The sequence below is a fragment of the Passer montanus genome, unplaced genomic scaffold, assembly GCF_014805655.1.
Source record: "Passer montanus isolate IOZ18808 unplaced genomic scaffold, ASM1480565v1 scaffold24, whole genome shotgun sequence".
In the NCBI taxonomy this organism is placed as follows: domain Eukaryota; kingdom Metazoa; phylum Chordata; class Aves; order Passeriformes; family Passeridae; genus Passer; species Passer montanus.
Genome location: NW_024367037.1, coordinates 8,473,345 through 8,617,523, shown reverse-complemented (window position 1 = coordinate 8,617,523; position 144,179 = coordinate 8,473,345). Strand labels below are relative to the sequence as shown.

At 35.8% G+C, this 144,179-nt stretch overlaps 1 protein-coding gene across 6 annotated transcripts; it reads right to left on the bottom strand.

Annotated features, from left to right (window-relative positions):
- Positions 1–29,092: 29,092 nt before the first annotated feature.
- NETO1 (neuropilin and tolloid like 1) lies at positions 29,093–108,505 on the bottom strand. 6 transcript variants are annotated; one of them, XR_005627637.1, is made up of 13 exons: positions 107,431–108,504; positions 103,712–103,765; positions 102,018–102,155; positions 93,474–93,722; positions 73,464–73,505; positions 73,223–73,350; positions 61,307–61,535; positions 50,431–50,544; positions 47,606–48,164; positions 46,413–46,487; positions 44,918–45,183; positions 40,482–40,752; positions 29,093–30,224 (listed from the first exon to the last, which is right to left on the bottom strand). XR_005627637.1 is itself a non-coding variant. In XM_039711121.1 (11 exons), exons 1-10 carry the CDS (start codon positions 107,456–107,458, stop codon positions 46,427–46,429), a joined length of 1,578 nt encoding a protein of 525 aa, XP_039567055.1. In that variant the 5' UTR covers positions 107,459–108,505; the 3' UTR covers positions 41,570–45,183; positions 46,413–46,426. The 6 variants fall into 6 exon arrangements, 3 of the variants coding, with proteins under 3 accessions (XP_039567055.1, XP_039567054.1, XP_039567056.1); XR_005627638.1 differs by having other exon boundaries at positions 29,093–40,752; positions 44,918–44,955; positions 107,431–108,505; XR_005627636.1 differs by having other exon boundaries at positions 29,093–40,752.
- Between the last annotated feature and the right edge of the window lie 35,674 nt (positions 108,506–144,179).

The window sequence follows — 144,179 nt, the reverse complement described above, 5'->3', positions numbered from 1 at the left end:
TTAAAATGAATAAATCAATATAAATGGAATTAAAGAAACTACATTTTGCACATTAAAAAAAAAAGTAAGTGAAAACATAAGTGCTTTTGAAAAGATAAGAAAGTTTTCTGTAAACAGCCACAGCTGACCCTATACTTTTTAGAAATATTAGAGAACCACTTCTGAGGCATGAGACAGCTTTACAGTGAAAAGGAAGGCAGGAATGTTATTCTACAGTGCAATAACATATTTTCTTACAAAGTCCAGAATGATCTCCTTTCATTGAGGGAAAAAAGTCGTATTCAAAAATGTAGAAAATATGGGCTCTTTGGACGCAGAAACTAGAAATTAGCAGGATTATGGGAACAGGCATTTCTTTATGTTGAAGAAAACAGCAACAAGAATATCCAATGGGTCACCAAACACTGAATATTTTTTTTTATGTAACACATAATGCCATATATTTTTGAAGAGAATTATAGGAATTAATTTGAAAAAAGTTTTAATTAGCTAATAAAACTGAAAATGGTCAAGATATTTCAACAGAAGCAATCTGCCAAGGACTCAATCAAATAGAAAACCAATTGAATAGACAAAATATAAATAAATCAAGTTTCAACATGTAAGACTAAGGGACACTTCAGGTGTTTTCTATTAATAACAAGGAGCTAATGGCACTGTTGTTTTACTTTTAAAAATGTATCCTCTTTTATCTAAAATTTAGTTAGAATTCACTATATTTTGCAGAACTTTTACTGGGGGTTACAACCTCAATACTCCAGTGGTTCCTGAGGTCTATTACACCCATTTGCTCTCATTCCAGCAGTATTCCTTTGCACAAAACAAGACTCTCAAACATGTTCCTTCCCAATCCACCATTCTTTTTTTTTTTTTTCTAGAACATGTATATCCTCTCCAGATATTTATGTTGGTACATTCTTTAAGGCATGAAAGTAATTATGGCTGACCTCTATTAGATTCAATTATTAGCTGCAAAATCATGCACAAAATTAGTTATGATCCAGTAAAGAAATATATCTGTATCTCTTTGTTTGGTTGCTCACAAATTATTCAGTTCTTCCTTCCCAATGACAAGTATGGTCAATCAGACAGGATTTGTGAAAAGAGATAAAGGGAATATGACCACATCAAGCAGAAAAACTCAAATATCATTAGCTAATAGAATCATCCCCCAACAACGCTGACCTTCACTCTCCTGCTGTGCATGACTGGAGAAGCACACACACAGGGCCCCATCTCGCTACCAAGTTCTTACCCACTTCAAAATTTATTGCCCATATTCTGACAGCCCAGCTGCAGAGAACCTTCTATAATTGGCCAAGTTCTTACCCACTTCAAAATTTATTGCCCATATTCTGACAGAGAACCTTCTATAATTGCCTCTTCCTTGAAGGTTGCATAATTTTGGGAATTTTGCTACCATGCTGAAAGTCAAAAAAAACCTCTGTACGAGAACTTTTAACCCAGATGGCCATTAAGGATGGCTCATATATAGAGATGATTGTGTCATCCACAATCAGCCATTTATGATCTACCATGTGTTATGATCTTTCTGTTGGCTACTCCTCTGGCTGTTTGTACTGTCTCAAACATTATATCAGATTTTTTTCTTGTTGTTTCTTTTCCCCCTTCTAAGCATAAAAAAAGTCAGTAGCATCTAGTAAATTATGCTGCATCTCACTGGGATTTTTCTTTTGATTGTACATTGTTCACTTAATTTTACTCACATCTTAATCCATTGTAAGAATCTAGAAGATTTTATTTTATGGCAAGAACAGACCCCAAACTCAACATCAGACCCCGAAATCCACCCCTGTAACACAAACTGAACAAAAACCAACACCTATTTTAGAAATGGTTGAGGGTTTTGTACTGAGTTTCTTTCTTGTTCACTTGAGAGTTGAGTTCCTGGAAGTTGTTTCTTTTTATTGAGGTCCATTTTTTTCTAGGGATGGGAAACCTTTCATTATCTTTTCATTGAAACCTATTTTTTCTATTCAAAATATGAGGAAACATCTGTTTCCAAAAGTGGAAGTTTTCTATTACGCAAGGAAAGACATGGATCCATGCATTTAGCTTCCTCTGTATAGAGGAGATTTGCAAAATGTGTCCCTCCAAAATCTTGGGCAGCCCTGAGACTGGTATACAGGCAAACAGTGGCAGATCATACTTACCTACAGAGAACCACTGCATCAATAGGACTAACTGTCCTGCTAATGGGCTATTCAATTACTCACTGTGGCTGGTAAGATTAGTTACATCATCCCATTGGGAGATGCTCCACCCAGAGGGAGGAGCCAAGCATCCCTGCTACCATAAAACAAGCATTTCTGAGACCACAGACAGCCTTCTTCGCTGGATTTCCGAGAGGAATCAGAACCAAGACCCAGCTGCTCCTTCGCCGCATTTTCGGAAGGGATCTACACCCTTCTGCAGATCGCCGCTCCAGGAGGAGCAGCCACCATCTGGCTGGAGTACTATCAACACGCTGACTTCTCAGGGTGTCAGGTTTTTCTCACTCTGCCAGTGGTTCTTTCACTTGTGCTAAATTACATTGTTATTTCATTTTTTTCTTCCTAGTAAAGAACTGTTATTCCCGTTCCCATATCTTTGCCTGAGAGCCCTTTTTAATTCTGAAGTTGTGATAATTCGGAGGGAGGGGGTTTACCTTCTCCATTTCACAGGAGGCTTTTGCCTTCCTTCACAGGCTCCTGTCTTTTCAAACCAAGACACTAACACATTCATTATTTATTTTCATTACTATCACATCTATTTGGATAGTGCTTTGAGAAGTTTCGTTTCTCAGACTCGCAGCTCCCCCAGCGGCTCCTAATTCATGCTTTCTAGATCCTTCACCACCTTTGTTGCCCTTCTCTGTACTCATTCCAACACCTCAATGTTCTTTTTGAAGTGAGGGGTCCTGAATTTATCACAGTACTTGAGGTGTGACATCACTGGTGCAGAGTACTGAGGCACCATCACTGCCCTGCTCCTACTGGCCACACTATTCCAGACACAGGCCATGATGCCTTTGGCCTTGCTGGCCAGCTGGGCACACTGCTGGATCATGTTTAGTAGGCTGTCAACCAACACCTTCAGGTCCCTTTTCACTGAGCAGTTTTCCAGTAATTCCTGTCCCAGCCTGTAGTGCTGCAGAGGGTGGTTGTGACCCAAGTGCAGGATAGAAACCTTCACCTTATTGAACCTCATGTGGTTGTCCTCAGCCCATCCATCCAGTCTGTCAAGATCTCAAGTATAACTTGCTAAAGGCTAATATTCCCTGCCTCCAAAAAGTGCTAAGTATATGAAAAAGACCAAAGAGATATGCTACAACATCTGCTTTAAGTGGGGAATTATCATCATGATTATAGATTGTCATATAGAGAGAAATTCAGGAACAGAGATTTATTCAGGAAGATCTTTCTCTCTTCCTTTTTATTCTTTCCTCCCCCAGAAATTAAGCTTTTCCCCACAATGAAAAATAACAGAGACGAAAACTAAGAAAACAGAACTCACCCAGAAACTATATCTATATTGCCCATTAATTTAATTCAAACTTCAAAATTTTGTAGCCTACAATAAAGTGGTACAGTTTAAACAAAATTAGACTGGTGTCTAAACACTGAATCATTTATGAGCACATTACATAAATATATTTACATTTTGTGCTACATTTTTTGCATTTGGCCTAAAATGCATCTCTGGAGTTTGAAACTTTATTATCTTTTTGGAAATCAAGGCCTTTGGATAATTACAGTTACTTTTATATAAAACAAAAAAAACTCTGCAATCTTTCTAACCTATATCTAGATGTAATTGCAATTTTTGCACTTGTATTTTATTGCTTTGCTTTGAAATAAATAGTAAAAAAAAAAGGCAAAAAATAACATTTAACATTTAATCCTTATGCCTATTTTTTCTTCATGCAAACTTTTGATTAAGTACCTTCAGATAGATTTAGTTCTGTAAATTAAAATAAATATTTTTTGTTTCAGAATTATCTAAATACATGGAGAGGAATAATAATGAAATATTATGTTCTCTATCCACTTGTCACTTGTGGCTGAGCTCACATAGATTCAGGTTTTTGGAAAATTGTGCCTGGTTTGCCCAATACTGCAGATCTTCAAAGTTTACTTTATTTATTTATTTATTTATTTATTCATAAAGGAACATCTTAATCACAAGGAAGTAAATGTAGTTGTATGCAGAGCACTGTCTTCTTGAGTTTTCAGACCAGCCAGCAAACACACAAATACTGGTGCACTAGGATTTTTTTTTTTGCAACTTGTCATAAATATCAGTTATTAAGTTTCAAATGCTACATTAGAAAAAAAGTAGATGAAAACATCTCATTGTAGTTCATGATATCAACTGGTTGTATGCTGACAAAGAAACTGACAGTTGATATGTAACATCATCGGGGACAATTTCACGGCCATTTTAATGAAAATAAGGAAGTGGATATGAAAGCTACATAGACAAAACACAGTCAAAGTTCAGATACACAGAGGGAAAGATCATAAACAATAATTGTCCTAAGAGCCTGTAGTGGACCTCTGAGCTGGTGAGACCTCTCAGAAATTCTTGTGTCCAGATCATCTTATATAGAGCATTCCCTATAAGGAACAAGTTTTGAAAACACAGATTTATTAGACTATAAATCAAGATAGCAAATTTTAACAGAAAAAAAAAAAAGTGACTTGGGCAATCACAATGTGGATAAAAGGGTTTATACCCAACTCACCCATTGCCTCATATGTCTTTGCAAGAGTATCTTGCTTCCAGGCTTGGTTTGAGTCACTCAGTAACCTTCTGTGCTGCTGCAAACTCTGCACAGCTTAGAAAGTGGGTTTTTAGAAGCCCTTCCTTCTTCATCAAAATTGACATCTCCCTTCTCCTCTCAGCAGTCTAGCAATCACGCTGTTCAAACTGCCTTTCCTCTAGCTCTTCCCAGCATTCCTTGCAGTTTGTTTTCTCTTCTGTATTTGACCAGGATCAGTAGTCACAGATGGCAAGGATCAATCTTACTTTCAAGTGGCTCTGCCTGACACAGTATTTAAGGAATGAACATAATCTAAATATGTATAAGGAGGAAAAAGACACATAATACCTCTCCTGATGGCCTACTAAGTTGTACTATTTATATTAAAATGACATCAGAAATAGAAAACAAGATAACAAATAATGATCAGATTCTTCCATTCACCAATATCCATATTTTCCACAAACACCAGAGGAATTTCATTAACACTGGAGGATGGCATGCTTTTTCATGTGTACTTCCACCCACTACTGATCTGACAATCTCTTGAAATCAGTCTGAACTCCTCCATACAACATTTCAAAGAGTCTTGTCAGGTCAGAAGTCATGGGTGATACACTTAAAATCACTTTCCATCCCCCAAAAGATCTTTATGAACCCTTACATACCCCACTGACATCAAAGATAATTTTGGAATTTCCCTCAGGTGTCTCATGTGGCTTCCTTGCCTCAAAGGCAAGGCTTTGTGTGATGCGAATGAACCCACACTCAGTGCCTTGGGAGTGCCATGCAAAGCCAGATGGGCAATTTTCTTCCAAAATCTGTCTGATTCATTCTGTCACATTCCTAGTAGCCTAAACAAATTTACATCCTATCAAAGACCATAAAGAACAGCTGAAAATTAATATTTTAATGTATAATAGAATGAAACTCCTATAAAAACAGTCACCATTACAATTGTAAAATGTGCAGATTCTGAAATCCTGTATCTAGAGAATATGAAGACTCAGGACAGCCAAATGAGTCACTGTTTTTGCAGATGTTGTCTCCTATATCTTTTCCTGATAACATTCCCAAGCACATGAACTTCAGATCTGATAGGGACTTAGGAGGAAATGAGGGGTGGGTCACATTACAAAGTCTGCTACACAACAACTGCAGTGAAAAACTGACTCCTTGACTTCCTCACTAATGGGCACTTACAACACTTTGGAAAGACATAAGAGTTAACATTTCCCCACATACAGACAATTGTTTTCTAATGTATTTCCTCTGTCTGCTTGATCAGCTCTGAGCAGAGGCAGCTGCACGGGGACACCCGACACCTTTTGCAGAGCTGGAGGCAGAGAGGAACATGGCACAAACACATTTGCTATGGCAAGTGCCTTCCAATCCTCATTTTGACCTAGATTTAGCAGAGTACTGTGCCTTAACTTGGATCCAGTAAGATGTCCTATCACATTTAAAACAGGGCAAATTTCATAGCTAAAATAATGATATCTTAGATGGTTCACTGTAGTGGGCACCAGTGAACATCATTCCTTGCTGTATTTTGGTTACTGTCAAAGCTACTCACTAACAATCCCAGTAGACTTTTCATCCCAAGAATGACTTTTCCTACTTATCACAGGCACATTTGGCTTCCTGCAGCTCTTAACCTTTCTAAAACTAAATCACTAGACAATTAATTGATTTATCATTGTTGTCTAGGAAGAAACTAAATTGCTGGAAAGTGAAGATGTCAATAACATTATCTTGGGTCAGACAGTGGCTTGGCATGGGATGCAAGTGGGCACATAAATTAATTTATGTGTTTTCAGGTAAAACGCTAAAGTATCTCATGGTGAAACTATAAAATTAACTAGTAAATTTCTGCAAGGATAGGATGCCACTGGAAATTGTGAAGTTTTGATTTAAATTAATTTATACTTGCTCTTACTTTATCTTCCTCCTAAGCTGGTTCTGATATTTCTTTTGGGAGAAAAATGCCTCAGAGAAAATTAGATAATAAGTTTGTTTTTCATTATTCTGCCTAAAAAATGTTTTCATTTGTTGGCCACTCCTTTCTCCTTTAGCAAACTCTATCAGAGGTCTGGCTACAGCACAACCTGTCTGGTGCCCTGCTGGACACAAATGCGCTGCCGTATTGCCTGCTGCTCCCCCTTTCAGCCATGAAACCTCAAACTCTTGGTTAACTCCATAGATGCCCCCTCCTCCTTGAGTCTTTTCTCCATTTCTTCCTTCATCTTAAATGCTGTAGTTTATCCCTAAGCCTTTGTACTGGGTACAGGTGCCCAAGCACTGGCTTGGCTGGGGAGGGCTGCCAAGGGTGGCCTCCCACAAGGAACACAATCTGTTCCAATCCACCCACGTCCAGGACACAGCTGAACACCTCAGCCATAGGTGTGGTGCCTCTGAGAATATGTGTTTAAGAAAGAGTAAATAATGCTGCAAGCAGTTAAGAGACAGAAGTGAGAAAAATGTGTGAGAAACAGTCCTGCAAATACCAAGGTGAGAGAAGAGGGAGGGAGGGAGAGAGATGCTCCAGGCACAGAGATTTCTCTGCAACCCCCAGAGAGGACCATGATGAAGCAGATATTCTCACTGGGGAGGGTACCACACTGGAGCGGAGGTACATGCCCTGAAGGAAAATGCAGCCAGTGGAAAGACCCCTGTTGAAGCAGGGGAACAGCATGAGGAGGAAGGAGCAGAAGAGACGAGCTGCTATGGATTAACTATAAACCCCATTTCCTATCACCCTGCACTACTGTGGGGGAGGCAGTTTGGAGTAAGGAGTGAAGGAGTGAAGTTGATGCTGACAGGGAGGAGGGATGAAAGGAAGGTGTTTTTGTTTTTGTCTTCATTTCTCATTATCCTATTCTATTCTTAATTGGAAATAAATTAATCTTTCCCAAGTAACATTAATCAACAAGCACTTTTCCTGTTATTTATGTCACTCCTTGAGCTTTTCCACCCCATTTTCTACTTGTTGAGTAGGTAGAGAGGAAGAGAGAAGCTAGGTGGGCATCTGGCAGCCAGCCATGGTCAACCCACCCCATCCTGCCCCCTCCCCCACCCGAAAAAAAAGGAAAAAGAAACAAAATAGGACCACCACCCTGTTTTTCACTCTGCTCAAGTACTGCATATTCATTCAGCCCAGAGTACATCTTGTGTACAAGCAAAGATCCAAATTGCTGGAACACAGGCTCGTTTAATATTGTAGAACTCTGATTGTTAGCATGTTAAAATGCTCATAATTCATACTTGTTCCTTCAATGTGATATACCCACAATCCTCTCTGACTTTATCTTCATTTCTTACTAGTGGATTTCTTGGGGACTTAGACAAGCACTAAAGCTGTTTATAATGGGAGCATTTGCAGGAGGGATAAAAAAGTAAAGGTGGCAGAGAGGAAAGAGCTAGGGAAGATCCTTATCAAGTTCACTGCTCTTTAACACAGAGACCTCCTGTGCCACTACACTCTTGAATTTCATCCATGCAGAGATCAGTGCAAAGATGAAAAAATTTTCTGCATATCACAGTTAAAATTGTACCGTGTGGTTTGCTGCCTGCTCTGCAAGTAAACCACTCCTAACACATCCTTAAGCCTTCACACCTTGTTACTCACCTGTTTGCCTGCAGACTTCCTGGCTGTAGAGCAACATATGTCTTAAAATAGCTCTGGTAGGCAGTCATTCAACTCATGCACCTCATCTTGTCTCTGTAATTGCACCCAGAGGCATTTGCCACACTGCCCCTGATCCCAGCGCTGTGTGCTGCATTCTTTGTTTCACATGTCTTAATGCTAATGACAGGGATCACATGGAAGTTTTTGACGGTCAGTATAATGCCCAACACAACCTTCTGAACACATCCACTCGGTAAATAATGTAGCATCTACCTGACATTTATTCCAGGGATTACCTGACAAGTTTATTTCCTCCTTATGGAAGTAATTGGCACCCTCTGGTGGTGTGTGGCTCCTACTGCTTGACAGCTCTCCTCAGATGCCATAAGCAGCACCAGAAGTGTGGTACCAATTTCTGCAGTGATGACAAAGTCACCTACAAGCCCTGGGAAAAAACACTGCTCAGTTCTGAAAGCAGACTCAACTACATTCATTCACCTGCTCAGATTTCAACCCACCGTGCTGCACAAAGTGAAAAACAATTACTAAGACAACTTTCCTTTTTTCAGTCCCTACACATTTGAAAAACCAGACAACCCCAAACTAGCCTACACTTTTATATTTTCTTTGGTTTAATATGCTGAAAGTTTACAAAAACACCATAGACAATTAAAATGGAGTCAAGCAGGAAGATACCAGGACTATAAAACTTGCAGTTACTTTCCTAAGTGTGAATGTCACTTCCTACAGGAAATGTTATACTAGAATTAAATTCAACTTGTTGTTTGGTTGTGTTTGTTGTTTTTTGGTTTGGATTTTTTTTTGTTTGTTTGTTTTGTTTTGGTTGTTGTTGGGTGGGTTTTTTTCACGTTTTACAACAGCAAAGTATAATTTCACTGACAGAGCTAATCTAAATCAAATTTCATATTGGTTTGACTGACAGATAGGAACAAGGATGCTGTTTTACTGGTGCAAACCCAGTCATGCAGAAGATTATGTAAGCTCGTCAAAACACTTGTTCATAGAAAGGGCAACACACAGAACTGCACGCATCACATGTCATGTTATGAAGGGCAATAAGGCAAATATTATCCGACCTGGGGCTGTGTGTGCCCCGATTCTTTGTTCTTTTTGTCAATGGAGCGTTACTGCTGACAATATTGAGAATGTCATGGCCATTCATCTGACAGCACATGAACCAGTATGGAAGAGATGACCAATTTTTCGAAATCGTATCTTTTGCAGACACATGTTCACATTTGTAAAGCACAGGTGGGAGCTGCAGTTTATTCAAAGCTGCCCCAACAACCATTTTGGCTACCAACTAATAATTGAAGATGTTCAATGGAAAGACTAACTTTAATGATCTTTTCCTAATGAAAGAAACACAAGTATTTTCCATAATGTCAACAGTCGTATAGCTGTTTTCATGGAAATTCACATCACTCCTTTTCTCTTAAGAAAGGGAGCATTGAAGAGATCCAGTGGCAGGGGAATCCACCATGTTTTGGACACAGTTTGCTTATTTCAGAAGTAGGCTGGTAGAGAGGGGCAATACTCTTGAGTTTTTCTATCATCGTCCTTGATGATAATCACTATGAAGAGGAGATTATTGCCTCTCTCTACTTCATATATAATGAAACTGAAATTAGGAGCTGCAAGGTGTTTTATTGGGTTTGCATGGCCAAGCTTTGGAAGTGGCAGGGTTACAGGGGTGACTTCTGTGAGGAGCTGCTAGAAGCTTTCTTCAAGTCCAGCAGAGACAATCCCTGGCTGCTCCAAAGGTGGACCTGCTGCTGGTCAAGGCTGGGCCAATTAGAAATTTTGTTCACGTCTCTGTTGATAACGTATTTAGAAAACAAAACAAAGTTATTGCACAGTTGTAATTAGAGCCAGAGAAGAGCAGGGTGAGAACATGTGAGAGATACAACTCTGCAGACACCAAGGTCAGTGGAAAAGGAGGGGGAGGAGGAACTCCTGGCACTGGAATTAGAATTCCTCTGCAGCCTGTGGTAAAGGCCATGTTGAAGTAGCTGTGTCCCTGCAGGCCATGGAAGTCCATGGGGAAGCAGAGATCCACCTGTCACCAAGGAGAAGTCCCACACCAGAGTAGGTGGATGCCTGAGAGGAGCCTGTGAACCCATGGGAGCTCCATGGAGAAAGGACCTACCACTGGAGCAGCTAGTCTTGAAGGACTGCATCCCATGGAAGAGTGACCCATGATGCAGCAGTTTGAGGGAAAGATTTAAGATTGTGTGGATGGACTCACTTTGCAGCAGTTTGTGTTGATCTGTTGCTCATGAGATGGACTTACACTGGGAAAGTCCACAGGCAATTGTCCCTCATGGGAGGAACCTCCTGTTGAAGGAGGGGAATGACCCCTTTCCTTGAGCAGCAGGAGAAAAAACATGTGATCACTTACCATAACCCCCATTCTCATCTCTCTGCAGCACTGGGAGAGGAGATAGAGTTTGGGAAGGAAGGAGCGATGGAGGAAAGGTGTTTTTAAAGTTGTATTTTACATTTCAGTATCCTGTTCTGGTTTTATTAGCAATAAATTCAGTCAATATCCCTAACTTGAGTCTGTTTTGCCCATGACGGTATTTGATGAGTACTCTCTCTCATGGTTCTTATCTCAGCTCATGAACCCTTCATTATGTGTTCTCTCTCCTGTCCAGTTACAGAGGGGAGTAAGAGAGTGGCTTTGGTGGGTGACTGGCATACAGCCAGGATTAACCCACTACACTTGTGCAAGGTCATATAGGCTGTCTACATCAAGCTTCTACTGCCAACTTATTGTCCTACTAACACAACCATCTTCCACTAAACTCCAGAATCTATTTTGATAATTAATATTTTCAAATTAATTTTAATAATTTTCATATTACATGAAAAAATTGTAGGTTAGAAAGTGTCTTTGGAAGTCACAAGGAAAAAATTCTTATTTCAAGAAAACCTAAGTTCAAAGGTTTTTTAGGCCTCATCTTGATCAAGATTCTTCCTATTCAGCAATATATTACAACACATCTGTTAAAGAAATGTAAGAATTCATAGAAAAAATCTTTTCCTTCCTCATCATTAAAATTTTTCCGGTAATATATTATAACACATCTGTTAAAGAAATGTAAAAATTCATAGAGAAAATCTTTTACTTCCTCATCATTAAAACTTTTCCTGTTGGAGAGAATTCTGTGAGACTTATGATAGAAAATAAGCTATTATTATAGAATTAATCAGAATGGATTTGGTTAGAAAGGACCTTAAAGGCATCTAGTTCCAGACACCCTGCTGTGGGCAGGGATGTCATTCACTACATCTGTCTGAACCTTTATAACTTTAGGGGGAAACAGAACAAACCAAATGAACCATGCACCACAACACTGTTGGAGAGAATTTTGTGAGACTTATGATAGAAAATAAGCTATAATTATAGAATTAATCAGAATGGATTTGGTTAGAAAGGACCTTAAAGGGCATCTAGTTCCAGTCACCCTGCTGTGGGCAGGAATGCCATTCACTGCGTCTGTTCTTCCAACCTGGCCCTGAACACTTCCAGGGATATGACATCCACAACTTCTCTGGGCAAATTGTTCTAGTGTTTCACCACCCTCTGATTAAAGAATTTATTCCTAATATCTAATGTAAATCTACACTTTGTTTGATATCATTACCCCTTTGTTACACCTCAATCTCTTAAATCCAGGGCTAAACCTGGGCAGACGCAAAGGAGGAATACTGACCAGATATCCTCAAAAGGTAAAAATCAGACAAAATTTTATTGCCAAATTATGGAAAATCAAAGAACTTTGGCAAATTATTTAGTACAACACGGCACAGACTTAGCAGATTGAACAAAGAAACCTTTAACCCATTCGATGTTATGATGTTACATACAAAGAGAGTTAGAAGGAGAGAAAAACAGACAAGAAGATAAAAAAAAAAAGACGGCACAGACTTAGCAGATTGAACAAAGAAACCTTTAACCCATTCAATGTCATGATGTTATATACAAAGAGCGTTAGAAGGAGAGAAAAACAGACAGGAAAATGTAGAAAAACAGTCATAGCTACCAACTCCTGGGTTCCAGCAATATAACAGGTGGAAAACTCTGAGATGAAGGCAGGGTGAAAGAACAACATGCTTGCCTCATGGTCAGCCTTCTTGAAATCTTGACCCATCCTGGGCCTTCCATCCACTCAGCCACTTAGGGGCTGGCTCAGACAACACTGTGGGTCTGCCTCCACTGTGCTGTGATTGACAAACATGGAGGGGCTGAGGGATACAGGGGGCAGGGCACCACCTCACCAGAGCAAGGCCTGACCCATGCCCAACCATACTTTCCAAGATGTCTCTAAACAGATCCCCTTTTCCTTTCTCTGACACAAGTCTCTCTCCTTCCTTTGTGTCAACTGTCTTAAGGTATTGGAAGGCAGCAATGTGGTCTCCTAAAGCCTTCTCTTCTGCAGGTTTAACCACCCTTGCTGTCTCAGCTTGTCTTCACAGCAGGGGTGCCCCATACTCTGATCTTTTTCATGGCCTTCTCTGGACCCTCTCTAATAGGTCCATCTTTCATGTCTTGGGGATCCCAGAGATGGACAGAGTGCTCCAGGTAGGGTCTCACAGCAGCTAAAAGAGGGGCAGAATCATCTTTCCTGACCTGCTGGCCACATCTTGTCTTATGCAACCTCAGATGTACTTTGCCTGCTGGACTGTGGGTAAACAGTTGCCTCATATCCACTTGTTTATCTGCAAGAACCTCCAAATCCCTCTCTGCAGTAATTCTTTCAATAAAACTTCCATGACACAAGCACAGCACCTTGAACTTGTTGAATTTCATGAAAGCCTCATGGGCCCACTTCAGCTTGTCTAGGTGCCCAGATGGAATCCCATCCTTCTGTTGTGTCAAATGTTGTTGCCTGCACTGTTCACTCAGCTTCATGTTATTTGCAAACTTTCTGGGTGGGCACTTGTTTCCACTGTCAATGTCATCAGATCCCATAGCTTGTGGCTGTTTAACACCATCAAGAGATCCTGAACCTGCTACTTGCTATTAGTGGTAGGGACTTCACTCCCCACACACCCATGCAGAGGATGAGAGACTTGAGAGAAGTAGGAAGCCTGACACCAAAGACTGGGGAAAAACTCCTTGAGTGCTTCAGTGTTCCTATTAGTTGCCACCAGTTTATCCTTCTTGTTTCTCAGGGAGGTACATTGTCCTTGGCCTTCCTTTTGTGATCTGTGTACTTTTAGAATACCTTTTTTTAATTCTTCATGTCACTTGTCCAGTCCTGCTCTAGCTTTGCCTTGGCTTTCCTAGCTGCATCCCTACATAGTCAAAACATATCCCTGTGCTCTATCCAGGTCACTTCTTTCTGCTTCCACTGTCTGCGTTTTTCTTACTGCTCAGTTTGAGTAGCAGATCCTTGCCCAGCCATGACAGTTTCAGGCCTGCCTTGTTTCCATTTCCTACACATTAGGACACAGAGCTCTTGTGCTCTAAGAAAAGTGGCCTTAAAGAGCGGCCAGCCTTTTGTCCCTAAGGACACTTTCACAGCGGATCTCATTCACCAACTCCTTAAACAGCTGGAAGATTGGTCTTGCAAAGTTGAGAGTGTTGACTTCACTCATTATTTATCACTTTTGAGGGATGGGGTTTTTCCTCAGTTTTGTCTTCATTCTCTCTTCCAGCAGTGACACCCAATACGGGAACACCAACAAGGTTGCTCAGAGCATGTCCTGGAAAAGCCAGCACTGCTGGATCTATATAGCCAGCACTACTATATGGATCAGGTATATCTGAAAAAAGCTTTATTTCTAATGGTGGAAAAAAAACAACAGCCTCTTCTTTGCTTGATGACAGAGTGTCCTCATTTACCTTAAGCCCTCTCTAACACCATAAGCTCTCCAAATTTTATTTACAAAAATTATGTTAGCCTTCATGGTGGTTAAAAGTACAGAATTTAATGTCAAGATTTTAATTTTGTTGCCATCCTCCTGAGTACAAAGGGGAACTGGAAAACAGCCTATTTATTTCGCAAAGTAATAATTCAGCTACTGATTGATCAGTTTAAGGATGATCATATTTCTAAAAATACCCCAATTCCAATTAAAACTAAATCTAAAAAATTAATTGCTCTTCATTTAAATATTTATAATAGAATTTAATCTTTGGCAGCATTAAATATTATGCATAATTTATTTTGTATTTACATCAATATATATTATTCTGGGAAATTTTCACGTGTTCTGCACTGCAACTTACCACAGCAGTGGTTTGAAATTGCCTCAGAACATGAATTTTAAAGTCTCTTCATACAGTATGTGGTCTTTAGAGTCAATTAAGTTGAGAGGGAGAATTCTGGAACTGCCAGCTAAGACTTTTCAAGCTTGGTAATATTCTTGACTAATGTCTGTTAGTTGTCCTTAGGCCTTTCCTCTCTCATTCGCTCCCATGAATATTCATGTCTATTTTGCTTCATCAGGTAAGGGAAATTTAATGTGCTGTTTGTAAGTTTTGGTTTTACTTTCTATTTTGCATTTTCTTTAGTGATGTGCATACTATTTATACTGAACACAGATCTCAGCTGCAGTTACAACGGTCACTTAGAAATTATTCTTTTTCCATCATGTCAGCGATTATCTACTGAATTTAATTTTGAGTATAGAGAAGACAAAGATCAAAAGTAAAACAATTCACACATACAAAAGAAAACATGAAATCTTTCTTAGATGAAACCTGTAATTCTTTTTTTGCGCACCTGTGAATAAAGCAAATTTTAATCCAGCTGACAGATCTAGAATAAAATAGAGGTAATGTAAATATTTGAACATAAGGCATTGTATGCTGTGCATGACTTTCTCAGTCTCTCTCCCCTGTGCATCTTTGGACATGGGAATCCTTTGTTGTGTTTATGTTTATGTAGAATGTTCTTCTAAAGAACAGAGATGTAAAAGTCATTTTCTGGAAGATCCACCAGGTCAATCCAACTATTTTACCTCAAAACCTATCAAACTTCTTGTTCTTGATATGTTTCATGGCAAGATACAGTGAGCCCAGCCGAATTCAATTCTTTCCACCATATGTTATATATGAGAAGGTGGTTTTGATTTTTGATCTCTTTGTTCCAGACATCTAATAGCTATAGCATTTTTTTAGGATGGACACTAGAATGAATTTAAGGCAAGAATCTGCAGAGGCAGCCAGCTTTTTTTTGGTCTAGCAGGGGTTGCATGGCTGTGATTAAAGTTAGGGATGAGTTTAGGATTGAGTCAATCGACACCTCTGGGTTTAAGTGTTTTTACTTCATACAGGTTACTGTACCTGAAACCAAACTAGCTTTAGGATCTGTCCATGCAAGATTTCCTGTTCAAGTTTTTATTTGAAGCACTCAGCGTCTCTTGACTCAAGTGTTTCCATGTAATTAACACCATAGGATTTGATGCCATTTTATAAATTGGAGAGAAGATTTATCTTGGTAAGCTGAAAACTTGAAGTTGATTGCAAGGAGGAGGCATTGCAAGGCTGCTGAGGAAGCAGCAGCAAGTAACCATGTGTTTTTCTCGTCTTGTGCAATCCAATAACTTAAACATATTGGAGACTGTCTGTGCACTCCTTTCTTTTATAACACAAAAGTCCAGCATGTTTTATGCAAGTCTATAACTCCATGGGATTTTTATAAAGATTGTAGACTGTTAGTTCTTTCCTATTTCCATTCTCTTTTCTGTACCCAAAAATCACGTAATTTCAACATTTCACCTCAACTGCATCACTATGATTTTGGTGTGCTTGATGCCAGCCAAGTAGCAATTCCTTAGCAAGACAGGCATTCCAACTGTGTCAAGTTTCAGGTACTGTCTGTATCTGCCTTATGTGTGAACCTGATGTGCTTGTTTGAATTTGATCTTTGTCTCCTAACGGACATGAGAAACCTGATTTTCAGTTGTCAATTGATTTACATGTGCATGACAGTTTTACAAAGGACACAGAGGAAAAGGATGGTTCCTTTTAAACATTTTCTTTTTAAGGAAACTGTCGCAGCATGTTCTTCCACATCTTTTGTCTGTCTTGGCTTGTGTCAATCCTATTCAATGAAGCTGAAGTTCTGGTAAAGCCCTATATTTTGCTTGTGTTGTCTTTTTAAACAAATCAAGAACATATTTTCCTCACCACTAACCAATCATTATTGCAGTGATATTTGAACAGAAGACAAGAAAATAATTTTAAAATTTGAATTTATTGCTTGAAGGTGAGAACTTTGAATTAAATAAACAATTAAGGAACAGTTATTGCCCGATATTTTCCAATGCATAAATTCCCGTCCCTTCTGCATCCATTTATATTACATCCAGACCAAAATATCAAAAGGAAAATTTGGTGTGGCACATCTCTCACATTACCCTGAATTTCTCAGAAAGGAGTGTTTTGTCCATGACTGTGTTTAAACAAGTTCCTTTTCTTTGCCATTAGGTGTCTCTGTAATCCTTTGTAAAACACCAAAAACCGAAGGACTTTTTCAATGTTTTCTGTCTTGAAGTACAAGCAGAGGAGTTAAGAAAACAGAAAGAGCTGAAAGAGAGCATCTCACAGCAACTCCTATTACTTTGCCATAAGAGATTAATCACAGCTGCCCAATCAAAACAGAAGCCGTGGAAAATAATCCTGACATAGGTAGCAATGAGAAACAAGAGTTTTTTCATAATAATCTGTATTATCTTGGTACAAGGACACCACATCTGACAGATTAGTCAAAGACACATGATCTGCGTAAGTATTAGATACCTCTGAAGTAAAGGCCAGCAGCCCACGGGGCTTTCTGAGGAGTGACAGACAGTGTGACAGCAATTCCAGCTGTGGGCTGGTGTAGACATGATTAAGCTGTCAAAAATACTTCTAGAGTTCAGGTGGCTGGTCTAAGAGGAAATCTAGTCATATTCTGGTTTGCATATTTTTATTTTGGTGTACCTTCTTTTGGTAAAGCTAATATAGGTCTGGGGACTGGGTTAGAATCTGTGCCTGACTGTATAATATGAACAGAATTGGTACATACATCCTCATTGCAAATCCTTTTTTCTTGAAGGATTTTGGCACCATTAAAAACAGGTTTATTCTTACAAACCACCCAAACTTGCAAGCAGTTGCAAAATCCAATGTATAAGATATTAAAAAAACCTTATTTCATCCAAGACTCATCAAGAAGTGAAAAAAGTGAATTCCAAAAAGTGAATTTTATGAAAACCCCTTTTCAGAGCAAAAACACATTTCAGTGTCAACTGAGTAGATGCCTTTATATTGTGGAAAAAACAGTTTAGTGTACCATCTGTTGCTTTTAATATCAAATGAACAACATGAATTGTAGTTAATACTGTTGATGTAAAATATAAGAGCAATGTTATCAAAACCGCTCACTGAAAGATATAAACATGTTTTGAAATATGAATGAGCTCAATAAATTCAATATGCAACTTTTACAAGCCAGCTGTTCTCAAAAGATAAGACAGTAAAAGATTTTTAATGAACCCCATGTCAAGCAAATGCAAGCTCATTTCTCTGGCCCACATGATTGTGGGAGATGCATTTCCAATCTAAAGCACACATAGAGTGACAGTTTCACTTAACCTCTTCCATCTTGGGAGAACTAATTATATCTTGTATAGAGCAACAAGAGAAGTGGTATGAAAATATCATCATTCATATGTGTATTTGTCTCTCTGTCTATCTATCTATCTATCTATCTATCATCTATCTATCTATCTATCTCTATCTACCTATCTCTGTGTCTGTATCTATCTCCTTAGAAGAGGTCCCGTGACAAAGATTTTTTACAAAGGTGTCTAGAAAAATCCAAATAGCACTTCTCATTTTTTGCTCTCCATATGATGATACAATGAGGTGAGTTTATAGCACAGGTCTTGGCTCCGTGAATGCTTCTGTACTGGGACATGGCACATGAATAACAGCCCAGCCAATGAACATAACAGCTGCCTTTGAGAAGTTCAATATTGAATCACAAAGAAGTGAATCCTTATAACAGCTTCCCCATTTTAACACTGAACATTATACACACTCTATATATTATGCATTTTCAACTCTTTGGATAATCAAGATTATTATTTAGGAATTTTATTTATACTATTGTAATTAAGAGTAGCCATGTTTTGTTCCCCTTCTACTGATAGATGGTATCTCATTGCTTTTAGTATCTGCAAAATGTTCTTTCTCATTCTGAATGGTTCAAGAAAACAGACAAAACTATTTCTTGACAGAGAACAAGTCTCTGAAATCCTTTAAATATTATCTATTAGTATTTGGTCTTTTGGTCTTTTGGTGTGGAACTTTTTGCTAGTTTTGTTAATTATCTAGAACACCAAATAGATTCTTTTTATCTTCACTAATCTGAAATAATAGAACATTTAAAAAAGCACTTAATTAATGCCATTTATTTTTTAAAGAGTTTTCAGATCTCATTGAAAACATATAATTTATAATTCATCACAGGTTTTAATTCAGTGTCCCTGTGTATTATTCACCCATGATGAATTATATTCTACTTACATAGAGCTATACTAACTTCTGGCCCAATTACTTTTCTGTAATTGGTAAATTTATGCTATTTCTGCTAAACATTGGTCAATAATAGGTGTAAGCCATCTAGTCCAGATTAATTTAGCAGAAAATTACTATCAAAATTATCAGAAACAAGTGACAAGATAATTTCATAGAATCCAGAATCTGGGCAGTCTGATCTGGCTTCTTTGATTCCCTTTATAATATTTGCTTTTTTTGTTTATTTAAACTTGTTTGAAAGTATGTGTGTAAACTGATAAATTAGGACAATGGTGGTACTGGTAGATTGACATGTGGCACGTGAATTTACTCCTCTGGGAGGAGGGTGTTAGGAAGTTTGTGAAAGTCTAGTGCATACAAATTTATCTAATTTCATCTAAAATGAAATTGTAGATTTTCACTGCTGAATCTATACTGTACACTTGCACATTTGAAGACGTTTTTCTCAGAACAACTGTTCTTGAAACTTCAGGTTTATTTTTTTTTTCTCCACATGGCAAATATGTTTTGTCCTGCTTTGCCTTACTTTCATAGAGCCTTCAACTTCCAGAGCATTGATCAAATTGACATTTTTTTGACAGAATTCCAGGAGCCCTGTAATGTTCTTGGCAGTTACACCACTAATAAAATTGTTTCTTTACAGATGGCGAGGACTAACTTTATATCCTCAGTAGGAGGCATAAAGAGACAAGTAATATAATGGTTTTCAATAAGGTAGTTCAGTATTGCATGTTATAGCTTCTCATCCATAGACAGGCCATCATAGAGACAATAGCTTTAAATAATTAACAACAGGGAGCATCATATTGATGTTTAAATGTCCCATCTTATCATTTTATCAGTAATGACAGTGACCATACACTGTTAGCTCTTTTCAGGATGTTATTACTAGAGATCATCACACTGCATCAAAAGGAAAATTAATAACTAAAGGAAACGAGTCTGCTCAGAATTCTATTAACATTACTCTGATTCCATGTTTAAATTCAGGCATATAGATTCCTTCCAGGGGGTGTTGCTTTATATGATAAAACTTTTGCTCATAGTTTTTCAGATCCAAACCTATTTCTTTACCTCATAACTGGGGAAAATTTTAAATTTCACTATTACACAGATACAATTTACTGAGTGCAGGGGAGAGTTCATTTGTTCAAAAAGCTTTTAAAAATCATACTGAGAGAGCTTTCCATAAATTCACAGTTACCAGATATGCACAAGTTTTTCTTTTATTCTCTCTTGGCCACAGTGCTGTGCCCAAACATGTATCTCACTAAAGCAGTAGTTATGGCCAAGGCAACAGAGAAATTCTGTAACAAACTAGCTTAAATACGTATACACACATATGCATATTAAATTCTGCTGGGAAGAGATTCTTTACAGCAAATGAAATCATCCTTCAGATTTGAAAGAGGCTTTGGATTTATTGAACAATGTTATAAAGCAAAAAGATTTAGTATTTTGATTATGTAAGACAGTAGCAATTGTTTCTGATGCAAAACAAGTCCAGAAGTCAATGGTATTTGAATGAATAAATGGGTTGGACTGTGGTCTGCTGGTTGGTTAATTTACACACCAGTCATATCCTTTTCCATTTTGTATAGAGACAGTTCTCTCTTCATTAAAGAAAGAATGTGATATTGCTCCACTGGTTAACAGAAATTCCCAAAATTTAGAAAGAATTGACCTATAAGTTAATTAAAGGAAAAAAAAAACAAAAAACAAAAACATAACGACAAAAGCAAGTTCAGGTAGGATGACATAACAAAATTGAAATTAATAGATTCCACTGATAATGTTGCTTAGTTTGTTGTAAAATAACAAAATACTTCTTGTAGTTATTTTGTACATAGTTATTTTGATACTGCTCTCATATTCAGGAGTACTGAGCAGCTTCAAGTCAAACAGCTCTCTACCCAGTTAGTTTCCCAGAATTTGCAGATTGTTTTATATTCTGATGTGGCTCATTGGCAAAAAATTACCACAAACTACATTGGAGTTCTATCAATCTGTGCAGCCAGAGCCATGTTATTTCAGAAATATATGATACCTCAAAAATATTTGACACATATTGGTCCATTTCATAAAAATCTAGAAATATATTCTGTATATTTCTGTAATATTTTTCTGTATGAGAAAAAAATATATATAAAGGTATCAAAAGCAGATGTTTGTAGACTTTTGCAGTGAGGAAAACATAAAACTTAGCCCTCATTTTGTCTGTTATTAATAAAAGTTGTTCTTAAAGCTGAGATAAAAACCATTCTTTTCCATAATTTTTTATTTCTTTTAAGTTGTAAATACAAATGACTTTTTTATTTCCAGGCTTAAGATAATTATTATAAAGCTAAATATTCTCTGAAGGTTCTGTTAGCATTCAGTGTGTTGCTGTTCTTGACAGGCTAAATGTCAAAACTGTAAAAATGTATAAAGTAATGGCTCAGAGACTGTGGAATTGACCAGCCAGCTGGGAAAGTAGACAAATCAAATAAGCAGGAAATAAGAAAAACACAGCAAAGAAATCAAACTCCTACAAAATGGTAAATTTCTGTTCTTGTCCATTCAACTCAGATTAAGAAATTCAGGACTTAGTTTTGGTAAAGACTTTTCAGGACTTTGGGGTTTTTTCCCCAGATATGCCTTACAGTTCTCAAAATCTGAAACATTCATGCCTAATTGGCATGTAGTCTTATGTCTGATGAATTCATGTACCTTCTAATTGAATTGGTCTGATGTGACCAGTAGTAATAGTCTAGAGGGTACTGATTTTATATGGTCAAAAAGTATAGAGGCAGATATCCCTTTAAAAATTTATAGAACATACCATTTAGAAGATTTATTAGAGATCTAATTGTTTGACTTGTCTATATTAGTCATGCTTTTCATTCCCCTCCATGTGGATGGAAGGAAAGAGTTTAGATGCATCACCTTCCACACACTTCTTCACACTTGACCTTGGACAGAATGCAAAGGAAATTACCCCCCAGCAGAACACAAGCTTAATGCACGGAAGTGATTTTTTAATTTTGGTTATTTTTCAGCAGAACAGCCCCAGTGAATACTCTTCTGTGCTGTGAGTTTCTAAGTGAAGAGCTGTTCCACTCCTATGAGTGCTTTGGAGCCCTGCACCAAGCCCTGCCAAGGCTGCCTGCAGTTGAAAGGTGTATGTTGAATTTATGTTGCTGGACAGAGATATTCTCCTCATGCAGCACCTGGATCTGGTGTCTACAGTAGCTTTTCTTTTCTCTATTTAGTCATCATTACATATTTGCTTACAAGAAAGTCCTCTCTGTTCCTGGGGCAGGGTCTTTGCAGCAGCACAGGAAACTAGGTGCAGCCTTTAGTCAGGATCAATTACAAACATTTTCTACTACAGCACTGCTATAAAATTGTATGACCCTAAAGGCAACCATCACAGTAATGACAAGAAAATTACTTTTTATTGGAACCAGACAAGTCACACCGACATGTTAAGTAAACCATGATTTTATGTATATTCTGAGGCCTGTTGGCTTCACAGACAGCAGGAGGGATAATGCTTGCATTTATAGCCCCCCAGCATTAAAGAGCATATGCTTGCCCAGCTTGTCTGGTAGACACCAGTGGAGTTTTGCCCTTGACAGCTCCTGTTTATACAGATGGTTTTAAAAATGTTACTGGAAGAGAAAACAGCCTGCACTGTAGGAAGCACCTTACATAGGAGCCAAGACTTAACAAGGAAAACTATTTTCATCATTCTCTCCTGTTCATCTAGAAAATTTGAGGAGAATTTGAAGGTTGGCTATAAAACTAAATTTAGACTTATTTTTGTCTCTTATATTTAGACATGTCAAGATTTTTTTAGCATGATATTTTGAAGATCCTGTTTAAGCTATTTATTAGAGATCTGATTATTTGACTTGTCTATATTAGTCAGGTTTTGCATTCTTCTCCATGTGGATAGAAGGAAATAGTTAGGTGAATCACCTTCCACATCTCTACCCTTGCCTTTGGATGGAGTGAATCACTTTCTAGAGAAGCCTATACCTTCCTGAAGGCTGCAAGGGGAACCGAGCAAAACCAGAAATAGATAACTTGTATGTAGGACCAGTATTTCATTCCAGAATCACATCAAAGTTAGAGAAAAGATTCCCATCACTGTCAGCTGCTATAGGGCCTCCATCCTTTGTCATGTGAACTGACAGCTGTAGGACTACTGCCACCAGTCCTACAACAATAATGTGCCTCTGCAAAGTATGCATTTCTTATAAAGGTGCGGATGGTGGAAGTTCTGGTAGCTGGTTTTCCTGATCCAGAATATGATTCATTCTCATACACTCATAAAAACAGTCCTATCCCAGCTGTCTGCATTCATACTTGGTTAATTTCAAACCCCTACCCTCAAAACAAGCAGAGCAATACAGAAGACCTGTCACTAACTTTTACCTTTCCACCTGCAGTGAATGAAGGTACCTGGGATGAAATCTGAGCTTTGTGAGACTTTTAACATTGACTTCAGCAAGACTGAGAGTGTGTCCCAGAAAAGCTCCCCATTCTGTGGGCTAAAAGCCAAAACTAAAAAAAAGTATATAGTATAACAATAAAATATATGCAAATAATGAATTACCTATCTTACAATTCCTTTAACATTAGAACATGCTCACCTCCTCTGCAGGTTCATTCTATGTCTTGTCATTGCATTTGAGGTGGTGATAATACAACGCTGCTGTTTGCTGACAGTTGTTATTCAACAGCAACAATATGTAAGCCAACTTTAACAAGATGGAGAGATACAGGAACAGTGACTGATACAGAAATGGAAAGAGTTTTCAGAAACTGATAGGACATGCCATTATCTGGGATAATGTAACTTAAAAAACTTAATATTTTTCTCATCTTTATGAATTCTAATGACAAAATTAAATGTTTTTAAAACACTTACAGTAAATTTGTAAACAAATGAAACTGCTATATTTGGAAAATTTTTAAGGATGTTTTATGTATGAATAACATAGAGATAAAGCTATGTACACACACCATCACATTCATTAAATCATAGAAATCAAAAGAAAAAAAAGTCTAACCTTAGAATAGTCAAAATCATACCATAAAACTTGAAACAATATTCAAAGAAAGTTTTCCATATGTCAGTAATCAGCAGTGTTGAGGAGAACACAGTTATCTCATGTTTAATATATTTTTTTCTTCTACATTACACATATCCTTCCAACAAATTTTTGCCTGTACAGGTTTTACAGCAACACACCTTTAAAATGCAATTTTGTACAATCTATTCTATGAAGTCAATCTGCACTGATTAGAATTTTTTGAACCATAGTTGAACTTTAGATGAAATGCAATAATGACTGTGCTTTTGCAGTACTCTGATGAAAGCTTTACTGAAACAAATGGACTTCTTTTCTTTGTTTTAAATAGATTTTTAGGCTTGGAAGTAATTTACTTCATTAGGGAAGGCTGCCTTAGCCTAGGGAAAATTATAATGAAAGAGATGTAAGAAGTTGTCATGTTAAAGTTGCATGTTTGTTTATTGGGGGAGGGGCCCAAGCCCTGTTCTGAAGAAAGAAGTAAAAAGTAACCAGACATCACTAAAGCCACAGTGAGTTCAATTTATGCACAGACATCTGGCCAGTAGCTGCTTTGGTGAAGGTGCTGTATAGGATTGGAGTTGTGTCCCTACTGACAGTATGTATTGAGGAGCTATTGGGTACAACTGAGAGCCATTTAAATGCAAATTTACTGTGAGTTTGTCATTGACTAAAAACAATCTTCCAGGCAATGGCATTAATAATTAGAAACCATCTGGTACTATGAAAGCTTACGATACTTTCAGTATTTCCACAGGCCAAAAGGATGTAATTTATCTCCTACTAAAATAGAAACACCTATGCTATATGTTAGTGCTCTGACAATTAACATGCAAAATCAGATCCACCTTGATGTTTTTCCTCTGGGCCAGTCCTGGAAAATAAATAAATAGAAGTCTGGAAAAGAGAGTGCCATAGACTTCACAAAGGAAATTTAAGGAGAACGCACAGACAGAGATGAATACCTGAAAAGATGAAAGGAGGTGTGTTGAAAATGTTGCCTCCTTTTTACCTGATAAAGTTATGAGTGACATAAAGTGAGTTGATAACTGCTGTCAGATCGCCTTAAAAAATTATGATCTGAATTTTCAATGTTTGGTATGTAGAATTGGATTAAAAATAAATTAATGAATGTAAACAGTTTCTCTTTTCTGGCCCTTAGAAGTTTGGGGCTTGGAATTTTCACGCTGTAGAGACCAAAATAAAAATGTTCTAGTCTGTCCCTCAAAACTTAAAGTGCCCTTCATCATCTTTTTTTTCAAGCTAATATTCCCTAAAGAATGTATGGGCAGGTTATTCTCCATTAAAAATAATTCATAATATCACACTTTCAGTCTTCATTTGAGAGATCAAGTGAATACTGAAAAAAGATAATTTTAAATTTAAATTGGTAATTACAGTAATTGTCTTCTTCAACACCATGTTCACATGGCATTTACAATTGTCAACTTCACTTGGTAGCTTGCATGAGTTGAAAACTATACAAAATTCAGCTTCAAAGTTTATTAGGGATAACCAGTTATTAAGGATATGGAAGACAGCAAAAATTAAGATATTTCATTTTGAGAATAGCAAGAGAAATAGCTATTTCAATAGCTAGAGAAATAACAGGAGACACCCACTGTAAGAACAAAAAATTGCAGTTTTTATAAACAATGAAACTGTTGAAACATCCCAGTGTGCGGCTATCAAAGAAAAGAGGTGGTGGTTTATCCTCTGTACTTCTGATCTGAATAATGCCAGTTTCCAGGCTGAACAGTCGACATCTGCAGACCACCTTAGAGCCTGTGTTTCTTAGACTAGAGTTCTTAGTTTGTTCCTAAACCTTATTCTTACATGCACCAATGTCATATCTGTATTTCCTGTTCTTATAATTAATGGAATATTTTCTTTCAAAAACTTCTCTCAGAAATAAGATATGCCAGAAATAATGAAACTGAATGACCAAAAGAGTGAGTAGCAAATGTATTGAATGTGTGTGAAGAGAGTTTAGGTGTCTGTATGTTTGTGTCTGTGTGTAGCAGATTTCCACATCTCAGTTCAGGAGCAGTATTTTTCTTTTGTGTAGGTGAGTATGGCAATTGAGACTTTCTTTCAAGTTCCCAAGACACAGGGCTTCCTGTGTGCTATTGTACTTTGAAATATATAAGCTCTGAGCAATGAAACTGATTTCCTAGGACAAATCAATTTGAGACTCTCAGCTGTGAATCAAAATATTTTTTCTGTTTCTGGGTATAAATTGTTAGATTAAGAGGTCTTGATATTCTTTTTCTTCTAACATGCACTGCCCCTATACAAAATCAAAATTTTCTCTCCCTGGTATTTATAAAAAATGTCGCTAGACATTAATGGGTTGTTTTATACCCTTACTTCAACCATTACACGACGTATAAAAAAATCAAAACCATTTGCCAACAACAATGCTTCATTCAATATCCCTTTATATAATAGCTGCCTAAGTATCTAATTTTCATATGAGAATCCATTTGTTGTCTTTTTTGTGCATGAAAGGAAATATTTTCCTGTGTGCTTGTGACTTTCAGTAACAAATAAACTTTAACCAATGAGACAAACCTACATAAATATTCACTTCACTATAATTTTCAGTTCATTTTCTGTTCCACCTTCTCCATCAGTATGGTTTTTTAATGTTTAACCATTTCACCTCTCTTCTCAGCTAATGCATACACGTTACTTTGAAAAGAGAAACTAGCAATAAGGTATTCCAGATATGTTTGAAACAGTGATAATTTCATAGATAACTACAGAGCTAACATCACTTCAAAGATTCTTAGATTCTTAAGAGTGCAAGTCTTAGGTGGTCTGTAGATAATACAAATTTCCAGAGATAAAACATAATTTTCTACAGAACACTGTCTGAACCAGGATAATATGCAATTTGCCACACCACAGCGACATACTTGAATGGATTTTTGCATTTCATGTTTCTGTATTCTTTAAAAAAACTCAAAACCAAACCAGAAGTAAAGGAAAAAAGGGGATTTGTCTTCAGTAGACAACTGAAAAGGAAGTTTAGTGACAGCCCTGCAATTTGGTCACTTTGAATTTATGCTCTGTAAAGCACACATAGATTCTTTTTCGAGCTGTAGATACAACTCATCATCCATAAAGTCCTTATTTTACAACATCACTCACTCACAGAACGGAACCTCCAATTCCCCGTTCATATTTTTCTCATTACTTTTCTTCCTTGCCAAAGCTGTTGAGAGGTTTATAGTGTGTAACTATAAACTGGTTTTTAGTTTATTTTACTGAATTAAAATATATTAACAGAAATGACAGAAATAATTTACAGAGCTTAAAGGAAAACAATTCCAAAATATTTTGGCAGTATCATAGAATTTTTTCAAGAATATAAAGATGCATATTGTAAGCATTCTTGTGCAAGTTAGGAAAACAGATTAATTACAGAGAGAAATCTATAAATGGTTTTAATCAGTGTTATTGCTGAAGTCTAAGAACTAGCAATAAGAAAATAATACAATTAAGTGATTATATAAAAGAACAAGCTTAACATTTATTTAAAAAATTATCCAATATAAAAGCAAATTTCAAAAACCAGTGGCCCAAAGTCAACTTCAAAACTGTATCTATAATTTACATATAGAGATTTACAGTTTAACTGCATTATAATCTACAGTCATATCAATTGGATTCATAACTTTGGAAAATGTGATGGTGAACCTTTCCAGCGTTCAAATAGAATTTTTGACCTATACAGCATTTTAAATGGCAAAAAAGGGTCAAATAAGATCACATCAATCAAGGGAGATACAAACCATGACAAGAATCACCTGGCAAAGCATTGAACTTATTACAAGAAAACAAATTATATGTTGAAATAATGATCCCAATTATAATACATGCTTTCATCATAATGTTTCCCCAAAATTTGTGTAAGCCAACAAGATTAATGCATTTAATTTCTAATGGGAAAAGAAATTTGGATTAAATATATAAGCAAGAATTCTTGAGGAGTTTCACTGTACTATTATATCTGCCAAACAGATTTTTCAAGCAGGTCCATTTCCACTTAAGTTCTCTTTCAGTCAACCAAGAAACTCTACTCTTATGGAATTACTGTAAAAGATATAATTATCTCAGAAGCACCAACAGTCTGCCCCATATTATTTATTTATTAGTTTTGACAAAGGAAGAAAAAAAAAAGAAAAAAGCTAACAAAACATTACAAATAACTCTTTCAAAGGTGCCACAAAAAACAAAAATGTTCTTTCTCTCTATGCATGTCATTATACCATGGAAATGAGGAGCAAAATGGTCTGTTAAAAAATGTCAGTTTCTGTCAGAACTTTCTACAAGTACAAGGCAGCAATCACTTCAGAGTGTTGGCAAGAAAAGGAAAATATGAGCACCTTCACATAGGAGGAAAAGGAGAAGAATGTATCTAGGGTGTCTGAATTTAAGATGTCCTTGAACATCTGGCAAAAATCTTTCAAGCTCTTTCTTCTTCCCTTTGCAAATCACTTGCTTCAAAGTTGTGAAAATTACAATTGGCAGTGTCTAAGTCCTCTCTACTCTACAGGAAGGATTTCTTGAAGTCCAAAGGCTGTATCAACCACTTCACTGTTGAACCTCTAGATTTTGGTTGGTCCTGATCACAATGTTTTAACGTTCTCAGTTTGTGTCATGAGGATGGAGGAGAAAGCAAATTATGTGCTCAAAAATATACATGTATTTTTTTAGTTGTCATATTTGTTTCTTTCATAAAGATTATTGAGATAGAGGTAATTTTGGGACATAATTAATCAGATCAATATTGAGAAACTACAAGAGCATGACAAGATTTCTGCTACAAAAGTGTTATCTTTAGAGGAAATTTTGAGCATCTCAGACACAGAGACAGTCCTGAAGATGCCCAAGTCAGATATTATGTAAATAATCAAGACTATAAAGCCAAAACCCCTGAAGCCATTGCTTGCCTGTATGATCAGGAATTCATGATTCAGACACTTACATGACTTAATTAACTTTATTTGGAAAGTAACAATTTATTTTATGAACACAGGAATTCATGATTCAGACATTTACATGACTTAATTAACTTTATTTGGAAAGTACACAGGTTCAAGAGTTAGAGATTTAATTTTTTTTTCTAAAAAACCCACAACAACCATTACTAAACAAGAACTTTGCAAATTCCTTCTATTTGTTATTTTTAAATGAATCCTTTATTTGCCTTAAATTTTGTACCATATTGACATTCTTTATAGAAACTTGAAAATCATCATTTTCATAGACAAATTGATGATTTTGTGTTAGCATTATCATTACAGATTTTTTGACAGAAAGTAATGTCTCTATTGACATTTTTGTTTTTACTTTTGAACATCAGGAATTCACATACTAGAACTCTGAGAGTTTTAAACTTAAATAATCCCCTTTCCCTTGGAAACTAAGAAACATTCAGAAATGTACCAGCTTTGTTTCTCGTAATTTAACAATTTATTTTATGAACATAAATCCCTACTTCCTGGATGAAAAATTCTGAATGTGACCAGCAACGCTTAGAATTTGAAGGGTTTTCTTTGCTTTTAAGATACACTGGGAGCTCCCCATGAGCAGTGAGCCACACACACAGCCATAGTCACGGGTGAAAAATGAGTATTATTGTCTTCAGTATCTTCTAAGATCTCAGGAAAGGATGCCACTTGCTTACAGCAGATTTTGCTGAGTTTATTCATTTTAGGTAGTAAAGGCCTGATCCAAACCCCGATGAAGTCAATGGAAAAAGTCTCCCATTGACTACAATGGGCTCTGGATCATGCCCTAAGTCCATTCTCTTCATTAATCCAGGATTAATAATAGGATGTCTTTCCAGTAGCCTGGAGTACCTAAGATCCCAGGAATTTCAGCTGAACAAGTCCACTTTAGATTGTCATTCCATTTGGAATTTGAAATATGAAGTCACGATCTTTTTCAGTGAGAAGAATACTTTAAATGGAGGCATTTTCAGCTCCTGGTTATAGTCAATCCCACCAGTTCAGTGAAAATCCTTGGGCATCCTAATGAGAAAACAGCAAGAGCAAATGCAGCCATAGAAATTTATCTTGTTCGGGGCACACTTCAGAAATACACTGTAGACTTTGGTTTGACCAATGAATAGATGCATGTGAATGTTTTTGGAGAGATCAGTGTGGAGCCTGACTACAAAGAACAAATTAAAAGTTATAGCACACTTAAATATATCAAGTTTTTGCTGTACTTTTTAAAATTAACAGATAAAGAGAGACACAAAATTTTTCAAAGTGTTTTCTCAGTTTGAAGAACAAAACAGCATCAGTTTGTAAACAACAAAGTGACAGAAAGATACTACAAATAGCAATAATACCACTAAGTTTTCTGAACTTGCAGATGTGAACTGTGAATGTTATATTAGCACAAACTTTGACAGACAGTAAGTAGATGGAATAATCATAGTGTTATTAAATCAGAAATAAAATATATCTGTATTAGGATCCATTTTATATAAAAATAAAAATCTGAAACAAACACAGTTTGTTATATTACTGTTTAAAAATTGCATTTCTGATAAAGTAATGGATAGCTCAGCCATTCCAAAAGATCTCTAGTGCTATTCACTAGTCACATTTCATTAAACTGCCATTAGCATGATTTATTACTTTACCTTGATTATTCATACTGAGAAGAATGGCTCAAAAATTGAAGCATGTTTTTTAACCCAATTACTAATTGTTCTACTAAACAATACTATCCAAGTTGCCATGTACCTTATGATAAGGATATTTCTAAAGTTATATTTTAGGACTTAAAAAAATGAAAATTTGCCATAATTTCAATAGTATTTGCCATTAAAATATCAGCACATTCATTGATCTATAAATTCTTGCAAACATGCCACCATCCTCCCACTAAGCCAGTGAAATATTAAAGTTTTGTGTTTTCAGTTTTCCTTCTTATTTTGAGACATTTTTGCAATTTTGTTTCAGCACTCACATTTAGTTTTAAGTAATTTAAAAGCCTGCTAACAACACTTATACTCATTAATTTTAGAGATAAAAGAAGGAGATCTTAAATCTTCATATAAATACATCAGTTTTCCAGAGGAATAGGTTTATTTTGCATATTCATAAATAAAAGCGTGCTCAGCCAAGGAATCTTCCAAAATACAGAAAAACCTCATGTTTAGATCCATGACATGGATCATCATGGACTCATATATTTCTCTCCAAAATATCTGAGTAATATAATAAAATTATGCCATTTTTATCTATTTCTTTGCCTTGATGAATTGAAAATAAATATAACATTATATTATTCTAATAATAAATATAAACCCATGTTTATTATTACTATTATTATCATTAATAATAATAGTAATAATAGTAATAATAATATATTACTTTGCTGTAAAATAAACATGTAGTTTTTCAAATCTTGCCAGTTTCTGCCAAAGGAAAATTTTCTTGTAAAACAAGGTATCTTTAATGGCATCTGAAGCTCACATAGTCATGACCAATATCAAGGAACACTTGAGTTGAGTCTAAACATGTCCTCCTAACAAGTCCTTTTTCTCCTTCATCTAAAAATTCTGGCCAGATACACTACTTTAGCTTAGAATATAGTATTTAGTAGCACAGAAACTACCCCAATTTCAACTTTTTTGAGCAAATCCAAGGACTGTTTTCTCTTTAACTCAGTGTCTTTTTCCAATCACTTCATTCTTGTTGAAATTAATTTTATTCAAGATTGCTTCATCCAAGTCATAGTCTAAAAGAGAAAATGAAAGGATCCCCCCACCTGTATCAGGTGAAAAAGGAGAAAATTAGGGCAGTTTAAACGCTGTTGTCTGGAGCTAATATAGACAAAATAGTTTCCCATTTATTTGTTTAAATAAAAGGCATTTAATTTGCTTTCATGTGGATTTCAATTTATATATTTATCACTTTCAGATGAATGGTATGGCTACAATCAGCAAGATCACTAGACATCAAAGCTCTTTAAGCAAGGTTTAGCAACTGCTTCCTTGACACATATATATCTCAGCTACTAAAATTAGCCTGTGCCATTGGATTATAAATAATATCTTGATCTGTGGTTCCCATTTGATTTAACTAAACAAATATTACATTCCTGTCTTACAGTGACATTGGCAAGATTTCAAGCCCTGGAAGCTGTTCAGGATGTACAGTGCATAGAAAAGACTGTACATTGATTTTCAGACAAAAGAAAAAATATCAATCAAGATGAAATGCAGTACTGGATAGGTTTTTTCAGCAAAAGGCTGAATTGAGAAAAATTTCTTCTTGCCCTTACTACATTTAGAACAAGGAACTTAAAGTGTTCAGGAAGACACTCAGGAACCCTCATCAGAGGGAAAAGTTAATGACATGATAGCATCCAATATGTTCTTTGAGTTAGTGTTAAAGTCAACAATTAGACAAAGTTATTCAGACATCAAATAGGCTGTTTTCAGGAGTTTTAAGTCATTTCAATATACATGAGACAGGCATTTCAGATCAGTCTGTAATATTCCTTAGAGACCAAGAAATCAATAAACAAGTCAATAATGAATTTGTAAGACAGTTTTATCATTAGAAAACCTTCTAAATAGCCAATAGTTTAATTCTTACAAGGAGTGGGAATTACCCTCATACATCCAGCACCTTACACTCTGTAATTTAGGTTTTAAAATAAAAAAGTAGACCTAATTACACAATTAGAAATAATGTTTTACCAACTTTGCACATAAATAGTTTGGGTGGGATTTTGCTTTCTTCCCTTCTATCCCCCTGCTGTTATTAAACCCAAGTAAAAATTTAAATTTTCCGTAATTTCAGATGCTCTAGAAAGGTCTTCAGTTACCATCTCGCATATACCAATATGCTGTGTGAATGCGCACAGAAAAGTGATAACTAGCATATTTTTGGCCTTGCACATAAGGCCCAAATCAATAACTGCAGTGCAAAACCTTTACTTAGAGCAAAGTTAGGATTTTCAAATATTTGCCTGAACAGAGGGAGATATAAGTTTGTTCTAATATTAACCAGGCAGTGCTACTGGTACATTCTCTGCCACACAACAAGTACATGGTCACCAGAACAAATCTGAAGAAAAATCAAACCAGAGTCACACAGAATCATAAATATTGTGAGAGTCTTTCAAGATCTAGTGCAGTCATCAGCCTTGCACCACCATAATCACCTCTACACTATATCCCTGAGTGAGAAACCTGGACTCTTCTTGAACACCTCCAGAGAAGGTGACTCCTCAACCTCCCTGGGCAACTTATTTCAATGATTAATCATCATTCTCAGTGATAAACATTTTTCTAATGTCTAATTTGAACATTCCCTGGTACAACTTAAGGCAGTTTCTCCACATTCCTTTGAATAAAAAATTACAGAAGTGACTGACTCCCACCTCACCACAACCTCATTTCAGGTAGTTTTAGAGAGCAATGGGGTCCCCCTTCAGCTTCCTCATTCCCTTTCTCTTTCCTTTCTTCTCTTGACCACTGAAATAGCTTCTATCTTTGTATAAGAATAGACCAACATTCAAGAATCTTTTAGAGGTGTTGCTTTGCCCACATCTCCTGCTTCAAGCTCTTATCTGAATCTTCAGTCCCTGATATCACATTCCTTTTAGCTGTATTGTCAGGGATAGCAACCAATGACAAAAATTGGATCAAAAGGCCTTATTTTCAGTTGTCCCTGATGTAAGCACTGATCTGATAGATTTAAAAAGAATGAATGGATAAAGGTAATAAAGCTTCAGAAATTAATCCAACTATCAGTAATAATAATCTAGTTTTCACAATGGACATTTTGTCAAATATAAAGGAGGTTTATTTTTTTCTGGAGAGTCTGATGAACATGGATTCTTAATAATCAAATACATTTTTTCCCCTTTTTTTCTTTTTTAAATTAAAAGAGGGAAGAGAGAAAGTGTATGTTTGCTCTCATACCCCTTATTCATCATCTCATTTCCCAATTCATCCTCAAGCAAGCACATTTGGTAGATTAAACTTCCACTAGAAAAAAAAAAAATTCCTCCTGCTTTTTTCTCTCTTCAGAAACCATCAAAACTAAAGCATATCCTGAAAAGTTTTAAAATAAAGCGGCTTCCCTTTACCTGCTCACAAAGGAACTCTTAATTAAAAGTTACAGAAGGACAGACTAAAAAGCAGTAACACAATATCAAAGAACGTGTGGACGAGAAGGCAACATTCACCCAGAGATGTTTAATATTTTAATTGGTTATCTGGAAGAAATAAGAAACTGCATGTTATGAGTCTGATTCTAACCTTATTAAATTCAGTGGCAAAAAGCCCAGTGAGTTCAGTGGGGCCAAGATGAAGCTCTAATTGAATTAGAAACTGACTTCAGATAAAATATGTTACCTTCTTCCCCTCATCTTCTCATTTTAGCAAAAAGAAATAAGAAAGGTTTATTGAAATTCGTCACAGAGGCAGTCAATTTAGTTTGTTTTGACCTGGATCAAAAGAAATAAGTATTCATGAGAAGAGTAGTTTTGACTATAAATTCATTTAAATAACAATACTGGACACTGAGCTTTCCAGTAGAATCTGACTGCTCTACTGAAGTGTTTAAAGCCTGTCCTGCACTAAAACCTCAGTTGTCAAAAACCTTGGAGACAGGGTAGGTATATTTAAACACAAAAAATATGGAGCTGTCCTCCAAAATATAAATGAAAATGCAAGATTAGTTAATAAGAAAAGACCACTACTGTGTTTATAATCCCCTCTGCCAGTCAGCATTTGCTGTTAGCTCAGATAAGGTGTAAGTACGCATAAGGAGGGGCTGACAAATGAAAGCTTCCCTTCCTTTTGCTGTTTGTAAGATGACTTATCAATTGTTACTAATAAAGCAGCAGCAATAATATACTAGGAAAATACCTGTTTCCCTTTTCCAACAGGAAAAGACCTGTTTCCCTTTTCCAACACCCCCTCAGGGTCTTTTTCATCCAACTGCTGCTGACTACTACCACCCCTCTGACCTTGGTCATCTGTGAGAGCGACTGCACTGGGAGGAGGGGTGGCTGCTGTGTAAGGCATATGTTGTAAAGCATCTCTTCTTCTGTAGGGATTTTCTTCTAGCCCTCAGAAGTTCCCAAATTCTACTGGAATAAGAGAACTGAAACAGGGAATGACAGACGCAACATCAGAGTCTGCCCTCAACTGGAAGGTTTCAGATATGGTTACGCGAAGCTATGAATTTAGCTCAATAAAACTAATTGCCTGCAAGCATAACACTGTAGTTGTTCGTGCATAGTTCTCTGTTAAATAACTCATGCAAGAATTATTCCTTTTCTTTTTGAAGACAAACATTCATTATGTTAATAAGGAAAGTGAAAGGAGTAAAGAGGAGTTCCCTTCCTTGGCCCCCTGGTTAGAGGCCATTTTCTTTCATGTGGCAGGCCAAGCTTGAAACGTCCCTGATCAGTTTCAGAGTTTCATGAAAATGAATGCAGATGAGCAATCACCTACTAATAAATTAGAAGAATGACAGACAGCCTTAACCTGCCTCTCATAGTTTTTTTGGTTAGTTTTTTTGTTTTGATGACAGTAAAATAAGCACTTTTACAGAAGCAGGACTTTATTTACAGTACTTTGGTTTCTGATAGGCTGCAGAGTCTAAGAAAACTTTTGAAGTTGTTCAGATGAGATTGTTTCCTTCCTGACTCTCCCTGTAGTGGCATAGACTTGAGGAAATGACAAGTACCCATTTTTCCTTTGGCTTCTGTTGTGCTTAAGACAGAAAAGGTTCAACCCTCCAAGATTTTAACCAAGATTCAGCTTTGAGACATTAAATGCATTTGACTAACATTCATGAAGGGGGACTTAAAGACAGAGAAACTAATAACAAAATACAAATAAAGTTAGAGTGGGGTTTCCCTAGCCATGAGCTGGTTGAACAGCTATTTCCTATGCATCGTGGCATTTTAGCTGCATCTTTTTTTCCCCCAGAATAAAGGACTACCAGCATTTTCAGAAAGTGAACTGATAAGTCTTTTTAATGTATGTTCATCATCATATAAATTGAAATAGGTTTTGTAATGCCAAGCATAAAATATTCTGGAAACAGATGAAAAGCTTCCTTCATATTTCTCTGTCCAACTTTGTGTAATATCAGTCCAAATACTTGCAGCATTAGCTTGGGCACATTTGCAGCTTTCAGCAAGCTGATGACTGCTTATTGCTGTCTGGGGACATACAAACTCCTGTGTTCGTAATAGAATGCCCATGTACCTGAGAGATATGCATACTAAGTGATGGAAAGCATGCCACATTAGAAAATTGATTGCATATGTCAGCATAAGCACCACCATTTTAACAAATTAGTCTGTATTAAACTCCACGATATGCATGGTTTGGAGCAGGGAGAGATCCATGACTTTTGTTCAAACTTGAGCTTACTGCAGATTTTTTAATCTAGAATGAATTTCCTGCTGAAACCAACAAAGTCAAAATGCTGTAATAGTCTCATTTCATGTTTATTGGATTTATGAATTTTATGAAACATCAATAATGATCTTGGGGAAGGCTTGCATAAGCATCATCCTTTCATGTTATGATTGAAAGCCTACATCAGCACAGAATTCTCCCCAAACAATACATTACCCAAGCAGTAGATGTAGAGATAAGCATAGCCATTATCCTAAAAGAAAAAAAATCTCATTTATGCATTTGTTCTCCCTTTCTCCTTCACAATGTTTCCTATTATTGTAGAAATCAGCATATGAAAAAGGACAAAAGAAAGCTCCTTAGAGGTGACTCTGTACTGCCTTTTCTCTAAAAGGTCCTTTTCTGGGGTTTTGTGGAAGGCATCCTTGAATGTGACATTATAAAACTTCATTGTGTTTTGCCCCATTTTTCAAACAATGCTCTATGATTGCAATATTGACTAGATGCCATAGGTATGCAATGTTTTTCTAGGCTCAACAGGCATTCCATATTTCAGTCCCTGTGATCTATATATGATCTACATAAGATTTATAAAATAAGTGAAGTATGTGAAATTGTTGAAACTGTCTTTCTAACACCTTTAAACTACTTTTATGGATGTAGAGAGTCCATAAATCTTAGAAGTAGATGAAGACAACTTAACTAAAGTGTTAACAGACAATCTCCATAAACTCATTAGAGGATTATAAAAAAATTATCCATGAAAATTATCCAAAAGGAAAAGAAATGGCTCCACCCCAGATTATGTTGTATATTAATTGTAGGCACAAGTATACAATTATTTATTTACTTACCACTGCTAGGGTTTTGCTTTTTTTTTTTCTCCTTTTAATCCTCCTTTGATTTTCACCTTCTCCTCAATAAGCTTTGAAATTGAACACAAGGACTGTTTTCACATAACCAAAATACAACCTGGTGAATTGAAATGTTAGGAGTTTTTTCCACCTAGCAGTAGAAGGCACCACATGGCTCTAGTACTGAGATGGTTCTTCTCATTGAGAAAATGGATTGATAATATTCTGATGAAATTTTTTTCTCCTTTCTTCTGACACAGCTGGTATTGAGCCCTGACAAAAGTCAGCTTCAAACTGGATAGCAGATCCTGAGAGGCTGGAGAGCTTTGAAATGTTAATAAATGTTAAGGGGTGAGGTAAGATATCAAAATTTAAATCTTCAGGACTTCATTCTCAAGTTAAATGTTATTTGAGCCATGGCATAAAATAAGAAACTTTTGATAGGTGTTTATCAGTGAACAGGTTTCAAGAATGCTAAATAAAATCCAGAGTGATAGAACATATTTTAAATTAAATAATTTAATGCTTAAAAATTAAAATATGCTCTAATTTCTAGTTTAATTTGATAAAATGTAAAGACAAAATGCAATACATCTATATAGTTAAATGGTAACTGAATCAAATTTTTCATCATCCACTAACTTCTGTTATTAGTATCATAGCTGGAGGTGGGTTTTGTAGTCCTAATAAAACTGCAAGTCTGTTACAAAGATCCTTCTGAACTATCAGCTCATTTACTGCCACCAGCAGCAGAGGCTTCTGATCCTCAGAGTCTGAATAACAAGATTTTGATTCAGGAACACTAAGTGAGAAGCTTCCTATTTACGTAATTGGCTATTATGCTCTTGGTATGTCACAGCTTTAAATTGAATACCTTAGAGTAAGGAAACCAAAGGGACTAAAATTTTGCAGTATATCAGGGTGTATTTACTAGGTTCAGAATCACACACCATACTTCTAAACACTTTCACTACCATGATCTACCACTGTTCCTTCTTAAATATTGCATTTTATACCTCCCATTTAAATGGATTGTTCATCACTATGCACGGATTGTATAGAAAGGAGCTTGTGGAAAATCTGTTTGATTAATTCTGAGACAGAAGAAGCACTCATTTTCTCAAAGCATTTAAAAAGTTTCTAAATGTTCCCTTACTTTTTACTCTATATACTCCAAACAGATGTGTGTTTAAAACTTAATGCTATATAAAGTTTATGTCCCTGTTGAGATTTCCATAAAAGTTTATGCCTGTTGAGATTTCTCTTTTGATCAAATCCAGTAGAATAATAAAATCGTATAAAACTAAAATTGTGCAGAACTGCTAGAGTGATTTTCAATTTTTATTTTTATGCATCTCCAATCTAATAATTTTCTCGCAGCACATTGTGATTCAGATAAACTCTAATGACGTTTGGTAGACCTTTTTATAAATCTGTATACTATATGCCAGCACAGGAATTTTTTTTTCTTTTTGAATCCCTGTAAGCTACTGAATTGCAAAAATGATACTAATCTGATAGACACATAAAGACTACAAAGCTTGCATCCCAAAAGGGAGGACTAAAACTAAAAATCCTAACTGAATCAAAGGGAAAAAAAATCACAGATCTGAAAATTGTAGCATATTTAATAAAAATCCTTTCTACCTTCTGCTAGGAGCTCTAAGTTTTCCATGTTAACATCACTCTCTTTTTCAATCATCAAAGAGATGGTGATGTTAACAAATGGAGATATCATGTTGACATTTAAAATATATAAGATTTAAATTCTTTCTAGTGAAATAATATTTGCTTAGGTTAGTGTAGTAGACTTTTTACCAAGATACTAAAAGCTAACAAGATACTTTATGCCACTAGAGTTATTCTCAAATGACAGCACAAGTCTCTGGGCCTGGATCTTGGCCATGAAACTTAGATAAGAGTTGAAGAAATTCTTCCTGCAGGCAGAGCTGTAATGTACTGTTTCATTACTAAAGTGGTGCCAGATATGCTCAGAATATCAAACAAAATCACCCCATGGGTGTTTTCTGCACCAAAACTAGTCAGTAGAATGTGGGAGTGAAAATGTTGGAAAGAAATTAAAAATGTCTTCCATTTGGCAAGGAAAACTCAAAATGCAGAGACTTGTCTCTGAAAAAAAGAAAGACAGTAAGTTTTTCTGACCAGCAAAATCAGTCGTGCTTAAAATAAAGGATATCAGCACCTTACAGATATTTAAATATAAAATTTGTAATTTTAAATTGGTATACAAGTATAAAATCACTCATATTGCTGAGCTGAATTTTATCTTATGATAATATGAAATTTATTTTTAAAAATGAAGGCTAGGACTTGGCTTGTATGGTACCCAAGGGTTCAACTGTAACTTTTGAAAATATTATTGTTGCTTTTATCATTGGGAAAATATGATCACTTTAGATTTCTAGTGTTCTTTTTCATTGTTTTACTTCTCTTTTCAAACTTACATGGATCACCTAAGTATAGAGCACTAGCTTTCCTTTAAATCACTGATATTTAAAATGAAGGGAAAGAGTAATGACTTCTGTTGAAAACTCCTCTAGCTCTAAGAAATGAGAATGAAGTTCTCCTTCCCCAGTATAAATCAAATTTTTGGCTTCACTAGAGATGGTGGAAGTCATTCACTTTCAACAAACTGATTTTTCCTAACTAAAACTTTCACTGAACTCAGAAAAAAAAAGCAGGATCTAAAAGGAGGATGTGACTAAAGCATGAATCAGGCACTGCAGTTTTACAAGTAAAATCTCAGAGGAAAGGTGTTTTCATTTAGTGATGCAATTGATCCAACTGAATGGTTCATTTAACCAGATACATTAATCCAGCATCTGTGCAAAAGGAAACACCTTTTTTTTTTCACAATAGCTGCAGCAGATACCACAGGTATTTTCACATCCAACTAAACTTGATATCAAGTAATTGCTTTCCTGTAAAGCCACCATTTTTTTAAGTAGCTAAGTCTGTTTATTATGTACCTTTCTGGAGGACTGACTAAAGAATTGAAAACTTATAAGACCTAAATAACTAGATATTGCTGCATGTAGCAGCACAAGACCACCCTCACAGGCCCAGGAAATCCTTGTCTGCCTACATTTATGCAAGAAGCTTTTAAGTCCTGCCAGAGGCCAGAATAGAATTGGTACTCACAGTTGTAGCATCCTTCTCCTTGGGATAGAGAAGGTTTGAACCACAGTTTTCCTTTATCTGAGAATGTAGAGATGAAATGATGCTGCACAGAGTTGGTCAGGCCCGATACTTTGGCAAAATCTAAGCCCTCTTGTTCTTTCCATTTTTCATCATGGGCTTCTTAATTTGTCTCTCTTCTCCCAGCAAGGACTCATTGCTTGAAGGGAACAGCAACTTCCCTTTTTCCCCACAGTGACCTTGTTTGGAGACTGGATCAGCACAATTCCTTTTCCTGGGAAAGAAAATGAATGGAAGCAGCAACTCCTGCTTCTTCTGGCAGCTGGTGTTCTTACCTTGCTGTTCTTACCTTATCTCTGCCACACCTTTGGCAGGTGTTTGCCAGGCTGTGCACTGTTTTAACAGGTGTGTGAAGGAGGCAGGGACATGAATTTATGTTGTGTGGAGATACATGCTAATATAAATACAACACAGAAGAAAACTTAAAAATTCTGGACATGGTTAGACAGTGGTGTTAACTGGAAGAAGAAAAATGGTGGATGGCTATCACAGGAGAGGCCATGCCAACACACGGGGATAGACAGCCCAGACAACACTGATGCACAGTCATTAAAATGCAGAGCCAGTATACCCTAATTAGCCCATTCTCCTGTCCATTCCAGTGCCCTTCATAGCTTTTCTTGTTTTGCATAAATTGAGGGTGATTAGGATATGCTGAGATCTCATGTTTTCGTTTTGCTGTTTATAGGCAAGGTATGAATAAGATGGCTCTAAAGAGACAGATGGGAAAAGAGGAGGTGGATTCAAGGGTAACACAAAGGCAGGGAGCTGGTAGAACTTCAGCATTTTCAGTGACTTTTGAGGTGACAGGAACAGAACTAAACTCAAACTAAACTCACTGTGGACAGAAATGAAAGGCAGCAAGTGACGGAGATGTAAAGTGATCATAAAAGAATCAAGAGAGATGATCCTAAGGTAATGATGAAGAGCAGTGGAGTTGTGAATGTAAGACTTCACATCAAGTGCTGAGCCACAAATGAGGAGATATTTTCAGATCAGATATAGATTTCTATGTTCAAAAGAGTTTTGAATGGTGCAGCTTTTTGTCCTTTATATAGGCCTGTATACTTCAGCTGTGCTCTCTCAGCTGAAATATCTTTGTGGCATCAGGGAGATTCACACATAAAGTAGAAGACACACTAAAACCCCAAATTTTGTTTGTAGGACAGTGTTCTGTGAAGTATTAATTCTGTCTTTCAGAGCTGAACATGAACAGAATGCTTTTATTTGGTGGTTAAAAGATTTATCTGTCCTAAAAATGTTTGCAAATTTGGGAATAGGTATGAGCAAAAGTCCTTTATATTCCTCTTCTAATTATACTACCTTTCTGTGTTTCTTTTCTTTGTCTGATTTTTTGAGGGGTGTGGGAGGGTGTGGGGGCTAACAATTTCTCTTTATTGAGAAACCTTCCCACTTTATCTTATTCCCTCTCACTGGCTACATTGTTGATAGGTTCAAGAGAGTATCTCCAGCTTAAAAATTGAGAAAAATTGAAGGATAAGGTGCTAACATTTATCAGGGTCTTTTTTTTTTTTTCCTAAGCTGTTTTTAGAATTGTGAAGATAGAAAAAGTTTAAATGAGGATGATTTACAATATGAACTTCCTGAGTTTTTTAAATGAGGCTGCAGAGTCCTTGACAACTTGCCAAGGCCATATTTCCTGGAGCAGATAAAAAAGGTTGGGTGCCTGTTCAACTATCATGCAAAAAGAAAAGTATACTCATAACACTACATCCATGGAGGGAAAAAAAAAACAGACCACAAAACTATAAACAATATTTCAATGCATTATGATAAAAAAACTTCATTTTTAAAAAGTATGTAAAAAGTAATTATACTGTCAACATAGCTGTAGCTGACACTCATTGCCCCAAAAACCAAAATCATCTAGTAAAAATAATCCTTAGTTTTAGTTTAAGGCAAATGTGGGGTAAAATACATGAAACGAGAACTAGCAGCTCAGCTTATCCACAGTAATTTACTGTGTTGTACAATATTAATACATACAGCTGAACTAAGTTAACCCAAACTTGCTCTCCATAAAATTTAAAACTTTTTTAAACTTCCTTCTAGTTTTAAACAAGTGGATTCATAAAAATAAAATATATGTATAGGAAAGGAAAACTTTACTTTCAGCAACAACCCCTTTTATTTTAGTATTTTTAGTTTCATAGATCACATTAAGATATCCTACTATTTTGTGATAAAAACCAAATATTATCTTTACTGTTTGCAGTATAGTGGACTAGGCTATTATTCACACTGACTATAAAAATAATCAAATTATTGGAAATTAAATATTTTAATTATAGTATTTTATCTGTGTTTGATTTCACTTTTGTTTATATTTTTCATAGATATAATTTTACCCCAATATACAATGAATTTTTTACTTGTAATGTTTTTTGTTTTAGGGTATACCTAGCTATTAGGCAGTATGTTTCTAAAGGAGTTTCCATGATCAAGCATTAACGTTCTCACTTTGCTTGACTTGTTCCATTTACACAGCATTTTATGTCTCTCCCTCCTTCTTCTGTGGCACAATTATATATTTTTAAAAGAAAGCAAGAATGCACATGAAATAAAATTATTAATATCCATGCCTTCTCCAGTTCATTTCTTTCAGTTAACACTTCACTGGAAAAATCTTAAAATTAATTTTATTATGTACTTGTCTAGGAGGGACTAGACAAACTGTGTTACAGTGGGATTTAGGCACTTAGATATAATTATACAGCAATTTTAAAAAACAAGTTCAGCATTTTTCTGTGTGAACAACATAATTCATTCAAAGCTAAATTAATATTTAGATTTTTCCTTATTTTTTACACTATGTCCAATACTAAATATCTGTAAATATTCATAAAAGTGTCTGCATGTATATGCATTTATTTTAGCAAACATTTAATTCTTCCTTTATTTTATAAGGGGTGCATGGGTGCATCCATTTTAAGTATGGATGTGGCAAATATCTTAACATATACTTTAAAAAAGGGATGATGAGCTAGAACTTGGAAAGGTTAAGGAAAAAAACAGTGATAAATTGCATGAACTGGTGAAGAGATACTGATCTGAAAATGAACTATTAGTGCATACTGCAAACCCATGTAACTGAGGGATGACTTAATGATTCTCAATGACTGCAGAAGAAAGAGGACTGTTTTCAGCTAATATGTGAAAACAAATTATTCAAGGTAAAAAAATAGATGTAAAATACATTGTAGATATAAAAGTAGTCAAATACCTGAAACCCTTCTCATGTCACTGTTGTTATATCACAGTTGTAGAAATCAGATTTTCTGTACTTTTAATTTTACAAATTATGTATTATATATTTAAATACCTCATATAGATCACCTTATTTTTTATGTCAGTCTTTTAGGTTTTCTTTTTTCCCACATACTTATAGTTTAGGAACATAGATGGAATTGCTTACACTTTTTCTAATAAATCTAGCAACATTTTTATGCAGGAAAACCTAACAACCATGAATGACACAAGATATTTCAGAAGGAGCTTAGATTTGCTTTGGAAGAGAACTTGAAAGATACATTTTAAATAGACAATGAAACCATTATTTTATGCATGGTTACTGAGTTCTTAGATGAGGAGGCTTTAAACTTTACATAATCGTGGGCCTTCAACCTATATTAATTCCTTAAAAACTTAACCTCTCAAATTTGATTTTAGTGTTGGTTATTAATACTTACAGCTTGAATTGCAAACATAATTTTATCTTGCATAAGGAAATGGTTTGTGTCTGTGTTTCTAAAGTTGGAACCCAACCATAAGATTTCTGTAACTGATAAAAATCTGTTACTCTACTGTATTGAAGCAAACTTCCTAATAATTGCCATGGAAATAAATTAGTTAAGAGTACAGAATGGAATACATAGATTATCACAAATCTTTTAACTGAAATTAGGTGATCAACCTATTATGAATTCATTTAAATCTTTAAAAATTAATGTATTCTTTTGAGTAATTGAGGGATGAGATACAGTTGATTCTCTGCTCTATCTGTGTTTCAAGTTCCTAGAAACTACATTTTCAGCTTAATCTCCTGAATTACACAGGATTGGTAAATTAGGTAAAAGAAAACATTGCATTAAACTCAAGGTACGAAATTATTATACATTATTTTATGTATTTTTTTATATAAAAGTTACAAGTAGCAAGCATATGACACAGAAATGGAACAGTAACAGCAATAACTGTGAATGCATGCTTTTTACAATGTATCTAATAAAGGGATTTTTGCCAACTCAAATATTCAGTAACATACATGCAGATTAATTTCTCAATGTCAAATTCAGTCATATTGCTAGATGCTTATCCAACAAACGTTTCTATTGAAGTGATTATGAATGGCTAAATACCTGATTTCAATAAATTGTTCCTGAAATTGGGAATTTTACTTGCAACAAAAAGAAGAGAGAAAAACAAAAAGATAAATGACAGATAAGCATAATAACCAAAGTCTTATTGCCTTCTAGTAATTTTACTCAACACTGCTGAATTTTTTCATAAGAGAATAGTTGGTCAGAGTCCATAAAACCTCTAGCTGGTGTTTCCAAGGACGATAGTTTCACATTTCATTGTAGCATGTTCAAAATCACCCAGGAGCGCACTATTCTCAAGCAGTCTATATAATGAAAACAATGTACATATAACAAAAGTTCAATGTAAATCTTCTTCCACATATCACAAAACACACAAGTAAATAACAGACATAGATCAACTTAAAGAAAACTATGACTTAAAATAAATAAATAAATAAATAAATAAATAAATAAATAAATGGACAATCTCAGGAACTAATTTCTTCCTCAAGTTTGCAGCAAATCTGGAAATATATTTAATAACTAAGGAGCACTTTGTGGCCAGAAACCAAATTATAAAAGACATGCATTTTTGTGCAATGGGAATATCTTGCTAAGGAGGTAAGATATGTCTATACTTCTTAGGTTTGCAGAAAGGCAATTGAATTAAATTGAAAATTGTCCACTCTCTTTTTCAGAGAGCTTAGGTAGTTCATTATTGATTTTTCCATTCAGAGTTTGCATGACTGCATGAATAGTTTTCTGAAATCAAAACTAAGTTAAAATATGCTCTCTCTGAGGAAAAAAAAAAAAAGGCAGACAAATATTTACTTAAACTATCTACAGGCAATAAAACCATTAATGGATTATTTCACTGTAAAATTGCTTTATATATATACACACATAAAATCTATATACACATATCTGTATATACACATTTATAAATGGACAGACTAACAACTATCTATAACTCCATTATAAACATCTGAGATTATATTCATTAAGTGATGATAAAAATTATGCAGAATGAAAAGTCTAGGAAAATACTCCAAAAGAAAACCTTAACCTTAGTGCTACAGAATCTTAAATTTATCAATCCTAACACACACTGTTCTTCCAACACTTCAAAGATTGGATGAAAAAAATGAAATGAAAACACATAGTTCCACACCTTACTGATTTAAATTAAAATGCCAAGTTTTGCATTCAACTTCACATGCTGGGGCTCTAACTTTTATTTCCATAAATAATAACTAATAAATAAATAAATGAAATGCAAGAGCCATGCAAAGCACATGACTTTATAAGACAGTTGGAATGAAGATCATTTTTGCTAGAGGCTGACTGTAATTCTGTCACGAATAAGGAATTAACAGATTTTGCTTAGTTTGCCATGCTAAAGTGATCATCTGGCTTTCAGTTTTTTTAACATTCAAACCTGTTTCCATACAAGATGACATACAATTTGAGTCCTAATATGCATTTTAGCAATGTAACAAATGAAATGGAAAGCAACAGATGATTCAATTGCTGTATAGATATGTTTACTTACCTCAGGTTTCTCTCTTAGACCCTAGTTGTGTTGTACTCAGACTCATGTTTGCTTAGAGACCCAATGAGGCAGAACCTGGAATGTTATGGCTATTTCATTCAAAATAATAGTGTTTGCATAGAAAAAAAGAAATATATGCATATAGATACTTTATAAACAGTACACTTTGATAATCTGATAGATATTCATGAAGTAATTTACATAGGCATGAAACTGGATTAAAATAACCAAATAACTGTATTTTTTTTAAGAGAAAGAAATGTTTTAATGGGCAAAGAAAATACGAAGGGCATGTAAAAAATAACAGGAAATGCATAAATAATGCATGCAACAGAAAACACAAATATATTAAAAAAGGATTATGTATTCGTTTTTTCCTAAATTTTTTTTGTTTTCTTTTTCTTTTACTTGTAAACTTTTAATCATTCATATTCACAGTGATTCAAAGTGCAATATACAGAAGAAATAGCTCTTTTATCAAAAATATTATGCTTGATTTTTCTTTTTTTATTGATTAGAAATATTTCCTTTAATTCATTTTTATGTGTAAATATGTATGTGTTTATTATTTGTCTTATGTTCTAGTCTGTCTATCCGTGTTTATTTGACAAACCAAAATACTGTGATCAATAACGGAACAGAAACAGTAAAGTTTTGGAAATACTGTCATTCATTATATAAAAGGCCATGAGGAAAGGGGTTTCCTTACCCCAGGACTGTGTTCCTCATTCTTGTGTCATGCATCAAAATGGATAAATGTATCTTTTATTTATTGATGAATTTATTTAGAGATGGTTAGACCAATACCAGATGATATTCAAGGCCACCTCAGTTACGAGGAAACCACATGTATGTGGCTGTTCCAAAAATCTAAATTCACACAATGTTCTTTGGTTTTTAAAAATTGTACCTGTTCTCTGTTGACCTGTGTGTGCATGCACGGGGGTATATGTAAAACAGTAAAAGAAAAGGAAAGAAATTAGAAAGGTAAAACGGAGATATAGGATCCTTCAGGAAAGAGGAGCAGAGATGAGAAAGAGAGATAATATAATGGCATGTGCTATCAGGAAACAGAAATTTAAACAATAAAGAAAGAAAGAAAGAAAATGTGTCTTTACTGATCAAAGAGTGAATATGTTAGGGCAATCAAGTCCTTACACAATAGTCTTCATCAAAAATCTATTGATACTGACCGCTGAACAGCTTTATCATGTCTGGACAGTCTGTGACTTGTGGTTGGCACCTCTTCAATTTCGTCTATCTCGCACGCATCAGCAGCATCTTGTGAGTAGCTATGCTTCATGACAAGGATATTTCTCCTGTTCATGGGCTGAACAAGTGGTTTTACAGGCTGGGGTTGTATTTCTGTCAAGACAGAAGCATCTCTTGTGCTGAGGTTACTACGGCTGCCCTTAATACTAGACACTTGTGATCCACAGTGATGGTCATGAATGCATTTTGAAGAGGATCTCCGCAGTTTATGATAATTTTCAAAGTCATCTGCAACATCAGCAAGGTCAGCTGTAGTCCCTGTCCCTCTAAGGGTGCATAACTCATAATGAGGAGGCTCAAACACCTCCTGGAACACTGTTTGATCAAAGTCTGCTTTCCTTTGAACAAATTTTTTACGAGGCTGCTTGATCTGTACTATAATAGAGATAACAATGAGGATGATCACAATGCAAGAAGTCACCCCAATTATAGTCCCACTGGTATTGGTAAGTTGGTCCAATAGGTTTGCTTTTCTTTTTTCTGCGTGACAGGAAATAAAAAAAAAAAAAGCACAGCATTAATTACAGTTCAAGAATAAAAACAACTATGAAGGGTTCACAGATTACTGCAAGGCTGAGTCTATTCTATTTCTGACTTCACTTAATCAATCTCATCAACGGAAAAGAAAAGGAGAAGAAATCAGGTATTTGTGAAAGCCAAAAAAGCAACGCGCAAATCCTTTGTGTGCCTATTCACTTGGAAACTAATTTATTCAGGGAATATTGCAGTTTAATTAAAAAAAATTATAAAAAACAACCACCATAACAAGCAGATGGCTTCAGTGTCACCTCTGAACTCCATTTGGCTGCTAAAGCCCCCAAGACTTACAGATGTTCTCTTTATTATTTTCTCTCTCTCTCAGTAAATATACACAGCTAGGACATTAGGTCCAATGAAAGAACAAGATTTTACAGGATTTAAGGTCTAATATTTGTGAGCTGAGTGGGAATTTTGGCAGCGTTCAATGAAAAAGCTAAATCAAGATAGAATAGAAAAGTTTTTAAAATTTATATTTCAGAAAGAAAAAGAAACCAAATTGTGCAAGTTATTTCTGCTTTTTTCCCCCCTATTAATTACCAAAACCTTTCTAAACAGCCATAAAAATCCAAAATCTGATCATACCTACTACCCTTTACTCAGGAGCCTCTAATAAGTTAGTCAGCAAATTCTGCATTGTGAAAAAAGCAGAAAAAATGCAGTAAAATAATAAAATAAAACCATTTCCCCCCTCCTCTGGTGCATCTTTCTCTGTGATTGGCTTTCACAAGGCTGCAGGCACAATATGGTGATTGAGCCTTGTAGAAATTCAAATTGAAAGTGTTTGCATCAGTCTCTCTCAGGCATAGCAAGACAACTGTGGTTAAGTTTCAACATCCAGTTTAGTGTAATTTTTCCTGGCAACCTAAAACATATAAAAGGAATTAAGAAAAAGCTTTTGGAATTGAAGTTTTGGCACCAAAACAGTAACATTCTTCTCTTCAAAATCTCCTAGTTACCAAAACTTAACTCTTCAGTAGATCATTGTCTAAGCTTGTAGATTCACTCAGTGCTTCTCTAATTGACTGACACAGATTCTGGAGAAAAAGCAGAGTTAAGAAAAGCAACACTGCAGCAAACAACATTTCTGCTGGAATCAGCAATCTTCCTTTTTCTAGCCAGAAAAACAAGAGAGGATAAATGCACAAGACCTGATAAAAGATACTTGACGAAGGAAAGACGAAAATCTTTCGGGAAATTGGAGAGTGATGAAGGTTTTCTGTTTTCCTCTATTGTGAAGAACTAGAGAATGAATAATCATTTCCCAATTGTCTGTTTAGTTTCTTTGAAGAATATTATGCTCTGCCATAGTTTAGCTGTGTTCTTTTGAAGTATATGTTTTCATTTGTGTTTTACCCTATTGCACTGCTTGTCAGGATTTTACAGGCTTCAGTAGATTTATGGGCTGACTGCTAATCCACTTCATTCTGAATTTTTTTCTTGATTGGTTCCTAAATTTGGCATATCCCATGCTTTCAGGAACAAATCTGCAGTAGGGGGGAAACAGGGGGATACAAGACAGAAGTGAACTGTCTCCCTAGCCTGCAATGTAAGTTTGTTAAGCTCTTTTCCCTGAAGACAACACAGATGCTGTTTTAGGGCTTGTTTGTTTGGTTTTTGTTAAAGAACCACAGAAATAATTAGAAACCATTGTCAGTACATGGGTAGGAACATCACTCTCTGTCTATGAAATAAATATTACATCTGATTTCCAGATGTAATATTTACAAGCTTGTTATTTGCATTTCAATTTCACTTGATTATAGGTAGATTTCATTGCTTTCTTACAGTGTTATTCCACCTTCCTTTATAAGACTACCTGGGCTATTATGTACATAGCATGCAGCTAAAAGACACCTGCTACTCATATGTCACTCCACTACAGAGGTAACTATGGCAAAGAAACCAAAATATTACACTTAATTATACTTTATATTGTATGGAAAGCAGAGACCAAGTGATCAGAAGTGCATAAACAGACAGCAGGACACAAGCACTGCAATACCAGAGAAAAAAATGAAAACACTGAAAGTAAAATCCGCTGGCATTTTTTTACTTTCCTTCATTTTCTCTATTGCTTAATTTATGCTTTCCCCAAATTACTCTTCCTGATCTTTCAAACATTTGGCACATATTTAGCAAGAAACTGAAGATTATATGCTGTATCTCATGCAGTGCAAATGACAACTTTTTCAATTCTATGTGTTACCTTTGCAGTGGTTTTCATCCCAGGGATACACACAGTTCTGGAGTCCATTGCAGACCAGTGTATTATTTATACACATATTACTGTGGCAAAAAAATGTGTTGGCTTCACAAGGGGCTAAAAATGAGAGAAATTATAAATGATATTAAATTAGAAAATCATCCAACTCTCCTCTACAAACACATCTAGGAGTGGACATGTATTCTGTAATAGAACAAAACTATACAACATGTACTCCTTGTGCATATTAAGTATTTGACATGCAACATGGAGAGCAGTTGAGTCACAAACTCTTTATTATTCTGTGACAAGAGGTTCTCAGTTTTGTCTAAAATGACTGAACCTTTCCCTAGTATGACTCTCCTGGATATAGCAGGTTGGATTCCAAACATTGTTGGGAAGTCACCAATGTGTTATCAACAGTTTAACCACAGAACCAAAACACATCACCCTATGTGCTGCTATGAAAAGAGTTAACTGTATCCCAGGCTGATCCAATGAGTGACAGATAACATCTTATAAATTTTTTGCTGAAACCTCAATTTTGTAAGAAAACTGTGTGACTCAAAGAAGATATGTACTTGACGGTGCATATCAATGGTATCTGACCATTTATACACAAAGTGAAACTATTCTAAAAACCTTTTAGTCATAAAAAGGCTACAGTTAAGAAGCACCCTTTTGATCACAAGTATGAAGATGAAGAAGCACAACAGTCTTCAGTGTCCCTGAAGCCCATAGCCAAGAAGAATCATGCAGATTAAAGCTGCAGGAAAATGGTTTTACTGATGGCCATGTATTATTACTGTGAAGAAACCACCTGGAAGCCTTTGGAAGGTACTGAAGATGCTGCTAAACTGTGGTGTTTATGGAAGTATTGAGAGATCATTTGGTGCCAGGATTGTGAACTTATTGCTCCAAAAGTGCATAATATAGTACAGAGAAATTACTCCTCATATCTCTTCTTTAAACAAGAAAGACTTGTGTAACTTAGAAGAGCCACAAACTTTGTAAGTGTTAAATTGTGAAAAATGAACTCCTTATGTATTTTTTTTAGTCCAAGCAACCCAAAAGTGTTATTATAATTATTTTTAAGGGAGAGCTAAATAATAAGCTAAGACCCCTAACTAATTAGAAAGCAGTACTGGTGTTCATATTACTGATACTTCAAGTTTGATACTTCATGGAAATTGTTCTCCTCTGCAACTTTAGAAGCAGTTCCTATGACAACATAAATGCATAGCAGAGAGAATGGTTTAATGGCTTGCAAATGAAGGACAATACAAAGGATTTGTATGACTCAATAGATCATGTCAATAAATCTACTTACCAATAAGGGTTTAAGTTAAGATATCCATAATTGGCTTATTTGGAGCAGTTATGTTGTGTTACGGAAATGCCATCAAAATCAAAAAGCACACCCTAAATATGTAACCACTCATTCAGATATAACACTGTACATATACTGTATCTCTTAGCCAGAAGACATCAACCAGCCTGTCCACTGTTCAGTTTTTGTTTTTAAATCTGGTATACCATCTCCTGAGGTTCAGGGAGCCTAGTGACATTTTAAGTGTGTTACAGAAAGGATTCTCCTTCATGCTGGGCAGATCAGAAGAGCACATGTGCGTATTAGAAAGGGAGGATATTTAGGGACAGTCCTTATCTATCTGTTGCTGTCATTTGGGGACAATGAAGGCTGAGCCTGGAGGATGCTGTACCACATCATGATGTGACACATCACGTAGATAACACATCAGAGGCATAATCATCTTTTCACACTGTAGCTGCAATCCCTGTTTCCAGGCAAGGTGAAGATCTTTTGGGATGTTCCCACATGTAGAAACAGCCTCACTGCCTACTCTGAGCCAAAAGAAGTGAGAAACCTAAGAAGATCTAAAGAGGCACCCATTCAAAATACAAAGTGTACCAAAAAAAGGCCCAAATATCAAACAAAAAAAAACTTCAAAGAGTGACAGAGGAACAATGGAGAAATATGAAATACAAAAGCAGACAAACAAATACTTGCAGGATTATGAGAGGTTATATGATTAAAGCCACAAAGAAAAAAAACAAAGAAAACAAAAACAACAAAAAAACTCCGACCAAAACATTCAGAGTGGCACGAAGGATCTTAGAAGCAAAGTCAGAAGGACAGAGTGCTGATTGAATTCAAAAGTATGGTGATGATAAGCAGAAAAGGGGAACTAAAGGAAGGTAAAAGGAAGTGAAAATAAGACAAAGAAAGAGAGGCGTCTACAGGAAAAAACAATGCAAATTGGTTATTTTATTCTGCACTAAAAGAAATAGTGAGATTTTCTATCAAATGAAAAATATTAGGAAATGTTTCATAATGAGAGAAAAATAAAGAACAATAAAAAAGGCCTTTTTTCATATTTAAGAAGAATGAATAATTGTGCAAAAAGGTGACAGGGACATCTGAAAATGAAAAGCAAGAGAAAGGAGGAAAAAAATGGTATTTGAATAAGTGTCAAAACAGGATGAATAATGAAGCAAAGCAATTTCAGATCCAGTACAGCAAACTTAGTATGAGAGAAACCCAAATGTAAGATTCAGAAAACTAATGACAAACAACCCTCTCTTGTTCATGTTTGTAAAATTAAAATAGCCAGGTTCTCTCTGTGGTCCCATGAATGCAGAGTGATTAAACTGGACAAGAAGTCAATATGTTTTCTCTACTCTAATTAAGGTTGGTTTTTTTTGAATGAATGAAAGCATAAAGAGAAGCTGAAGATTTGTCAGTCCTGTTGTACATTGGAAAAAATTGCTTTCTTGCCCAAAAAAATGCACAGAAAAAGAGTCTTGGGACGCTACATCAAGGACATTCTAGTAACAAAAAAATAGATAAATGAACTGATGGTAAACAAGATTCTTTCACAGCAAGATGGATCTGGTCCTGATGCAGTATTAAAGCTGTTACAGAACCCAAGATGACAGTGGAATCAAGCAGTATGTGACAGCAAGCTTGTAGATGTTTTCACAAAAGGAAACTACTGCTATCTTCAACTTAAATTAGACAAGACAGCACAAACCTCTCCACACACCAGAAGCCGTCCTATATCACTCCATGGGATTTCCTATCACTGTATAAATGCCCTTTATATGAGAGAACAGCAGCAATGCAGAGAGCTTACCCAGGTGAGGAGCCGAGCAACTTTTTGGTCATGATTAGTGGAAAGCCCAGTGAAAAGCTACCAATATTGTACTTTGTGTCTGGACTACTTGATGTCCTCATCAAGTAGTCAGGCAGTCAATTAAATTTTCTTCAGGCAGCTGGAAGTAGCCTCATGATGACAGGCCCTGGTCCTTATGGGGATTTGAACCACGTGATATCTGCAGAAGGCAACACAGCAGGGTGCAAGCCAGGAAGTTTCCAGAGTGCATTGATAACTTCCTGACACAGCTAATCACAGAGTTGATGAAAGTAGCTATGCTGTTCCTCATACTTTTATGAACAAGAATCAGTTGGGAAGGTGTATGTCAGGAGCACGAGATGATGGAGTTTGAGATGCTTCAAAGAAGGAACAAACCAAAAAGCACAATTATAATTCTGGGCCTCAGAAGAGCAAAAGGTCACTATTGAGGGGTATGGATGGACAAATACCATGGGAGGTGGTCCTGGAAAGATACAAGTTCCAGGAGAGCTGGTTGATCCTGTAAGATCACCTCCTCCAAGCTCAGCAGATGAATATCTGGACTAGCCAAAAATCAAGTGAAGGTAGCATTTATCCTGCATGGATGGTCAATGAGCTCCTGACTAAGCTCAAAGTTAGAAAGGATACATATATGTGGTGGTGGTAGGGCAGCATGATCCCAGCAGAAATATGACTTCTCTGAGTGGAAGGGGCTGAGGTTAGGGAAGGACAGACATGAACTCCTGGATTCCATTGTGATGCCTCCAGTAGGTGACTCACATCATTGTGAAGCCACTCTTGACTATCTCTGAAAAGTCCTGCTGATTGAGGCTTCAGTGGGCTGGGCAAATAGGATCTTCAAGTAGATCAACAAAAGGAAATGTAAAGTCCTGTGTATTGTGAGGAATAATTTAATGCACCAGTACGTGCTGGGGACTGACCGACTAGAAAGCAAGCCTGCAGAAAATGTTCTGGAATCAATAAGGTCACCTTGAAAATCACCTTGAGTCTGCAATGTGCCCTTGTGGCCAAGAAGGCCACCACTGTCCTGGGCTGCATTAAAAACAGAATTGTCAGCAGGCTGAGAGGTTTGATGCTTCCCCTCTATTTACCTGGAGAGACCACATCTGCAGTGTTGTGTCAGGTTCTGGGCTCCTCTGCTCACAAGGGACACAGATGTCTGCAGTGAGCCCAGCAAGAGTCCATGAAGGCCTTTAAAGGCTTGAGATATTGGGGGTGAGAGGAGAGGCTGAGAAAGCTGGGACTGTTTTGAGCAGGCTTTGTCAACGCATCCAAACACCCTCTGGGCAGGAGTGAAGAACACAAAGCCAGGTTTTTCTCAGCAATGCCCAGTGACAGGAAGCAATGAGCACTAAATGCAATACAGAAAATTCCCTTGGAATGCAAGAACTAACTTTTACTTTGAGGCTGGTCAAACACTGTGCCAGAGATGGTTTACTAAGTGAGGTTGTGGTGTTTCCATCACTGAAGATACTCAAAATCCAACTGGCCACAGCCCTGAGCCACCTGCTGTAGCTGACCCTGCTTAGAGCAAAAGGATTGAACCAGACCATATCCTGGAGTCCCTTCCATCCCTTCCATGGCTCAAAATCTGATTTCATAATTAGATTAAAAGTAACAGCTGGGAACACACAATTGTGTTATTTCTCCTGTGACTCAAAGCTGCCTTAAATCAAGCTCTACCAAGGTACTGGCCTAGAAGTAAGTGAGACAGCATATTCAGCACGATGAACAATTCATAATAATTATAACACAGCTGAGAAAATCAGAACTACATCAATAATTTGACCTGATGTATTTTAATAAGATCTCTAATCAATTCTTTGCTTTTTACAGCACAAAAATACTGTATTCTAAATTAAATCATTAATTAAAGAAAAATTTTATGAGAGGTTATTTTTCTAGTTTGTAATTGAACCAATAATTATTTTTATAGAATATAATTATTTTATTAAATCATATATACAATATTTAAAATACAAAACATTTTCTTTCTGCATTACTTTAATGATAATATTTTCTTTTCATGGCTGTGAGTGCTATGTGTAAGAATACCTTGTATCTTAATATGCAAACAAATGTTATAGTTCTGGAATTAATTTTAATGCAACATTTCCTGCTTTGCAACAGCTATTTACACTGAACAGAAGATGGTGCTATTATCCTAGCAGATATATAACCATGTGTGTTAACAGGAATAGACATGCTATCCCAGTCTTTTTCAGGTATAGAAACCTATGTTTAAAAACACCAGCTGTAATAATAACAACCCTCTTTCTGTTAACAAGAATGTAAATATGTTCTGTTTCTAGTACAATTTAGGAGATTGTTATATTATTTATATTTCTGAAGATTTCCACCACAGTATTCAAAAAAGCTTTGGTTTGGTATTTGAAGGTTATTGCTTTCAAAATTCTTAAAAACTGAACCAATGTAGTAGCCTATATTTTATAGGAAGGTTTTAGAAATGCATGTGCCTGCAATCAACACTTTTAAATTTATTAAAACATATTTTAATCCGGAATAGCCCTAAGGCAGAGAAACATAAAATGTATTAATAGTTCTTCCATATGCCATCCTTAAAAAGCTACATGAAATAAAAGCAGTTGTAATTTATATTTTTAGAAAAGTTATACTGGTTTCACTCTGACAATAAAATAAATGGTCACAAGTAAGGACACAAGTAAAGCATTTCAATTTATACTATAAAGTTACAGAATTTGTAAAGCAGTATAACAATTAAATATTCCATGTGATTAACAATTATTATACCATTGTGGTATTGTTACATAAGTAACAAAACACACTATTTCTGTGCATTAAGAATAATTTTGTTGGGCATTGCAAGGATACTCTGGATATCAATTGCAATCATGGGCAGGTCAAAATATTTTTATAAGATGGAGCTAAAAGCAGATCTGTCATGGAACTGGTGCGCAGCCTGGCTGCTCCACTTCAGTGCCGTGCTTTCTCCAGTGTATGTCTCACTATTTCTCAGCACCATCCACAGTTAGTGCAACTCCTTTGTTTCCAGGGTGTGAACTAGCTGAGCCAGCCAGCTTGGGTGTCTATGCTGCACTTCATTGAACCATGTGGATTTACCCTTTGAGCCTGTTTCAAGGCAGGGATTTCAGGCCAGGATGGGATAATCTTAGACAAATGTCCTACCCTACTTGTTATTTTTAGGCTTATCTCTCTCCGTCCTTTCTCCCCTTCCTTTTTTGTCATAACATTTTTGAAAGGTCTCGCTTCCTTCTGAGGGTGAATGAGAAAACTCTGAAATCTCAACAATGGTTAGATGTGAGAAACATTTTACACTGAAGTTGTTAGAAATTTCACACCTACTCCTCCTCTATCCAAGATAGCTCATTGCATCATGCTCTGCACACACAAATTCTTTAAGTACAGATCATTTGGATTTTCCCATTGTTCTTTAATGAAAAATAATACTTTCTTTCCTCCACAAGACAAGTAAAATTTAAATTCTTCAGATGTTCCTTGAATCATCATTGGAAGGAAGAAGTTTTCTATCAGTCTCTTCGAGGAAAACTATTTATTGAGAGACAATTTCATGTGCTTTATTAAAATTATGAAATTATTAAGATCGTTATAATACTGTGCACTACAAGTATATGATTTGCCAGTAATAAAAAAAAAAGGCTTGTAAAAATACAGCTATTAGAAACTTGGAAATGAAATGGGCTTAATACTGATGCTTTTTCAGTCACCTTCAGACAGCTCTGTGAAAGACAAATGTAACATTTATGGACAGTTAATACCATATACAGATCAATAATCTAGTCTTTCAAAAACACCTATATGTGGTTTCATGGGTTTTTGTTCAGGGTTTCTTTGATATACAAACTCACCAGAGAATGGCAGGTCAGGAGCCTGTGCTCAGACCTCCAGCATGTGTTCTGTTAATACACTCTGGGCACCACAAAGAATTATTTTGTTCAGGGTCAGAGAGTCAATGGGATGCTTAGCCAGTGAGGGGTTTTCACTAGAGATAGCTGCAAATAGCACAGAAGGGAAGAAAATCACAGACGAGTGCTCACCAGTAACGAGGCAATCCCAATGGTTTCTTTTTAAAATATTAGTGTGGAAGCAGAGAGCAGAACCAGCAAAGCTGCAATCTGTTTACATGCCTAAGTCCTTGCAAAGAGAAGCTGCCTCTTCACAGGTTGCACTAAACAGCTTGCTGTTCCCTTTTTCAGTACTTCCCTTAGCTTTGCCACAAAAACACAGTCCCTAGTGCTGCATACCTGCAGTCCCTCTTGCCCATTAAAGAACTGCCCATGCTGGGTGATGATCTTCAAGTCTGTAAACACGGACTTGAATGCCATTACTTGATCAAACTGCACACTACTCTTCAAAGCTTGACCTTAGACTTCTGTCCAAATATGGGTTTTCTTCATAAAAATAAAATAAGAATGATAGAACTTGTGCTCCATTAGGAAAGTTGCTTGTGACAGGGCTCTAAGAAGAGACTTTGAGCTCAAAGGGACAATAAGAGAAGGAATGAAGTCTTTCAGGTCTGGGGTTATGGGCACAGAAGGAAGCCGTGCTACCAAAGGGCAGTCAGAGGTGAGAAAGTGAACGTCTTGTCTGCTGTGCATACAGAGGGTTTTTCTCTTATGCCATATGCCCCGGTTCTACAAATCTGCTTTTAGGCTAAAGCGTAGGTGTGTCTGCTGAGGAGCAGCTCTTTGAAGAAGCTGTGGGTGCAGCATGTCTGTCATTAATCAGGCTGGAGATCACTCTTCAATCACAGAAAATGAAATGAACATTTAGTCAGTGGGTGAGAAAACAAAGATTCATTTTTCAAGTCTTCTTATCAGATGTCAGACACCTTCTGATTATATCAGATTTTTGTTTACCTTTTACTGATGCTTATATTAATTTATTGGATATTTAAAATCTAGTGTAACAGTGACTCCCATGTACAAAAATATGATCATACTTCGAAGGTATCTTAAAAATTAAAAAGATAAGGATACAAGGAGTCAAACCCAAAATGGCTGTTGGAATAGTTAATAATGCTGACAATGAAATATCAGAGCATCACTATGAATTATCACTATTAAGAATTAATCATTTATTAAGAGTTGCTTAGACCTCAACTACTATTTTGACAATGATGAAAATCATTCCTGATTTTCTGGTGCAGGGAATTTAACAACCTCATGCATTGTATGCTGTATGCTTTTCCTTAAGACATATTTATAGTACTGCTGCTCTGAAAGAATCACTGTGAGAGGTTTGGAAACTTGTAAGACTACTTTTTAGATGCCAACAAAAAATACATACATATTTTAAATGGATTTGGAACACACTGATTGAAACATGTAAAAACAATCATAGAAGAAATCTATGATTTCTCTGTTCTGTACAAATGTCAAGTCCCCAAGAAATGGGTCTGTAACTGAAATAAACATTGAATAGACTCACACTTAAAGAAAACAATGCTCAGGCTTAGTAGCTTGTTTCCACAGGATACCACTTCCAGTACACAGAGCCTTGTGTAAAGGAAAACTCACAGTCTCAACAGCCTAACTCCACACTGAGGAGAGGAACTATAGGAGTAACAGATCACAACACCTCCTGGTAATTCCCACAGGAACAGAAAATACTTTGTCACTCTTTCCGATGCACATTACTGCAACATAAATGCAATGTTCTATTTTGTTCCTTTCTCAGCTTTATATGAACAAAATAGAATTTTTTCCTCTTTCTTTGTCCATGAATAGACACACAGGTGTCTGTTCCCTGATGCACATCTCCCTGAATGAGGTCTGACATTCCTTCTCTTCCATGCAGATGATCTAATTATTCCCACACGCTGCTGAAAGACGTTGCAGTTTCCGTGCCATGAGCTGTGTCTCAGAGTGTGTCTCACTGACATCTGTTCTAGCCAGCTCCTGACAGCCAGCACCAGTGTGTGGCGGAGGGCAGCACTTAGGGACAACTGACAAGACACAGAAAATACCATCTGCATCACCTTTACATCTTTAAAGTTAATTCCCAGCATTAAAATCACAGATGCATTTTTTTCTACTATTTATGAGCAGGCTATGTAGACATATTTCAAAGTATTGTTTAACCTTTAATAAATTTTCAGCTTTTAGTGAGCAATGACTCTTCAGAGCAAATTGACAGGAAGCACATTATGTAAGTATTTTGAATTTCTCAGTCAGAATACTATTCAGTATAAACTATCATCTGCTTACAAGAAAGGAATAGCTCATAAGATGTAGCATGTCAGGTAAATATATTAGGAATAATGTAAGAGAAAAAAAACCCACTACATTTTTCCTTATTATCCTTTAAAATATGAGAGCTTTGCAAACACACTTATTCAAACCTTCATTTCAAGTTAGTCATCACAGTGCTTCACTCTCCAGTTCTTTATATGCTGTGAACCTCCAGTGTCTATGCAGTTGTTTCTAAGGTAACAGATCAAGATGCCTTGTGAAAAAAAATGAATCAGATCTTGAATATTCAAGACATCTCCAGTTGCAGAAATGAGAAAAGGGCAGTATCATCTCAACAAGAGTTCTCAGTGTCTTTTAGACCCCAGCCTGATTTGCAGGCAAGAATAATATAATCCACCCTAAGGCTGTGAATGTGAGAGTACAGTGGTTCATGAAGTTTCAGACATGTAAAATGTCAGAAATTTTTTAATCAGAGCCATAATTAAGGAATTATGGAAGCTGTTCTCAACAGAGACTCGTTGCCTCATTGCAGGGTACACACACACAGAATACAGATGAAGAATGTATTTGGTGGGTTGAGCCTTCGTTCCAGCCACTGGCAGCCACAAAGAAATCTTTCCATCAGACACACGATGCACAAACCAAAAACACATTAAAAATTAACATGAACCAGCATGTGAAAATAAATGTACCTTTCTAAAGAGGCCAAATATGTATTATTCCTATCAAAGGAAACAAATAGATATCTTTCATAGGTCTTTCACAGGATTATCTGGGTCAAGAGTTTTCAGTGAACAAAACTACTGGGTTTTGTTGAGCGATTTTTGTGATTTGCCTGATTGTTTCTTTTCTTAAACTGGCTAGAACTACATTTTCCTTCTTTTACATTGCTTATTATCTGAGTCCAGATTTCATATAAAAATATAAATACATGTAAGCCACATAAAGAGAATGTTAACCAAAATATGAAAGGCTTTTAGAAAGCTTTTGTTACTACAAAAAAACCCTAAACTCTTTGCTTAATAATATCTGACACATATGTTCACTGCTATATGCACACACCCACTACCTGTGCTAAAATAATCATAAGGTATTCTTCAAATGCATATCATAATGAGATCAAAAAAATCTAAAAAAATCAGAGAAAATTATCCGACTTCACAAAAACTTTCAGAGTTGTATTATTTTCCATGTTGTGTAAGGAAAAACTTTCATGCAGCTTGGGGATCAGACAAAAGTCACAGCTATATGACTGGACCGGTCATGACCACTTGTACCTGTTTTCTTGGTTTTGAATCTTGTGGTCTCTCTGCTGCATTAAAAAATATTGCTTACTACAAACACTTGGAATAAAAACTGGTTGAATATTTATATAGCTTATTTGGCAACATACTTCAGTGGCTGCTCTGCATGAAGAAAATATTAACAGATTTTGGGACTTGTATCATTTAACAAACTGAAAGAAAGATGCATTGATTAGGGTCTTACGTTCTTGGAAAGATGTGAAGAGCATCTGGAATCGGCTGTTTCGACTGCCTTCATCTGCCCACATGCGGATTACACCCAGACCTGTCCTCAGCATCACATCATTAGCAACTGTGCTGCAAAACTTTGCCTTCAAATCCTCCACTGAGCTGCTTCCGTCATACACTGCTACAAAATTCCTTTTGCATTCGTTGGAATTCTGCATCTCATAGTCCAAAAATCGCAAATAGATCTATAAATCAACCAAACAACAAAGGGAACATGTACAGACATTTGAGAATGACTGAAAAAAACATTAAGCAACTTTGCTTTACATTGCAGGAGAAAAAGTACACAACAATTCCATCAAAATATTTTTTCTGGAGCTGGTGATCCATAGGGCACTTCTTTGGAAAGCCATTAATATGCAAACTGAGCACTCTTTCTACTTCCTGGTATTTTGTCTTTCTTCCAAGTAGAATGTCTCAGAAGATCTAGATAATTCTTTGTTCTTACCCACAGTAAGGTGCTAATTTGCAAATATATACTTTTTTTCAGAAGTATGTGCAATGGTTCTTCAAGCTGAAGGACAGATGAGCTAGAAATTTCTTCTTTTACTGCTTGGCACGATATTGCTCTATTACATGACTGACATGTGAAATAATAAGGCAAATCATTGTTGCTCCCTCCCCAGAGTCAATGTGTCATCTTATACATTTCTGCTACACTGATTCAGGGAGTGAGAATCTAAGAGCCAGGCAGAGCTCCATCATTAATCTTTTTATGTTTCCACAAGGATCTGCCACCATCTCAGCTCTTCTAAACAAAGCATTATGGTATACTTTTTCATAATTTAACTGGATTCAAATCAAGCATATTTTGTAGAAACTCCTAGAAAAGTATGTCTCTTGCATGCAAGCTAAATTTTCTCATAAAGTAATATATATATATTGCCCTTTGCAAAGAACTCTTTAAATCTACTTAAAAAGAAGCACTGGTGAGGATAAAAGACTACTATTTGATATCCAAGTGTATATGGACTTTAGGGAAAACTACCAATTTTAAAAGCAATTGATTATAAAAGCAACATCAAATTGACAGAGAAAGCAAGTACTATTTTCAATAGATACATGATACATAATCAAACTGCCAAGGGTACTCCTGAGATTTCAGGGAAATTTTACAGAAAGGTCAGTTAGGACAGAAATTGTATAAAAAAGCAGTAAGCATACACAGCATAGAGCTGTATAGACCTCCACTTGAAAAAATTACTAAAAAAATAATCTCCACTGTATTAGACATCAAATATACTTATTACCAAACAATTTTATTGACTTCAGGTATTTCTTTATATGGACAGAACAAATGTTTTTTAAGCTCCTCTGCTTTCGCAAAAAGTACACAAGCAGTGCATATCCTATTAGCAACAAACCTCATAATTTCACTTCGTTAATATATTAAAACTCTTATAGTTTAAGAATTATGTGCTCTCAAGCAGTCTGCTACAGTTTAGTAATAGCTCAGATTTTTTAATGGGCCTTTTCAGGTATTGTATTATTGTATTTTTCATTCCTTGTTATGCTTCACATAAGTGTGACTCTGAAAAGAATATTTGTGAAAACTTACTAGCAAATGAAATTAGGTATACCAAAGGCACATTTTTTTTTCTAATCTGTTATTCTTACAGTGACTCTTACTCATATTACATAATTTTCATCTTTCAGAAGAGTTCAGAGGGATATATTTCAATTAAAGTGCAGTTAAGTGTACTTTAATTTCACCATATATCCTGGAGTTTATATACCAAAAAAATAAGGAATCTGCTTGTATTGGTCTCTACAAAGTGAAGCAACTAACAGAAGTAGACAGAGACATACTGAGATGGAAATATTTTATATCAAGGTATAGTTTTTATAGTGTTTCTCACTTCATTTACTGGTTGTTCAGTAAGACAGTGAAATGATGCACACTACTGTGCTGGCAGAGAAAGGCCCCACATGGGGGGATCCCACACAGGTGAGGGAGGTATGGGAAGAGGCAGAGCCATGATACAAACACCCAGTGACTGACCACATTTGGGACACACCAGAGAGCTGTTTCTGTGTCCCAGACACCAGATCCTCCTTCTTGAGCAAGGGTGAGACAGTCACTGTGCAGCCCTGGCACCCAGCCTTTCCTGGGAAACTGCTGAGACCTCCATAATACATCTCTGCATAACTTAGGGACTAAATGTGCCCCTTGCTTTTCTTTCCTCAGTTACCTGAAGCAATCTGCTTCAGACAGGTGTCCCAGTGCCTGCCAGCCTTGTCACAGGTAATGCAATGAAATTTTCCTGCAGCTGAAGCTGATTATAGGCAATATTGCATACATGTGACTGCTTCCCAGGAAGAGAAATGTGTCAGATAGATTGTTCACAAAAAACAGAGGGCATGCAACATGCTTTCTTAATGAATCATTGCTTTTACTGTCTGCATATACCTATCATATGTACACCATTTATATTTATATGCCATATACATATATATACATACATATATATATATATATACATGATAGACCAGAAAGTTATACTGCAATGCACCACATCATATTTTTGTCTGTTCCCCTCTTCAGAAAAGCTCATATTTACTCTAGAAAAAAAGATTGCATTAATCTGATGGCAGAACAGTAACAAAACCATACCTACTGTGCAAAATTGTACACTGCCTTGCACACTAGTTCACATGTTCTCTATTTCTATCCTGCTGCCTTTTATATACGCATTTATATGTACAATTGCATGTGCACATATATAAGTACATGTATTTCTTTGAAAGGTTATCCGATTTCAGTATGGAGATGTAATTTTTATGAGTTTTCATTCTTACAAGAAATGTGTGCTGATCCTCACTGTGGTTACAAAATATCAGCTCTCCCAGCAATTTCCAGCATTCATCAATTATTCCTGATCTGTTCAAAAACACTGTTCATATAACTGTCTGTACTGTTGTACAGACAAAATCTTATTTCTATGGGCTTATCATTTGACATTCTTTAGTTTCTGGAGGCACACCAGCCTTATAAAATAGTAAAATATTTCTTAGAGTAGCAGTCATAAATACTGAAAAGGAATCAAGAGAATAATAACTCAGCATTTTGTTTTGAGTCTTCCAGTGAACTTCCATTTTTCCCAAGCCTGAATTCTGCTGTCAGTGATACCTGTTCATTCCTCCGTGTGGGAAATTCAGCCAACACCATAACATATACATATGATAGGTAGTGGAACCACTGGATAAAAATGTTTGACTTAAAAATCTGTGTCTATCTAGTAGAAGAAACATGCCACTTTCTCCAATGGCATGAAGTTTCATAAATTAGAGTATATAAGTTACTGATATTCTGAGATTAGTTGGAGCTTCATTTTCATCATTGTCTTTGGAGATGACTACTCCCAGAACTTTTTATAAAATATTGAAGACTTGGTGCAACAACCCTGAAATGAGTGGGTATATTTTAATCTATTTATTTGAATCAGACCTTTGACTTAAGACTGCAGTGCATTTTTAAAAACTGGAAACTGATTACACAAACTGACAACCTGATATTGGATCAGATTTTATTTTAAAGAGCTGGAATAATTTAATTGCTTCTGCACGCCTCTGCCAACTTGTACAGTTTCATTGCTATATATTTGCCATTGTTCCTGTCACTGGCTGTAAGACCCACACTGGCAGAAGAAAATGACTAATAATAAATTGAGTTCCCCAGGGAAAGAATAAAACTGATTATATGACAAACCCTTATTTAATGCAAAATGTTCCCTATACATAGCTTTTTTAAATCAGTGGCAATATTCTCATTACTTTTGCTGGTATGTGGATGTCACTAAAACAAATGCATCAGAAAGTGAGAGAAAAATTGTCAATATTACTGGTTATTTCATTTACAGAGATCTTAGCCATTACTTCTACCACCAGTGGATAAGAAACTTTGTTCCCCTGAAAGAACATAAACTAAAGAAGAGGTCACAGACTCAAATACCACCAACTGCCTTCATTAAATATTTTTTCATTGATGTCAATAGGAGGTTTTGGAATGAACATTTCCACAGATACTGGCACATTATATTAGCATAATCGAGGCATCCTTGCTGAAGAGAACATCTTATTTGAAAGAAGAATCATAACTGCCATATCTTCTTCTTTCACATTTTTGCTGCAAAATTTTAATAAGACACTTTTGTCAAGTCATCAGCTCCACATTACTTAGGAGAAGGGGCTGCTCAAGTATCAGATTACCTGAGTTTTGAGATGTCACTGCAAATGTCAATGTTATTAGCAACAAAACTGAAAAAGCCTCACTGCAACCGTGGCATATGTAATTTACACTCGGTCACATAATATTTTAAATAATTCTCTCATCACCTGTAAGTTTTGTATTGCCACCATAAATAATAATCAAAAAAGGAAATTCTGGGAAATTTTTACTATTTCTTTTCATTTAGATTTGAAAGCAACAAAAATCTCTGACTGAACATACTAGGAAAAAAACCCCAAAATTATTATAAACTACAAATAACATATCACCTCAGTAAAATAGTCAGATTATAATCTCCTCATAGTGAATCACTTCTGATGAGTTCTGCCTTTTAATCAATCACTGAAGGTTAGGGATGACAACATGATTGATCAGGCCAGTCAGAAAAAGCTTCAAACCATATCCCAGCATATCAGACTTAATATATCTGCAGAGACACCCAGTCGCCTTAAACCAAACCAAACAAAAAGCCATTGTTCAACTGCCAAAAGTAATTTAGACATAAGAGAAAAAAATCCTCTTCATCCAAGCATAATGTCCAGATTTTACATTTTCTCCTTCTGGGTTCAGTCAATTCACTTGTAAACAGAGGACTGGGTTAAATTGTCCCATTGCTCAGTGATCAGTTACAACACCTGCTTTTTTCGAGGTCTTTTTCAGTTCTGTGTGATTAACAAAGTACTTTCCAGATGATACCTCCAGTATTTAGGCCTGGGAAATCCAGTTTTTGTAAAGCAGATTGTGCAACACTAATTGAATACCTTCAAGGCAAGTAGACACCAAGTACAACAGACTAAAAAGAATATTATCAACGGGGCTTGAATTTGTCATCTGCAATGATCTGTCCTCTTGCTTGGATGCTATTTTTTTTAAAATCAGTATTACTTCAATACAAAAGTGCTAATAATACATGATTTGTTGGATTTTTGTTTGTTATTTTGGAGAATTATTCTACATTTTTAGTCCTTCTGCGACTATGGTCCTTCTGGGACCATGCTATGCAAACAGAGAGCTCCATACCTCATATTTTCTTCTGTTCTTGAGCTTGGAGAATACTATTTGTCAAAGATGATAATTTTATATAGTGCTTCTAAGATACTGTGATTCACAACCAAGGCTCATGTATCAGAACATGAGTTTTCTAGACAGGTGAAGCTCTTTGGATTTCTTTGCTTTGTCCTATTTGTTTCTTCAAACTTTTGTGACTATCCAATAGTTGACATTTACTCTGTCAAGTCATCCTCATTTTTCTCTTTTACATTCCAAAAATGCTCACAAGTGGGCAATATTTACAACTCCTTGGTACTATTCTGCTTTTTAACACTGAAAACTGGAAATCAAGTCCTGATTCTGCTGTTCTCTTTGACAGACATTTTATTACTTTCTTTAATACATTTTTAAAATTATATTTCTTAATAGCTATTTGGTTTGAGGATTAAGTTCATTATATTTCTTTACTTGAATGGAATAGATTCATGGTAACTTAAAAGTGAGGTTTTTGACAGCATTACTCTGGCATGTGCATTGGCATGCCTTCATAGCAAAGATTCCAAACATGTACTTGTCTTGCACCTTCGTCTCACAAAACTATTTCACATAAGGGATTTTAATAGTTTAATGTAGGAAAACAATATTTTGTACTTGTTTAAACATAATTTGTTCACCTTGTACTTACCATATATACATGTGCTCGACTTTTTAAAATTCATAATATTTTTTGCATTATCTGTATGTTAATAAGCTTCAGAGCTGCTTCAAAGAAGGAGATCATCTGAAGCTTGCAAAGCTCTGATTAAGTTATTCAGCCTTTAAATTTTATTTTTCTCTAACATTTCAAGAATCACCACTGAAGTGGCTCCTATTAAGTTTTAGTGCACTACTTAAAACTTCTCTTCTGCAACTGATTAGAAGCCTCCAAAAATTAGTGTATCTTAGTCTTCCAGTGCCAACAGCTTAAACTGGTTTTCTTACAGGCCTCATCTAAGAGCACAAATTTCCACTTCACATGGGAGAGCAGAAAATGTTTTGATTTAGTCAGATCAGTTTAAACAGACTCACTTGCAGCTCTGCAATTTTCTTCACCTCATGTTTGCTCCTGACTATCTAGAAAATGCACAGAAAACAGCCCAGTCTCTCTCCAGACTGCTCTCCCTAGGAAGGTGGGCACCTGGAACCAAAGGGTCATCCTTCCATTTGGTCAGGAGCTTGCCAGGTAACAGTGCAAACCCTCAGTAAACATACAAGTGTCTTGATCACACTGGGTCCCACTGCCCTGCTTCCAGCCTCATTCCTCACCACTCCTGCCTTGCCAAGCTGCTGGCCAGCTTGTGCTTGGGCCAGCCCCTCTGCCTGGGCAAGCCCAGCCACCATGGCCAGGCCTGTCCCAGTCTCATTAGTCATGTCCTGCCACTGTGGCCTCCCTCATCCTGGCCCCCTCCTATGTGCTCTGTATTCCCTTCCCACTGCTCCCCAATGGCTCTGCTTGAAGCAGATGCTACCACCCCCTGGCAGCTCAGGGTTAAGGATGCTGCCATGATGTGTCAAATGTAGACACTCATTAATTGACACTTTGGATTTTCTTAATCTCTTGTGTTAAGTATTGAGTGCTATAACCTTTGTCCAATATCGTGTTCAGGCTGGGCAAGAGAATTAGACATCATTTTGCCTAACTAGCTTATAACTTCATTTTATTTCTCATGGTGCAAATAAAGAGGCTACACCCACTACTTCTTCAGCTTAAATGTACTTATTGCTTTTTCCTCCAGAATAGATTATTTCCACTAGACTACATTCAAATTAATTCCTGTTTTGATGTGGTTTTCTGAGGCGCCCAGAGTGTTTTCTGATGTGCCCAGTAAATGGTGTTTTAAATAGCACTGCTTACTGAGATTTTTCACAACATAAGAATATCATATTTGTAAATATTTTATTGTTCTTACTATCAAGTTCTGCTGTGTTATTTTTTCTACAGAGCCTCTCAAAGAACAAACATGACACAAAGGTACCTTGCTGGGACAGTTACCCACTAAAGAGAGCACAAACATGTTTCTATCTTCCTGGGAGTTTTGTCAAACTATGCTGACTCATCCAACATAGAAAAACACTTGTTGATATTATCCCCCAATGCTTCACCCTTAACAGAAAGTATAAAAACTATAATTCTATTAATTTTCTTATTTTTTGCTCCTAAATACAAAATCTTTGTGTATTCACTGCTTGCAGCGAATGATGTCCCAGAAATTTTTCAATTCACTCTACAATAAGCTTATACACTTCCTTCACTGGGCTTTGCTCTACACTGAAGAATTTTCAGATCAGGAAATCCCTCCAGAACTTTATTGTTCTGAGTGGGTTAGCACTTCCAGTCAGCAGCTCTCTTCTTAATTTTCCATTCTTGCTCTGAATACTAATTGCGGTCACATTCTATATGAAGTGCAGAACCCCAGGGTTACTCTACTCAAAACTCACAGCTATCTTACTCAGCAGGAACTGACTTTGAATGATTACAAGAAACACAGACTTAACAACTAGTCACTTTCACTATATAAGACTCTAGCTCTGCATATAAGTTGTGATCAGACTGCCTTCTGCACTTAGAGAATGTTTTGAATCTGCATGCATTTCAGATTTATTCTCTGTGTGTGTGTCTGCATCGGGGTGTGTGTGTGTTTTCACTATATAAGACTCTAGCTCTGCATATAAGTTGTGATCAGACTGCCTTCTGCACTTAGAGAATGTTTGGAATCTGCATGCATTTCAGATTTATTTTTCTGTGTGTGTGTGTCTGCATCTGGGTGTGTGTGTGTGGGTGTGTATGATACAAGGCAATTAATGATGGCTCTATTTTAAGAGTGTGCAACAAATTTTGTGCTCTCTGTCCCATTCCAGAACACTGAGGACAGAAGCATTAGACCTAGACTGTCAGTTTGAAGCTCAAGCTTAGAGACCTCAAGTACACACTTCCTGGCTGATCTCATTGCTCATATATTGAGCTCAGACTTGGCTGGAATTTGGAATTGGAAACCAAGGGAAGGACTTGCATCTTGCTTCTGCAGACAGTTTAGACTGGATGAGCTTACGCCAAATTGAAATGCAGCAACTCACATTCTGGCACAGTTTAATTAAGAAACTAAAGATGAGAAAATCCAACACAAATTCTCTCTGAGAAACTCTTGCCTTTTAGGCATAATTCCCAGTAACAAACTGTGCAGCCCAGGGTACAGGAACATGTGGATTTAAAAATTTCTGTGGAGTTCTCACTGTTCTTAGCAGGAGAGCTTGTTTTCATAGGTGCAAACTGACATAAATTAAAATGATGTCATTAAATAACTGTACTGAATATGTCATTTATTCAAGGTTAGATAGGGACAAAGGAAGCTGACTGTAAAAAATAGATAGTAGATTCCAGTTCAATTGAATCAGGCCCATAAACAATCCTATCAGAAACCTTACTTCATACAAAGTTCTTAATAATTTATTCAGTTTCCTCCCTCCTTAATATCTGTATATTTTTCAGCTTGTCTTAGTATGATGATACCATAACTGTATGTGTGTGCATCTATGCATGTGCATACTTGTCTGTGTGTGCATAAATACATTAGTTTGGAAAACCACACTAAGTTCAAATGCTAAATTGGTCTTACCCCCTCAAAGATGGATCTAGCTTTGAAAAATCTTTTTCTTTTCCCAGCTTGCTGTGAAACCTTTCAACTCTACATTAGGAAACACTGATTTATATATTTTTATATTGCTCAATCTCTCCACACAGGTAATTCTGTAAGATGGGAACAGCATGATCCATCAAGAAATGACCCAGTCCAGCCCTCTCCCTCCAGCCTAAATGTAGGATTATTAATGTTTCTCTCATTTTTTCACAGGTTGTTATCTAACCTGCACTTTCAGACCACTAACAATGCCAGCTGAACCAATCGCTCTCCCTAATGTTTGAATTTTCTTCCTTCATATTTAACCTGAAGCTTTCTTCCAGAGAGTGGGACCCTGAGTTATCTTACAGACATGGGCATCACAGCATTCCTTCTTCCTTGCAAGAGCCCGTTATTGTATTGTATTACTCTCCTTCACACAGTTTTCTAGATATCATTAAATAACATTCAGTACTACTTCATTTTTCTAAAACTTTGTTGTTGCTCTCCATTCCAGGTACCGTTCAGCTAGGATAAGCTTCTTGGAATGTAACACAAGTAAATGCAGATATGGAAGTTTATGAAGTATTAATGAACTTTAAATTTTAGCCCTCTACTAAGAGTGATAGTTTAGTATTCTTCTGATACACAATGTATCTTCAGTTACATAAATACCTAGTTTGGAGTTTTACATCAGAACTGAGGTAAGGATAAATACTACAGGAAGGTAAAGTCGTGATTTTTAGCAGGGCTTTGAATCATATAGAACTTCAAAGTCAGGTCAAGTAAGGATATCACAATTGCATTATATGATCAACCATAAACTTGAATTTAGTTTACAGGGAAATACTATTTACTTAATTAATTGTGCTGATTCCAATAACAATTCTGTGTTTGTCTGTTTTGATCAACCATAAACTTGAATTTAGTTTACAGGGAAATACTATTTACTTATTAATTCTGCTGATTCTAATAACAATTCTGTGTTTGTCTGTTTTCTTTTTACTAATACCTAAATACATCATAGAATAATTCAAATTTGAGGGGGCATGTAAAGGTCAACCGGTCCGATATCCCTACCATAAGCAAGGATGTTTTCAACTAAATCCAGTTACTCAGAGCCCCATCCAACCTGGCCTTGAATGTTTCCAGGGATGGTCATCGACCAACTCTCTGAGCAACATGATCCTGCATTTCACAACCCTCATTGTAAAAATATCTTCCTCATGTCTAGTCCAAATCTCCCCTCTTCTAGGTTAAAACACCTTGTCTTACCACTACTGTTAAAATACTTGTCCCCATTTTCCTTACAGGCTCCCCTTAGTACTGGAAGGCTGCTATAAGGTCTCCCCAGAGTCTTCTCATTCCTTACAGGCTCCCCTTAGTACTGGAAGGCTGCGATAAGGTCTCCCTAGAGTCTTCTCTTCTCTGGATGGAACAAACTTTCATGTCTTAGCCTTTCCTCACTGGTGAGGTTCTCCATTCCTCTCACTATTTTTGTGGCTCTCTTCTGGACCTGCTCCAAGTGGTCAATGTCTTTTCTATGCTGAGGATCCCAGAGCTGGATACAATCATACAGGTAGTGTCTCACCAGAGCAGAGCAGAGGGGCAGAATTTCCTCCCTCACCCTGCTGCCCACACTGCTTTTGATGCAACCCAAGACACAATTGGGTTTTTGGGCTGGATGTGTACATTTCTGGGGCATGTTCGGCCTCTTGTCCACCAGAATCCCAAAAACCTTATCGGCAGAGCTGCCTTCCATCTGTTCTTCCTGAAGTTTGTATCGATACTGAGATTTGCGCTGAACGAATATAAACTGCCTATAACACACTGAATAATCATTCATCAGTCCAATCATTTCATATCACTACTTAGTGTGGCGAAATGGGAAGCTCATCTACTTAATTGAAAACGTCTATCAATATTAATTTTATCCGAAAGTTTAAAAAAACCGAAAGTTATAAGATGAAAGTATATTCTGGAAATCATTTATCTGTAGTCTTTATGAGCCAATTCTTTTCCTATACTTTCCCAATAGAAAAATGCTGATACTAATGATTTTTTTCTCTTCTGAAAACCTTTCCTGAAGAGAACCCTTCAGCATTCATCCATGTGTCATTCTGATGATGAAACAATGACATATTCAGTACAGTCTCCTCACTGAGGTTATACAAAAAAGCCCTTATCAGTTTAAAGACAGCAGAGAAAAGTGCAATTCTACTTTCTAAAACCTTTCCTGTCCAATAAAAGACAGCTAGAAAAAGTGTGCAGTGGGGTGTCTTTAGCACAGTGAATGCAAGTAGGTGGGAGGCATGAAGTTGTTCCTGTTGCAAAGAGGGGAGAAGTGGTAGTGTAGCCAGCAACAATTAATGCATGCCATAACTGAGAAGTTAAGAGACAAGAGATAAAATCAAGGGCAATCCAAGAAAAGTATTTTTTAATTCATTGTAGCTCTCTTATGTTTCCTACAAAGCCCTGGCTTGCCAACTGTGGAGGAAAAGAAATGAGAACTCTTTTTGTCTGTGTCTCTAAACCAAAGGAATTAAAGGCTTCATAGAGAGGAATATTAATTTACTTTAGGTCCATTTTCACAGTTCCCAGATGAGAAACAATGATGACCTCAGGGAGCCAGCAGCACCTCCTTAGTTGTTCTATGTTAGTTATTTGAAATATATTGAAAACTAAAATTATAAGATTACTTCCCACTTTAAAACACACATTGATTATTTAAAAATATGAGCAAAATTAAAGATGAATTTAAGAAAACTACTTATAGCACAAAAAACACATTAGCACTGCCCAAATCATCATTTATGAAGAAAGGTGGCTATTTTGGCAAAGATGACAAATTACCCTTCCACAGCAGAAGGAAAAAATTAGTTTATAGTTCAAGCTGTAAAGTTATTGAACACGATCTGACTGTACTAAGAAATGCACAATATATTAGAAAAGGCAATTTCTTAAATTAAATGGCAAATCAGCAAGTGGATGAAGGACTGACCTTGGATCGGGGTGGTGCTCGGATGTACCATTTACAGTCTACTGCTTCAGTTTCAGAAGCTTTTCCTTCTTTAACAATTTGTACAGATTCCACAATTCCTTCAGGTCCTCCCATCTCAAACTCACAAACTGAATAACAAAACACCAGAAAAAATGAAACCTGAACAGCAAACAAAAATGTTTTCTACAGCAGAGTATAAAGGCCTCTAAGTTAGAAAAAACCCCCAAAACAGCATACCAACCTGGCAATGGCTTCAAAACACCAAGGTCCTTAAAATCTGGGTCTTAAAAATAGAGAAAGACAAAATTAGTTTTGTTCAATATCTAGGATGTTATGCTAATATGTTCAAATTTTATAATGCACTTTAGTTACATAATTATACATATACTTATTGGAAATGGGAACTGTTTCAAAACTATGGCAACACAAAAATTATTAATGCAGAAATTATTGATACCATCATACCAAGTTATTTTTTTCTGTTATAGAATCCTGCTTTTCTCTGTCTCTCTCTTTCAGAAGAGTACAAAAATATTTCTGCATACATTAGCAAGTGAGAACATCACACAGCTAACCACATGACATTTTAATACATCAGCGTAGTGAAAGAAGATATATTTACAGATCCATTCAAAATCTTTTTGCCAATTTTGCATTTTGATATTAACACTCAACTTAACTAGAGAAATCCAAACTTAATTCTGTGTTTATGAATACTCTGCCATCCCTACTGACCAAAAGGAGACACTTTCTTTGTCAGAAGCATCCTTTTGGTCTTACTGGAAACAAATACCATAAGAATTACCATTAGCAGTCATTGTACAAACAAGGTCATAAGTCTAATATGTGTGCTATTTTCCATCAGATAAACATGATTGTATTTACTATCTGAGAGAGCTTGTATCGTGCCTTTATTGTCAGGCGTAATACAGAGATAAAATGAATTTGGTTTTAGACCTGTGCTTCAATAGACACCCATCCATATACAAAGCATCATTTCACAAAATTTGGCTCAGGTTGAAGATACTGCCCAAAACCAGAAATATGGGAGTCTAAAGCAATTCAAGAAGTGATTTCTTAGAATAGACTGGTCTTGTCTGGGAAATTTTTATCACTTGCACTGCTTTCCTACCTAAAATTAATGTTGTGCACTGTTTTTCTCAATTATGCATGAAACTTGTTTCAGAACTGGGTCAGTGTAGAAAGAACTATAAATAAAAAAATAAAGGAAATTAAGAAGAGAAGCTTCGGAAGAAGGAGATGTATCAAATGAAAAAAAAAATTAAACTCACAACCAAACCACAAAAACTGTTCTTTCCCTCTAGCCTTAGTCAATTAAGAACAGTAATAATCATACAAATTAAGAAGAGAAGCTTCGGAGAAGGAGATGTATCAAATGAAAAAAAAAAATTAAACTCACAACCAAGCCACAAAATCTGTTCTTTCCCTCTAGCCTTGGTCAATTAAGAACAGTAATAATCATAACCAAATAATATAACAAAGTAGTCTAGTGCTGTATAAACAAGATCAGCCATTTTAATCTGAACAGTCAAAATGTGTTGACTTCAAAAAGTGGAATTGTAAGATCACTTTTTAAATTGCCCCTCTATAACCAGGCTGCTGTTCTTCCCAAATTTCTTTTACAGTTGGACAACATAAATAATGAGTACTCATGAACTTACAGGACTCCAAATATAGCTGAGTAGGCAATTAGTATTAATTGTTATGTATTTTTATGGATCAGTAGATAGATTACCAACAACACTAAAGTTAATCAAATATTTCAGCTAATGTACTTGGGAAGCTGATATCTAGCTCTGAAAGTGAGATACTGAAAAGAAATCTGCTCTTACTTATGGTTCGAATTACCATGCTGGTATCTCACGTAACCATTGCATTTCTTCCTTTTATTGAGTTTGCAAGGATTACTCTGATTTACTGAAAACACTCCAACACATTATTAAAGTACATAGGAGGGAAGAAAGCAAAAACCGTCCTGCCAGAATTTTCCCCATATGAGAGTTTTCATATAAAGCAATGCTGGTAGCAAGAATCCAGGCTGAAATACAATCTAGACCATATAATTTGATCCACAAAACAACTCTGAAAGTATGTTCTCATTTAACAATACAGTAATGTTGGAACAACACATACAGAAATGCACAATCCACTAACATTCTAGAAATATGGTAGACATGCTCAGTTTTAAAAAATAAATTTCTGCAAGAGTGAAAAGGAAATAAAATCTATGACAACTGAGGTGATAATCATTAAATATTGCTATTATACCAATACTACTGTAATAAAAACAAAATCTGTAAATAAGGTATTAGCATGCATGCTTAAAATTCACCCATGTTTGAGCATATTTAACTAGTAAATATTTACTTTTTAAATAGTCTCCTATTAAGTGGATTAGATTTTAACAGCTCTTCTGTATGCAATTCAATCAAATTGTTATTCTCAGTCTGGCTGGGTCGAAATATCAATGTTATATAAACACTGACTGGCTAGATCTTCCAATAGACCGATCAAAATCATGTTCCCATGAGGAAAACACCCAAGATTGGAAAACATTTCTCTGAAAAATAAGATGTAACAAGTAGAGAGAAAAAAACAAAGGCAAAATAGGAAGCAATGTGGAGCTTCTAGAGACGATCCAACAAAGTGTCATGAATTTTTTGAAGGACATGTGAGGAAAGGCTGATAAAGTTAGACGGTCAGTCTGGAGAAGGGAAGGGTCAGAGGTGATCCCACCAATGTGTACAAAAACCTAGTGGAAGGGTGCAAAGAGAATGAAGTCAGTCTCTTTTTGGTGATATCCAGTGTCAGAAGAAGATGCAATGAGCACACATTGAATCCCACGAGGATCCATCTGAATATCAGGAAACATTTCTACAGTATGAGGTGACTCAGGACTAGCAAGGTAGCCAAGAGTTTGTGTAATCTCTATCCTTGGAGATATTCAATAGCGGTCTAGACATGATCCTAGGCAAACGGCTTGGAAAGGGTGTTGGACAAGTCACCCTCCAGAAGTACCTTCTGAGACCAGCCATTTTCTGATCCTCTGATTTTGTAATAATTAAACAATAGAATTGGATAATAGTGAAATAGCCAATCAAAAGTCTAGATCTGTTATCTAAGGTAGCAGCAGAAGTTAGACAAATCTCTAACAAAATGCAGACTTGGTTTTGTGGAATTTGCTCTGAGTTGCAGGAACATATACAGGCCTGGTTTCAAAAAGCTCCTCTAGGTCTTCATGGGAGACTCTCAAGATTTTGGATGCCAGCTTTGGAATCTATATTTTCCGTGGAAACCATACTACATATCTTTATTTTTCATTTCACTGTTTCTATGCAAGAAGTCTGGCTCTTCTAAGCAGCTGGAAAACATGGAATTTAAATAGAAAAACAGGAGGGCAATTGTAAGGAGTTAAGGTACCCAATTGCTCAAAAATCTTATGAAATGAAGAAAATTGTAAAGTTAAAAGGCATTGTGCATCAACTGGATAAAGTCTTCCAAAAGTATGTAAATGACCTTGTTTACAAGTACGCTGCAGCATCTTATGGGATTGCCCAGGTGAGGTATATCCACACAGAAATATGTTTACCCACCCATGCATGCACGTACGCATGTAACGCCTTACTCCCTGTCACTTACTTACACAGAAAGTGAAATTGTTTAAAATTATATTACTTGAATAATTTCTGTAAAGCATAGGAAAAAAACATAAAGTTCAAACTAATTACTAGCAACATGATGTTCTGCTGGTAAATATTATTGCAAATCAATTTTAAAAGATCATCTGTTGAATTAAAAATTCCACACTTATATAAAGATAATTCAACTTGTCTTCAATGAGAGATGGCGCAAGGCTTTTAAAAGTAATGTTGTAATACAGAAAAATTAAAGTATTTTTACTCTTAAAAAGGTAAAACTTCCAAGTGCACATCTCACATTTTATTCATCTTTCCTTATCTTTTCATATAAAATTCATCTGGGCATTTTCTTACCCAGCAAACTTGAAACCTACTGCTTTCACTAATAAAAAATAATAGGTATCTCACTCTGGAAGTCAAAAGATATAAGACAAAATTTTAATATCTCTTTTAAAAAATGGAAGATTGAGTTTATGCGCTTCTGATCATGTCTGGACTATAGTATACTTAATTATTTTTTTTTTTATTTTAATATCTGAAGTGCAATATATACAGTAAAGAACATGAGCAATTGCTGTGCAGTTAAAAGTCAAGAGGGAGGAAATGTGTAATACAGTACTCTGGTGCTGAATAACTTTTGAAGTATTTTTCTTTTTTCTGCTATGAATGAGATGTGGAGGAATTATTTGAACTATTTGAATAAACAATACACTATAAAGGGTTGATGTTTAAAACCTAAGGGGTTTTTTGTAATTTGTGAATAGAAAAACCTCCTTTTTAATGGATATATACAGAAAGTAGTCACAATAGTTTGTAGTCATATTTCCTAATCAGAAGTAGGGAAACTGTCCTCTTTAATTCACTGATCAGAGAGCTGTAGATATATCTTTTCACTTCTCCATCTTTGACTAGAAATAGGTATTCAACTCCTACCCATCAATATTTAAGTAATTTTAACACATGCACATGCTTGTCTGACAGATAACTTACAGATCTGATTTTACATGCAAATACTCATAGAATAGTAAAGAGAATTGCACTATACAGCAAGCCACTAGTTATTTATCTGTAAGTTTACTAAGTCAGGTTCTTTTGCAATGATTTCTGGGAGCCTAAACCAGCCTTGTCCTCTCAGGGGGTGAGGTACAGTTCTCTGTAAAACTAGACCTTGCACAGTTCAGTACAGAAAAGCATTATTATTCTAAGGTATGTCATTGCTTCAGTATTTGATGATAGAGTAAAAGTATTGGAAGAAGATGGCCAAAGGATTTTAAAAACATAAAAATCTTCTCAAAGAATCGTTAATATAATTCTAAAATAGAAAATCATTTCTGTACAGAAACATTTTTTTTCTGTGGTGTTCAAAGGAAACAGCTATTCTGCTGGGGAGAGTAAAGAAAAAATAGTGAGAAAAACAATATTAAGTTAAATTGCTATGCAAAATCCCACAAATTATTTCTTGTTAGCCTAGAATGAAATTTGTTCTTATGGCTCTTTTCATATTTTTAGTCTTTTTGAAACTTTCATATATATATCTATAAATGTACTAATGATATCAAAAGGTATTCAAAGAAAGACTATAGTTTGCTAGACACTGTGGAAAGTTTTGTAATAATTATAGTTGGCAATATTATGTGCTATATCCGCTCTTTATTTTCCGTTTTCTTTTTAAGGACAATATTGTGATCAATTGCAACTCTTTTGAAGACTACATATTTGTAACCTAAAATAACCTTTCTCAAATTTTTCACTCCTTAACATTGTCATGAAAGAGCTCAAAGCTGATAAGTGCAAATGTAGCAGTGAATATGACTCCTGCTATTTCACTTTGAACACCTACCCGCCATTAAATCAGCAAAGAGTCATATGAAGGCATGTATTGTTGAAATAACACAAACTATTACCCAAAAATTTGATTTCTACAATACCTTCTTTCTTTTTTTTTTGTCACTTTACTACTCTCAGCTCATTCTTACAACTTATTTGTTTAATGTAATTAATATATACAGTGATTTGTAAACTAATTGTATTGCTATGGTGACCACAGTAAAATGAGATATACTGCAAGTGTTAGCAATAGTTGACATTTGTATGCCAAAATTTTGTGTTTCTTTGTTTCATTGCAGTCTATTTAGAAATAAAAAAGACAACATCAGAAAATAAGAAAAACAAAAAAATTAAAACAAAATCTGTGTCATTGCATAACTTCTTGCTGATATTGCTCAAACTCAACAGACAAGAAGCACCTGAATAAATTCCACTGGAATAGAGCACATGATAACAGCAGTTGCAGTTAAATTTCTGTTTTCATGCAAACATCGGTAGCCTTTGAGATTTTAGCCTGCTCACCTCTGTTGCCTATTCTGCAAACCCTTTAAAAAGTAGGCCCTTTCTCCTGTGTAAATTTTGTTATGGATAAGAGCCATGTTGGAAAGCAAAAGGTCACATGAGATTCTGGCTCTCCTCCTCAAAGGGTGTTTCAACCCTTTTATATGTGCTCCTAAATCCCAGAAGTGAGAAATGAGAGCAAGCATGGACAACAATGTCATACTCAGGCTGATGAGTGGAAAGAGGAAGTCCTGGCGCCTTGCTATGTATGGGATCACTTTTGTTATGTTCAATATTTACACTAGCAGCTGAGCACTACAATAAGGCATTATATTCCCTTTATGCAGCACACTCTGTGTGGAAATGAAGGGAAAAATGATCCCATGATGAACATTTCAAGTGCTGCATGTACCTTCACCTGCGTGTTGCCCGAAAATATTGAAGCAAGACTGAACGAGCTCAGGAGTCCACTTTATCTGAGTAATGCAGCCTTGCTGTGACAGTGCAGCTGACTTGACCGCCAGAACTGACTATCAGTCAAGGGCAGCACCTTGTCTGTGTCTCCCCAAGATAATATCCTGGAGGCTTCCTGTAATTGACTAATGGTCTCTGAACTGGACTAGGAAGAGAGATGTGCAACGCTATAGTGCTTTTCCTGAATAATGTTAAATTCTAAGTATTCCTAGTCATGCAATTTCAGCAGGATACTACTAAAGGCTCAGGATTTGTCTCATCATTTTTTTAATAGATTACACCTAGCCCAGTCCAAGGAAATAACGCTTTAAGTTCATGTCAGAAGACCAAGGGGAAAAAATGAGCCCAAAGATTTAGCTACAACTGAGTACCAGGCATTACTTCTGCAGTTTGAACCTATTTACACATGGTTATTTCTTGCTATCACTGAGTGCAGAATCTGCACATCCTTTTCAGTATACTTATGCTGTACCAGTCTGCTGGGTGTATTTCTCAGGACAGAAGGATCTTATGAAAATAACTTTGTGATTTAAAATAGACTTTGTGGTTTTCATAGGAGAAATGTTTTCTCCTGGTTTTACCTCAGAACATTTAACAGAATGAATGCATTAATTTCTTTTGTAGTGTTCTTTTGAATAGCTACATCCTTTAGAGCTCTTATAGTTAACAGAATATACTACTTGTGCTGCTTCAAGTAGCACTGTATAACCTGTTGTTCACTGCACATTGTGGCACATTTCCAATTTAAAAAGAAATACAACACAGTGTTTACACCTACTAATATTCTCCTGCTGTAGCTGGCCTCGCCAATGATGATATCTTTTTGAAGATAACTGCATCTCACATGAGAAACTCAAATATCTCCTCTAGTTTCTACATATGAATAACTCACTTTCTACTTTAACAAGAAATTCTTCTACTGTCTGCAATATTTTTTTCTGTTACAGACTAGCAAAAGACCAGTTGATCTTTTGCAAAAGTGAAGAATTGGTCAGAGAGCACCAAAGGGAGCTGAATTGTTTGTAAAATCAACTGCTTGCTTAATTGCCTGGCCATTTATCAGAAGCAGATGAAACAGACAAAATGCTACAGAAAATAGGATTCTTAAAGTAGAAACAAGTGAAATTGCCATAGGCTGGAAAAAAACCCCATTCATTAGTTTACTGTGCAACTGCTAGATTATGTAAAGTTGTTGGATGAATTATATTCTAGTACTCTCCTGTAACAAAGTTACTGTATGATTCAAAAAGTCAATGTCACAGGATGTTTTTAAAATGTATTCTGTATTCAGGGTAGAAATCCTTAGGATCAAAGGGAAAAAATCTAGGTTTTCATCCCCACTGGAACCTGAATGTTCTCTTTCTAAAGGAAAAAATTTGGAAAAAAAAGTAGCATATATCAAAGGAAAAGTGAAATTCATTTTTTAAACCCAATTGTCACCTCCAATTGTAATTATATATGCCCACCACAGACACTTTCAGTGAACGAGAAGGGGAATTATAAAAGTCACACAGCTCAGTGAGTTGCTGAGAAAGGCATATTAACACCAAGTCCCAAAAAACTGTGGAAAGAGTAAGTTTTCTGTCCTGTCATTTTAGAATTCATAGTGGTATAAGTCAGTGACACCAGATCTTTCCTTTTTCTTGTGCTACTCTTAGCAGGTTTTCTGGCTAGAAACTGTCCTTTTAGGGAACACTGAGCTGTTGACCTCAGTAGTTTCCCCAAATGTACATAATGAGATGTGTTTTTAAGAACTTTAGCAGCGGAGTGTATTGGGGAGTGTCTTTGGAGACATTCTTTTGCTTCTTCATCTTTTTAACTGCATAGGACAGCAGCTCTCTCTGAGGAAATATTTCAGAAAGAACATAGCTCTGTGTTAACTGTGAATTCCCTACATAATTACCCACTTACATTACCCACAAACATGAATTTTACATTTTATTATACAAGGTAACATTGAGATATTAAACGGATATAAATAATACATTGGATGTAAGCAATAATCATTCACCCTTTTCCAGTATTATGCAATTCAGCTTCCCCTGAGATTATGGGGGCAAAAATTTAGACAATTTTTGTTTAATCTGACTTCACAGCCACGTTTCTTGGCTTTCAGTTAATTTGTTTCCTGCTGGTTATAACTTCATGACATTGACATTCACTTTTGTTCAAATTGATAATTTTTCTCCAATTTCATGCAATTAAAAGTTCCAGAGAAAGTTCAAACCACACTTAATTCCTTATACTGACCTAGAGTAGACATAAACTCTTAGAAACAAGACAGAGGCCAGCTGTGACTGCTATTATTTTGATGAGAGAAGTCCTACTGTATGCTTTGCTATGTAAACCAAACATAATTCACACCAGCTCTAGCCCCAAACTTTTCCACTGAAATTAGTGACTAAAGATTGTTTCTCATAAACAACACTAACATAAGTTTTACTGCATACCTGTATGAAAAAATCAACTTGAAAATAAATTCTAAACCAGGGGATATTGCCTTCAATCTTTTTTACTTTTTCTTTTAACAACCTTTTTCTAGTGGATCCTCAGTCCTCTCTAAGTAGCATTTATACCACATGCCCTGTGTTCACAAAATGACCTCAAAGTGGTTTGTCAAGAACATCACAAACGAATCTGTGAGAAAGTGGGGATTTGGAACCTAGAATTTGATTAGAGTTACATTTATCTATGGAACTATTTTGCATCTGACTTTTCCTTTCCCCAGAAACTCCAGATTCTACTGTCCCTAAAAAGTTATTATATTAAGTATGGATTAGTAAATTTTTAATTACATTAACATAACTTTAGATTTTAGGTTTAAAAATTATAGTTTACACGGAATTTAAGTATACATTTTTATGGATTTACATTTTTCCTCCTCTGATCAATATCTACTGGTTTGAATAAGTAGTTTTCTTTTCACTGGATTTACTCATAATTTTAATACTGATTCTAAAAGAAGCCAGTTTAGGCCCACAATCTGAGCTGAGTTTAGCAATTGATTGAGTCCTACACTAACTGACTGGTTCAGCCCAATACAGAGAATAAATAGTGACTTTCTGCATCACATAAATGAAAAAGAATTTGTGATTCATTGAATCACAATTTAGAAAGGCAGTGTTCATAAGTCCTTATGCCTGCTTTACACAATACCCAATATTGCTATGTAAGTGGTTGAAGAGACAGGGAAAAGAACAGCAAAGTGGGGACTGATTAGCGATTGTCTGGTTCTGCCATTGATGGGGTAATGTTTAGAAGGAATGAGGTCTCAGGAGAGTTTTGACTTGCAGCAGAAGCAGGTCAAAACATGATGGCCAGTCATGGCTCTCAGGATTGTTAAGCAGGGGTCAGCCGCTTACCCAACAAATAGACAATAATTGAATTTCATTTGACCAGATCAAGTTTTTGACTGCCAAACCACAGGATTTTTCCTAGCTTGATTTAAAAGAGTCATTTAAAGTTCTAGATATAAAAAGAAAAAAAAAGTAAAATATAAATTATACCTTTCATTTAAAAGTGCTTGGTAAATTGCTGCTCTACACTTGTATTGAAATATCACTGATATGCAATATTCTAGAATACAAATAACTGTATTATTGCTAAAAAATATTTCTGTGGAGGATGCACATAAAATTACAGAGATACAAACTAGCACATCTGATTTTTAAAATCCTAGGCCAGTATTCTTAAAAAAATATTATAAAATTGGTTTGTAGAATTTCAATATGGAACTCATAGTTAGTAGCAGTTAACAACCAATTGTCTAAACCTCATAATGAAATCAACATTTAGGAATAAAATATTTTCAGGAAGTATTTTCTACATTCTCTTTTAATATTATTTTTCACATAGACTTGAGAAATGAGCTACAGGAAAAGAAAAGAAAGGGAAAAAAATCCAAAAGAAAGCAAGAGGAGTATAATACAATCTTTTGTTAACCCACATACTGCAACCAGCAGATTTGATAACATTGTCTCTTGAGCTTCAACTATCAGATAACATCTGGCAAATGATGTATGTAAGTCCGGTTACACAACATCTTCTGGCTTCTCAGTGTCATCTAGGGGATTGATATGTGACTGGAATAACACATTTCACACTGTCTGCTTCTGTCATGCTAGTACAAAATTTTGACAATGGATGTGTCACAAAAACGAGTTTATTTATTTATGAATTCTCAAAAAATATTTTATAATTCCGTTTTTATCATCTTATTCACGACTCAAGAAAACTTTCTTAACAGAAATTGCTGGATATTACATAGAATTTCAACATCCCTTTATTCAAATAAACTTTTTGCATCTCTAATTTGTAATGACCTCTGGAGTAGGTCATTCAATATTTTTGAAATGTTGATCAAAAGTATTTGCTTACTTATTTTCACAATTTTATAATGAATTTATTCCTTTCAATGTCATCCTCAATTGTTCGGTAAATCTTATAACCCTATATATTAAAAGACAAAAAATTAATTGGAAGTACATTTTACAATGTGTATTCTAAAATATCTTTTTGTCATTGAAGTTAAAACCTCTTCTACAAACCTATTTGAGGAAACCAAAACGTGAGGTATTCATCTCCCCAGTGATTTGTAGACTATGCTGTGATCATGTAAGCAATGTGCATTTGAAATAATCAAGAAGATTTTTCAGATAAAGAATAATTTTATTATTATTATTATTGTTATTATTATTATATAATTTTCTCTTTAAAAATATACATAAGTACTGCTCCAGTTTTGTTTTAAAAAAAACCTTTTGACAGTGGATGCATGAACAAAAGTTGTTGTGGGAATGTGGTAAAAAATGCACTGCAAGTTTATTTTATGTTTCAAATTTTGAAACATAAAATAAACACTGCAAATGATTGCAGAACTTGTATCACTTCATTTTACAACTTGTAAATCTGATTAACCAACTGAGTAGAACCAAAAAAGCATATCTGAATTAATTATGTTCCAAGCAGAAGATGACTGAAGGAAATAATTTCATTTCAGACAATTCCAGGGTAGCTTTTTTAGGGGCAAGGGTATCCAGAGGAAGAATAGTACAGGTATACAGAAAAATAATTAATCATGGTTTCCCCATTCCAACAAAAGCTCAGCTTAGGGACAAGGGTATCCAGAGGAAGAATAGTACAGGTATACAGAAAAATCATTAATCACGGTTTCCCAATTCCAACAAAAGCTCAGCTTATTGTCACAGAATATTAAAAAAAAAAAAAAAGAAAAAAAAATAAGGAAAAAGACTGAGTGAGTGAGTTAAACCTATTTAAGGCTATATTAGTTTGATAGTGATCAAATGGAGAAATGCTGAATTGATATAGATCTACCACATAATTTGTGTCAAGGTAGAAAACCAGTTTTAATTCATTCAAAGAGTTGAAGAAATGGCAGCTTTGCTCTCCAAAAGTAACAGATATTTAATTTTTACTTAGTTCCCTAGATAGAAAGGTAGAGGACAGTCTTTAAACATACTTACTTTTAAGTAAGAACCCAAGCCTAGAGATTGCCTGGATTTAGGCGCATGCTTAGATGTAGGCTTCCTGAAATTCTTTGCTAAATTGAGACTAGATTTAGTGGCTTGTCAGTGCAGCATTTGAGTATAGTAAGCTTAAGCAACTGTTCTTTGGAATTATCCTTGGGCATATCAGAAAGTAATTTCAGAGATTTTTGATGGATTACTGTGTTAAATTATAGTAGCTGTTATTTTTATTTGGCCTGAGGACCTTTATGAAATGAACAGGTTTTGCAGAGAAAAAATCAGGACACCTAGCATTTGGATTTGTCACCCTAAGAAAAAAAAAAAAAAGTGCAAGTTGAAAATATGCATATATTGAACATAAATGGAACAAAAAAAAAAAATACTTGTTGACTTTCCCAAACAAAAGATTAAGTATATCTCTATCTAATGTGAGTTAAGGAAAAAACCCTTTAGTCTACTCAGTGTTCACAAATATTAAACAACATCCACAATGAGCAGGTGATTCTTTCATGAACCCAATTATATTGAAAATTGAATCCTTTTAAATTAAGACTTTAAAAAATTTAGCTTCTCTCTACCTCAATTTGTCATGATCTTTAGGACAGCACACCTTGTTGTACAGATGTCATCAGTCAATGTTTTGAGAGGAGGTTTGTTTGTATCTCCTCAGTGTATGTATAAGATAAAAGTATATATGGTGAAAGGAAGTTGTCAGAAGGTTGAGATAGGCTATAATTGTACAGAGAGAAAAAGAAAGTGAGAAAAAAAGAAAAAGCAAATTGGACTAAGTTAGGGTGTTCATAAGCTTGATTCACTATCTTCCAGGAGTTTTGTGTCTAGCAATAGATATATTGGTCAGATTTAACCAATGAGATGACACCTACTTCTCACAGAAATTATTGTATGATCTGTTTCTCACATGAAAAATACTTTACATTATAGTATTTCCCTACCCCATGGCAGCAGTATGATATAAAAGATTACAGGCGCTTCGATATCTTAGCACATAGTAGGGGGAAAAGAGAAGATGGATCAAAGGCACAGATGCTCTAATGGGTAAGGTAACTTTATTTGCAAAATATTTTAAAAAAAATTTGGGTCAAAGTTGAATGAAGCATGATCTCATTTTTAGACCTGACCATCAAAGAAGCTCAATTGTGATATCTGAAATAAAATTATTACATAGCCTGCATTACTCAACAAGACAGTAAACAAGTCAAGATAACTCTCAGCCATCAATATGCAAAAAGATATATTAAGATGACAACAAACACCTGTTAGTACTAAAAATGCACAGATAATACTCAATAGCATTCACCTCAGTACTGGTAGGCAAAAGAGATTCTCTGGATTGTCCTCTTTACAAAAATATGAGTACTGTCCTTGGAAAATGAACTAATGCTAGACATTAGATGAGTGTACGTAACAAATGGTGACTGGTTTTTATCTGACACATTTCATCATTTTCTAAACATCGCATACTGCCAGAATATTCAGTTCTAGAAACAGAAACTACTCAGTTTTACAAATACTTAAGTTTGCAAAGCTACGAATTATGGGGCAAGAAGCCTTTTTATTAGTTATAGGGAACTGAGTGAATTCTAACAACAGTTTGTGCATGTTTCTTTAAGGAGACTAAACTGGAAGCACTACACAAGCAGTAAAAATCTGTTTAAGAAAAGGCAAATATCTCAATAAAGAACACTATTTATTGCTGCTAGAATTGAGAAATGCTCCATTAAATAAATTAGACAATAACTGGAACAATCTACAATCACAGTTACTTGAACCTATGCAAAAAGATGACTGAAAAGAAATTATATAAACATGGGTTTTACCTAATATATACTGACAGCTAAAGAATCAAACCTGTCACAACTGAATGGACATACTAAAAAATAGTTTTTCTGCCCCGACAGATGGGGCACACTCAGACTGATTAGACAAAAGCACTGGGGTGATTGCTAAGATTTATTTACCACGCCAGTAATAGCTTATAAACCTGTAGATACAATGCATAAAGATGAAATTTGAACTGATTAAGAAAAGCATTAGTGAAGAAAAAGAATTCTTGCAATGTCAGCAGAATCTCTTGAGATATCAACATTTCCAAGGTCCCTAAAACTATTACAGACAGCAGAGTTGTTAGAAGGAGAACACAATGCAACCACCCAGGAGTGCATCCCAATATGAGCTATTAGAAAATCTGCCAGATGAGAAAATCAGATGACCTAGGAAATCTTTGAAGAGTAACTAAAAACTCTGTATTCATTACATATGAGACAAGAAGTTTCCAATTTTTCCCCTGAAGAAGTGCTATAATGTTTAGAAGAGAACTACCAAATAACACAACAGGCTTTGGAGGTGCTGTTCTGAATGTGGATAGTCACAAAATAATGAAATTTTCATTGTAAATAAGTTGGTTTTAAACACTTTCTATTGTAGAAGATGAGTACCCAGCGCAAATTCCATATTATCCTCCCTGATCTGCCATTTCCAAGTGCTTCACAAACGTTACAGAGAAATCAAGAATTGATAGGGAAAACAAATTTCCAGGGCCCACTTGTTATTTCCTCATTTTATAAGTGTTTAAAGCAAAGGGTAGTCACTTTAGATCAGACTCAAGGTTAAGCTAACTCAGCATAGTATTTACACAAAGAAGTCAAAAGTTTATCCTTAGGGAAAAGAGGATAAGAAAAAGGCCATATTTAAGGAAAATCCTCTGCTGCTTCTAAGATTTAGATTTAATTGTTTTGTAACAAGTAATAATATAAACTCTTTATAGAATGAAACGGTATTATAAAAATGCAGCTGACTCTTAAAATGTTGGTTTTCTAGGAATAATTTTTAATGTACATCTAAGCTTCCTAAAGATCCCTCAGATGCTCCAAAAACACAGATATTTTGTCAGAGAAATGAGACTCCCCTGAATAGAATATTTACCATTGCAACATAATCACCATTATTGGTGACGTCACCTACAAATGAAGAAAAGTGTTTCCTGTGGGGGTGGAATAGAATTATGTGTACCTGTACTGCTGTAGAATATCCCAGTAAACCTTTCTAGAAGTCAATGTCCAGCTTATTATGGCATGAATACAGGGAAGGGAGTTTTGTAGAGAATAGGGTGCACTGATGGCAGGGGAAGCAGTAAGTATCCCTAGTTAAGCTATCATTTTTCTTTACTCCAGTGCTAGAAATACTTAAAACTGTATCTTATATTTCTCTTGCACTTGTTTTTACATCAAAGCTCAACAGAGTAGGTACTTAAGTGTTCGACTTCCTTCTGTTGGTAATATGATACTCCCAGCACGCAGGAATTTCTAAACTAGGAAGTTCTGTATTTGCCTTTTGGGTATTGTTGAAAGAAACATATAACTATGTGATGGCAAGACATAATATGGGATCTGAGAACCCCATGAGACCTTTTAGATACTCATTTGCTCCACATAAGGAATTATTTTACACTTGAAGTTTAATAGAAACTTGTGATCATGATTTTCAATGTAATGCATCATCCTACTTGAGAGAAATTCCTTCCCTTTCCCAAGACCAGATGCCCCAATGCCTTGTAAACAGTAATGAAGTGCCTGACTCTTATGAAGCACACTTGTAGGAGCACAATAAAAATTCATAACTCCAGGAAACTGCTTATAGCAATTTGAAGTGCTGGGAAGTTATATCTCAATAAATAAAACAGATTCACACTTTCTGGTTTGGTTTTTTCTTTTTTGACATCACGTGGTTCTGTCTCAAAAGTTTAAATGAAGTTATAATGAGTGTAATGTAATGAGTGTAATTTCTCATCTTCCAAACCAACTCTGATCCCAAAAGAAAAACATTGTCTGATTCAAAGTTAAACGGCTCTGGCATCGTTTATTGATTCTCAAAAAGCTTAACTGGATTTCAAGTTGCTCTAAAAGTGATTGTCATTGCTGATACTAAATTAGAAGTAATCAGACCAGGTTCAGAAGAGTAAACAAAAAAGTACAAGTGACCCAGCTCACATGGATATTCAGCTATTCCAGATGCCTGGGAAATATCCCTTGCTTGAACACATTCCAGGCAGAAGATGGACATTAGATGGCAAAATCATTTGACAATATTTTAGCTAAGTTTTTTTTAGAATTGTGATTGAATTTAATAAATGCTCATTAAATTTTTCATGAGTTCTAAAATATACAAATTCCCCAATGAAGAGGAATTTGGGTTGTTTTTTATTTTTTTTCCCCTCAAGATAGATGACATAATTATTTTATTACTCTGACATTCACTGTAATGGGAATGTAAAAGTTCTATTACTCCAGTTGAAAGTGTTTAATATTCCACTTTTTGGAACACAAGAATATAAATCTTTTTTTCATTTTCTGTTAACAGGCAGTTGAATAGAAAACATTACTGACTGACGTTTATATTAATGAGGCTAAATAAAAACACAGATGGCTTCTGCTAAGTGAAGGAACTGAAAGTAATGATGTGCTATCTTAAGCCACTGTCCTGCAAAATCAGGGACCAGGATAAACAGAAATCTGATTATTCTAGCTGAGCAAGAAAGCCCAGATAAACACAGCCTCTCTCTGCCTAAATTCTTGTCTGTACTGAAAAAAAAAAGAAATAAAAAAGAAAAAAAAATTCTTTTTAAAGAAGAGTTGTCAATAATTTGAAGTAGTACTTGAATTTTTCTACACAAAACAGTGATTCAACACCACTTTGGAAGACAGTATTGAGATGAAAGCTTTTAGAAAAAATGAGAGCAATAGATTGAGTTAAAGAATCTAGAGCTGTGAAATGAAACTTCAGGTGTAGGCCTTTCAGTGGCCCAAAGAATGACAAAACAAGAGCAAGGATGAGTTATCCTTGTGTCACTGGTTTTTCCCTAGCCAATCAATATGGTATTCAAAATGAACCAGCAGGACCTGAAAATATTGTATCCTGATATGTGTTTCTCTCATGCATCAGATTTCCTTAAAAAGAAGCAACCCAACAAAAAAGTTTGTAAAAAAAATCTTATGAAGGTTCAATAGGTTCAGATAGTTCCATTTTGAAATTAACACAGTCAATCAGAATTTTAACATAAATATAAAATTATAATAGTATATAAAAATTAAAGAAGTTTCCATTTGTTTGTAAACTCTCATCTATGCAAAATGGTTGAAAATTTACATCAAAATGCATCAGATTATTACTGATACTAACTGTAATTCTGCAGAAAATGAATACTTTTTCCCTTAGCTCAGAGTCTATTATACCATACATACAACTTCATTGATCTTAACAATGTGTCGCTTAACACTACAATTTAGGAATGACAAAAATGAAAGCCTAAATTATTCTCTTAATAAGGAATTTTCTGAAAAACATTCAGTAGTTTTAGCATTTTCTGGGTGTGTTTATGTTGGCTATGTGTGTAGCTCTGATTTTGTTGCTAAAGGTTTTTCTTCTGCAAGATCTCACTTTTTAGAGTACTGAAAAGACCTCTGAAGAAAGGTTCATTTAAAAGGAAAAGAATGTATGGCAAAAGAGTTACATTTGTTTCTGAAACCCTAGTCCCTACTGGATTTTTGTCATGGATGGATGGATGGATGGATAGATGGATGGATGGATGGATGGATGGATGGATTTCCAACCATTTCAATACCAAGGAGTCAAAGAAATTATTGAACAGAAAAGTTGTTGTGATTGCAAATTATTAGTCTATATCTTAGGATTTTTATATATAATTTCTTTTTATAGGACTTAGTCCAAACTAGATTTTAAATGCCTTAAGTGCAGGACTCTTTCCATTTGCAGAGACTAATAGATCTTCATTTCAGCATTTTTCATTATATCCTAACTGATTTTTTTTTTCAACTTCATCCAGTTATCTGTTTTTGTACACCCTGGAGACATAGTAAATAATTTCTTTCCCTGTTTCTCCAGGTACCATTCAAATAACAATAAAGAGTTGCAGCTTCAATTTAGTCAAATTTACTTTTTATTTTTTAAATCTTCACACACACCCACACGTTTAACATCACATCTCTTCATTCTCCATTAAGATCTCAAATGCAAAAGAGGCAGATGAGAGACACATCAGGGGTAGGTGGGGACCCTCAAATATTGCTGATACTTGAGAAACAACTGCATTGTCTCTGGATGAAAAAAAGCCTCCTCTGCAGGTTGCTTTTAGGAAGAGCATCCTGCTTTTGGCAAGTGAGATGAGTGGCAACAAAAACCACATCTCCCCTGAGCATTCAGCTGTTTGAGACAGGAACAGTTTCCAAATGAGTCTTTGCTCTGGAATATTTTCTTCAAGTTCCTTAAGGAGAGGTTAGCTGAAAATTTTATTCTGATCTTTCCATTGTTCATAATTTAATTTTTTCATTTGTCACTACCTAAGCTGGTTCTGGGTGGTTTGGGTGATAATTTCTGTATTGGAGTCCTCTCTATGCTGCTCTGTTATACTCTGGAGTGTTATCCTCTCTCTGTTACTCTCTTATACAACCTCAAAAGCCATCATTCTCTTTTATGAGTTGGCAGGAACCCCTCCCTCTGCACACCTATGGAAAATAGATCTCAAAATGTCATGCCTTATCCATGTATACATAATAAAAGACTGTCCAAGTAATAATGTGGAATGTGAAGTTCTTCCTCTTATTGGTGATCAAGGAGGCAGCAGTGCTGTTTTGCACTTCTCAGATTAATCATATTCTCATTTTGGCCAATATTCTTTGAAGCTCTCTACTACTTGCAGAGCTTCTATTGAAATATATGGAGTGGGAAAAAGGAAAGAATCAAGGAAGAAAAAAAATATAGCTATTCCATCTTAAGTCTAGAATAATTTATGCTGCTGTATCAATTTATTAGCATTGATCTTTGTGTAGAAATTCTCCTTATATCAGTAGAAAAGGAATGAGGATAAAACATGGTCCATGAAATTGTCTTTTACTTAAGAGTTTTTAGACAAAGTAGCAGATTTTGCTATTAATATATTTTCAACCATAATGCACAACTCTTTGGAAAAAAAATGGTAAAGAAATCTAAAGCAAAGGACATATGGCACAGGGCAAGGAAGTGACAAAAGCCCCGAGACCCATGCTAAATGAGAGATAAAAATTTAACTCTCTTTTCAGAGTGGATATGCACGGTTATAACAAAATTTTGTCTATTGTCTTTGAATTTACAACAGATACATATACCTGGATATCAGATAATTTGCTAAAGAAATTCTCTCTTCTGTTCCTGTTTGAACCTCCTATATATGTTTAGCCACTGAAAAACAGTATCATGGACTTGAAAGAAGTGATACTGTTTTGCTATGCTGGTTAGTTTTATAAATATTCTCCTTGAATTAATGAAAGAAAACCAGAAAGAAGAACACAGAGCCGGTAGACCTGCCATCTTCTATGATGCTACTGGAATAATTAAGGAAGAATTTTGGGTCTGCTAATTTTAGACAGTATTCTAGAGAATATTGTTCAACCTAATACAACAATTTAGCTGAAAAAATAGTGACATAATTGACAAAATTACATAATAATTACAGTGCTTTAGAGTCAGCTATACTAAAGCATGACTCATCACTCAATACATAAGAAGTCACAGAAATACGTCACATCCAGCAGTGCAGTTGCAGTGCAGTATAGTGGAGCTGCAGCCAAAGAAGAAATTTTAAATCAGCAATCTTTTGTTAAGTGGGGGAGCTGGGGAATTAATGGAAAGTATGACTATGAATTTTGTTTTACTTTAATGAATTAAGCAGTGACAAAGAATACTTGTACAATTGCAATTAAGATTTGCAGCCTTTTAAGAAAAATATCTAATACATGTTACTATTTGAACCTCACATATCTTCTGGCAACACTTGTAATAGTTTGCTTTATTGAGGAAGGAGAACTATTCTACTCCTCAGCTGGGGAAATGATTGGTGAAGTGGAAAAGCAATGATGGAATTTTCTGAGATAATTAAATTTTTTTATTAGAATACTTTATCAATGATCTTTTTGAAAGAAAAGCTGTACAGTGTAACAGCCAAGCATAAAACACTAAACTTCCTATGAAACATTTTGAATGACCTTCTGTAATAGCATTCATTTGAAAATAATACTTTTAAAAACTGCAGAATCTGAAAATCTTTCCCTTGAATAAGCTTTACTTGTTATGCAAAAGATACATATGACTTTTATAAATTTCCTATATATTAATACCTTTCTTGACAATAAACTAACCCGCAGTTAAAGATATTGTTCAACAGCAAGATTATACATCATTAGAAAAGTTACAATGATAAGATTTTCTATTAGAAATGTGATGGTTTGTACTTACCAGGTGTAAAATTATACCGAGCAGAAAACCCAATAGATTCCAGTTCAGCATCAGCAAAAAATTTAATCCACAGGAATCTGCCACTGGATTTTATCATAGGTGGATTTTGCTGTCCACAGAAACGTCCAAGGATTGGGGAAAAGCCAAAAGGTCCATCTCGTACTTCTATGTGGTCAAATTTACACTCCCAAGAAGGCTCTATGGAATATTTTTCATCAAAGTGTAGTTCAATGCATTGTCTAGGAGCAGCTAGGGACCAAAAAGAAAATTATCTTATTATTTTCTAACTCAAGACCCTTCAAAACTAAAACAAAACTGAATAAAAAAAATTTATTAGTTTTGTATGGATCCTAAAATTTTGTTTAAAAACTTGTACAAAAATTAGTACATCTATATTATTTTAAATTAAAAGTTAGTACATCTATATTTTCTATAGCTTTCACAATGTCAGGTTATTTGTCTGTTGTTCTCCTTTAAAAAAGTATTCTTGACAGCAGTGCTTAGTAAAGCTAAGAGAGAGATATCGATGATGAACAGAAAAATATAGCCAGGGATAATTTCTTCAAATATAAACTAGAAAATGTTTCTAAGAAACTTACATATTTAGAAAAATATATTTTTTCTCTTGTATTTTGTGGAGGGGTGTTAATCAGAATACTTTTTTAATACCTAGTACTGAGAAAAATGATGAGGAAAAGGCTGATCAGAACTGTGCTGCAGTGAGGACAGACTATCTTCCTATATGTGTTGCAGCCAATGACAAACTGAAGTGTAATTCCATATACCCAGAATTACTTCTCATTAGAAACGTAAGAACAAATGCAATGAATTCTCACTTAAGAAATAAGGATCCTGGATAAGGATTATAATTGAAGAGCAAATGATATACTGAAAATCTTGAAGGAATTTCATTGTGGCCATTTAAGTAGACATTTTAAAAAATCCATCTTTAATGATAGGTCTTAAGTCTAGAGATGATTGGAACGATCTCTAAAACAAATATTTCCTGGCATTTCCTCTATAGAGAAAAAAAAAAAAAAAAAAAAAAAAAAGTAACTGGTAGAAATATAATATTTTCTTACAAGGAGGAGGAAAATCCTGGCTTGATCAATACATTCTATGAGAGGCAAGCTCCTAGAGGTGCACTGTTTTCTATGCTTTATCCTGGCCATAGGAGAAGCTGTGTGCCTCCGTGTCTAGAGCATGGTGCACTGGAGCCTTTTGCTGACAAAGCCTTCTGCTAAGACAAGGATTTGTTATGTCATTGCCTGCTGTGCCTCTCATGGGATCATGTCCTACACTTTACACATATCAAAAGAGGTTTGCATTACCATGAGCTTTGCCAGAGTTACCATTTTTTTCACAAGAAAATATGAAAGATCAAGCTCCATGCCGAATTATTAACATGGAAACTGCTTAATGTCCTACACATTACACATATCAAAAGAGGTTTGCATTACCATGAGCTTTGCCAGAGTTACCATTTTTTTCACAAGAAAATAATGAAAGATCAAACTCCATGCCGAGTTATTAACATGGAAACTGCTTGGCATGGAAACTGTTGCCACTCCAGGAGTCAGTATCTCTACATTTATTTCCTCAAGAGTAATAAGAAAACTGTCAGTGTCACAAGAATAAAGATCTTGTTTGGATTCTGAAATGTTTTAAAGTGAAGCTTTTGTTATGAACTCATTATTCACGTAAGGCGAGAGACTATTTAAAATTAACTGAGTAAGAAGATATCAGGTAAATTTTGAAATCTTTATATAAGAGCACATAGTCAGATCCCTCTTATGACTATTCCATGTAAATAAATATGGCCTCATTTTATAAGAAGCATTTGAGAAGTAAGCTAATAAAACACCTTATTTGGAAAGAAAGAATATTTTAACAGCTTTACTTACAATACTAATGTAACTGGATGATTGATATTTATTGAAACATTTAACTGAACATAAAAAGAAACCTTTTCTACTGTTCTTAATTTGAAGACATTCACATTCAGGGAAAAACTAGTGACTTGTCATTATTTATACTAATTTACAGGAAATTTGTGATCTTTATGCCCATACAAATTCAGTAGAAAAAGCAAAGGTCTATGTTTTACATATAATTGCACCAAATTCACAGTCTATGGAAGCTACTTTGAAAGTACAAAAAAATTTACAAAAGTAAGGTCAGATAATAAAGCTTGTAAAGGAGTTCATAATGATGTTATCCTTGCTGAGGTTTGAAGACCAAAGTAAATCTTTTTAGATTATAGTAAAATATTAAGTACCTGGAAGACATCATTGATTAATTTTACTCAGAAGTTTCTATCCTTGAATTTACACTTTTATAAAAATTATTGATTTAAACTCAACTAAGCAATACTAGGACAGAAGAGAGCAATCAGCAGCTTTCAATTTGGGATCATATTCTGCATGCTCTTATTCCATTTAAGGAGGTTTGTTGAGCTGCTCATCATCCACCTAAGGACTGTAGTGTCAGGTATCAGAAACTCTGTTCTGACAACACTTTAGGTAATCTTAAGAATGCTCATCTTGGCTTGAAAATCTTACACATTCATGACTCCAATGTTATGCTATTAACCTGTTTAGAGCTTTATTATTATGTTTTAATCTCACTAAATAGATATGAAGATCAATTCTCCTACTACTGGCTGTCAGCTATGCTGACATACAGCAGCATACAGCTGTCCTTCCTGCAGCCACAAAGTGATTGCTTCAAAAATGTCTTGTGCCATTATCATAACATATTTATCCTTTAAAAACTTTCTTTCTGCTGCTTTATTTCATACAAAGAATAGAGTTAAAAACTTTATTTCTGCTGCCTTAATTCATACTAAGAATAGGGTTACAAGTGCTGGCCCATAGTTAAATTCTTCACAGGTCTTCTCTGTATCCAAGACTCATGTAACTTTAAAAATGGCCACAAGGCCCCCTCAGAGTTCAGTTATTTGACATGATTTTTGATGTAGAAAACTATACAAAACTATAGTTTTGATGTAAAACTATAGCCTTAGTATAGGAGGCTCTGAAGTAAAAGGAAAGATTGTGGATAAATAAAAACAGGCCTACAGAGTTACACATAAGAGCTATTGGCTGGGTGAATGAATAACCTGAGAAAAAACAAAATTTCCACAACCCTAATCTACATGTCACTTTCTGAATCTGCCAACCAGTTTTATGACCATAATATTGGTATAGTTTACACTATTCTGCCTTTATTTAATTTTCAGCAAACTAAACATGAGGCTTTTCCTAGTGAAGCTCAGATCTTGCTAGAGAATCAGGAGGGCTCAAGTTTCCACTTTGCCCTGAAGGTCCTGTGAGTAGAGGCCACTTCACTTTACGAATGGAGCATGGAATATTCATTAGCAGCACTTCTCCACTGGGGATAAAACAAGGCTGGGGATTGAGTTTGAAGGCTAGACCACTGCCCATTCATATCCCTTATAAATGTGAAGTCATGTTCTGGCACCATTTTGGCCATGCCACTAGAAACAGTTCATATTTCTGTAACTGTGTGTAACTCCAGAGTGAAACACACACATCCATGACCTTTTCATCAGGTGTTTTTAAATGCATTTCTGTTTTTCTTCTTGTGTTTCATATTTAGTTAATGGTTAAATGCTTTGTTTGTAATAATCTACATAAGACACAAAATTAGTCAAAACTTCCTAGATATGACCATAAAGGATGAAAACATATAATTCAAATTCTCAATTTTAAGTTCCGTTTAGCAAAAATTGTATCATTTCACACTTATGCTCTGGCTTTGATAAGGGGTTTCTTTTCCAAACACAAGGTAGAACAAGCAGCTATTGTTTAAGTACACATCTTGTGCCACAGTTTTTGCAACAAAGGATGTGTGAATGAGGTTCCTGTAAAATTTACAGAAATAAACTGGCAACAAGTCCAGAACAGTCACTAATACTAGTGTGTGTGTACCTACAGAAAAATAAATCAAAAAACATCCAGAATATGCAAATCTTCCAGACCACATTGGTATCTGGCCATCTGATCAGAAAAGGAAGGATGGAGTGGTTATTTCTGGTATCCTAATTAACAGGTAGAGCCCATTTACATCTTCAGAACTTCTTCTGTGGCTGTGATGTCAGGAAAAGTTGTTGTCCACTCCAAATGAAATATATTGAATAATGTCTCATAAAATAACTTGAATTCAAATGCCACAACTTCCATATTTAACTTCCAATTATCTTTCTTCAAAAAATGTTTAGAACCATGGAAAGGCCTATTTAATGCTTGCATGTCTTGTCATCTTTTTCATCTAACTATCTTACACAAGAACTCAAGATTTTACATCCAATGAGAAAAAAAGTAATTGGGTTCCATCTTGCAGTAGAACAGTTGCAAAAAACTACACAATTAAGGTTTTAATACTGATCAGCCTCTAAGTCTGTGTAGTGACAGCTGAAGTTAAGTGAAAAAATCTGTTTCAATTTGCCACACTGCATGGAAATTAGAAACAACTCAACACCTACTGCCATCTCTATGAACTGCTGCCCTACTAATAGTTTCAATAATCCTCATTCTTTCTGGCTATCCTGCTGTTATTGATAAGGAAACCACATTCATCTTCATTTGAAAATAGGGTTTTTTCATTGTTTTGGTGAAATTTTTTTCAACACAAAAATCACTGTGGAATACAAAAGGACTTTGAGCAGAAGTTTTTCATTTGGTGATAACATGACAATTTTCTAACACTTGTGAAATATCATGAAAAAGTTTAATGGTCTAACACTTGTGAAATATCATGAAAGAGTTTAATGGTCTTTTGTGAGAACATGAGATTTTCAAGATTGATAACTTTGTATGTTTACAAACTTGTAAAGTGGAAGATATATTTTATATCTCCATAAAGCAATTCTGGTCCATACCTGCATTTATAAATAAGCACTTAATTGTTAAAAGCAGAAGAGTGGTTACAATTTTACAGGTTTTTCACTTATATGATTGTTAAACTGATTCTCAAGTTATAGTGTGTATGGCATGACTATCCCACTCCCCAAATATTTTAATACAAATAAAAGTCTTTGCTCCTACAAAATCTCCTGCGCAAATTTCCTTTTATAGCACACATGCCAAATGTTCTTCAGTCTGGCAAAGGCTATTGCTGTCACTGCTGTGATTGTTCTGGGCAGCTGTGAATTTTGTCAGGTTAGAATCATGAATATGCAGAAAAAGGGTGAAATTTGGCCAATTTTTCTCAGCTCATTTTCTATGTTTTCTATATGCCAACTAAGATTGAAAGGAAAAAAAAAAGAAAAAACCAAACAAAAAGAAAAAATTCTCATTGCATTTTGAAAAGCAGATGGGATTCATCAGAAACTCCTTGGGGAGTTGTATCCCACTCCTCCAAGCCTCATTTGTGACACTTCTCTGTAGCATAACAATTTTTGTACAGAGGCCATGATTTCCAGATGACTTAAAGGATTTCTTTTAGAAAGGCATTCAACCAGAACTTTAAAATTCCTAGTTGTCTAAAGAGTTCATTTTTGTTACTACAAAATCAGAATTTAAACCAAAAAAAAAAAAAAAAAAAAAAAAAAAGAGGAAAAAAAAAAAAAAAAGAGAGAGAGAGAGAAAGAAAGCAGAATAATCTAAGAAACTTCCAGCTGTTTCATTTGCTTATGTCTTTGACTGCTGGGATAGAAGCCTCTGCAGTCAGGAATCTCCTTTTCTTTCAGAAATTCACAGTCTATGATCCTGACAACTTCTGCCAGCTCCTTTACATCACCAAAATAATTTTGAGATTATAAAGGGATTGCATACATACAAGTTGAACTACAATGGGGAGGAAAACAAATTGAGATGAAATTCAGCTGTTTACACCACACTACAAGCTGGAGTCCTCGGTAACAACCACATAAAGTCACTAGGAATTGTGTTTGAATTTGCCCTAAGACTATGTTTGACAGCAAATACATGAAGGAATGAATGCAAGCAGCCAGAAAAGAACCTGGTGATTCATATATGCATTTATACCCACATCATACAGCTTTCAGTATGTTATATACAGTCCTGGTAGGCTGAACTCCCTGAGAATCATAACAGGGAGATAGTGATGGGCAGATGATATTCTAGACCACATCAAGAGTCCCTCTAGTTTGGTGCTTGGCATTCAACAAGATTCAGAAGCTGTTCAAGCATATTGAAATTTCAATACTAATTATAGAAATAAAATGCATAAAGAGATGTTTCTGTCTTACTCTAAAATATTTATTTCCTCCTTTATTCAGGATTACCCACGATTTCTATAGGTTGTTATCTGATTTCAAAGACATTGCTATCAGTGGTTTTTTTTAATCTTTTAATAGCAGTGCCTTATGACAATGAGTTTCACAGAATATAAAAGATGTAGGGAAAAGCTGATACTTACTAGACTTCTTTATAATTTTCTGTCATCTTATATGTTGCAAAAAGAATAAATATGGATAAACAAATTATTTTAATTACAAAAAAGGTTTTGTTGACCTTCAGTAGTTCTTTTGCCTTTTTTGGAAATCTGACACATTTTAAAATCTTATTGCTCAGATATCTTCCTATATCTCTGCTTATTTTTGTGACATTTTCCAGACAGAAATTACTATTTCTGATTTTTTTAGAAGACAGAAATAGACACGGGGACATCAGAGCTGAAAATGTTATGCAATGTCTATGGTTCATTGTAGGTTTTAAAATAACCAGCTGGAATCCAAACTGTTGATTAGGCTGGGTGGGAAGAAGAAAATACCCATGCCATAAAAAAATTGTGATCAACTGAATTTTACAAGATTGAATTTTCCAATAAATTATAACAAGATGTCTCTTGAGTTTACTCTTTTCCTTATACATTGCTCTAAACTTGTCAATGTGGAATTTCATCTTCGTCATAGAAGTTGGTTGAATAAATGTCTCCTTTTCAAATTGTTATTTGGCATTTCCATTTTTAGATATTTTAGATCTAAAATATTTAGATATTTTAGATCTAAAGACATTATTTCAACAGTGTATTTTGCAATCTTTCAGCATATTATATTTTTTAAGTACTTAATTGCTATAATAAAGATAAAGGTCTTTACTATATTGGACTTTCAAGCACCTTCTTACTGTGAGAAAGAATATCTCATGACCTGAGATGTGGGACTAAATTTTATAAAAATGGTAGGTTATTTTCTACACCATTTCACTTTAATGACAAAACATCCTGTGTTTCAGATCTTTGAAGATAAAACAGGCTTGCTTCTTCCCAGTCTCACAGTAGTGTTAGATAATTTGATCAATATATAGAAAAAGACCCGGATTGAACAATATGAGTGTAACTGAAAAAAAAATTATACTACGTTGTATATTTTGAACTTATACATTTATCTGCTTCAAAAAACTTATTATTTTAAACCAATTACTAAACTATGCTGGAATTTAAATATTTACCATGTGTCTGTTTAAATTTCAGACATGTACAGGCTAGCTTAAATTTTGTTTTAAGAGTTTGTTTGGCTACGTTACTTATAATCACCTCTTCTGACTTACTTCTGTCAAGTTATCTAGCACCAAAGTGAAATTCAGTCATTTTACTGTGACTCTTGACTTTCTAAAAGTACAGAGTGTGTGTGGGTCCAGAACAGTTCATTCAATTTAAATCAGCTATATATCTTTGGAAATATACCTTGATGCTACCTGCATCTTTTTTAAAATAATGATTTCTGTAGTTTCTCACTCAATCATTAATTAATAATTCTCTAAATGAAACATGGATAGAAGACCATCACTGTTTTATTCTACATGTATTCACAACTCATGAAAGAAGTTTTTTGATTCCAGGGATTTACTCTACAGTTTCTGATTCATCTTTTCTGAGCTCTGAGAGGATCTAACCTCTATTACTTTCCACAGATTCATTATCACAGCAATCTTTCCAACATCCAGTGTACTAAGACTAATGAAAAGAAACCACATAGTTTGTTTGCAATATACCTTTAGCCTTTCTTACCTCACTTCCGTGCCTGCAACTGTATACTCTTTAAAAACTAAGTTTTAGAGATGCTTTATGCCAATGCATATTCTCCTCTAGTTTAATTTTGTAGGTTGGGTTTATTTCATTGTAATTTCTTATGAACTGGATGGAAAACAATTTTAACACTCACTACATAGATATTTTCTTTTACTGTACTAAGCTTGTCATCCCTGGTTCAGCTACAGTAAGTTTAAAATGTCTGCATGAAAGTCAAAACAATTTTTGTTTCTCATGTTCATTTTTACTACTCATTTTAAAATATCCTTTATTTTGTCACATTGCATTTTAGGTTCTATTAATTTTCTAAATATCCTGAAATAAATTCCTGAAGTACTATTTATTACTAAGTCTTACATACTTACCACCTTAACGAGTTATATCAAAACAGAAATCAAGAGGTTCTCTAAATATTTTGTCTTGAAAATATTTGTTTCCATGACTTTACCTACTTTTCACTTGTAATAAAACCTATTATTTTTAATACAGCTGATGGCAAAATATAAAGATTCTTCTTTTGGTCACCTTCTATAATGTAGACACACTCTCTGTCCGGAGGATATTTGTTGGGGTAATTTGGAGAAGTGAAGATTCCTCCTTCTGCATATTTTGTCCAAGTTCCACACTGCACTGGTCTCTGTCCTTCGGAAACAGTTTGCTTTTCTGTGAAATAACGACATTAAGCATGATATAATTAGCCCAAAAATTATTATGTCCATGTGACACTTAAAACTCTCTCACAAGATAAATACAACAGCCCCTTTTCTGTCAGTGGCCTCAAACTTTTATCTGTGGAGACTGAGTATGATAATTGATCTAGGGGAAAATAAGGCTGTTTTTTAGGGGTACAAACATATAATTCTTACTCAAAATATGTTTTTCAAAGCAAAGGAGAGGTTTGAATGTCTAGGGGAAAATGAATTTGCATTGCTTTTAAAATAATAACCTTCTAAAGAAAGCACGTGCTTGAGAATTGGAAGGCATGAATTTCCCACTCATACATCTCAAAAAGCACAAGCATGTGCTTTATCAGCAAGCTTCATGTCATAATACAGGAATATATCAGTCACAAAATCAGGGCAATAACCCAGAGAATTATGATCATATATATATATGTTGTTTTAAATCTGCAGCATATTTAGTCTATATTCACTGGACAGAGGTAGACAGGGGAAATCCTGGAATCTGGTTCATAGATTATTTTTATCTGTTTGCTGTAAAATTAATAAATAGCTCTGAGGCCAGGAATCACAGTCCAGAACTTGTCTTCTCCTAAGTGAATCCTCAGAGAGCAGAGTCAGACCTTCTTGTCTGCTTTCTTCCCAGTCCTGAATCTCTTGCACTTCTTTCTGCTCTCTGGCAGAGAGACTGGAGTCAAAGGTTTGGGCCAGCTGAAGCTGAAGATCAGGGATCCCTTCCTAAGCATCTTGCTTTGACAAGTAGGCTAAAATGAGATGGATTCTTCAGAAGGAAATATATCTAGCCTGCTATTAAAAGGAAGGATAATAGGTTCTAGACTGGTGTTGCTCTGAATGAGGTATTTCATAACCAAAGAGCTGTCCCATATTACTTAAGCCCCCTGTGCACAGAGTAAAGGTGTTTGAGGCTCCCTCTTAGGATCAACGGATGGAAACAAGCACTTTCCAAGGATGATATTAACCATCTGAGATCAGACTTATACTCTGCAAGCATTTCTTTTTCACCCTGGTGCATATCCAGGCAGAGTATGACACGGAGCCCAATTTCCTGGCATAAATTCCAGCCTGCAGGGACTGTGCATTCAGACACAGGTTCAGACACACACCGTGCTTAGCAGCATCCCCTGACAGGCTCTCCTCACACTGAGCATCCAGGGCTTTCAAGAATCTCTTTCTCTACTCCCCCTGCATAAATGCACCCATGATACCAAATTTCAGTTTTTTAATCATACTTCAACAAGAAAAAAGGTTTTAAGTGTAGGTGGCTGAGTGCCCAAACTGGACTCCCCAGTTTGAAAGTAGGAGTGTTTAATAGTCTTTAGTTAAAGTCAGGCTGAGCCTGATGAGCACCCCTGGATTTTTTGTGTGTATAGAGGCATGTGAATACTCCAAACAAATGGACAAAGGGCAGACACTGGAAGTAAATGAGCTACTAAAAATTTCAAAAACTAAACTAAAACCTCAAATCCATATTTTGGTCTTTACTAAATTTTCTGAAAAAAATGTTTGACATTTACATACCTGTTCCTTTTTTGGTTGCCCCAGACAAATGTAGGATGATTAGACTTGCTACAACTGAAAGAGAAATATGCATTAAATATCACAGAGTGATAGTTTCTGCAATCAAATTACTTGCACTCATCTTACAAGAATACAAATGAAATAGCATTGCTGTAAAGAAAAAGTTTCACTTTTACTTGCATCTTTTAATTGCACATATTGTATAACCAAGTTTCTTCATGACCTATTCTTGTAAGTACTTCTCTTTGCAAATGTATGCAAATAAAGAGGAAATCTTTTGGGTTTAAAACAAAATCCACAGGCACTGGTGTTCCCATCCATTTTTTTTGTTTTTTCTTTAATATTAAGGAAAAACGTTTTTACCAATACCTATTTATATAATAATAGTTCATATCAGTAGTAGAAAAGTGGCTGCTTTTAACAGAGGGAGACTAAATTTCAATGCCACTGTGTGTACTAATGTCTCTCACTCTGGCATAATAAAATTTGAAAATGAGTACTGGGAGTAGGAAAGAAGTGAGAGGTTGGGTTCTTCACATCCATCAAAGCATTTGCAAATCTCTAGTGAAGTAATTTTTTGTGTGTGTTTAACAATCTCATTAATCTAGTTTGACTTGTTGAGAGGGTGTTGCTTGTTGCTTTTTTGCTGCAGTGAACCTGCAGCCCACTTTATAAACAGGTATCTGCTGTCTCCAACCATGATAGGACAACTGTGCCTCTTAGAAACAAATGCAACCCTTTTCTGAAATGGACTTTGACCTGGAGATAATGACTGGGTTTCTGGGAATTTCCAGATACAACAGTTTGACTAGAAAAGACTAAGAGGCAAACCCTTAGTAGAGTCATAATGAGACTAATTTGGGAGATCAAAGTGACTAGCTAGCTACCTGATGAAGAAATCACACAGTGATTTTCCTGTCATCATTCATAACTTCTTTGGCTATCAGAGAAAGTGGAATAGCAAGTGCAAAAGAGAACAGATCCATCATTTCTTGGAGTGCTTAGGGCTTTGCCCCAGCTAGTTTGGCATTAGGCCCAAACACAGTGTCCAGGCTACACTGACCTTAAGGTGGAAATTAAGTTGTGTGCTTATTCGGAACATTTTGGATCAGTCAGCTACCATTTTGTTGATGACTATGACGAGGAACCCATCAATTAATAAAAGTAATTGAATGGCATACTTTCTTCTTATTTTCCCTAAGAGACACTAAAAGCCACCATGGGCTAGTAATTATGATCCTTTCCAAGATGGTGCTTTCAACATTTTCACCTTTTTTATCACAATTTATGTGTCATTTTCACTCCAAAGGAAGCCATTCTCCATATTTCCAGTATTCTGATGGCATTGAGATCCTTATTTCTTTGTCTTTGACCTTTCCCATGTGACAGAGGGTTTGAAGCATGGATGATGGCTGCTCTATTAAGCAGGGTAAGATTGAAATTCTGGGAAAATGAAGGCTTGGCAGCAAACTCACTATTTCTTGGTCAGGCTCACAGCCGCTAAGGACAGATGTTGGCAGCACTGATAGTTAAATCTCTTGCATGTCATGGGCATTCAGTGAGAACACTACACCTTCTGCTTGGATCTGAATGCTACCTAGCCATTCATGCCCTTGCTCTCCTCAGGGATGAATTCTGGGAATACATGCTAGCTGGGACTCTGCCTGCCAACTCTGTCAAAATCCAAAGGCAAGGCAGGAGTCATCCCTTTACTGAGTTGCTCATTTACTTGAGCTGTGTTTCATGCAGTGATCATAATGCATCTATGCTTGCAATCTTTACCAGCCTACACCTAGTTTCTCAATAGTGTAAAGTCGATTGGTGTTCAAATATGAAATCAGCTGTGAGTGTTCCTTCTTCCCATAAATTTGTGGAAGCTAGAATAGGATGCGTGATAACCAAACAAAATCCACATGAGAAGTGTTTCCTTTAGGCAATTCATAACAATGCATATCTGATCCTTACACGTTTATTTCAAACACCTTTATCTGTTAGGTTTCCCCTCATTTTCTATACAGACAAAAGTGAAGTTCAGAGAAGTAAAGAGAGTTGGTCCAAGTCACAGATATATTATTACTAAGACGACAAAAGCCCCACAGGTCTTTTCAGTTCCAGCTGTAACTTCTAGAAAAGAGGTTTCCAAACCATAGAGCTGCTTTCCTAAAGCAGAGAACTTTACTTAAATGTCATTATATTAGCATTTGCTGCTAATAAGCAGTCAAAATAATCTTGATAATAAAGTCCAATAGACAAGCAGAGACTTAGAAACTAAGTGTTTGGGGGTTTTGGTTTTATTCTAGAGGTATAATATTTAACATTTGGATAGATAAGTGAAACACTTCTCTCATGTTAAAAAAGAAAAAAGAAAAAAGAAAAAAGAAAAAAGAAAAAAAAAAAAAAAAAAAAGAAAAAAGAAAAAAGAAAAAACCAGAAAAATTTTCTTGTTTTAGTGTTATTAACAGTAGCACCAAAATATGCAAGTTGCCAGAAAGTAATTAAAATTGTGGTCTTCTTGGGAAAAGCCAACACAAATACATATTATTCAAGTAGACAAGGCAGATCATTTTATTCTATGATCCCTCTACACAAATGCACCCATGATACCAAATTTCAGGTTTGAATTTCTCACGCCTTTTTCTTTCTCAAGCCACAGAAAAATAACAGTGCTTTTCAGAGACGGGGGGAAAAAAGCAAGACCCCAAAGAGATCAACCACGGAATCTTCACTCATTGAAAACTGTCACTTGGGAAGTGTTGGCAGCATAGCAACAATATTGTCATTATCTCGGTTTGGGAATTATTTTAAAGAAGTTTCCACAAAATTTCTTGTTGCATTCTCACTGTCTTCTTCCTCCCCCTTTCCCTCCTAATCACGGGTGTAATTATAATCGTGCTTTCTAGTGCCACTCTGATTACGCATCTTTCCATCTTTTTTGGATCTGTGCATTTTTTTTCATTACAAGCTGTACATTAAGTGATTTATCTTTTGGCCAGGCTTTTAGGAGGCTGTGATTTGGCACAGACGTGGCTTAGCCTGGCGAAGAGTTGTTGGACAAGCAATACCTGCTCATAGCGCTATTGTACAGGTGTGGGCGCGCAGAGAAGTGCTGGGAGGAACTGGGGCCAGTCGAGCCCCTTCAGAACAGCGGACCCTCCGCAAAACAGAGGCGGGAGAGGGAGTCCCACCTCGCACCTCGAGGCCCCTAAGGTCTTGGAAGAGTAGGTGATATATTTCGGTGCCTCCTCGCTAATCCTGGTGGATTTCAGCCGAAAGCGCCGCCCCCGCCCCGCAGCTCTCCGGGATCCGTGCCCGGGGTGGCCGCCCCCGCCCCCGCCGCGGCTCCCGGCGCTGCCCCGCGCCCCCTCACCCTTGGCGGCCGCTTCGAGCCCCGGCCGGGGCCCCACGGCGCCGCGGGCAGCTCGCTCCGCTCTCTCCCGGCGCGGCAAAAGCCGGCAGAAGCGTCGCGCCCAGGTGGAAGCCTCCAGCCCCCGGGAGCGTGCCCCGCCGCCCGCCCCACGGCGCTGGCAGACACCGGCTGCCCTCCGGAGCACCGCAGCGTGGTGGGGGAGAGGATGCGGTGTGTGCCTGGGGGGAGTTCGCCCCCTCGCCCGGGAAGCCTGGGCGTCCCGTTGCGCCAGGAGTGGAGGCAGCGCAGGGCAGGAGCCCGTGCGCGGCGGCGGAGCTCGGTCGGGGGTGGCAAGGGGGAGATTGATACTCACTGTGAAAGAAGCTGCGCCCATGGGTCATGTCTGTTCCTTACACAAGGGGCTTCGGTCTCCACTAATTCCATTTAGATACGGGAGGACTTCCAGTGGCGGGGAGAGGATGGAAGTAGGAAAAGAAGAAGAAGAAAAAAAAAAAAAAAGGAAAAAAAAATGCCTGAAGCCCACACACACAGCAGAGCCGAGCAGCCTTTCCTCTCCCTCGCTCTCCCTCACCGCCTTCAAATGATCACCGCCGGCTCAATCCCATCACACCCGAGCGATCACCAGCACCGCCAGGAGCGGTGCATCGCGGCGGCGGCGGGCAAGGCGGCGGCGGCGGCGGCGGCCCGCGCATCCAGGTGCCGGCGGGCGGCGGCGGCGGAGCGAGCCGAGCCCCTAGTCACCAGTTTCATACAGAACCAAAAGCAGATCGAAGCATTTCCTGCAGGACTCCGAGCCCAGCGACTTCCAGCCCTTCGGCTTCTTTTGATGCATTGAAGAAGGGATTAATGGGTCCGTCATCAGCTCCCTGTGCTTGCTCCTCTGAAGGGGTGGGGGCGGGCGGGAGGGAACCCAAAGAGGAGGGGTGGGGTAGAGAAAGATTTACCAAATAGGGGATTTAGTCATATTTATGTGCAATGAGAACCTTATTAGAGAAGACATCCTTTAAAATCGAATAAATCCATTTTTGCAAAACCCTCTCCCTGCGCATAACACAGTATCAAGTGGTAGCAGCGGCAAGAGGCTGAAAACACATTGCACGGTCTGAAATCCCCTTGAGAATGGATGGAGCGAGAAAGAGATGGACGAGGATGACAGATGCCCCCTCACTTCTCCAGTCCAGGGCGAGAAGCAGAAGAAAACCGTGGAGACTCTTCCATTCATTCAGTGGAGGGGAAGGGGAAGGGAAAGAGGAGGGGAAGGACAGGAGGGCGGCAGTGGTGGGGAAGGAATGATTTCAAAACTGGGAAAGGAAGGGTAAGAGAAGAGGGATAGCTTCCCCTCTCCTAATCAGCTGATGGATCAAACAAAATGCTCATGAGTTCCTCCTTGACCTGCACCTGCCAAAGGGAAATTGAAAAGATTTTCCCCTTTGAGAGACTTCTTCCTCTACACACCCACACCCACGCACGCACAAAGACACGCACACACACTCACAAAAGGGAGCAATAAAAGTTTATCTGCTAATCCTCCGGCCGCAGATACAATGATTACCTCTTCCAATCAGCCCAGAGACGACTGCAAAATCTCTCCCCTTCTCTCCCGCCCTCCCCCCGCGTCTAGGACTTATCTTCCTCCCCAGCTACAACCCATCCCAAACATCCATCCCTTTGACGAGATTGCGGAGGGCTAGTGGCCAGGGCGGGAGGGACGGGGGCAGAATATAGTCGAAAAAACATATTAATAATAAGAGTGGTGAAATGGTCTCAATGGAAAACAAGAGGGGAGGAGGAAGGGATGAACAGAAAGGGCTGTGTCCCCTCTTGGCCTCGGGAGCCGGCCCTGCAGAGCCACGGCACCGGCACCCCTGACTCCCGCAGCGCCGCGGCCTCGGCTCTCCCGGCCCGGGCGAGGGGAGGGCGGCAAGAAGGGGCAGGGAGCGAAGCGCACGGCTGGGGCTGCGGGGAGGGACGAGGAGAAGGGAAGATTTGTGTCACAGAAGTGCAGGGGAGCAGCATGGGATTCCCCGGTTCCTTCGCCAGGCTGGGGAACAGCCGGCGCGGGAAAGCCGCCGACCCCCGCGGGGATGGGGCAGAGCCAGGGGACCCGGGATACCCGCAGCCCCTGCCCCGCGCTCCCCGAGCCGCAGCAGCATCTCGGAGGCGGGGTCGGCGCCGCTCCTCCTTGCCCGCACCTGATGCTCACGCCGTTTGCAACAAGAAAAGTGCGTCTGGAAGCGCAGCCGGGGCAGGGAGAGGAGGGGAGGGCGTGTTGGGAAGGAGGCTATAAGTCAATCAAAAATGAAATGCAGCCCGGTCTGGCGGCAGCGGTGGCTGTGTGCCCGCGGCTCCGCGGCCGGGCGCGGTGCGGGGATGAGCTCTGTCCCGCATCCCGGGATCTGCCGGCGAGATCTGGGGGCAGTGCTAGCATAGGCGGGAGGCCTATTGTCTTCAGGGCACCTTTTAGTGAGGTGGGTACCCCTGCTGCCTTTGGGACAGCCCTGAGCAGCACAGCAGCTATTCTGGAAGGTGAATGATGAGGAAGTCTGGATATTTATTTATGCTTTTTTTATTATTTATTTGTTTATTTATTTATTTTTCCCAGTAAAAAGCTATGTTTTAATAAAAAGCTTCAGTGGGCTTTTTCAGCCTGTGGATGGTCTGCCCCATACTTTGGAATGAAGACTGTATCTGCCATCACTGCTCACGATTGCAGGCAGTCAGCAATAACAGTGTGCACATTAGGGTAAGTCAGAAGTGATCTTGGCTAGCAGGATTCACCCATTCAACCAGCCAGCCAGCCAGCAACCCAGCCAGCCTGACTGAGCTCTTAAAAATCCTGTGGGGTGAGAAGGGCACAGGGTTTTGCTACAGAACTGTGAGTAAGCTCCTTGTAATAAGGAATATAGAAGATGTAAGACTTCATGAAAGCATTCACGTGTTTTGTGTAATCCATCTTGCCATTAGCAACATCAGGTTTGCAGCTGTTAATCTCAATAAACTGTCCTACTCTGCTTTCTAACCCTCTCAGCACTTTCTCTGACCTTCCTTATTCTCATCCACAATGAGTTGCAGAACTTTATTTGTAGAGTAATTGAAAGACACCTGATTTATCCATAGGACAAACTTCTGTACAGGTGTGGCAGACTATCTTAGGGAACAGTAGAGTAACAGCAAAAGGGCAGTGTTGAAAACAGTCGTACAAATGTTTATAGACAGTCAGATGTTTCTTCTGCAGGATGATGCAGACATCCATATGGCTAAGTTTCAAGTTATAGTTACTTTAAAAAAACGGTAATAGAACAAGTATGCACAAAACAGCTGATTTTGCTGTTCTGGGAAATGTGCTGTGTCACATCATATAACAGTGAGCTTCACATTTTTCCTTTTCTGGAACAGGATGTTTTCAGTTTTAAAATTCCTAGATCTTTTATTGTCACTCAATTTTAAGAACACCATTGCAATAGTATGGAGAAATAGAAAGTAGAACATACCAAGTGTGTTTATGCCAAAATGTAATCAGTAACTATTATGGAGGGAGACATCCACAAAATAAATGAGGCATGACCACAACGGCCACTGAGTGTTCTCATTAGCAATGAGACCTTAAGGAGATATCTCAGGATCTACATCACTGAATGCTAAAAGCTTATGTAAAAGTGTTTATAAGCAAGTACCCAGGGTTTGCAATTTAGAGACTGTTCAAAATTGCTTTCTGCCTCAGTAGATATCACTTCTGTAGAGAGTCTGAAACTTTGAACTTCATACAACTACTAAAATGTTCACCACCATCTCTTTTTGGCTTTATGTCTCATTTTGTTGCAAGATTTCTTTATGTGTGTTTTGGTAAATGCTCTTTCTAGTAAACTAGTAACTCATGCTCTTAGGTGGGCACATCTTCCATTACTGTGGAATTCTATAGCTAAATTTTTATATACTTAGTGTGTATTTTTACATTCCTAATTAGCCAGTTGCCAGAACCCTACATTTCTATGATGCAGTAAATTTACAAAGGAGGAAAAGGACTGACATTTAAAAAAAAATGAAATGTTTTAAAAAAATGGGAAAGCCTAATAACCATAAAAAATTATGTCAAATGACATCTTAGTTGTGTTAGGAAGTCTTTGAATTTACTTGGTAAAAGTCCTATTGATTTTTAAATGAGTTTAAAGGTTTTTTTAGGTTTTGCATTTTTCTTAGAGTAACAACATTGGCTTATTTTATTACATGGAATGACAACTACACTTTTAGATTAGAAATGTACTTTCATTATTTCTGTATTTGTTGTCAGCTAAATCTTGTTTTTAAAAATAGACAAGAAAATCCTACAAAATTATATTCCTTGATTCAGTACATACCATTCTTTGTCGTTTTAAACCATCTATTACACAGCAATCTCTTCATATAGCACATTTTGTTGGCCTCTCTCTTTCACATTCTCAACTGAATTTTTCTATTGATTTTTAGAGCAATATGTTTGAACCCAGAATATTTTATTCAGCAAGACATGAAGCACTTCCTTCCTGTTGTCTAACATCTTTAGGCCAATCTAAGACACTGATCAGCCTGAGGATGGTTGGTTTGGCAGAAAGGAGATCGCTCATTTATAGACCAGTTTAAGCACTGTAAAACACCTCCACATCTAGATTATAAGATGAAAAAATATAAGTAGACATGAAAATATCTAACATTTTTGTCCAAAACAGTAGTATACAAACTCCTATTGAGATCTAAATGAAGCACTGGACAGTTTTCTTCAACAGATAGAAAAAAAGCTTTTGCCTCTGAATTGTGTTATGCTGGTGTTTCAATGACAAGAGAAGAAAAGAAAAATTCTGCTTTACTGTCCCCCCTTCTGTGATTGGCCTATATGCTTGGATGTCAAAAACAGAAGTCCTGGACAACTGGCTGAAAGTGGCCCTGTCTAGGCAGGGGGTTGGACAAGACAGTCTCCAGAAATCCCTTCCCACCTCAAACACTCTGTGATGCTTTGAGTCTGTAAACAGTGGGTGACAACGGATCATGAAGTGGGGGAACAGTTTCAGTGAGAAAAAGAAACTCCTTAACATTCAGGACTGACTTGCTTTGCTTCCGGTTGTAGTGTGTAAGAAGATAAGACAATATATCTCGTTTATTTTCTCCTTGAACCAGAGGAGATTATTCAGTCTCTGTTAAAATGGTAAATTAGTCACAGTTAAAAATTCCCCAGCATGGAGGAACCTTAGGTAAATTACTCTATACCTTTCTCAATTAAAGTCTTTCTTGTGAAAACAAAACCTGTCCAGCGTTTGGCCATCTTTTCTTGGCTGCTTTGGATAGTCTTGTCTTATCCCAGCTCTGCCATTGACAACTGTTCTAACTATAGTCCATAAAAACTAAGTGAATTAATTCCTCTTTGTGTAGATAGGATTCAAAATAGCCATGAGTTTCTCCCACATTTTCAACAAAAGATTCTTTGAACTGGAAGAAAAAGCACAGTTATGAAATGGGGAAGGCACAGGATTCCTTATTTATGGAAAGAAATCTATGCTTCTGAGGGTGGGAAGGAAGAAATACGAGAGTGGTATTTCTCTTTATGCCTTCTTTAAAAACATTTTGGATTCTGTGCTGTCATGTGTAATCACAGATGCACTTTTTGCTGCAATTTCTTTGTGAATGATTTTTTTCTAGAATGTAGCAAATCCAAACTACAGTCTCAGTATAACACATACACAGTGTGACATTTGAAAACACTGAAATGAGTCATCAAGCTGATCAGCACATCTACATTCATGTTTAGTTCAGATAAAAAATATGGTTCTAAAATGAATCTCCCAATTGCCCTCACTTACCGCATTTTGGATTGCAAATTGGAGCAGACTTTGAGTGTGAGAAATGTTTTTCTTACAGACAAAACTAAGCTGAGAGATGTGTTCTTAGAGCAATCTGTTTTCTAACTTCTAAAGGACATGAAGCTCCACAGGAGCAGAGTAAAACTAGTGCTAAATAAATACAGGTATAGGGCAGGCATGGAGAACTTGGTACCAACCATTTCACCTTCCAGATAGGCTCCTTTTGCCCTGAATTGCAGATCAACACAGACTTATTCAGTATTTCTTTCAACAGTGCTAGTAGCTGAAACATGAAAAACTGAAATATATTCCATTCTTTTGTGATGAAACACTTACAGAGAGGCATAAAATATACCTTCCTGTGTGATATCAGGATAATGGAACCTTTTACTCCCTTAAAATGACATCTTTCCTCTTATCCATTTTCTGGTCATTCACAAACTGTCTCTTGTAAATGCAGAAGGACTTTGGGTCTGCACTCTTCCAACAAATGTGTTCCTGAATATGGCACATTTAGAACATCTCTTCTGACACAGTTTTCTTGAAAATTGAAGTGTATTTCCATTCTGCAAACCAGTCTGGGGAATAACCCTTAAATATGAGAAGAAAAATGTTTAAACAAGTAATGAAGATAAATCTGACACTTTTCAACTGCATTTTTTCATAATTAATCTTGTATTTAATAAGTGCAACTTGTATTTACATGACACCACATAAATTCAATGGATAAAAGACTTCTCTTCTACAGGACACTGTTATTTCTTCTTCTCTTTCTTTATCCTGTTTGCTTAATGTCACTTTGAAATTGAATGAATTAAAAAGTAATTTTTTTGGGGTGATACAGGAATAGACAAGGTTGCCTACTGTACTCAGTTTTCTTTCTTTATTTAGAATGGTGGTCTCCAAAATGTGGGGAAATTGTGGACTAGTAGAGTGCATAATAAAATCCATTGGGCTGCAGAAAGAATTTTCTTTTACACCATTAATAAACAAAACAAAAAAACCTATTTTTTAAAAAAAAGTTTTTTAGTTCATCCTTACCTCATCCTTCTTAATTTCTATTTTTGTATGTGGTTTATAAATTCAATGCATTAGTACAGTGGTCTGTGTATGTATTTTATAAATAAATAAACATATATTGGGCATGCTTAAAAATCTCTTATTAATGGGTGTTTGCAACCAAAAAAATTTGAAGAACACTAAAGTTCTGCCAGCTATCCCCTCTGAAGCAAATAGCATTTCCAAAAGTGCTAGCTCACATTCCACATTTAAGACAGAGATAAATTTGTCGCTTAAATTAGGGCTTTCAATAACCTTTAATTCTACCATTTCAAGAACAAGGGCAATTCAGAAGGCGGGTGTTGTTTGGTTTTGTTTGGTTAGTTGTTTTGGTTTTTTTCATTCACATGTTGATGATTTGATTTATGAATTAAACACAGACATGTTGCTATCTGAAAGAGGTCAAGAAAATCCATACCTGTTTTTGGCGAAGTCTGGAAGAAAGCTGTTGAACAGGAAGATCCAAAAAAAATTTTCACTTTTCCAGGTCATCTAGTAAGAAGTTTGTTATTACTACTTTCTGGCTAAAAAAACTAACATCAAATACCACCCCCCCACCCCCCCCAAATAAGCAAAAGAACAACAAAAAATGATAAATAATCAGTTTTTAAAGAAACGACTGTAAGACCACATGAAACTCACGGCAAATCTTCCCAAGATTTTATTCTGAATCATTTATCACAAGTTAAGAATTTGAAAACAACAGCGGAAGATAAACCATGGGAATCTGCATAATTTAAAATTAAAACCTGAAATGGCAGAAGTTAAAAATCAGTTTTAAAATAGATAACCAGTTTCTTACAAAACAACTATGATTACTACATAATAAAAATTATCTAAAAATTATTAGTTTATTATTAGCTGATTCATCTGCACTTACCTCTGAGCCATTCTATTGCAGCTTTTACTGCACTCTTTTTCCTATAACTCTATCTGGGGTAAATAAACACAAATACTCAATGGGAGTCCCATCTGAAAACTGTATTTAGAAATAATGTGACATATATAGGGACTGTATGAATCTGTTCTTCATTGTGAGAATGAAGAAGAGTACTTAAGAGAAAGTATAATTCAGTTATACAGATATTTGGATGTTTTCCTGAAATATACTCTTTAGTACTGACAAAAGAAATTACCTCCTTAATAAGACAAAGCAGCACCATTTCTCCTACACAGTAGTGAGGAATCTTAGAAGGGTTAATTGGAAAGTTCAACTAATTCCTATTTCATTAATGTTCCAGTGGAATGCTGTAATTAAATGCATTTTTTCAGGGAATTGTTAATAGGGCTCAATTTACCATTTAAGACAAATAGTCTTTTTTGCACTAGGGAGGCGGAGTGAGTCATATTTATTATTTAAGTAGACTACTTATAATATTGTGCCATGGAAAGAAGTGGATGAATCTTGCTGTCTTGCCAAACATTTCATCCTTGCTAGAGTAGCAGAGGTGGTGGCAAATAATATATTTTGGAGTTAAATTAGCTATTACAAATACTATGAAATTATTAATTACTGTAGAACTGGTTCAAAAAAAGCATTTATTTATAATCTCTTATGGAAAAGTAATTTGAAAGCTGCATGCAAGTTTCTAACTTCCAAGTCAGCATCTTTGCTATATCTAGCACATGAGTTATACACATAGTGCAAGCAGCAAAGCTACAAGTAAATAAATGATGGACTGCAAACTAGACTGAGATGAGGGCAGAGTGGGAAGAGTTATTTGGGAGCTCTGAATTAGAAGGAAAAGCCTGGCTTGATCGGCAGTTGTAAATCAACAAAATTTCACTGAAGATGTTGGATACACAATTGTCAGTCCAAGTGAAGTCTTATTTTAAAAGACTAGCTCCTAGGCTAACACATAATTTATACACTCATTGCATTGTCATTTTCCTAATCTTGAGATGGGGACAAAGGGGAAGGTTGGCAGAAGATGGAAAGAGTGCATGTATAAGGCAAGTAGACACAGTCCTAATGGAGATACTTGGATATTAATGGGCAACAGTGAAAACTTTTCTCAGGTAAAATTGATTCGTTACAAATACTAACAGACCAAGGACTCTGTATACATGGGGTTTTTCTTTCAGGGAAATAGCATCAAAATATTCTAAATAAGGCAAAATGATTGCCTTATGCTTTGGGGCAATATGTTAGAATGCATTGAAGTTGCAATTTTTCCAAGAAGGTAATTAAAAATACGGAGTCTCTCCTTGACTATCATTTACATGAACAAGTTATTACAGGTGAAAACTTTTCTGTTTCTAGTTTAGAATACATGTCCTGTCATTTAAGTCCTGTAACACTTTTTCATAATTAACACAAATATGTTTAACCCAGCATTTTTAACACACATTTCCTGTAAAAAGTAAACTATTTCTTTCCAAGGCCTGACCTCATGTAAAAATAATCATCTCTTTTTAAAGTCATAGCTAGGACAAAATTTAGTATCATTAAGTCAATAATGTTAAAATTACTTTCAGTTTCCATCTTCTGAATGGCCTTTCATCTGGTATCCATATGCAAATTTTGACAGAAGTCTTCATCATTAAATGAATAGTATGCTCTTGCACATGACAGTATTTTAAATTGCAGTTCATCTTTCCCAGTGCATTCTGCATCAGCCTACTAAACTGAATAGCCTCAAGTTTAGCTATTCTATTTTAAAACTGTCAAACATTATTAGCAGAGCAGAGAAGCAGTTCAAAAAGTAATTAATTCCAGGGCTTAGAGTAAACTGCTATTTTAATTAAAAGAACACTAAATACTAATGTCCTGATTCTTTGTACTTAGAACATGGAATAAAAAAGTCTAAATCACTTACATTAATACATTTTAAATGAAAGCTGAAATACATGAAAGGCACATCTCCTGTTCCTGTTCCTTATAAGCTGACTCAAAAAAAGGAAAATATTATATGCCATATATTGGTTTTGTCGTGCCATTTTTCTTATTGATTCTTTTCCAGTCTGTGCTGAGTAGGAATATCAACAGTTACACCATAATTGCACAGTGTAGGATGCCAGACCTCAGCTGTGCAGTTGTGACTATTGCCACCTATAAACCCACAGAAGATAAGAAGTTCAAAACAGGTTCTCTTTTGAAGTTGTGAAGTGCTTTCTGTGCTTTGTAAATTTACAACTGCCATCTTGTGCAGACTTTAAATGATACACAAGGAAGGCACTTGACATGTGAAGAAGCACTGTTCAGAGAACTAGAACAGGCTGCAGAGAGAGGTGGTGAGGTCTCCTCCCGTGAAGATATTCAAATCCCTCCTGGAAGTGATCCTGTGCAATGTGCTGCAGGTGACCCTGTTTAGCAGTGGGGTTTGATGACCTCCAGAGGTCCCTTCCAACCCTCATCATTCTGTGATTCTGTGAAACAAGACTTTTAGGCAGTTTGGTTTTTACTACAACTTTACAGTCTCACATCTTTGGTGTGCCTCTCTCCTCATGGAGCAGCTGAAGTCTGCAGGTATGTCTGCAGTGTGCCACAGAGCACAGCGTGGCTGGTCCTAAACTAGCAGTGATTCCCTCACTGCCTGACACAAATCTCCATCAGGATCATCATCACCATGGCCTGAAAAAGCTTGAGCTACAAGGCACCCTCGAGATCAGGGCTGATTCTCTGGAGCAGGAGGCTGTGTGTACCACATGGTGGTGTCAGCACTGCCTGGGGCTAGGTCAGGTATCCGTGTACAGACATTTGCACAACACAATTCTGCCTCACTCCTGATGTCTGTGATGCTCATCTCATCTCGGAGCTGAACTGCAGTAATGCAATACTTGTCACCACAACGGCATGTGGAGAAAATTCCAGCTTGGTCAAGATGATTGACAAGGACACTATGTCAACTAGTCAGACTATGTTTGTCCTTCCCTTTCCACAGTACCTGACTTTCTCTATAATTTCTAATTAAGCTGTTACTTTATGACCAGGAACCCAGGAAAACTAAAAGATCAATTCAAATTTTGGTAAGGAAAACACAGACAACAAGCTTAATAATCTAGTTAAAAACCAAATAAAACAAAACAAAACAAACTAAGAAAACCACAAAACAAAACAAAAAAACCTACTCCAACCAAACCAAGACCTAAAATTTTATCACAGAATATATGTCTAGTCTGCAAGAACACCTGATAAAATTTAAGTAACTGATGCAAAATTTTGTCAGCCCTGTGAAGGAAATGACAGAAAAATACTCCCCTTTCTTCCCAGTTAAAAAGTTCAGCACTTTGACCTTACCTTCTCTAAAATGTTTACAGATTTGGACAGAAAAGCTTCATCTGAAATTCTGATTCAAGGGTTTTTGGTGTTTCTTTTTCTGATTTAGACTAAAGATTTAAATTAAAGGTGCTGCATCCTAAATAATTATCAAGAAGTTGACTATTGGGTTTTGTTTTATATATTTAAATTTCCTGGAAAATCCAGTGCTGGACATAAGAATCTTTTGGTACTCTGGACACTTGAGCCACTGTTCTTTGCCACCTCCAGACAAAATTTCATGTCAGTATTGGTTTTTTTGGGGGGGGGTTTGTTTTTTGGTGTTTTTTTTTTTTTCTGGCAGAAAAATTTAATCTGAATTATCATGGTATTATATGAGACTTTTTTTTTTTCATCTGCACTATGGCCACCTGGCATTTTAATATTGGTCCAGTATTACCAGTATGAGAAAAAATTCTGGAAGGAGTATCAAGTATTAAGGCTTATCTAAAATATTTTAGCATTTTTAATTTTAGGATCCATTCTCAGTTTCTTATACTTTTATAAGCTTTATCCACCTGCGTAAGCTTTTTTTCTGTCAAGTATCTGATTCTGTCTTTATACTTTGTAAAAATGTCAAGAATGGCTGAATCATTTCTCAGTCTAATATAACGAAATAAAATTATGTTAATTCTTTATCTGAAATGTTTTTAGAGGCCTTTCTTTATATAGAAGAATGTTAATTTAATTTAAATTTTTGATACTTCATGCAAGTAATTACAGTATTAAAAGTCTATACAAATTTGACCAATTTGGAAACACAGAAGGGATATCTTCTAAACAGTGCAAAGGAGGGAGGAAAAAAGCTATAGATGAAAGGACTAACATAACTGAAAGTAGGTTTCTTCTAGATGGTGCTATTGCTTTGCTGTTGTATGAAAAAAAAATCTTTTTAGAGGAAAATAGATTGTGATAAATTAATTAAGATCTACATTTTTGCTATACAAATGACAGACATTATCGGGATATAAAATAATCTCACACACAGCATACCTAACTTCTAAGTGTATGTTATATTTATGTTTTCAAGTGCTTTTTAAGGTCATTTCCCATTTCATATATATTGTCATATCTAAATTACACTGCATCAATTAACACAATCACATGATTTTGTCTTTAACATTTATACCAAAATGAGGCTTTGACTACAGAAAACTACCATTTTTCCACTGGCAGTATTAAAAGGCTTGAAAGACTCCTAAAACTCTCTAGGATTTGCATGTACATACTACTAATCAGATGACCTGCCCATCAGTCCAAATTGAGAGAGGTCAAATAGGAAAAGATCTATATTACAGAAATGTTCTATAAAGAACATTTTATAGAGGTATTTATATTTATTAATATTTGTAGCATACCACTCAATTCCTAAAGATCAGAATGTGTTTCCCCTCTGTTCAGATGCCTAATTTCTTTATATGGATTTAAGAATGAAGACTTCAATGAAAATAAATTGAGTGATTCAGTAGTATAAGTGTTCAGAAAAGCTGTTGTTCAAAATCACTTACCTGGCAAAAGTCCCAGGAAGACAGCATTGGTGTCATCTATTCAAAACATTATATTGCTCCTTTACTGCATCTCAAAGCTTTTATTGTATTTATTTTCAAATCTTCATGGAATCATAGGGAAATAAAAATGAAAGAGCCTTTAAGAGGTCACTAAGTTCTCTGGCACAAGGCTAGATGAGCTATATATTTGTCATTCCTGATGCATGTTTATGTAGCCTGTCCTTAAATTCTTTATTGAAGGAGATAACAAAGTCTCAATGGGCAGTTTCTTTCCGTGCTTCAGTAACCCTATGATTGCTAATATTCAACCTGAATCTTTCTGGATGCAAATCCACCATATACTGACAAAATGATAGGGGTCAGCTGGGCATGTTTAAGCAACAAGAGATTCCAGGCTCACGTTGCTCAGGGTGTATTGATGCTGATCAGTTGAAGCTTACTTCCCCATTAAGGGAGATAGATTTTGCACTTTAACATTATGATCAGGCTAGTATTTGGCTCCGAGATCACAAAAGAAAAGTAGAAAACCAAAGATATCCCAAAACATCAACAGCAGGTTTAACACTCAGAGTTCTTCCCTCTTAATCACCTGCAGAGGAAGAGTTTGCTAAAGTACTGGTTCTTCAAGCTTCTGTGTGGGATACTCTTAAGTGATTTCTCAGTGGTCTATGAGGTATTTTAGTTTTAGCTAAGTTACACCACTTGTGCTGTTTGTGGATGTGATATTACAGGTGATACAATTTCTGGGAGATGAGTTAGAAGTTAATTTAAGAATATTCTAAGACATAGAGTGCTGACAGGTTTTTTGTTGTTGTTTTGTTGTTGTTGTTGTTGTTTGGTTGGTTTTGGGGTTTTTTTTGTTTTTTTTTTTTCTTTTTTTGTGGGGTTTTTTTGGGTTTTTATTTGTTTTGGGTTTTGTTATTTTTTTTTTTTTTTTTTTTTTTTTTTTTGGGGTTTTTTTTTTGGTTTTTATTTGTTTTGGGTTTTGATTTTTTTTCCCCCCTCACATTATATCTGTATACTGCCCTTAAATGCTCTTGGAAATACATTTTAAAAAGTGAGTCTAAATTCATCACTAAATTGTCTTTACCCTTGCAAAATGAATTATTTCAATTTTAAAAGTCCTACTGAAGAGGTTTAATTTCCACAGTAGGTCTGAATGAAATCATAATGTCACTTATTTCATTTAATGAAATGCTGCATTTCCCAAAATAAGCCACCACGAGTCACATTCTGAGTTACGAGATGAAAATTTTAATAGGATTAATATTGGATTTCATACTACTTTCAAAATCTAAAATACATGATGTAGAGGAAAAGGGAATATGTTCATTCAGTTTTCATTTCTTCATAGTTTAATGAAAACCTGACAAATCAGATATATAAGGCAGATACAGACAATAAATAGAATATGTGAGAACACTAAGGTTTTATCAGAAAAAGAAGACAATGAATCCCATTTATTGGTTTTGCCTACAAAGGAGGTGAAGATTTTTTCTCTCTGGAACTATTTATGGGTGAGTTCAAAGTACTGCTTAAACTGGAGCTGGTGTTAGGAGGATAAATTGAAGCTGTAGCAATTCCTACTTGTGAAATGAAGCTGGATAATGATCTGGATAACTATAGATCAGCACCATTATCCACAGTGGACAAAGGGTAGAAACAAGAGGATAAATACTGGTGCTACAAGGAATCAACACAGCTTTTTTAGAGAAAAACCATGTCTGACACATCCACAAGAGTTCTCCAAAACAGCAATAAATGAGAAAATAAAAGGCAATTTGGTTAATAAAGTGTCCTTGGCTTTTCAGTACATTCTGAACAAAAGTTTCTAAATAAACTGTCAGAAATACAAGGGAAGATTAAGTCATGGTAAAAAGAAAAACATGGGAATTAATAGTCAGTTTTCACAACTACAGGGACTTGTCAGAGAGCCCTTTTTACTTTTTCTCTGTTGTCAAATATGTTTACAAATAAATCTGAAATTTATTGGAGCGATGATGTGATGTAACTCTCTAAGAATACAAAATCAGGCAGAAGGGTCAAAGCTGAATGTGAAGTATAACAAAAGGACCTTAGAACATTTGAATGAAGCATAAAAAACAAAAAAGATAAAGTGGCAAATTAACTCAAATGAAATAATACAAGGTAATTAATTTTTAAAAATCAACAAGTGACATACAATAATAGATTCTGCTTTCTTATGATGTGAAAAATCTCTTGATATTTCTGCAGGTAGCTCTTTAAAATATGGTATAGAATATTAAGCAGTCAAAAAGTCAAAATAAATTTTAGCCATTAAGGAATATAAAAAAAGAACAAATAAGAACTTGGTTAGAATGCATATTCTTCCATGTTACCTGCATTCGTGTTCATCCCATTTAAAAAAAAAAACCAAACTAACTTTAAAATTATTAAAAAAAAAATCCAGATCAAAATACAGGAAGTGTGTTGAGAGAAATAGAGTACCTTCTATAGGTTTGGAAAGAGGCTACTGGCAGAAGATGGAAGGCACACAGAATTATTAGTGAAATTAAGTGTGTGAATTGGGAAATCCAGAGTATGATTGCTATTTCCTTTTAAGCTTTTGATTGTGAGGGATAAGACATTGAACAAGACCTTAGTTTGATACAATGTATAATAGTTTAAAATTTTCTTATTAGCATGCTTTTCATGTTCTGTTTCAGAAAAAAAGAGGAAAAAGAAAAAAGAGCACCAAAATATTATTTGCAATCTCTTTAAAAAGCCTAAAAAGAGGGAAATTTTTACCTGAGCCTGGTCATATAATGTATCACTGGCTAAGTACTGGATTTCCATTGGGTGATCCTGGCTCTTTCAAAGACGTCTGTTTCTCTGTCTGTAATGTTAAACTCATACAAAGGACCTGAAAAATTCTTTTTTCCCCCGTGTTCCCTCGAGCAGGTCAAAAGGGTTTGAAGATACTCAGATTCTTAAGCTCCAAGGCAGACTTGATAAGCAATCTCCTACCTTGGTGACCACAGAGCTCCTGCAATATTCAAGGCTCCCTGAGACAGGAATCTCAAGGGTTCTTTGCCTTCTTAAGTCCCGAGGGCTCCTTGTCTTCCTGGAGTGAGTTTAAGAGTCTGGAGTTTTCAGGTTCTTCCTACTCCAGGGTTAGCAGAAAGGGTTTTTTCTTAGTCAAACACCCTTCCTGGGATTTCTGGAGTTCCTGTTTCAACACTGAGTATCTATTGAGTCTGGAAATCCTGGCTTCCAGACTGTCAGTATACCAATAACACCCCACAGCCTATGCTTATTCTGCAATTTGAATAAAAGCCTGTAGTGGGATGAACATCTTTAGTCCTTGAAATATATACTTTGTTATTTGTCCTGATTCATTTACATTCCCAGAGACAAAAATCTCAGCTTAAATTTGATCAATATAGAGATCAAACTGTTAATTCAACAACTCAGGTGTGCTGCACACTGCTGTGAAGAGCAAAGAAACCTTAGCCAACCAAACATAACTTACAAAACCCAACAGATCATTCAACAGATCAGACTCATTTAACTTTACAGAAAAGTTAGCAACTTGGATATAATAAAAGTTGTGCCTTGAGTCAAATCTTTTTTCTGTGTTTCATAATTCTAAGTAAAATGGAGCTTGCTTATTTTTTGTCTTTTTTTCATAATGCCACATTTAATTCCGATATTTAAAAGAGAAAGAATGAAACTTACTTGCTTGGTATGACTCAATGTGTGAAAGGAAAGAAATGTAAATCATTCATAAGTTTTGCTGTTCCTCTAGTCCTCAATGTACTCTGCATTTACATATATTTTGAATGCATTGAATGAATGTTGTTCCCAAAATCTTGCTATAGCTACAACATACAATCCAATACTCTACGTTATATGTTAGGAAAAATCCCCCAAACCCTGTTAAAATTCTTAATTTCAAAATCAGTCTCTCATCCTTAAGCACACTTAGAATTTCCTTTATTTTCTTGATTTAACATGGACCCATAACTGATGTTCATATTTTCCCCCGTGTTTAATTACAGACTAACTGGATTAATCTTTTAAGCAGCTTTAGGTTTGGAAACTCCAGTTCAGATGGGAGCAAGTGTTCTGATTTTTATGACTGACTACATCAAGAGATAATGAAAATCAAAATAAAAGCATGATGAGGATATCAGCTCATGAAATTTATTCTGTGACCCATAGATGTCATGGATGACAGGGAGTGTTTGCTCCATGATGAACCCAACATTTTTAAGAACTGCATTAATAAGGTTTGGCCATATTTCAGAATAAGTAGGAGTCTTTCTAGAGCATCTATCACAACTTTGATTTCATTCTCCTAAAATACAAAAGAAAAACTCTCTCGAAAATCTATCATAGCCATATAATATGCCCTTCTCAAAGTATAATATGGATGTGAAAAATCTTATTTGAATGGCGGGGCTTGAAGAATTGTGTTACTTTCACAAGTAAAATAAAATTATTTAGAAAGGAATGTATGCCTCTGCAATGCAGTTGTTTGTTACCAATTGCAAGAGTACAGTGAGATTTTTCAAAATTTATAAAATAATGAATTTTTTTATTTTAGTAATAGAAGTGGCTAGATAAATAATGAATGGTTAAAAATGTGATAGCAAACTTTATAGAAAATAATTTTAATTATTGAAATTGAAATTGGTTTAAATTGAAATTACAAACACCTATTAAAGAACAACCAACTCATTGTGTCAGAAACTATAAAGAAATTATCTGCATTCATGTAGCATTAAGCTGTTTCAAAGACATAAGATGAAAGTTTGAACAAGGGTGGACAATCTTTTGCAACACATGTACATTAAACATATAGAAGTACAAGATAGTTTTAAGCTTTAAAGTTTCAGGATCCTGACATGCATTAAAACATGCAAAATACACATATATACATGTGAGGATAAACAGACTTAAATAGCAGACTACACACTTACCAAAATACAGCCAAGATCAATTGACCCCATGAAGAAAATAACGTATTTTGCAAAGACTTGATGATGACACAAGCACTTTGCAAAAATAAGTTCTCAGTATCACAGTCTTTTCCCCATGGGTTCTCTTAAAAATGTTAATAGGTGGGGGAAATGGAGAGGGACAGTCTGCCACAAGAAAATGTAGATGATCACTTTGTGCAAACTACAAAAACCTGTTCTTCTGACCCTAAAGTACTGACAGGTGACTAATTAGTTTTCTCTGCTTTGGCACCTACCATTGACTGTCCTTGGGGCAATGTGTGGCAATTTATCTCTGCAATCTTTAGTAGCTTGAAAAAAATGAGATGATCAGATATATTTAGGGTTTTGACTAGTGTTCATGTGGTCACAAGTATCTTACATTGTCAGATAAATTAGCATAACATCAATGTTTCAAAATCAGCAGGGTATTCCATAATGTAACGTACTCTGTGCAAAAAATGCCTTTCCCTCTGCAAAATACCTTTGAACAGATACTCTACTATTTCCAGAGGATGGTCATAGCAAAAAGAGAATATAGCTCCTTCAGAAGGTAATGAAAAGTCAAACAAGATTTTATTTAGCATTTACACCTGCATACACTCATTTTGGAGTTTTTCAAATGGTGTCAAATGCTGGTGACAGCAAATAAGAAGACAGTTCTGAATATATAAAAATGCCTTTCCCTCTGCAAAATACCTTTGTTTTCTGCAAAAAATGTCATGCAGGAAAACAGATATTCCTAATGGTATGGCCACAAGTCTGGGGATATGAAAGCTTTGATAGTGATTTATTTTTGAGAGATGCACTATACAAGCTGTTTAAATACCAGTTCATGGGTAAATGGCACTTAGAATTTTGTTAAAGGCAGCCTAGTAATAGTGACATGAATGATAAAGTGATATTAATAGCAAGTCCTTGGACCTTTTCTTGTTGCAAGTTGAAAATAAGCAACCACTTGATTTTCTGGTGCCTTATGAACTACCAAGAGACTGCTGTAATCCTCTGTAAAGCTGATATAGATCCTTGCCTTAAGCTAAAATATCTGTAAATAGAACAGCAGAAGATAATAATCTGATTCTTATTGCAATTTATTTTAATTTTTTGATTAAAAATAAAATAGAAACCTTTGTTCACTTTACATGTGTGCTTGTAAGTGTAAAGTTTAGGATATTCACTTGGAGTATAAGATTTGAAACTGTTTTTTGTCTGCACTGAAAAAATCTCACTCAAAATATCTTATATCTTCAGGTCATGACCTTGAGCAATCAGCCTGTGATAATGTTTTCACCAACACGGGGAAACAATGCAATACAACAAAAATGTTCTGACAAAAGATGAGGTCACAGTTACTTCTTTCTGAGCACATTTTTGTCTCAGTCTCCACTCTGATCTATTTTTATCAAAACACTTTCAGAAGACCTCTAAAAGTTACAGCCAGACCTTTTTTCTTTCAAATGCATTAAAGCAAGAGTTCTTTGTCATATGGTTTAATAGTCCATAGAGAAACAAGTCTGATCATATTTACTGTCAGCGGGATGTTATACTTCCATTCGTTTCCATTTTAGGCAATCAGTACACTGAATTGTGTAAGTACATAAATTAAATTTGTTAGGATCCAAGAAACAGCTACATAATCTACTTTACTCATATTCTCAAAACATTTTCTGAAACATTTATGATCATACGTGCTTATGATCATAACACATGACACTAGGAAAGTGTCTTACATGTGCAAATTATAGCACAGCAAATCTGAACTCAAAAATTTCCTGCAGGAGCTCAAGCTATCAGGCAATATCAGCACACCCACCTGGCATTGCTCTGTGCACCATTTTCACTCATATAAGAATTATTACCCATGCATGTGGTTTTATTTTGAAACACTTTGAGAGATAACAGGTGGATGTATTAGGAGTTATATTCTCTCTGATCTTCCAAAACTGCTGCTCTGTTTTCTCAAACCTGTGAAGAATCACACACCCTCTGGAAAAATCTCTATACGTTTAAGCTGAGGAATAACTAAGGAGACCATTCTGTGTTTACCAGCTGGATAATTGAATTCTCAAGGTAAAATCAGTATTCATTCAAGGCAGATGTAGATTATTATCCTGCTAAAGAAATACATCCACAGAAGTTTTTTAGCGTTTTATGGCAGTTTTTCTAGTTTCAGAAAGATACAAGGTTGTACAAATATTCATGTTAAGGCCTTAGAATAAATTATTGAGCTATCTCACTATCTCTGTTCTATGACAGACTGGAAGAATGAATAGGGATTACGTCCAAGACAATGTCCAGTAATTTTTCAGTGGAAAAGTGGATTTCTGAACTCATCAACAGGTCTCAACATCACAGGTTCAGAGATGCGAATGAATTAAGTTCTTATGTGAACAAAAATATTTTTAAAAAGCACTAAAATAGAGCCTTTCTTCACCTCATTATCCTAATTTTTACATCTTACATGTTTTAGGCACAGTGACTCTTTCCTTCAAAATTCCAAGTACCTTTGTGACCTTTCTGTCTCCCAGTTAAGGATGTCTAAATTATTCCTGTATGGTTTTAGAAAAGCAGAACTACTATCTTCCCAACAACTGCATGCAGATTGGACACCTGAAAAATGACTCATAAGCCATTAAATATATAGAAAGAATAAACCTTACGTTAAGATTTTCCAGAGAGCATATGTAAATAGACAAGACAGACAAGTCAATTCCTAAATTGTAGGCAGGCAGGAATTTCTTGATTGCAAAGGAGAATGAGAAAAATTGTTTCAGTGCTATGCAACGCAGGTTTCTAATATCCAGACAAATCATCTGCCATGAACATTCAAAGTTCAATTACCCAAATATATACTGGATTTATTGCTTAGTTTTGCTGTAATTTCAATGTATTTTGTTTTAGCAGATTTTCAATCTGTATGAATTCAGTATTCTGTTTCCGTCTGCATTGCAGTAATTGCAAAAATTATTTCATCATATTGGGCAAGGTGAGCTGAAACGCAAGAGAACTCCTTTAACATCTGCTGTTCATGTGCTACTGTATGGTAGTTTTGCCATCTAAAATTATTCCTCCTTCCATGACTGATGTCATGGTTCAGTTCTTACCGACAGTAAGTGAGGAGATTGTCTCAAGGAATCTGCAACTTTTCTGGTTTGGATTATCAGGCTGATTTCAGTGTGAAGTGGTAGCCTTTGGCTGCAAAGATCTCACCACATCTTTTCACCATCTGATCTCAGGAAATGGGTTTAGCAAACCAATAAAACCTAAATCTAACAAAGAGATGTTGTGGAAAACAGTGTTTCAGTTGTTGTTCTTAATTCTCTTCAGGCCCTTGATGAGGAGTGTAAGCTTACAGTGGTCTTTATCTTGATTATTACAGGTACATCAAAGTGAAATTTAATTATCTCTTGTTTGTATTTAGAAAAAGAATGGTTTTTTTTCTCACAACAATACTTTGATAATTTTTTTATCAGATGATCACAAATAAAAACAAAACATTTTTTGGTAGAATAAGCACATCATACACAGTGTAAATTCTCCACAATATCAGGCAGCAAACTGCTTTTCTTTTTAATACATACTTTTTCTTCTTTCATATTTTTCTGCTACCAGATAAGGTGCAATAAAACTTTGTTAGAGCTACAGCGGATGTGTGAGATACGAGAGATTTGCCTTTCTTTTTCAATCACATGCAAAAGAAAGCTGGAAACCTTAGGTAAAAGTGAGTAGAAAAGTATGTTTCAAAATATGGACATTATATTTTTTAATATTACTAAGATATTAACAGCTAATGAGAGAGCTTCTTGATTTATTCCCTTGGGTTGCTGTTACCATTTTTCTAGAATACTAAAATTATTCAGTCTTAGTAATATTTCTTGGTAATTTGAACACAAGATCTCCCAGACAATCACCATGATGTTAGACAGCAGATCACTGGTAACAGTCTGCCGAAAGGACTGCAGTAGACATATATCATGACAAATGAAATTATAAAATGCATATCTTGATTAAAACCTTGACTACACTGGAATAATAGAGAAAAACATTTTTTTTACTTATCTTTCTTTCCAATCAGCTATTATACAATATATTTTAAAAGAAAATTCTTTAACTTGCTATTTAAATAATAGTCTGTCATAGTTGATGATAAATTTGTAATTATTCCTTCAGTGTAAATTTGTCTTTACTATCTATTTATACAAATAAAAATATGTCTTCAGAAATACACACAAAAAGTAAAGTTTGCCATTCACATCAGAAAATCTGATTTCCTTTTGTACCAGGAAACTGCTTTTAGATACAGGTAGACACAGACCATTACCAAGTGGAAAAATTACTTAACTGACTTAGATGCAAGTGTTTTCTTTGTCTAACATTGTCTCTCCAAATGCAACCACTAGGCCAACCTCTTCTAAATTGCTGTACTTGCAACTGTAGAGTAACAAGGAAAAAACCCATATGGAATAGAAAAATATGTTCTGAACGGAAATGGGAACTCTTGGTTCAGTGATAGCTGAAAAGACTATGACAAGATGGCTTTAAGGATGCTCTTTTTTCCTGTTAACTACATGTTTCAGATAAAACTGAAATCATGGAGAAGATAAAAAGAGATGTTAGTCATTTACACTTCAAAAGATTTTCACAATGACTAAATTGTCTGTTCCAAGTGTTAGTGTCACGCATAAGGATTGTGCATGATTCAAAATGCTTTTTGCAAAATATGTACAAAAGCTAGTCCTTGCTTTGTTCTCACAAGCTTTCTGGTAGTTCCAGGGTATAAATCAGTGAATATAGGCAAGCAGAATGGACTTCTTCTTTGTTAGAAAAAATATTTAGTGGCTTTGAGGCTTTAAATAATGTATTTGCACCATAAATGCCATCATTCTGATTCAAATATCTTGGTATACTATTTTTAAAAAAGGTATAATTCAACAAGGCATGTAACAAGATAGTTGTCTGCAAGAAGTGTCCTTGCTTTGCTCTTCAAGAGTAACAATAGATCTCAGTGAAAATAACAAGATTTAACTTTTTTCATTATATAGTCAGCTAAATATGAGCAATGATTCCATTCCTTTAAATATTCAATGGCCATTCAAACTCAGTGAAAACAGGAAGAAGATCTGTCATTCATTCTGTATAAATTAATATCCTAAATGCAATGTCTCATTACATATATAGTAAATTTCATCAAAGCTATAAGGTTTTCAGCTCTCTCTATAATCATTAGTTTGAACCTGCAAAGCCCTTAATGAGATAAAATGTACTAGCATCAAGACATGGTCAATTTTTTTCAGGCAGAAATATGATAAATTTCAGAAATACTGGCATGTAAAAATCCTTTTGGCATTAAAAGTTAGTACTTTAGTAATTCTGAAACATCTGTAGCCATGAGAAGACTTTAAAGATCTAAATTTTGGATTTTGACATCTGAAATGGCATTTATCACTGACAAATCTTTGTGCCAATAATCTTGTCTCTGTCTTATTTTAAGATCAAAAACTGTTCAAGATAAATAAATTCTAGCACTCTTATTTAGGGTGCTGTGATCTTTGAAAATATGTTTACATACTCATTTGAATAGATTTCACCATCTGTTCAGATATGAGTGGCTCCTAAATGATGATCTGCATAATAGTACTTGAAGTTTCCTTCACATGTGGGAAGTTTTCATTGGCAACCCATCCTTGACTGCTGCCCTACAAAGCAGTAGTCACTCACTGAGAAGGGCAAGAATAGTTTTTATTTTAAAACTGCTTTTGCAAATGCCTTTAGTCAAGTTATTCTAGCTCTTATTATATTGAATTCATGTACATGTAGAGAAATAAAAATAAAACCTTAAATTAAGCATATATATTCCATAATTTGAAATAAAATATTCCTGATTGCAGAGCTACATGACCTATAAAAAAAATCAAAAATATGTTTATATAGACTATATAAGTGTAGAAAGGATATTAAGAGATTCTGGAATTGTTTCTCTTGATAAAGATGGTGATCTGGGACATCCTGCATGGTTTTTATTAACCAATAGACCCATTGAATTAATGATGTGTCATATTTTAGGTTTGCTTAGTAGTGACATGCAAAGACTGAGGCAATGTGCCCTGACATTTCACTCAGATAATCTGTGACTAGTGGGTCAAAATTTAATTTCTATCAAATTTAATTTTAATAATCCTACACCTTTTAATATGAAAATGCCAACTTTAGGTGATTTAATTTAAGGATGAGATTTAAACCAATTCTGGATCTGATTTCCACTTCTGACATTTTGAACTATGCTGAAACCCACTGAGTTTCATTCTTCCCAGTACATCTTTTCTCTCCTACTTTACTTATTACTTGCTGTCATTCCCTGATCAGATACTGTTAGCAGTGCTGTAGTTTTTAAGTTTTTAACCCATGAGAATATATTCTGGTCTTTGGTAATGATTAGACAGCGCAGGCATACATTTGACAATGAAAATGTTGAGATAAATGATGCCTAATGTAATAAGTGGATGGTTTTGAAGAATCTGCAGTTTGAAGTGGTTTTTGTGAGTGCAACAAAGAAGTCAAAGAAGAAAATTTTTCCAGAAGAAAGCAACAAAATTAATGCAAATCTTCATTAAAACATCTGACAGAATGAGACATCGCTGTCTATAAGAAATCTTGTCTTTTCTTCAGCCTAGCAACTCACCTCTGCCTTTGTGTGACACCAAACCACATGTAGGAACTGATCTGCCCTTATTTTTTTTAATTTTTATTCTTGTTTCATTTCACCAGCTAACTACCAACTCATGGTGAACATTGGTTTCATTTAGAGAGGGACTGTCAAGGTCTAAGTGAAACTCAAAACTGAAAAAAAAATCAAGTTGATTTAAAATTGATTTGGCTGAAAGTTGAATTGGTTTCTGAATTGAAATGAATGAATGTCTCACTCTTAATAGGTCAGATTTTCTGAGCAGTTACCACTTTTTCAAGTAAATATCTCAAACATGTAAAGGCCTTTCTTATCTGAGATATTTCTGTGTTGCTTTGGAAACATGTTAGCATGCTAGCAGCCAGAGAAGGTTTTCCTAGATGAAGGCTATAATGAAATGGTCAATGGCTTAATTAAATTGGTTGATGGGAGAAGTAGAATAGCCTCAGGCATATAAGGATGCAGAAGAATAGCTAGCATCTCTTATTTACAGAATACACATTTTGACTCTGTAAAGATATTTAAGAAGAAAGATCTTTACAAGTTCATTGTCTGAGTCTAACCAAAAAAGAATTTTAGGAGCCCATTACTGTATTGGACATATCCATCAGGATTTTTAGGGACATTTTAAAAAAATACATAAATCTAAATATGAGGGGTTTTTTCATCCCTAAAATTTCTGACAAAACTGTTCCCATTTTAGCCATCCCTTTGAGTGCATCTGTTTGTCTGATGTAACTAATGAGATTTTTTTCTTCATTATATTTGATCAAATCCCTTGAAAACCGCTGGCTTAAACAATTTGACAAGTAGCTAAGCTACCCTCTTGTGTGTGTGCATACATGTGTATTGCAGTTCCAGAAATCTTACTGAATCAGCGGAAATGATACAGTGGTAGTGGTTATCTAGATCAATCACTATGAATTTACAGAGAGCAGTGATTGACACTTCTTTGTGTTGTTCTCTTCTAATTGCAGTTTAATTTGCTCAAAAGCTCCTGAGCTGAACTCTGGAACTTGAGGTCTGCAGTTATATTTGTCATACAGAATAAAACTGTCAGCACTGAGCTTCCTGCATGAACAAACATCAACTGACTAATTTCTGCTTGTGTTCAAAGCACAAGTTAAATACTTTAGAATTCTCTGACCTTATCTCAGAGATATTTTCTCTTAATGATCAAATGCAATCATTTATGAAGATTTCAGCTGTGACAATACAGCATGACACATTAGGTTTTCTCTTGCTCCCTTAGCAACAAGCACTGTGTATTGCTCCTTTATTAAGGTATAGCTTTGCTAATCCTGAATCATGTGTGAAGAAAGACTTCTTTATTCCTAAGGAACTCACTGAAGACTGGTAGTGAGTATCACACCACAAAGCAGATTACATGCTCATAAAATTATGATTAATTTAATAATATTTCTTCCTGTTTATAATGTAGTATTTCATTATACATTATATTACATATAATTATGTTCCCATTTGATATAGGTTTCTGGTCTCGATCCTAATGATTCCAAATTTTAAAGTTTAAACTGTGCAAAACTCTATCAAAAAGAGGTACAAGGTTTTAGTTTTTGTTTTCTACAATTTTCTTTTTATTTCTCCTGTGAGACATGGAGGGAAAAGAGAGGAAATAGGAGGAAAATTGAAGCAACTTAAATATTTCTACTAGTTCACAAAGTCCAATACAGTAGAAATCAGCACAAGTAGTTAAATCTACACCCAGACCTGTAAGAGTGCAAAAGACTGAGATTCAGAAAGATCTGATTATAGACTTACACTTCAGTGCATTGTAAATATAAAGCTGCTGTGTCTGTGTTCAGATAAATTTTAGACATTAAAAAAATAAAAACCAACAAAATAAACACAGAAAAACTGTCCCAAACCTAAAACTGAACCAAACACAATCCAAAACCAACAAAACACTTACCAAAACAAAAATCTCTCCAATACCAACACTCCAAAATCCCAACCACAGTAAATTAGACAGGATGTTGTCACAATGATTTCATACACATTTAGTTGTAAAATTGAATACAAATAATAAGGGACTACACAGACAAAGTTTACACCAAGATGTCGGTGAGCATGAATCTTTGAATTAACTTGTACATGTTCAAGAACCAGAATACTCTTCAAAATCTGCATCAACATAGGTTTTCACTTTTAGTTCTGTACAACTTTGCCAGTGATTTCTGTTGTTAACATAAGCCTGGAGGCAAATGTGTGGTTTCAAAAGTTTGCAGTGTAAACCCTATGGATTTCCTACATAAATTTTTCATGAAATCAGTTTATTGTATCATTAAGAACAGGTGCAAGGTGCAACAAGACTAATATTTTGGAATGCTAGCATTCAGAGGACATCAAAGAAAATTACAAGAATGAGCATTTATTCCTTGGGACTGGAAGAGAAAACAAATCTACTGACAGTCACTTTAATAAGACTCTGAATGAACTTGGAATTTGGAGTAAAAGGACTTTTGGAATTCTTGAAAAATCTAAAGGGTTTTCCTATTCATGTTGTTCAGATTGTCTTGAAATTATCAGACCTGAAAAAAAATTAGATGACATTTTAAACTAAAATTTCATTCACAATAGGAGTGCAAGAAAGCACACCATACAAGGCATTCAATATAAAGAACACTCACTCTGATTCTATAAAATTCCACCATTCATTATTAGGAACACCTTTATTTTTTAGTGACCTCTATCTGCTCACCTTGCTGTCTCCAGCAGTCTTTCTAGCACTGGAAGTTCTTTTCATGTTTACAAAGACTTTGAGGATTTTATCTGCGTCTAGTAGTATGAACAGGCTGGAAAGAATGAGGTATATCAAGCTTTGCCCAACAGTTCCTTCAGGTAAACCAGCAAGGAAACTGTTTTGTAAAATCTCTCCAAATATAACAGTACACTACTATATCTAGGAACAGAGAATTTCCTTTCAGTACTCCCTTTAAAGCCTTTATAAAAATTCAGAAACATTGATCTACAGTTAAGGACTCTACAGAGACCATTTGAGAGAAAGTGCATCCTGGGTACCTGTTCAGGCACAAAGTGATTCCAATTTTAGCAGCAAATGAATCTCATGACAGAGTGTTGCATTTAAAAGGTTTGAGGAAGGACAGTTCTTCTTTGGTTTTTGTTGTTGTTGTTGTTTTGCTTTGGTTTTCTTTTCTTTTCTTTTCTTTTCTCTTTTCTTTTCTTTTCTTTTCTTTTTTTATGTTAAATAAAGGAATTTGGACATTGTACCAAACAAAATTTTCAGAGAAAAGTCTTGGGACATTTTCACAAGACATCAAGTCTCCAATGTCCCTTTAGGCTATACTCCTGTCTAAAGGATTCACTCTATGTCACTACTTTGCCCTGCTACAGGTAACTGAGCCTTTTGGCCACTGAAAATGGAAATGTTATTAAATTTTATACAATATTGGCTAGGAAAAGTATGAGAAATTGGTGCCCAAATCTCTGAGTTCTAGCTGGCATTTTTAAATAAAAAGAGAAGCAAAAACATGAATCTTCAGTTAGTCCTGCCTATCCCATAGGTACAATGCTATATATATTTTTTGCAGTGCTTTGAACAAGATTATGATCTTTTTGAGTTGAATATGGGAGGGACTTATACATTACACATAAATACTCCATTAATTTTTAATTTTATTTCTGACTGAAAAGATGGGAAAATGAAGGAATCAGAAAAAATATTAGGAGTATTCATGCTACAGTGAAGCAAAAGAATATGCATACTGTCACAAAATCTCAAAGAATAAGAGGTTTTCTACCATCACTGATCCTGCTTTATACTTTGAAAGGACTTGGGCACATGACCAAATTTCTCCAGGAATAACAATGTACATCAGCTGATCTCTGCTATAATTAACATCCTCCAACCTGTCACACTCAACAAAGCTAGCAAAGCTGAAAAAAACATATCTGAATATTTCCACAATTCGTGTGATTTCTATAAAGATATTGTTTGGGAAATAAACAAGGTATATGCACATATTGTAGAAAATCAGTTTTAGGAAGGAATACCCATTTTAACTGGCAGAAGATTTTTTTTTTTTTTGAATGCCAGAAATGGGAGCTCTTTTCACTTTGACAGCTGCTGTCTTTTATCTTGGAAAAAACATACTTCTTCACAGAGATTATTGCAGTATTATCACAGTTATGAGTAGGATGGCTATGAGAAGGTAAATACTAAGAAAAAAACAAATCTGGCAGACTGACAAAAGAAATTTAATTATTTCAAGAAATACAGTTGCTACCCATTGCAAATACACAGTGATGCACTCTCCCACTTCTGCTCATTCCTCTAACTCTAGCACGCACTAGTTACTCATTCCGGGTGGGAAGGAAATCAGTCAATTATTTGTACAACTTGTTGAAAACATCCACTCCTACAAACTTATGTCTTTGGTTTCACAATTAAGCAGACTAGATCAGTGCCAGCCTGCCAATAAATGGAGATCTATCTTGGAGGCTCCTCACCTCAAAGTCAAGGCATGTTCTTTGTCCACTTGCAAACTCTTTCCCCTAATAAGGACATTTCCTACAATGAGGTATCACACAGCCCAAATGTCAGCTCCTTTTTTTACTCTAGTTAACATTTGACAAGAAATGTCATAAATATGGGAGAGAAAGGATTTGAGTTTTAGTTTTGTCTCTGACCCAAAACCTTCCTACAGCCAGGACACTCAGCTGTGAGTTAAATGTGTAAAAAACATCTGAGAAGATGATAGGTTCTTCATCAGTTCCTCATAGACTCACAAGCCCCAGTTACAGAAATTGCTGAAGTATGGTCGAACTGGACTTGTACTTTCAAATATCTTCCCAAGTGAGCTGGCAAGCAGGGGCTGACAAAGCACTGTTTATTGTGCCTGAAAGCAGCTGCAGTGTCTGGACTAGGAGTCTGGACTCCTTAGGTCAGTCATGTCTCAGAGCCTTAGAAAAGAAGTCTCCAATTTATAGGAAGTGCAATCCAGGCATATAGTGAAAGTTTGATGAGAGGAGATTTCTATGCCATCATTGCTACCTCTTAAATATAACAAAGCATTTCATTCGCTGCTTATAAAAAATACAAAATTGAAAGACACCTACACAATATATAGACAAGACTAATTTAACTTAAATGATGTAGATCCCTGCAGTAGCTCCTGGTTCAGTCTCCTTACCTTCTGCTCTGGTCCTTGTGATGCAGCTGTGTTATTCACTCAGTAATGATTGCAATGACACATTAATTCAGCTTGTTAAAAAGCTTGGAAATTAAATATATTTAAAGAAAGCAAGGCAGAAGTTAAAACTCAACAGGAGTTGGCAAGTCTGACAGGAAATTATACAGGTCTAGTTACACACTGGAAATACTCAAATAATAAGACGCACAAGCCATTTTTCTGAAAGAACTGCTTAATTTAATATTTTGGCTGTGTTTCTCTAATCAAAGCCAGCCTGATGGACCCAGAAAAACAATCACTTTTCCTATGCAGTATTAATACTCATAAGTGGCTTCTGCATCCCAGATTGCATCATACCTGTCATTACTTGAAGGTTGTGGTTTAGCACTGAAGTACCTGCAGCATGCTAAATGCACCCCAGACGCTGACTCTTATACAGTATAGTCAAACACCGTATAAGCAAATTGTGTCAAATAGTTGGAATTATCTAGTCTTCTCTCTGTAGCTTGTCTTACATAACCTGCATCAGGCTTGTGAGTTCAGAAAGTCACATTGGCAGCTTGCCAATCCTCAAGAATTCATTGGGATTTTAAAGCTCCTAATGATCTTACTCGATATCACTGCCAAATATTTGTACAAGTGACTTTGGTTTGTTGCTCTTCAAATGAAAAGATAATCAGATGAGAGATTCTCCTAGGCTTTTTAGAGTGTGGTGGGTTTTTTTTCTTAAAATTAACCAGCAAGTACAACGATCATACTCATTTAAACCACTATTCCTCCAGGAGAATATATTGAAGTCATAAAAAAATTATAATTCTGATTCAGAATTTGTGGAAATTGAGGCAATCCTTATCCTTGTACAACCTACATATCTTCAGCATTACATTGGAGAACAGTGGTTTTCCAGACATTTACATGTAGTACTAGAGGCAACAAGTCTTAAGCTACTGCTTCATATCAGAATATATGGCATTTCCCCCCTAAACAGTCTTTTCTACCCCCAGCACTGCTGTGGCATGTACTGACAAAAAATCAAGTGGCAAATGAAAGACTTCAGTCTGCCACTACCTAATCTCAATATTAGATTCCAAGATAATTACACATTTCAAATAGAAATTAGATTAAAACTAGACTGATATTCTAATCAAGTTAGAGTTCAGTTTGGTAGCTCTCATTGCAACATGTTAAAAGAGTCTGATAAATGTAAACAAAGGCTGTAATAGTATAGCTGAAATAATTCAGATTCCTGCATATTTGTAGCCACTGAGTTATTTCACTTCAAGGAGATGGGTCATCCTTAAAGAGGTTAAACTCTTTGGGAAGTCTCTAAGAACTTGCAAAGATTTTCTCTAAACTGGCTCATCTACCTCTGTGTGAGCATGTTTTACATATTGAAATATTCCCATTAAAATATTTCTATGCTTTTTCAGCCCAGTTTGAGCAGTTACTTCTCAAATTAGATATTTCAACTGTTCTGTACTCCACTCACATAAATAATTGTTCTTCATCTGATAGTCACTGCACAAGATGGAGGTAAGTACAAGGAATATTTATCTGGGCTGGGATTGCAGCGTTGGGTTCTCAAAGAAACAGTGAGATGAGGGGCTAAGGAAAGTACGATCTTACTTGGTTAATTAGCTAATTTGTACTCACAGCAAAGCTTGGCAAACCAGCTCAACTGCAGGGTACACAGTATTCTGACAGCAACCTCACAACTTGGTATTTTAATGTTCGTTAAGAAGACTTGACTTCTCCTGCTCTTATTAAAGTCAGGTTGTGCCTTCCTGGAGTGAATTTGATTAAGTATTCAACACCCTGGAATTATACCTCTCCTTCCAGCATCTTTTTCCAGAAGTAACCTAAAGGGAGCAGCTTGATGCCTAAGCAGCTCTTCTCACACTCATGGTACTCAGATGTGTTTTACCAAGTGTGGGTTAAACACTGAAGGGGCAACAACCACATGGAAAAATAAAGCAGTCACTATGCTTTCTGCAAAGCCTGGACAACATCCAAAGACAGACTTGTTTTTAGCAAGAGGGGATCTTGGCTGGAATCCTGGTGGCCTGATAAGGAAGAGGAACAAATGCAGAAATCAAATCAGATTCTCTCAGGAGACAGTAAAGAGTATTATTCATAGCACTTTATTAGCATTGACTTTCTAAACTTTTGCCATTTATGATATTTCAGGACCTCAGTTCACCAGAATGTATGGGATTTTCTATCAGCCCTTTAGCCCTCACTGATACGAGTGAATGAATTCTTATTTACTAATATAAGAAGTTTCTCTACTCATTCTTTTGCTTCAAAGCATATAATCAGAATCATAGACTAACTCAGGTTGGAAGGGATTTTTAAAGGTCAGATAGTCCAATCTTTCCTGCCATGACCAGCAGCATCTTCAGCTGGATCAGGCTGCCTCAAGCCTCACCTTCAATATTTCCAGAGATGAGGCATATACCACTTCTGGGCAAGTTGTTCCAGAGTTTCACCACCGGCATCATAAAAAACTTCTTTTTAAAATCAAATCTAATCCTATCCAATCTAATCTAATCTACCCCCCTTCAATTTGAAAACATTATTGCTTCTCATGTTGCAACACCAAGAAGATGGAGGCTAGGAAGAAGAACAGGACAATGCCCAAATCCCTCCATCTTGTCCCCTAGACCCCCACAGTAAAATTCTTCAAAATTCTACCTTTCACCCTGTGACAACTACTGTTATGCTACTTAAACTTTTGTGACTTGTAATTCTTCACATAAATTGGTAATTTGATCCATGGGTTGAGATTGAATTCACAAGTATTTTTGGCTTCCTGCCAGGGTCTCCGAGCCCTTGAGAGGATTTTGAGCCATCCAGGGCACCCAGAGCAATGTCCTGGGTTCCAACATGTCTCAAATACATTGACAGCCACAGACCTGTACACAACACTCCAAGGGGAGCCCTATGAGAGCAGGGCAGAGGAGCAGAATGGTCTCCCTGCTGCCATACTTGTTTTGATGCAGCCCTTCTGGGCTGTAAGTGCACACTGCCAGCTCATATCCGGCCTCTCATCTACCAGCAACCCCAAATCATTTTCAGCAGTCCCTTCATCCTATGTTGATATGTGGGATTACACAGACCCAGGTGTAGCACTTGCACTTGGCCTTGTTGAACCTCATGAGGTTCACTTCTTGAAGTTACTGTCTGGATGGCGTCGTATTTCTCAGCTGTGTCAACACCACCACTCACTCAATGTCAACTGCAAACTTGCTGAGGGTGCACTCGATCCCTCTGTTGAGGACATTGATGAAAACATTGAACAGTATTGGTCTCCATACAAACCCATGTGGGATACCCCTCAGCATTGATTTAATCTGGACATTGACACATCAACCACTCCCTCTGGATTTGACCATCAAAAAAATTCCTCATCCATATGGTTGCTCCCTCTACAAAACATCATTTTCATTTTCAAAATTTGTTACCTTTCACTCTAAAAGGTTAGTCCTTCATTTACAAACTCATATTTTCAGTTTTCTTTAGCTGTTTTCAATCTTATACTCATTTCAAGGATTGTGTTAATTTGGGATAATGGGTGGTTTATGCGCTTCAGTAGAATTAGCTAAATTTGTTTAACAGTCTGTATGCTTTTCCATTAATAAATGATTATTCCTTGTAGTTCAATAAACTAGAAAGTTATACTGAAAGAGTATAACATGCTATCAGTTAGGAACAATGCTATGATTGTGAAGTAAGATTTATTTCAAATATTAATTAGTTTTTAATTTTTAATTTTAGCTACAATAGAGTTCATATTTCATTACAGTCTCTCAAACATAATAATGTCAAACAGTAGAGAATGATGCAAAAGGTTTCTGGCATGTCCAAGACACACTGTGAATGCTATTGTCTATTTTTGTCAGTTTAATGGGCCTCATTTTCTGTGGCTAATATATCATATTGTGCAAAGAAAAAAAGCATAATTAAATGTTATTCCTATGTTATTACATCATCCATTATTCATTACTAAAATTAAGTCAATTGTAAAAGCCTTATATAAATTGTTAGAGAAAAATAAAGATCACTTGAGATGAAACCTTGTTTTAATGCTTTGTTATATTACATGTCTGAGTGTCTGTGGCCTGTGCTGAAAAAGGAGCACATTAAATTCCTGAGAGAAGAAAGTCATAAGAGAACAGCAAACCATCATTATCCAACATTATTACTTACATGGGGGAAAGGATACTACAGAGATATCAAAAACCCCCATATGAGAAAATCATAAGATATCATACACGCAGTTTTTGTATTCAGTACCCATAGAGCAAGAGGTACTGAAAGATAATTGTACACTTGATATTCTATGAGATAAAGACAATTAAGCTCATAAGATTTTCCAACATGTCTGGGAACCCTAATCATAGAAATTTAAGGTTTTCAAAATTGTTATATCAGTATGTGGAACATATGTCATGAGTAACAAAGTGTACTATGAAACCCAGTAGCATACAAGACCAGTCACCCAAGTGTTCTAAAATTGTTTTCAACAAAAAATAATTTACAAAAACCCTTTCCTTTCCCTCTCTATGCTCACCACTGAAAAAATTAGAACACTGTCAAACTGTCGCAAAAATGTCAGACATACTTCAAGCAGAAGAAAATTCTATTTGTCTGTTATAACACTGCTCAAATGCTGTTACTTAAGAAGCCGTAGTGAGGATCCCAAAACTAAGTTCTGAAGCTTATTGTTACATAAGGTAAACAGTACCCAAAAGATAGAGGGGGACTATTTGCAAGAACATGTAATGACAGGACTAGAGGAAATGGCCTCAAAAATTGAAACAGTAGATTTAGATTAAATATTTGGAAGAAATTTTTTGCTATGTAGGTGGCAAGGCCCTGAAACAGGTAGTTTAGAGAAGTTCTAGGTGCCCTATCCCTGAAAGCATTTAACATCAGGCTAGATGGACCTCTAAGTAACCCAGTCTAGTGAAAAGTATCCTTAATCATGGCAGGGGATTTGGAACTAGATTATTTTTAAGGCCTTTTCCAACCCAAGCTATTTTATGAATCTGTGTCATCTGGTGAAGACAGGAGTAATGATGCAGACAGAAGGATATCCTCGGCCAATCTGGACATTGGCTGGCAGGGAAGGAAAAAGCGAATCAAGATGTTAAAGATATTCTTGGGGGGGAAGGAGGGAAAGTACAGTCCCATTTACTGATCTACTTTTGAAGTGCAGTTCTCTATGAAAATCTCAGCATTTGAAAGAGAGACTCCAGAACAGGAACCAAAAGAACCTTTGAAGAGAGGGCAGACAGCATAGAGACAGTGGAAAGATGATGATACGTTTTTTGTCACAGTACTACTAGGAGGATTATTTTGACTCTTAGAACAACTTGAATATAAAAGATTATAGAGTCAGTATAACAAAACATTTTTCAGTAAGTGCCAGCAGAGAAAATTAATCCAATTACACACTGATAACAGAAGAAATGGGCATTTTTAACAGCAAATAATGTCAAACAGATAAAATTAGAGAAATGTGTGAACTCAGTTACAAATGGGGAGATGGATTACATCTAAAGAGAAATGAAATGAACTGTGGTCATAAATTGAACACCATACCATGACATGCACAAATTCAGTGGTAAGATCCATTTTTCATGGTAGATATTAGATCTGCTAGAAGATAGGAAAACTCACACCAAAAAAGCTGGACTATTCAATGAAAGAGATGTTGTCCAGGCTGATAAACAAAAATTCCAAATCTTAAAGTGATTATAAGATTAAGAATTTCCATAAAGGAAAAAAATATCAATAAAGCATGAAGAATTTTAGAAATTTTAGAAAATATAAAAATAGGACATATTCAAAAGAAAGGAGAGGCAATGAAGGGAGAAAAATATTGGTTTTTACATAGTTCAAATGGACTAATATCTTGGTTTTAATATTAGTCTGAGGCTAATGACACAGAGGATTCTTGAATAAGACAGAAACAGGCCCACTGTAGCAATACATGGAATCATAGCTTGCATCCAATGTGACAGATTCATATCACTAGTTCAGATTTTAGTTTAAATAATTTCGGTTTCTAGGTGTATAAGGATATTTTGAAACCTTAGCAATATAAAGAAATAAATCTATTCAAATACAAGATTTCTGTACCTTGCAAAACACTTTTAGCCACTGACAATTTAAATAACCTTAAAAGTACAAAAATATTTCAATCTGTTGTTGATGTATCTTCTACAGTGATTTGTTTTATCTATCTCTTTTATTGCATACAGATTGCCAACCAATTACAATATGTAAACTAAAAGAAAATTTCCACAACCAGTGTTGCTCTCTCAGTTTACTGGCTGATACAAAGAAATGCTACCATAAGAAAAAGAAAGGGCACAGAAAGCTACACAGAGGGGCACCTTTGGAATGTTCAGTAAAATTTTCTTTAAAGGTACAGAAAATTATGCACAAAATGCAGTAAAAATAAAATGTAAACTTAAGTCAACCTCTACAGTATAGTTCACAAGATAAAATCAAAGCTGCAGTAAGGTGGTGCTTGGTGTTTTCTGACTGGAATGAAAACAAGACATTGGATGTTAGAATGAGGGAAAGAGATCTTGTCCTCTCACCTTACCTACTGTCACCTATCATTATCTAGAAACATAATAATGTCACCATCTGGCCTTCAATGAGACTTTTACTACAAAATTAGCTTAATTGCCAGTGCAAGTCAAGATGTAATATCAACCCCGTATGGCAAATGCCCCTTATGCACTGGTCAAAATGTCAACTTTGCTACCAAACACCTAGCAAGCTTTCTTATTATCTTCCTTAGAGTTCCTGCAAAATAAGCCTCTTGCTGTGCTATTTCCTAAATACTTCCAAAACATGATGCTCACAAGTGCTCTGAGTAAACTCTTGCAAAGCTGCAAATCACTTCAAGGACTGACAGAAAGCAAAAAGCAACCAAATTGTAGCTACAGAGTTTTTAAAGCTCCATTGGTCTAGAAAAAAGTTGCTGCTGCTGCTACATGACTGCAGACCTGAAGCGATTGATAATCACAATGATGAGTCATTCTCTGGGTAATCTCAATTAAGTGGTTTCTAGTGTTCAGCAAATTCTTCTTAAATGCATTTTGTTTTAGAGAAATGGACAAACAGCAATATAACATTGTCCTAACCTTGTAGGAGAATGTCAGGCTTCATTAGTACTTTTATGAAGATTTACATCTTCAGGTAATGACACCATCTGCCTAAATATATTTTTCCCAAATCATAATTAGAAAAGCACTTAGGTTAAAAGGTTAGGTAGTTAAGGATGGCTTAAATTTTTTTTTTGTTCAAATCAACTCATGTTAGTCTTTCATCATGTTCACTTTTTGTCTAAATGTTTTCTAGTCATGTCCATTTGACTCAAATGTCCACCTTCTAGTGGAGCATTAGAAAACTTGTTAAATGTATTTACAGAGTAAAAGCAATCTGCCTTATTAATATATTTTGCTGTGTGCTAGAAATGTTGCAACCCATTTTAAAACTTCCATTTTAAAGCAGTATAAGTCCAAACAAATTATGCAAGTCTGATAGAAGATGCAAGAAACTAAAAGCATTACTGAACTCTCAAGAGTTTAAGTTTTAGTGTCTTG

Bases quoted from the DNA above. Each gene is read 5' to 3' on its own strand.
- NETO1 (XM_039711120.1), bottom strand. From the start codon at position 107,458: ATGACCCATGGGCGCAGCTTCTTTCACA. The intron at 93,723-102,017 runs GTGACCAAAAGA...TTTGGTCCCTAG, and splicing joins GTGTGTCTACATTATAGAAG to CTGCTCCTAGACAATGCATT. The intron at 73,506-93,473 runs GTAAGTACAAAC...TCTATTTTTAAG, and splicing joins TCGGTATAATTTTACACCTG to ACCCAGATTTTAAGGACCTT.